Genomic DNA, 104,047 nt, shown 5'->3' with positions numbered 1-104,047 from the left:
ATCACCATGTAAATACACTTGCAGGTTATCGGCAGTACTTTCCTCACGCTGTCACAGCATGAGGAAAGTACTGCCAATGGCCAGCAACTATGAAAGGAGACAGCTACACTAATCAGAGAACTGATTGTCAGTGTAGCCCCAAAAGTGCCTATCAGTGCAGCCTCATCAATGCACATCAGTGAAGGAGAAAAATTACCTGTTTGCAAGATTTTATAATAGAAACAAAGAAAAACTTTTTTTTTGTTTGTTTAGCAAAAAATAAAACACACATTGGTGATTAGATACAAATAGAGCTTTCTTTTGGTGGTGTAAAAAAATGATACAAATTTCATATGGGTATAGTGTTGTATGACTGCGCGATTGTCATTCAAAGTGCAACAGTGCTGAAAGCTGAAAATTGGCCTGCGCAGGAAGGGGATAAAAGTGCTCTGTAGGCAAGTGATTAAATTGAGGGTGCCAATAATTTTGTCTAGTCTGTTTTTGAGGTTTTGCAAAAAATGTGTCATTTGGCATTTTTGTTTCTCCACTTTTTTGTCATACCAATACAAGCAAAATAAACATGAGAATGCCTAAACACTTGTAATTGCAACAATATTCTGGGCTAAAGTTGTGCATTACTGTATTTGACAGAAAGCAGGGGTGCCAATATTTTTGGCCATGACTGTACATTAGACAACCACTTAAGCTCCGGACGATTTTACCCCCCTTCTTGACCAGGCCATTTTGCTATATGTCACCGCTACTTTAACTGGTAATTGTGCAGTCATGCAATACTGCACCCAAACAAAATATACATATTTTTCACACAAATAGAGCTTTCTTTTGGTGGCATTTGATCACTAAAAATTTTTTAAAAAAAGCAATATTTTGTACTTTCTGCCACAAAACCTATCCATTTAAAAAAATCTAATTTCTTCATAAATTTTGGTTATTCTGCTACATGTTTGATAAAAAAAGAAAAAATCCGCAAAAGGGAATATTGATTGGTTTGAGAAAGTTATAGTGCCTACAAACTATGGTGTATTTATACTGGATTTTGTTTTTTTTTTAATATACTAATGACAGTGATCAGTGGCTTATACTGTGATAGTGTGGCGGGCAAACTTGACACTGACGTTGGAGGGAACTAATTTACTGCCACTGAAATTACCAGTGACATTAATACAGTGATACTATACACTGTAACTGTAGTGTCTGACACTGGCTGGGAAAGGGTTAATATCTAGGGCAATCAAGGGGTTAAATGTGTGCCTATGTTTACTATTTGTAAAGTGCTGCTTTTTACTAATGATCTCTTCGTTTGTCATCCCTGCTTTGCAGAGAAACTAAACTGAGCGATGGTGTAGCAATCATGCACACAGAGATGGATGCGGTCATCCATTTTGCTCCAAACCCCTCCATCTTGTATCTCTCTTTCCCAAATCAGATTCCTCTGATATCCCCCCTCCCTCTCTGTTGAGTGACATGTGGTCTGGATGATGACAGAGATCACAGGCAGCAAACTCATTGGGAGGGCGTCATGGCTATAAACCCCACTAGCTGGTGCCCCTATGTCAGCGAGACTCTTGCTGGAGAAGGGATCGTAAAACCATAAACCAAGCCCTCACTGAGCTTCAAAGACAATCCAGGTAGTCGTAAAAACAGACTTACATTTAAAAACTCACTTTTCTATATAATTTTATATCTTCAAATAGGACATAATTACATAAACATGGAGCACATATTCGGACGGCTCACTTTAATACAGGTCGCCTGATATATTACACCCCCTAGCTGGCATATCCAAGAGAGCAGAAAATTATATCTCAACCATCCAAGCAGGTATGTCATATTTCATACCTAACCGTTCAGCAGATGCGTCTGCATATTACTCTACTAGTGGCCAGGCTGCTATATGCACCGAGAATAAGTTATGAACCATGACATCAACTGAGAGTTTTTGGTTCTAGCTTGGGTCTCCGCCCCAACACCCCTCCTCAATGAGGCGATTGGTTCTCTGCTTTAAGGAGACACCCTGCTGAGTTCCTAGAAAAAGCTGAGCTGAGTTAAGTGAAGTTGAAGATTCTCCCTTTTAACATTAACTTTGGGAGATCAGGCATCCTTCTGGCTCTGAAACCTGATCTGCTTAAACCAAGGCTGATGGCAAGTACTTTATCCCTCTAAACGTCTTTCTGTTATCTCTTTACTGTGCTATTGTTTTCTGTGTATATATATATATATATATATATATATATATATATATAGGCTACATCTTTTTCGGTAAATTCGGTAAAGCTCTTTAATGCAAACTAAGAACCCCTGCCTCTGAAGGGCGCTACTGTGTGTGTTTTAAACTTCGGTATATCTCTGCCTGCGGTGACAGTGGTATACCGACGCTTATGCAACATCATAGTGTTATTGCTGATATTGCAGAGTATTCTCTTTCTCTGTACAAAGGAGGTGGTGGCAGTGTGAAGGGTTAATTGCGTAATTAACCTGACCCAGTAACAATTGCTCCCAAGCTGCAGATACACAGATTGTGGTCCATTAGCTGGAAAATCTTTGTGCAGAGTGCAGTTGGGCGTGGCATTGTTACACACATGACAGCGCGGTTTTAGATTGGCTAGTCCTTCGGTCACGAGTTTGATGAGAAGGGCTGGGGTCTGAAGCCGCGATCGTCACAGATGGTACCCTCTCCGTGCATAGTTCTGTGATTGTACATAGTCAAAGACATGGATCTTTGCCCGTGACTTGCTGACAGGCTCCTGCTGTGTACAAATCCTTCCCCAAACCTATAAGCAGGCAGCAATGTTTGGGTAGATTGTAGATTGAGATTGAAAACCATCCCAACACACCAGATACAATGGGGCTGATTTAATGATATAGAAGAAAAGAAGCATTCATTTTGGAGTTCTGCTAGAAGCAACCTCCAAGGTTTCAGTTTTTGCAAACATTAAAGGAGAAGTTTGAACTAAATTAAAATAAAACAAGCATCCATACTTAGCTCTTATGCTACAGCTGTCCCACATCAGGTCTAAGCCTTAGAATTGATCACATGACCGCTGATTGCTCAGCTTGGAGTAGAGACTGTCACTCACCGCTCACTGGAATGCTGGGCTGGGGAGGGTGGCAGGTGTAGCGGACCTCTGCTCTCAGCCACACGCTAAGAGGTGGAGCCAGCTGTCAATCAGCTTAAATATTCACTTCCATGGTAGTGGAGCCCAGATACCATCCATCTTTAGCATCGCAGCTGTAGTAACCATCGCCTTCAGACACTGGCAAAAAACTGAGAAGCTTCCTGAGTAGGAGGGGTTACTTTCTGTCTGTTTTTTCTGCCAGTGTCCATTCACCTGTAGGTGGTGCATAACCCAGGTAGTCATGATTTATAGCCTGCTTTGTATCCTGTGATGTACGAAAAAGACTGCATTTCCTTTGAAATAGTGCGGAAGGTCAGGTACACATAAAAGTCAATGGAAAACATTATAAATTCTGTTGCAAAGCAAGGCGATGTTAAACCTGAGACAGATCCTACCACATAAGCAACAGCTTTAGTCATAAATTTCTTCTTCTTTAGCTGCTCTAAAGTTACACTGCAAGAGAATGAAACCTGACCTTAATCAGCCATTATGCATCTGTTTAGAGTGAAAATCAGTTGCATTTTAAGTTACAAATGGTTGCCAAAGAATTCAGCCCATGGGGATGCATATGGACTTTGATAAGTACGAGGCTGTCTGAATTACTCCTGTGTCCTAATGTGTGTTAAGAGTCTGGTTACCCTTCTTCAGGGATAAAATCAAACATTGTTGCAGCTCAATTAGTCAAAAAAATGGAAATATGTTTGGGAATAATTGCAAATCTGAAATACTATAAAGTGTTCAATGTAAATCAGAAATTTGTATTTAACCCATGCAGTGAAGGTGAAGCCCCACTGCAAAAGAGGACCTTTACTTTTCCCGGAGTTGGACTATAAAAATTGAACATCTCTTGTATGTTTAAAGCTGAACTTCAAGAAAACGGATAAATACACAATTGAGATACATGCTGTATGTTAAATGACAAACTGGAATCTTGATCTGTTGTTTTTGAAAAGTAAAGACTTTTTCTTGACCTCCCTCCCATGCAGGTTAAATTGGTGTAAACGTTTTGACTGTAGATGTAGATTTGGGAGCACTTTTTGAATGCACATGGTATTCATTCCTCCCCCCCCCCCCCCTTTTTTTTTTTTCTTTGCAGAGCTCTGTACTGCCTTTTACAGTGCATCATTTGCATTCCTCAAGACGGAGGTATTTTTGTCTGGATATGGTGATGTATGGGGCTTGTCCATGACAGGCTGACATTTAAGCCCGTGGATGAGTATACCCATATTACATATCTGTAGCAAGATAGATTATACTATCTAATTAGTTTTGTCCATGAGGTAACTCCATTTCCTTAATAGAGATTATATATTCAAGCTGATAGGCGTATGATCAAACTACATTGTCTCTTTTTATGCCGTCACTTCATCTAAAACGGTATGGTATTTGATTTGGTCTGGTGTTATTAACCATTTGGATGTAAGGTAAATAATTGTAATGGTATCCAGTCATATTGTTATGTGCAGTACATTCTACTCCAATAGGCATTAATTACAGCTGAGTATTTTATATATTTGAATAAAGGTTATATTTTAGATTGATCAATTGGCCAGATGATGCGTAGGGACACGCACCCTCGTCCGGCATAGATTTATTTGATAAAGATGATGATTTACAATTAGGGTTTAGTTCAATAGTCTTTTTGATTGTAGATGTATACACATTAATACCAACTGTTGCCAGAGTTATCTGCAGATCCTGCAATTAAATTTTGGGGTTCCATGAGACCTCTTTTTGAATCAGATTGTCAGCTCTTGGTCTGAGTTGGCTGGACTGGCCAGTCCTGGATAAAATAGCAGTTGTTTGACATCTATGCCACTTGTAGATTATTTTTCAATCTTTTTAAAACCTCTGCCAACCTCCTAGGCATCCAGGACCTTTTTATCTGTAGTTACCTTTTAACAATAAAATTATTGAACTCAAGACTGTTTTTTCCCAGCCCATTTAAGATCTCATATTTGGCAATTACACTTCCTGAAAAGCAAAATTCAGTCAATTTTACCCCTCCGCGCAATTAGCAGCCTACTAAACTAAACTTATCTAATGAAATCAGTACCTTACTTTTGGACCCCTAGCCTTTAGTTTGAGCTATGAACCGGGTTGCAGAGATCTTGTGTATTAGCCTCCCCCTACATACAGTGGGGCAAAAAAGTATTTAGTCAGCCACCAATTGTGCAAGTTCTCCCACTTAAAAAGATGAGAGAGGCCTGTAATTGGCATAAGTACACCTCAACAACGAGAGACAAAATGAGAAAAAAAATCCAGACAATCACATTGGCTGATTTGGAAAGAATTTATTTGCAAATTAGGGTGGAAAATAAGTATTTGGTCACCTACAAACAAGCAAGATTTCTGGCTCTCACAGACCTGTACCTTTTTCTTTAAGAGGCTCCTCTGTCCTGCACTCATTACCTGTATCAATGGCACCTGTTTGAACTTGTTATCAGTATAAAAGACACCTGTCCACAACCTCAAAACAGTCACACTCCAAACTCCACTATGGTGAAGACTAAAGAGCTGTGGAAGGACACCAGAAACAAAATTGTAGACCTGCACCAGGCTGGGAAGACTGAATCTGCAATAGGCAAGCAGCTTGGTGTGAACAAATCAACTGTGGGAGCAATAATTAGAAAATGGAAGACATTCAAGACCACTGATAATCTCCCTCGATCTGGGGCTCCACGCAAGATCTCACTCCGTGGGGTCAAAATGATCACAAGAACGGTGAGGAAAAATCCCAGGACCACACGGGGGGGGGGAACTAGTGAATGACCTGCAGAGAGCTGGGACCAACGTAACAAAGGCTACCATCAGTAACACACTACGCTGCCAGGGACTCAGATCCTGCAGTGCCAGACATGTCCCCCTGCTTAAGCCAGTTCATGTCTGGGCCCATCTAAAGTTTGCTAGAGAGTATTTGGATGATCCAGAAGAGGATTGGGAGAATGTCATATGGTCAGATGAAACCAAAATAGAACTGTTTGGTAGAAACACAACTCATCGTGTTTGGAGGAGAGAGAATGCCGAGTTGCATCCAAAGAACACCATACCTACTGTGAAGCATGGGGGTGGCAACATCATGCTTTGGGGCTGTTTGGAACAGGACAACTGATCCATGTATAGGACAGAATGAATGGGGCCATGTATCGTGAGATTTTGAGTGCAAACCTCCTTCCATCAGCAAGGGCATTGAAGATGAAACGTGGCTGGGTCTTCCAACATGACAATGATCCCAAACATACAGCACAGGCAACGAAGGAGTGGCTTCCTAAGAAGCATTTCAAGGTCCTGGAGTGGCCTAGCCAGTCTCCAGATCTCAACCCCATAGAAAACCTTTGGAGGGAGTTGAAAGTCCGTGTTGCCCAGCAACAGCCCCAAAACATCACTGCTCTAGAGGAGATCTGCATGGAGGAATGGGCCAACATACCAGCAACAGTGTGTGCCAACCTTGTGAAGACTTACAGGAAACGTTTGACCTCTGTCATTGCCAACAAAGGATATATAACAAAGTATTGAGATGAACTTTTGATATTGACCAAATACTTATTTTCCACCATAATTTGCAAATAAATTCTTTCCAAATCAGTCAATGTGATTGTCTGGATTTTTTTTCTCATTTTGTCTCTCATAGTTGAGGTCTACCTAGGATGCCAATTACAGGCCTCTCTTGTCTTTTTAAGTGGGAGAACTTGCACAATTGGTGGCTGACTAAATACTTTTTTGCCCCACTGTAAATGAAGCCTGAAGTGATAGCAGGCACTTTTCTAGAGTGTGACATTATTACAATGTTTTTTTTGTTCAGATCAAAAGCATCATCTAATCTGCACCAAATGTCAATATTTGCTTATTTTTTTAAAAAATTACCTTTAACTCCTTAATTACTCTTGGTTTACCTTTCGCACCCATAATTAACTTCTCTCTCCTCCCCTTAGCAATTATGTAATATGCAATTTCCCCTTAATCAGAAAAAACTATTTCCTTACTATTGTTGACCCTGCAGATATCTAATAACCTTAAATGACTTCAGGGCATAGGAATGTGATTGTAAACTATTTGGACAAGCCAAGACAGTCCATTAATCTACTTTCAGGAATGTGCTATCTTTCTTAGAAGGTCATCATGATGTTTGCAAGGGAGGTGGTTTGAACATTCCCTGCATACAAGTCCCGAATATAACACAGCTAGGCTGGAGATATTAGTCTCGACCCAAAGCTCGCAATCACGCATGCGTCTGTGATTACCTGTGCCGCGCATGCAGATAGGACTCTGGCAGAAACAGCATCTTTAGTTAAGTATTACAGTATTGTTATATTTTCATTATCTGTAATTACGTTTATTAAATGTTATACTTATATTTGTGTGATCTCTCTTTGCACATATCAAATACAACCCGAAAAATGTAACTGCTGAGTCTTACAAAAAAAATTTTGGCATTTGTATTTAAACTAGTCCTAGTTTTTTTTTTATAGCATCACTTAAAAGAAAAAATTCATGAAATTGTAAAAGAAACATTTTCATTAAATTTTGAAATAACTGACAATATTTTGTACCAGAAACTTTATTTTATGGTCAGTATAAACAGGATACATTGCAGAATAAAATGTGCACTTTTTATCTACAATAACACTGGTCAACCAGAAAAATGTAAATGGTATCTGTCGCGAACGTGCGCACCAGAGGCAGGACGCAGCCTCCATTTTGTTAAGAATCTCCATTTTCTCCCCTCATACTTTCCCCCTTCCTCTCTGAGAGGCACAGTGACATATGGCAGCTTGTGTGTGTGTTAAAAGTGTCACAGGCCAGAGCCCAGCAGGGGGGCTATGAGCTGTAGGACCCCCAAGGGAGCTGGGGCCTCACTGTCCAAGGAACCTGTAAGATGTAGCACCTCGTAAAAGCTACAGCAAGCCTTCCCAGGAGTTCAAAGACATCCCAAGGAAGGCGGGCACAGCTAACACTTTTAAAAATCCATTTTTCCCCTATGTCTCATATCTTGTAATATGAGAGAGTTACATAAAAACCAGGCATATCATCAGATTGGCCACGAGGAGGCGAACAGTTTGATAGGTTACTCTTCGTGGTTGGAATACATAGAAAAGCAGAAAAGTAGATCTCATGAACTATTCAGTGAACAATTTCATAATTTATATCTAATCAATCTTCAGACGTGTCTGCATAATAATCTATCCGCAGGTGGAATGTCACTTGTACATAGGAAAAGTTATGAGCAAAATAGGAGTTATGAGAGATTTCAGCTATAGTTTAGGCCTCCGCCCGACGAGCCCTCCCTAAATGGGGCATCGGTCCTTGATTTAAGAGACACCCCCTGCTAGGGAACTACAAAATGGGCTGTCAGGCCTAAGAGAGCTAAGTTGAATTCTCCCATTTAACATCAATACCACCTGGGAAGACCCGTACCCTTTCGCTCTGAAACTTGATCTGCTAACCCAGGACTTTGGCAAGTAGTTTAACCCTTTAACCTCTCATCTCTTTGCTGTGCTGTTGTTCTCTGTGTATGTGTGTATGTATATATATATATATATATATATATATATATATATATATATATATATATATATATATATATATTTTGGTTACATCTTTTTTCTGTAAATGTTTTTATTGCACCCCTTTTTGATTTTCAGTAATAAATCTTTCCTTTTGAAAGTGTTGAATTGTTTCTACAGCTCTTAATTAGAATTTACGAATTCCTGTGTTTGTTTAACCTTCTGTAGAACCGGCCTGCGGTGACTGTGTTAGGCAGACGATTATCTCAATCATTATAGTGTTATTGCTGGTATAGCCGAGTTTCCTCTTTCTCTGTACAAAAAGGAGGTGGTGGCAGTGTGAAGGGTTAATTGCGTAATTAACCTGACCCAGTAACAATCGCTCAGGCTGCTGGTACATAGATTGTGGTCCAATTAGCTGGAAAATCGTTGTGCAGGGTGCAGCTGGGTGTGGCATTGTTACGCATGTAACATTGCGGTTTTAGATTGGCTAGTACTTCGGTTACGAGTTTAGTGAGAAGGGCTGGGGTCTGACACCGCAGTCGTCACATATTGGTGACAGCGATCGTGGGATCGTTGCATATTGGTGGTAGCAATCCCATGTCCGTCACAGTATCCTGTTTTTTTTTTTTTCCCTTTAAAATACATAGCAAATAATTTTTGTGAGCCAGTATTGTCAAAAGAAAGCCTCATTTGTTCTATAAATTCTGGTATACGTATTACTACGGTGTCAAGTAATGACAAAATAATAGCTAAATCAATAGACTCATAACAGAAATGTAAAACTGCTCTGGTCCATTAGGGGTATACAGGAGCTTGAGTGGTTAAATATATGAGAAAATGTAAGGCTGGATTACAATGTTGTCATGTGTTCGTTCCACTCATTTGATTGGGCTGCCTATTGCACCATAACACACAATAATGCCATTAAAAATGGATGGCACTGTGGTGCACCATGCATCTCTTGGCATGTTACCAAATCCAGCCTTAAACTACAGAGACTGCAAATTCAATCAATTTTAGACCCAATTCCTACATGTGGGTTTTCCCTTCAAACACTTTTCCACTGAGATCAAAGGAAAGACATCAAAATGCATGTCAATGTGAGTTGCAATGCAATTTGAAAAACATGCTTAACTACTCGCCCTCCGGAGGATCTACCCCCCCCCACCCCCCCTTCCTGAGCAGGCCATTTTTTGCAATATGACACTGCGTTACTTTAGCTGGCAATTGCGCGGTCATGCAACGCTGCACCCAAATTAAATTTCTCCTTTTTTCCCCCACAAAGAAAGCTTTCTTTGGGAGGTATTTGATCACCTCTGTGTTCTTTATTTTTTGCGCTATAAACAAAAAAAATACCGACAATTTTGGGAAAAAAAACAACTTTTTTTTTTTACTTTTTGCTATTAAACATGTCCAGTGGAAAAAATTAAAAAAAAATTAATTTTGTCATAAATTTAGGCCAAAATGTATTCTGCTACAGGTCGCTGCTAAAAGAAAAAAAAAAAATCCCAATACGTGTAAATTAATTGGTTTATGTTAAAGATATAGAGTTTACAAAAGGCGGTATATATACTGGAATTTTTTTTTTTTTTTTTTTACTAGTAATGGCAGTGATTAGTGACTTATAGCAGGACGGCGGCGGGCATTCTGACAGTTGGGGGAACTGACTTCGCTAACATCCCCAGTGACACCAATGCAGTGATCAGTGCTAATAAAAAGTGTTGACACTGTACTAATGACACTGGGAAGGAAGGGTTAACATGTGGGGCGATCAAAGAGGTAATTGTGTGCTGTGTGTGTGTGCTTTACACTGTAAGCACACTACTTTGTATGGCTCTGCTATGCAGAGCATACAAAGCAGTGTGTAGCTGACGGTAAGAGATCTGTGTTGTTTATACACTGGTCTCTACCCCGTCGGTAATACTTGGAGATCGCAGAATGCCAGCAGGGAATCACCGGCTGGGACCAGGTGATTGACAGCCGAGGCCGCGCGCACGCCCCCTACCCGGAACAGCGAAATCATGTGATTTTGCACACCCGTGCCGCCCTGTAGCAGTATTTCTGCTACAGGGCGACTCAAAAGCGGTTAATAATGCATGACAAAGGTTAACAGGTGTTTTAATGAATACTTTGACATGCATTTTGATGCACTTGCACTACGTTTCATTTTGAACTAAACATTTCTGCTGGGTTCAAACTGTTGTGCAGAGACTTGTTTTGTGCTACAAAAATGAGTGTTATGTTCATTGGCTCTCAATTCATTTCTAACTAAACCTTGGCAGCACACAGCAATGTACTAAAATGCATTGCAAAAATAGGGCATGCATTTTTTTTAGTGAATTCAACAGCCCTTTCAAAATAATGGGCATCCTTAGCATAACTTGTGTAAACGCACCCCAACAGTGTGAACCCAGCCAGAGTATCCACTATATACTGGTGAAACTCGAAAAATTAGAATATCGTGCAAAAGTTCATTTATTTCAGTAATGCAACTTAAAAGGTGAAACTAATATATGAGATAGACTCATTACATGCAAAGCAAGATAGTTCATAATTATGACAAATCACAGCTTGATGATTATGGCTTACAGCTCATGAATGAGTCTCATATATTAGTTTCACCTTTTAAGTTGCATTACCAAAATAAATGAACTTTTGCACGATATTCTAATTTTTGAGTTTCACCTGTATACTCAGGGCCTGTATTAATGAAAAGGACATTGGTAAAACTTGGAAGCAATATGATTCAGGTTATATGGTCTGTGCAGTTTGAAGAACTTGGTAAAATGCAGCAAACTTAGAGGGTCAGTCCAATTAAAAACTTATTTCAGGTTTTGGTAGATGGCAGCCCTACTCATTTCTATGGAAAGCTGGATTCTGAAAAACATCTGGCATACAAAATACCCACAGGAATGAAAATAGTCACGGTGAATAGATGGTTAGACTACTTTCTCTCCCCCAGGCCCTCCTGGAACCCTGAACACTGGTTGGTGGGGTGCCTATATTTTGAACTTCCCTCTTGCCACACAGCCACCCCCCCAGGATTTTCCTCTTATCCCTTCCCTACCTTTCCCACCCCAGTTCTATAAGATTGATCCTTTGACATTAATACTTGCCACCTCTATAAATCACTACCTTTGATAGTTGTTACCAGTAGCTCAGTTAGATCCCTTTGATGTGCGATACCCAGACATTTTTAGCGGTATCTTAGGTTCATAAAGCAAAATGTACAGATGATTTGCACATGATTTGTTCTGTTTTGAATGTACCTCCTTTGTACTTAATAAAATCCTTGAACAGAAAATAGTCACCATACACATGCTCATTAGGAAGATGAGCTGGCAGGAATGTTTTATGGAGTAAGGCTATTCAGTGCCAAACAGAGCCATGTACAGAAGATTGCTGGAACGGAAGGTATTTAATACAACCCTGGTGACGTTGCCCTGGGAATTGGCTGTGGATGCGGCCCTTCCAATGTACAGGCTTACCTATATTAATAGGGGCTGTCCATGGAAATATAAGGTATGGCTCCCCTGGACATCTCGCTAAGGGATTGTGGTGACCCATTACTCTCTACTAGGAATTTTAGTGGGGACTTACGGTAGCTTCTCCCCCCTCCACACTTTCTCTTGTTTTCTTCCTTTTCCCCTCCCCCCCCCCTTTCCTTTCCCTGGATATCTGGTTTCTGCTCATCCCACCCTTGGGTTTCCCCTTCACACTGCTTCTACTGAAGCAATATTGGACTGATTTCTATGATTCTATTGTCTGCAGCACGGTTTTGCTCCTCCCTTCCTCTTGTCCTACATTGGATGTTGTACAATATATTGTTCTTGCTCATTTGTTTTGTACTACAACTTCTATGTTAAATGTCTGCATTGCATATCTGTTACAATGTTTTATACAGTCAGGTCCATAAATATTGGGACATTGACACAATTCTAACATTTTTGGCTCTATAAACCATCACAATGGATTTGAAATGAAACAAACAAGATGTGCTTTAACTGCAGACTGTCAGCTTTAATTTGAGGGTATTTACATCCAAATCAGGTGAACGGTGTAGGAATTACAACAGTTTGCATATGTGCCTCCCACTTGTTAAGGGACCAAAAGTAATGGGACAGAATAATAATCATAAATCAAACTTTCACTTTTTAATACTTGGTTGCAAATCCTTTGCAGTAAATTACAGCCTGAAGTCTGGACCGCATAGACATCACCAGACGCTGGGTTTCATCCCTGGTGATGCTCTGCCAGGCCTCTACTGCAACTGTCTTCAGTTCCTGCTTGTTCTTGATGCATTTTCCCTTCAGTTTTGTCTTCAGCAAGTGAAATGCATGCTCAATCGGATTCAGGTCAGGTGACTGACTTGGCCATTGCACAACATTCCACTTCTTTCCCTTAACAAACTCTTTGGTTGCTTTTGCAGTATGCTTTGGGTCATTGTCCATCTGCACTGTGAAGTTGCGTCCAATGAGTTCTGAAGCATTTGGCTGAATATGAGCAGATAGTGCCCGAAACATTTCAGAATTCATCCTGCTGCTTTTGTCAGCAGTCACATCATCAAATACAAGAGAACCAGTTCCATTGGCAGCCATACATGCCCACGCCATGACACTACCAGCACCATGCTTCACTGATGAGGTGGTATGCTTAGGGTCATGAGCAGTTCCTTTCCTTCTCCACACTCTTCTCTTCCCATCACTCTGGTACAAGTTGATCTTGGTCTCATCTGTCCATAGGATGTTGTTCCAGAACTGTGAAGGCTTTTTTAGATGTCATTTGGCAAACTCTAATCTGGCCTTCCTGTTTTTGAGGCTCACCAATGGTTTACATCTTGTGGTGAACCCTCTGTATTCACTCTGGTGAAGTCTTCTCTTGATTGTTGACTTTGACACACATACACCTACCTCCTGGAGAGTGTTCTTGATCTGGCCAACTGTTGTGAAGGGTGTTTTCTTCACCAGGGGAAGAATTCTTTGGTCATCCACCACAGTTGTTTTCCGTGGTCTTCCAGGTCTTTTGGTGTTGCTGAGCTCACCGGTGCGTTCCTTCTTTTTAAGAATGTTCCAAACATGATGGCTTGCTTCATTGATAGTGACAGCTCTTTGGATCTCATCTTGAGAGTTGACAGCAACAGATTCCAAATGCAAATAGCACACTTGAAATGAACACAGGACCTTTTATCTGCTCATTGTAATTGGGATAATGAGGGAATAACACACACCTGGCCATGGAACAGCTGAGAAGCCAATTGTCCCATTACTTTTGGTCCCTTAACAAGTGGGAGGCACATATGCAAACTGTTGTAATTCCTACACCGTTCACCTGATTTGGATGTAAATACCCTCAAATTAAAGCTGTCAGTCTGCAGTTAAAGCACATCTTGTTCGTTTCATTTCAAATCCATTGTGGTGGTGTATAGAGCCAAAAATGTTAGAATTTTGTCAATGTCCCAATATTTATGGACCTGACTGTACTTCCTTTTACAATAAAACACCGTTTTTGTAAAAAAATAAAAATACAGCACTGGAGGTGCGGGGGATTTAATAAAGGACAGGCTCTCTATAAGTGAAATTGTTCTTTAACTGCTTCACAGTTCCTTATAGGGGGAGTCTGTTGTGAGATATCTGTATTAGCCCATGTGATGTGACCATCCTGTTGGATTTTGTTTTTCAATATTATGGAGACAAAGGTGGATGCTGCCAGACAAAAATGCCCAGATGGTTATCATAAGAACAGAGAGTAGAATTATGGAAAGGAGAGGTCTCTGGTACCCAAATCAAAGAAGCACCCAGGAGCCAAATGTAAATCAACCCCTATGACTGTTCGGGCAGATTTTGAGACCTATCCTAACAGGAAAAACAGTGCATATCTTTACACCAACATGGTCAGTAGCAGACTTACATCTGTACATACTTAGATCAGGCCTTTTTTGTGAGGTTACATGACAGAAAACAAGTAGAACACTATAGACAGAGTACATGCACTTTCATTTTAACAAACACCAAATTCATTTTAGTATTCAAACCAAGCAAATCAACACAATAAAAAATAACTAACCTTCAGATACTCCTTTAATTATGTCTGAATTTAAGTCACCTGCCTAGACTAGCTAAAACAATACAATTATCAAGAAAAACAAAAAAAGCTGCCTGTATTGAAACAGTCACAAAAGGCAAACAAGTATAAAGACAAGCACTCTGTAGGGAACTGCATTGCAGTTAGTCTGTATTGAAACATCATACCTCATTTAAAAAAAAACAAAAAAAAAAAAAAGAAAACCTCTAATTCAAAGTTCCCCTAGCATATAACATCATTATGTAAAAGCAAACCTACCACGAGCCTATGCAAAACAAAAATGTGATGCGTATATCATGAATAGACAGGCTGTAAAAATTCCAAAATGATCCCAGGATATAGGCATTGGGTTTCTGGTAAAAATGATGCTACGTTAAACAGAGCAGGTACGTATGACAGGTTTGTGATTCAAAAAAATAAACAAAATAACACCTTTACAATCACTTTAACATGATGGGTGGACAATTGTTCAAGCTTGATATTTACATGAAATTTGGGATCTGTGTGTAGCTTTAGTTGCTAGATGCTCTGATCTTCTGATATGTGTTTTCCCCAAACAACAATTTCCTGTACACTTTTCTTCATATACCTCCTTTGCATAGCTCAGATTTGTGACAGGTTTGCTTTAATTTAAACCATAACATGGTTTTACATAAATAAAAGCTGACCATTGTAAGCACCCCTGCCACTGGTAAATGGTTTGGCCCAACTGCTACATCTGCAAGAGAGCTTGTTCTGTTGAAAAACAACAGACTTAATGGCTGGTTCACCAAGTGAAAATAAGGGGAAAAGAGCCTGAAAAAAAAAACTACTGCAGCCATCACATATTGCACCTTACCAGTTCTTAGATAAAAAAAATGTTGTCTTTTGTGTTTAATAGGGCTTTAACATTCCCAGTAGACTGAAAGGACAAATGTATCTTTTTTTTCTTTTTGTTTTTTTTTTTAAAGGAGCCTCACATGCTCCCCTTACCCTCCTCAGGAAAAATCAAAGGAATATATACAAATCTAAAGTGCTGACTAAATCCGATTTACATTAACTTCAGGGAGTAAATTATGAGCTGCCCATCTCCTGGCAAATCCAAACATACATCTGTGTACACCGACGTTTCCAGATTTTAGTTGGACACCAATTAGGCTGGATCACCCCCTGCGTTCTTCTATCACTCAAAGGTACTAGTGCTGACATTTTCACCACCACCTCCAAGAAGTTTATAACAGAGGAGTACCATTTTTGGCAGCATCAATCCTAAATTATTTGTATATTCCTCTTTATAAGAATCTACTGGGTAGAGCATGTAATCGCTGCATATTCTGGTAGGGATGTATCAGCACTGGGATCCCCAAAAACTATAAGTAGTTTAAATAGCCAAGCAGTTGTGGATGGAGTTGACATTTAAATTTAGAATGCTGTTCAATATGATTTGCTCTCCTCTACTCTCACACCATAAGCAAATTACAGGCTGAGGTGGCTAGCATTCCACTCCCCATATTCCTACCACAATTCTCAGCACATAGTAATCATGTAGCATGCTGGGGGGTCCAGAAAGGCCGATATTGCTGTTCATGCAGCTTGTCAGCACACTGTTTAGCCACATAACTATGCACCATAATAAAAGAGCTCAGACAGCTATTTTTCATCAGATACAATAAAGATTTGTTATACAACTGGTTAATTTCCTGTATAAAAACAAATCACAAAACAATATACTGCCAAAGACTAAAAGAAAAAATATTTATAATTGTTCAACTGGATGCAAAATAATTCTTGGCAGGTCATGTTAATGCATCACAGTGGGGGTTTTGTGACATCGATATAAACTCTGCTACAGCACAAATCAATACGTCAATTGAACAAAAAAGGAAAACCACTCAATTCCTGCATAGCAATTGTTTGCATCTAAAAAATGGTAATTTATTTTTACAATTCTATGCATCTTGCTTATATCATCTTTGATGTAGCAGATGAAAAGTTGTCATGTCCGAGGTCCTGCAATTTAACAGGCAATGAATCTGAGAGAACAAATTACTAATTGCATGAAACCTTTACAAAATGTGTTCCTGTTCTTTGTCCTGTTATGATTTTTAAATAAAGGCTATTCAAAAATGATTCTAGGCATCCTGAATTTTAGCCACAATTTTTAAAAAAACAGCTAATCTGTACACTATAGCAATATCCAAAATACACTTAGTTTTGCTCTTTGTTTCCATCCTGTGTGACAATGCTGACAGGTGATGGACTTAACAGTACAGCTCAGTTGCTAGGATGTTCCAGTTACACAACCATTGCCATTTGTGCTTTGGCAAGTTTGAGAACAGCAAATTTAGACAGACAAATGCCAAAGAGTAAGCACAAACAAAATATACATACCACTGCAATACCTGCAAGCAAGAAAAAACAATATTAAAATAGATACATCTGAGGAATATTTACATAACGCATGCTGTCGCCACGCCTTCCCCGATGTTATGTATTGCTTTACTGGGAAGACACCACCTCCTCACCCAAAGTGAACAATGATTAATCATTTTAAAAATGTATGCATACAGTGCAGTTCTCTGTTGCTCCCAGAACAGGGTTTTCTACCTGTCCAGTGTACATAATTCAGGTTAGATTTAGCCAGAAAAGGTCTCAGTGACTTCAGTCGTCAGTGGAACTTGTACTTTCTAGCAGGTTTGAGGTTTATGTAGGTTTTCTTCATCTCTTCGCTCTCAGGCTTCTTTATATCCTTGTATCGTTCCCCCTTTGTGCTCACTACCTGATTGTCAATGTATCGAATCAGTTTCTTTGGGGCCTAGGATTACAAAAGTAGAAAGTTGCTGCTACATCTTTAATATGTAATCAGAAGGTCTATACTGGAAAACATCTGTACTGTAAAAGACATAATAAAAATTGATGGTTAATGTCTGTTAATGAAAATTACTGATGTCAGAAAACACAGGCCTGACTTTGAGACTGCTTTAGTGGCCCAAATGGGCAATTACCTTGGATTGGGATTGCAGTTGATGGAGATTAGTCATAAAGTAATGCCAAAGGAAAACTGAACCAGTGCTATCACAATATTATAAGTGGGAAATTTAAAGAGAGATCCTCTGCTGGTAAAGGTTTGATTTGATAACTCAAGGTGCTTACTCTACAACTCCAAATCTATTCTACTAACTCTTGGGGAAGTTTTGCTTTAAAGTTGAATGGGCAAAACATTTTTTTTTTCAGTTTGAATAGGAAAATTCATGGTTATAACTCCTGACAGGCTATTTTTGCCATCTGTGTCCCATTGGGGAGACCTCCCCTCACTTCCTGTCTCATAGCCAAAACAGGAAGGGAGAGGAATTCTCTCCAAAATGAGGGAATCCCTGGTTGGAACCAGGATCCCCAGTTGATATTGCGGTCTGGGGTTAACCTAAAATTTTGGATTTTCTTTTACTTTTGATAAAAAAGGCAAGACAGGACAAATAGAATGAATCTCCGTTTGAAAAAAATATAGATAAAAAATAAAGGTTTTGCATTCAGTTATACTTTAAGTTGCAGTAAGCATGCCATGCAAGTGCATAGTACATGAGGCCAATAGATGGTGGTACATGCTCCTGCAGAGAAGATCTATGTTTCAGTTCAGAAAATTATTCACATACCTCCTTTGGCATTAGTGGTCTGTGAGTCTTTTTATCCTCCTCATTGTCAACTAACATGTATCTAAAGTTAAAAGAAAAAAAAAAAAAAGTTAGTCGACTTTCACTGCTACTTTAGTTTGCAAACACTTGTATCCTAAATTTCTCAGAAAACTTAAGGTAGTTGTATAGGAAACTTTTTTTTTTAAATAAAATAAATATGGTATACTTATTTACCTGCTGTGCACAACGGTATGGCACACAGCAGCTTCAAACCTCCTCTTCTGGGGTCCCCCCACCAGCGCTATCTGCCCCCACAGCAAACCACTTGCTATGGGGGCAGATGTGCAGGCTCGCTCCTGGGCCAGGCTGCGAGAGTTCATAGAAAAACAGCGCAGCTCGGACCCATCCCCCACTAACAGGATTTGACTGACAGCAGCATGGACCAATGGCTCCTGCTGCTGCCTGCGTGTTCCACGGGGAGAGGAACACTGACCAGCACCTCTGCAGACAGGCACAGCACTGGATCGAGATAGGATACTACTATAGGTATTTCATTCTGGGGTCTAGCGCCATTGGTGTCTGCTGATTGACCATTGGGGTGTATGGTGCTGGTCGTTGTTGCCTGCTCTTCAGAGCACTGTATCCTTTTAGGTGAGACTTGCTTCCTCCTCCAAGTCGGTCACTGGCCCACTGCTTTCTACTGGCTTGTATTCCGAATGGGATGATGATAGCTCCCCACTGCTCTCATCCGACATGCCTAGGATTTTTAGCACCTCCTCACTAGTAAAATATTTTTTGGACATTGCAGCTCTGGTGATTGTGGCTGTGTGAGGGGTAAACTGCTGATGGATGGCTGTGATGGGTACATTGCTGGTGGGCGGCAGTTGTGTCGACCCTGTCATAAGTCTACTGATTAGGGTGCACTGATGGCTGTGGTGACAGGTACACCGATGGGCTGCACTGATGAATGCACTGACAGGTACACTGATGGATGCACTGATGGGCAGCACTGACAGGTATACTGACAAGTATACTGGTGGGCTGCACTGACAGATCCACTGATGGTGATGCACTGACAGCGGCACTGACAGATCCACTGATGGTGATCCACTGACAGATCCACTGATGGATCTTGGTGTCTGCTGATTGACCATTGGGGTGTATGGCGCTGCTCGTTGCCTGCTACTTTCTACTGGCTCGTATTCCAAATCAGAATCGGATGGTGAGAGCTCCCCAATGCTCTCATCTGACAGGATTTGGAGCACCTCCTCACTAGTAAAATGTTTTTTGGCCATTGCGGCTCTAGTGATTGTGGTTGTATGAGGGATAAACTGCTGATGGATGGCTGTGATGGGTACACTGCTGGTGGGCAGCAGTTGTGTCGACTCTGTGATAAGTATACTGATGGCTGTGGTGACAGGTACACCAATGGGCTGCACTGATGAATGCACTGACAGGTACACTGATGGACGGCACTGACAAATGCATTGATGTACTGATGGGCTCCACTGACAGCGCCACTGATGGCGGCACTGACAAATCCACTGATGGGTCCACTAATGGCTCCACTGACAGATCCACTGATGGGCGGCACTGACAGATCTTTATTAGGGGCAGTGTGGTGCACAGTCGTGAAAGGGTTTGAAGAACTCACTGTTCCTAGGTTCTACTCCTCACACAAGATCGGTGTGTGAAGAAGAGAAGATAGTAACAATGAGTGATCACTGTGTGCTTACACTCATGATCGGCTGTGACAGGTCACAGCCAATCATGTTTACACTTATGATGGGCTGTGACAGGTCACAGGCGATCATATGGTAAAAAGCCAATTTCATTGGCTCTTTACCTCCAGCGGGAAAGCGCTGTCTCGGACTGACAGGAACGGCTGCGCTGCAACATGTTAAAATCCCTCAGAGACAAGTGGGATTGAACTGGGAAAGTCACATGAGAGACACCCTGAACAAAGGCCTTAACTAGGTATTAAAGCCAAAAGCAAACAGTTATTTTGCAGCTTACAAATTCTTAGATGTGGTGGCTGCAATAGTTATTTTTTAGGCTCTCTTGATTTCCACCTGGTGATCCTGCCAGTAAATCTGTTTTGTTTGGTTTTTTTTTTTTACAGAAGCTGCCCTGCAGATGTAGCAGTTAGGGGGTTGAGGAAAACCATTTAATACTGATAGGGGTCAGCTTTTACTAATGTAATCCCAAACTGAAAAAAACAAAAACAAAAAAACGTATTGTATCTGCCTAAAAAGTGTAAGCTGGGGTGTATCTAAATCTGCTAGTACACCTAACAATCCTCTCCCCCCAGACTGACAATGCTGTTGTCCAAATGTGTCTCTGTACTCCCTCATCCACAGTGTAGGTGGGAGTTTGTTACTAGCCAGATTACCAAATGAAACCATAAGGAAAAAATCCTAAAAAAAAAAAAAACCTAATGCAGCTACCAAATCTAACGATTGGTAAGCTACAACCTTTTACATTTTTGGTTTTGGGTTTAACACCACTTTAATCAGACTATGGGAAGCCAATGGTCTCTGAAACGGAAAGGAAAGGACAGAGATCCAGCCCTTGATGGTACCAAGTGATGGTGCCAAGTGTTGGTCTGGACTTCACTGCAGAAAACAGGATCCGTCCCACTAAGCAACTCCTGGGTGTAAAGCTCTGAGACTCACACCAAGCAAAGTACAATTTCTACGGATATCTATCTATATATATATATCATTTTTTTTTGTCTTCCAGATTTGTACAAATAAGATGAAAGTATTCCAACACTGTAATGATGTTGCTACATTTTTTAAGGTAATATCTAGGTTTGTGAAAGCATTTGGTGCACACAAATGAGAATTATGTCCTTTGTGTTTACTGAGGCATATACATATGTTTAAATTCAACTTTTTGTTGCCTAGAGATCAGCGTAAAAGTCTTTCCATAAAATTCTGGCTGTCATTTACTACAACCACGAAAAGGCTCAAATAACCTCTAAATCTAAGAAAATACATTCACTGGGTATAGTTATTATGACTGACAATTTCATCTTTCAACTCACTGTATCTGAAAGTGAATTAATGAGGGAAGAAAGCTACCTACAGGTAGGTAGGTTCCATGACTTAATTTGGTTATATAACCAACAGACCAGTACACCAAGCTTTATGGACAACACAAAAAACCTTGAATTAGTGATTGTCGAGCATTTTTTTTTTTTACATAACATATTACACATACCTGCACTGTGCAATAGAATTGCACAGAGCGACTCGAATCTCCTCTTCTGGGGTTCCCCTTCAGTACTCCTGGCTCCTTTTCTCGGTATGCCACCATAAGAAACCCTCCCAGAACTGGACAACCGCGATGTAGCCGTCATTCGGCTATAGCACAGTTGGCAAGTGGTTAAAGTAACGCAGCACCATATCGCAAAATATGGCCTGGTCAGGAAGGGGGGGGGGGGGGGTAAATCCTCTGGAGGGCAAGTGGTTAATGCAGCTGTAAGTAATGGATATTTAAGCATAACTGCCAGTGTCCTGGTATATTTGACCTGAAAATCAATAGTACATTAATAAATATTACCTGACAATGCTGTTTGGTTACTTACTTCTGTAAAATAAAGTCTTTCAGGTCTTCCTTTTTGGGAGCCTTCTGTAATTCCTTATATTACAAAATCAAAAACAAATTTAGGTTAGACAGTGTAATATACAAACTATTATGATTCAGCTGTTCATAACTGTAATGCAAAAGAATAGCTGCTTTATAAAGGCAAGTTCGTTTACTTTATGTTAGATAACAGAATTATTGTACGTACCGTAAATTAATTTTGTCCACTGAAGGACATAGGAAATCTGGGTCCTACTGCCACCTACAGGAATATTAGACACTGGCCAAACAAGAAAAAAAAACAAAAAACCTTGTAGACCAACGCAGTGAAAAAAAAAACAACTGCCTTAACTTTGTAACAAAGCTGTACTGAATGCAAGATCACAAACACTATATCCCCCAATGGACACCAAGAAACAGGATCTATAGAGAGTACAAAAATCCTGTTTTCTTTCTTGTCCATTGAGGGACACAACGTTTTATACCATCCAAAAGCAATCCAATGGAGGAGTGAGCAACACAGCAAACAACCACCAACAGTCCTAACATAAACAAAAGGAACTGGGGACTGCCTGCAGCTTAATGAGACACCTGAAGGTCCTTATGCCCAAAACTGGCATCAGATGAGCCAGAAATGTCCGCTTGTTAGAACTTGGAGAACATTTGTGCAGAAAACCAGGTGGCATCCTTCTAAATCTGGGAAAACAGTTGCTTGATGTTGAAAAATTCAAACGGCGCTCCTAGATCTAGGAGAGTGAACCTTAGTAGTGGAAAATTAGATCTTCAAGATTATAAGCTTGAACAATGGTCTGTCTGAGCCATATAGGAATTGTGGAATGAGAAGCCAGGGTGCTGTGTTAGGGTCCATCCGAAATTACTAAAAGGGAATCTGTCTTGCCTTAAGAAGCAGTGGCTGAGAGACAGACATGTACAGACAGGCAAGAAAGAAGTCCTGGGCCCAAATATCTCCTTGTCCCTTTGTAAGATCAAAAAGGGTTATTTGCAAGAAAAAGCCAAGGGTTCAAAACACTTGCCTTGCAGAGGTGATAGCTACAAAGAAAGCAACCTTATGGAATAGAGCAGAGAGAAATATCTCTTATGGGTTCAAATGGCAGCTTCTGAAGCACAAAGAGAACCAGATTCAGATCATATTGAGTCACGGGAAAATATGGGGGAGCCACATAGAAGACCCCTTTGCACAAAGGTCTTATTCAAAGAACGAGATGCCAACTGTCTCTGAACACAATGGAAAGAGCAGAAATTTGACAGTTGATGGTGATGAGAGCCAAATGCCAGTCCTAACCCACTAGACTCAAACCAAGTGAAGTAAGCCTTCAATGTCTGTTGACAGACCTTGCAAAAAAGAGAATTTCCTAGCCTTGAGGATTGTATGACTCAGAGTCCCCAACAGCCATGCCATCAAATCCAGAGATTAAGCACCAGTATGGCTAACAAATCCATACGGTCCACTAGGGGCCAGGGTGTGCCTTCTAGAAGTCTTACCAAGTCGGCATACCACATTTGCCTGGCGTAATACAAAGCAATGAGGGTTGCCCTGCCCTCCATCTTGATCCTGCGGAGCAGACAAGGAAGAAACTTCAGGGGTGGAAAGGCATGGATCAGGGTGTACGGATTCAACAGAGATACCAAACACAGGTCTTAGAACTCATCCTGGGTCAAGACACTGCCAGCTGAGGCCAATTTGTTTGACACCAAGGGGTTTATTATTAAAGCTGGAGAGTGCAAAATCAGGCTCACTTCTGCACGGAAACCAACCAGCTTCTAACCTCAGCTTGTTCAATTAAGCTTTGGCAATAAAACCTGGAAGCCAATCGGTTTCTATGCAGAAGTGAGCCTGATTTTTCACTCTCCAGCTTTAGTAAATAAACCCTTTGGTGTCAATCGAATCAGTCTGTCAGGAGGTAGGACCAATTTGTCCCACAATTAGATGACATGGCCAAGGTTTGGCGTGAAATTGGGCAAAAGAAACTACCACAAAGAAGATACCATCAGTCCTGCAATAACAGTCTGGACTCTAAAGCTTTTCTTGGAGTAGGAAATGGTCCAAGATGTGTCCAGAACCAGACCCAGGTACTTAAATTGATGTTGTACGTTTCAGCGATGCTGTTTGAAGGTGCAGGTTCCATCCAAACTTCTGCAAAGTCTGGACCGTTAGAAACACACTGTTTACCAGAACCCTTGCCAACTTTTCCTTCAACAAGAGGTCATCTAAGTATCCCACAATGGGCAGACCATGAGGGAAGCAATACTGGAGCCAACACCTTGGTGAACATCCAAGGTTCCAAGAGAGGCCAAACTGGAGGGCAATTTACTTACACTGCAGAGGTCCTACAGCAAACCTCAGAACATGCTGGTGCACTGAAAAGATGTGTACATGCAAGTAAGCATCTTTGATGTCCAAAAAAGCCAGAAAGTCTCCTCAGTTAAGGAAAGAAATGAGAGACGTGATGGATTCCAACAGCAATTTATGGACCCAATTGAAAACATTGAAGGCTTTGAAATCCAGGATTGGTGTTTAACCCCTTGACGCCGACGTAACAAATATGCGGCCTCACAGAACTGGGATTTTTTCCGTGGGGCCGCATATTTGTGTACCTGTCTTTGTGCTGGGAGAGTGCCGCACAGCACGCTCCCAGCACAAAGACCGCAGTGTCACTGAGAGCACCAGGTCCCGTTCTAACGATCGGGACCCGGGACTCCCAATTCCGGGTCACATGATCACTTTGATAGCCTCTGATTGGCTATCACAACTGTTTTTTTTCTCTCTATGAATGGAGGAGAGAGATACATTGTATCTCTCAAACTCCTCGAATAGAGGGGGAAAAAATGTTTGTTTAAAAAATAACTAAATATTACAAAAATAAAAGAAAAAATAAAGAAAAAAAATACCTAGATCAAGGTATGATCTATTTCAGTGCCAGGGTTAGTGTTTGGGTCAAGATCAGGGTCAAAAAAAAAATTGGTATCCGTGTGTTTTAGGTAAAAAAAAAAAAGACAATACAAAATGCGCACTATTGTTTCTGGGCTGTACTACAGGTACAAGCAACAAATAACATACACATATATGGTATTGCTGCGATCATCAAGAGCTGGATAATTTATTTTGGGTTGTTCTTTGGTGGTAGGTTATGGTAGTAACAAACACACAGCTAAATAAAAAAAAATATTTTTTTTTACTATTTCGGCCAGTTTTCCTTTGATAATACAAGAAAAAAAAAACGAGGAGATATCCATTTCCATTTACCACAAAATGAAAGCCAAATTTGTCCTGAAAAAAAACAAGGTATAATTCACCTGGGTGTACAAAGTAGTTGTGATGATATGTACAGTTTTACTAACACATATCACCATTTCAAAATTGTGCTTAGGCATTTAGATTTGTTTTACCCTTAGGCGTGAAGGGGTTAAGCTTTGGGACATTGAGCAGGCTAGAGTAAACTTCTGAAACTGCTCAGCAGCCATGACTGAAATTATAACACCTTGGATGAGACCTGCCTGTCTGTTGGAGACACAGAAAGATTTAAAAGGGGAGAAAGTGATAAGGAGGTAACAAAACTCAAGTTTGAAGCCCAGGGAGACAACCTCCTGCACTCAAGCATCTAGAAAGAAAGATGCTCAATCATCAGCAAAGGCCAACTGATCTTTTCAAACTACTCTGGAAAGTGGAGGAGCATTTATGAGAAAATCTTGTCTAACAATTGATCATCTAGAGTGCCAGACCTTGCAAGTAAATGGAGAGCCAAGCTTGAGAGTTTTGCCAATTCAAAGGAGTCTAAGGAAATGAAAGGGCCGCCTACTGTCAGAAAGGGAGATGACTTCTCAGTCTGGTCCTTAGGCTTCCTCTGCTAAGGAAGATGAGCGCTCTTACCTAGTGGTGTACCGAAATTAAAATTCTGGTGCGGAAATCGAAAATTCAGGATGCAAAAACCAAAATGGACGGTTTTTAAAATGAATATATATTTTTTTGGAAAAAAATACACTTTGATTAAAAAAACAAAACAAAAAACAATATATACCCCAATTTTTTTATGAACTATGAAAAATGATGTTAAGACGAGTAAATAGATACCCAACATATCATGTTTTAAAATTGTGAACGCTCATGGAATGGCGTCCAACAACGGTACTTAAAAATCTTCACGAGTGACTCTTTAAAAATTTCTACAGATTACCAGTGTAAAGTTACAGAGGAGATCTAGTGCTAGAATTATTGCTCTTGCCACATTCGTGGCGATACCTCACATGTGTGGTTAGAACACAATTTACATATGTGGGCGTGGCCTATGTATGCATTCATCACTACGTGTGCGCACTGGGGAACAGGGCACTTTAAACTTTTTCATTTATTTATTTAATTTTTGTTTTTACACTGTCCCTTTAAAAAAAAAAAAAAATGTAACACACTTGTACTCCTATCACAAGGGATGCATGCAATAAGAACCCACAGCTCTCTTCTACAATGTAAGGCATTATATTAAAAAAAAAAGCATTGATCTAGTGCTTTTAAAAAAAAAAAAAAAAAAAAAATGGCCTTGTTTACAAGGCCCTAGAACCAAAAGTGACATCGCTCCGGTCCTCCAAGGGCATAGAGATGAGTGGAGGCCATCTTTCCTCACTTATCTCTATGCCCAGCGCCGGGATCATTTGGTGGTTTCTCAGGTAAGGCTCAGAACTACCGAGCAGCGGTGGCGAGGGGGCAGGGTTATTGTCGGCACCTGCATCGGTGCCTATTTTCATATAGGCCAATAGGGGTGTTTTTGGACGAAACATTTCGGCCAACTATCAGTAATATCTTTGAGGAGAGCATCTAGCGCTGGTCTTAAAAAGATCTGTCCCTTGAAGGGCATGCAGATCAAACCATTTTTACTCCCATGTAGCTAGAACCTAAACTATAAGCGCTTATATATTTCTATGGAGTTGCTGCAATCACTCAATGTGAGAATCAGCACAAGTGGTGGTGAAGAGTGAATAAAGGAACACCCACAGTGTTTCTTGTCTGCACAGTGTGGAGTGGACTAACAAAGACACACGGTGAGACTAGTAAAAAAAAAAAAAAAAAAAAAAAAAAAAAGTATAAAAAAGGGGAGCGGCGATTATTAAAGACACTGTTTTTTCATTTTGATTTTTTTAAATTATGTATGCTTTTTATTATCATATTGGAATAGCGCATTGTGTTATTAATCATAGGTATATATGTATAAGCATTATTGAAAAGGAGTGGCACAGCATTATTTTTCACATACAGTCAGGTCCATAAATATTGGGACATCGACACAATTCTAACATTTTTGGCTCTATACATCACCACAATGGATTTGAAATGAAACGAACAAGATGTGCTTTAACTGCAGACTGTCAGCTTTAATTTGAGGGTATTTACATCCAAATCAGGTGAACGGTGTAGGAATTACAACAGTTTGCATATGTGCCTCCCACTTGTTAAGGGACCAAAAGTAATGGGACAGAATAATAATCATAAATCAAACTTTCACTTTTTAATACTTGGTTGCAAATCCTTCGCAGCCAATTACAGCCTGAAGTGTGGAACGCATAGACATCACCAGACGCTGGGTTTCATCCCTGGTGATGCTCTGCCAGGCCTCTACTGCAACTGTCTTCAGTTCCTGCTTGTTCTTGGGGCATTTTCCCTTCAGTTTTGTCTTCAGCAAGTGAAATACATGCTCAATCGGATTCAGGTCAGGTGATTGACTTGGCCATTGCATAACATTCCACTTCTTTCCCTTAAAAAACTCTTTGGTTGCTTTTGCAGTATGCTTTGGGTCATTGTCCATCTGCACTGTGAAGCGGCGTCCAATGAGTTGTGAAGCATTTGGCTGAATATGAGCAGATAATATTGCCCGAAACACTTCAGAATTCATCCTGCTGCTTCTGTCAGCAGTCACATCATCAATAAATACAAGACAACCAGTTCCATTGGCGGCCATACATGCCCACGCCATGACACTACCACCACCATGCTTCACTGATGAGGTGGTATGCTTAGGATCATGAGCAGTTCCTTTCCTTCTCCATACTCTTCTCTTCCCATCACTCTGGTACAAGTTGATCTTGGTCTCATCTGTCCATAGGATGTTGTTCCAGAACTGTGAAGGCTTTTTTAGATGTCGTTTGGCAAACTCTAATCTGGCCTTCCTGTTTTTGAGGCTCACCAATGGTTTACATCTTGTGGCGAACCCTCTGTATTCACTCTGGTGAAGTCTTCTCTTGATTGTTGACTTTGACACACATACACCTACCTCCTGGAGAGTGTTCTTGATCTGCCAACTGTTGTGAAGGGTGTTTTCTTCACCAGGGAAAGAATTCTTCGGTCATCCACCACAGTTGTTTTCCGCGGTCTTCCGGGTCTTTTGGTGTTGCTGAGCTCACCGGTGCATTCCTTCTTTTTAAGAATGTTCCAAACAGTTGTTTTGGCCACGCCTAATGTTTTTGCTATCTCTCTGATGGGTTTGTTTTGTTTTTTCAGCCTAATGATGGCTTGCTTCACTGATAGTGACAGCTCTTTGGATCTCATCTTGAGAGTTGACAGCAACAGATTCCAAATGCAAATAGCACACTTGAAATGAATTCTGGACCTTTTATCTGCTCATTGTAATTGGTATAATGAGGGAATAACACACACCTGGCCATGGAACAGCTGAGAAGCCAATTGTCCCATTACTTTTGGTTCCTTAACAAGTGGGAGGCACACATGCAAACTTGTAATTCCTACACCGTTCACCTGATTTGGATGTAAATACCCTCAAATTAAAGCTGACAGTCTGCAGTTAAAGCACATGTTATTCGTTTCATTTCGAATCCATTGTGGTGGTGTATAGAGAAAAAAATGTTAGAATTGTGTTGATGTCCCAATATTTATGGACCTGACTGTATATACATGCAGATCAAATGCTTCTTACCAGATGGCTTCAGTAGTCTGCAGGTCAGCAATTTAGCCAAAGAGATTTATGTGAGAAAAAAGGCGAGAGCCTGGAGAGGTTGAAATTCAATGCTGCATCCATGTGCTCCATGCATTCCACACACACAGGGCCAGTTGCACATAAGTAGATGATATTTTAAGGTACTCTGCCCAATCAGACATGGTGTGACAAAGCAAATTTACAGCCAGAATCATATGCAAGAGGGGACTGGCCAAAAGATGTTCTAGAAAGGGCTTGCAACCACGTATTGTTTTGAGTCCTTTAAAGCAGGTGTTTCCTCCACCAGAAAAGTAGTCTCCTTGTTAAGGTGAGATATGGCTGGATCCACAAACAAAACAGGATTGTTTCTAAACAAAATCTACACAAAATATAGGTCAGAAAGCACTTGGAGAGAGTAAACAATCAAGGTGCTTTCAATACTCATATAGAAACAGTTGGAAAAGGAGGTGCAAGCGGAAAGACTTTACTGCCTTAGGGGCCCTATACAACCCAAGGCAGGCAACTGCATTGGTATAGAAGCAACAGCCCTGATACTGTTTTTTTTTTTCAGGGTGGTGCACACTACATTAATAAGGGTCAAAACGGTCTCTCCTAACTTGGGAGTAATAGCAGTAGAGGTAAGCACATCCAAAAAGGACTTGAGGGAACCACACTGCATCCCTGCAAAGCTGCTAAGATCACGGTCACAGATTGAAATCCATCCGAGAATGTGCAGGGCACAATTATGGCCTCTGCTATCAGAGTCCACAAATAACTAGGTAGTTTGGATCATAAAAAACCTGTACGACTTTAGTAAAACCACAGCTGAGAATGCAGAAGACCTAACTACACTTGTCGGAGCCAAGACGATAACATGACTCCAGGCTGAAGAAGAATGCTTCATGCAGCCCCCAATCAGCTATAGAAAGTGAGCTGGAGGCACCCGGTAAAGGGCTACTTTTCCTTTACGACCTGTGTTAAGAATTTGACATGTTATGGTCACAAAGCCTGTTAAGCAACATACAGGCTCGGGGTAAGAGGCAGGGCTTCAAGTACTCACGAAAAATAGACAGCTGGAAACAGAGAAGTCACTACAGATGGGCAGCAGGAATGGATCAAAAGTCAAAGTTTCACAAGGCTCTTTGCAACAAGAGCAGCAGTGGGGAGAAGCCTCTTTGTAAGGTGGGAAAAAAAAAAAAAAAAGTGCAAACTCGACAATCTGCTCAATTGTTGAGCCATCCATAGCAAAGTTAGTGGGAAATGTGGAATAATTGCACCCAGCAACCAAGAAAAATGAGGACGCTCCCGGTGCCCAGCCTGGCTGGCCTACTCACAAAGCGAGCCTTCAGAGACGTGGCAAGCTCAATAGCAGTGCCATGGACCTGTAAAGCACTCTGCAGCTAGCTTAAACAGAACAAAGTCTAAACAATTGACCCATGCGGAAACCAGTACTGGAAAGTCACTTCCAAGCTAGCCTCTCAACATCCAGTGCAGTAGGCTTCGCATGTGGTAAGGTTCAGGCTAAGGACAACCATACCAAAAAGCTGCCAATTGGAGGGGAAACCTACAGCAGCAATGTAGAGAAAAATATGAATTTAAAAAAAAACAAAAACGGAGAAAAAAAAAAAGTTACTACAGGTCAGTAGCGCTAAAAATATGTCGTTCTTCCTCCTAAGACACTGGGACATGCTTACTCAAAAAACTGAGGCATGCTTGCGGTGGGAGTGGTCATACCCTGGGCTGGCATGTATCCAATTCCTCAGTATTATAACCTGAAGGTTTAAGACTTCCTGTGTGCCTCAACAGACAAGAAAGAAAATACTTTCATATTTCTAAGGGAATTTATTTACCTTTAATACATATTGTTATTTTCCATAATCATCAATATTTTCTGTTATGCAACTTATTTTTAGCTCTCATTGGCTATTGCTTCACCAAATAATGATCTCTGTAGCTGAAAGTGGAACCTCACTCTCTCAATCACCATGGACTATTTTTAGTCCTTATGCTGTTAGCATTAGTAAATAGATAGGAAAGTACATCATATTTACTTATTTTCAACAGTTTTTTACATCCTTAGTTAGACAAATGATGTCATACATACCAGAAGTCTTCAGGAGGGGTTCTCTCAGCTAAGCATGCCCTCCAGCCTGCATGCCTGAGCTAAGGGCAGATGGATTTCAGGAAGTAAATGATACATGAATTATCTACCCTTACTCAAGATAGCCACAGCCAGAAATGTTAGGGCGGAGTTTGCTTTGAATATCACAAATAAATTGAATAGTGTTTTTGGTTTTTGATGCTCAGATACAGTGTAGTTCCGCTTTACTGAATATAGCGGTTTGCCTGATGTACTGTACCTGTGCAAAGGAAAAAAACATTTCCCTGCAGCTATTTGATATAATTTAAAGCCTTAATACACCTTTTGGAAAAAAAATAAATGCACATATAGTATATTTGCAGAAAAAAAGAGTGCATTTAGTTTTTTGCATATGAGACTTCAAAGCACTGCAACCACTTCAATTCAATTTCAAAAGTTACAGCAGCTGTGGAGAAGGGGAACCCCTGCATGTTATCACGAAAAGAGGGCATTTAGGGAGCGGAGTCTTTTGGCACCGCGTTACACCCTAAATATGGGTTTAACCACTTGTGTAACGGCACTTTTACCCCCTTCCTGCCCAGGCTAATTTTCAGCTTTCAGCACTGACGCACGTTGAATGACAATTGACCGGTCATGCAACACTGCACCCAAACAAAATTTTTATCATTTTTTTGAGACAGATAGAGCTTTCTTTTTGTGGTATTTAATCACCACTGGAGTTTTTATTTTTTGCAAAACAAACTAAAAAAGACTGAAAAAAAAAAAAAAAATTCTTAATTTCTGTTTTAAAATTTTGTAAATAAGTAATTTGTCTCCTTCACTGATGTGCGCTAATGAGGCTGCAGTGATGGGCACTGATAGACAGCACTGATGAGCATTGACAGGCATCACTGATGGGCACTGAAAGGCAGTACTCATATATGACACTGATAGGTGGCACTGACTGGAACTATTAGGCGGCACTGACAGGTGCCACTGATAGGCACTGGTATGTGGCATTGATGAGCAATGACAGGTGGTACTGATGGGGCTACACTGATCATCAGTTCCCTGATGATCAGTGTAAATGTCCCCTCTGAGGAATGCCGAGCTGACAGCAGGAGGAGAGGACTGCCGATAACCGGCATTTGCTTGTTTACATGCGATCAGCTGTGATTGGACACAGCTGATCACATGACAGAGCCGACGTCAGCGGCTCTTTACAGTGATCGGTGATCTGCTGTGTCCCAGTGCACCAGCAATCGCCGTGCCGCGCACCTCCGAGGGTGCGCATGCGCAGTTAGAGTGGGAGGACATCATATGACATCCTCCCAGAATGAGAGAACCGCCGCCCACCCGTCATTGCGTTTTATGGTGGGCGGAAGGCAGTTAATGTGGTGTAAAAGGTGGAGTTAGCCCTTAATCACATATGATCTGCAGAAACGTTATGTATCACATTAATAAATATGACAGTGAAAGCAATAATTCTAGCACCAGAGCTCATGTTTAATTATAAACTGGTAACCTGTAAATGCTTTTAACCTCCTTGGCGGTATGATTCTTTCTGATTTTTTGTGCTGAAAGCGGTACCATTTTTTTGCATGGAAATATGTAGTTTTTTATTGTAGGCTGTAATTTTTAGGAATAACTCACTGAAATCTGTATGAACAAGAGTCTATTAAACATCCCAGGTAGGATAAAATTTTAAACATGAAATCATAAATTAGAATTTAATAATCATAAAAAATAATAATATAATAATAATAAATTTAATTCAATAATATAATCAAACCAAAAACACTGAAATTTGAAATACAGAGGCAAATTCGCACATCGCTGAGCAAAGTCGCAAAATCGTTTTCAGTGTCTGATGACGAATTTCCCCACAAATCATTATCACTCAATTCTGCAAGTGGTTCTGATTTACTATCGCTGTTCTAAAACTGCTTTTGACGTAAAAGGGATGCTTTTGGGACGCCATGGACTTTTCTAAGTTTCCAGGCAGAAAGAACATTCAAAATGCAGGCAGGGCACAGGACAAAGCAGTAGGGACAAAATATATGTGAAATGCATTGAAACAGCAATGACAGCAAAAATGACATTTGTTAAAAATTTCAAATTTCCCGCCGGTTCCGGCGCCCGTACGTCCCGACGTCACAGGGACCGGAACACAGAAGCCGGATGCCGGCATCGGCCGGAGGAGATGGCCGGGGACGCTGCAGGGGACACATCGCGGGAGCGAAGGACAAGGTAAGTGCTGCAGGGACCCCCAGAGCAACACCGCATGGTAAGCCCGAGTGTAGCTCGGGGTTACCGCTCTTGGTATAGAAATTTTACCCCGAGCTACACTCGGGATTACCGCTAAGGAGGTTAAAGGGTAGTCGATGGAGATTTTTCAGTACCGTAGTTTGTTGCCATTTAATAGCCATGCAAGGTTTTAAAATCTTGACATGTTCAGTATCAATTTACTTGCTGCAGCATCATTGTTTGTGTGTGCTAAAATGTATTTAAGTCTATTTTTTCATGAAAATTTGTATTTGATAAACAGCTGTGCAAATATCGTGCAACCTTAAAAAAAAAAAAAAAAATATTGCAACAACATTTTATTCGCTAGGGCTTCTGCTTTCAGAAAATAATGTTTGGGGGTTCCAAGTAAATTTCTACCAAAAAAAATGCTGATTTTTCAACGTCTATGAGAAATTTCAAAATTGGCTTGGCTGGAAAGATGTTAAAATGCTTATATACAAACACCAACACACAAAGCCATTCGCAACTCTGCCCTAAGCTACATCACCAACCCAATCTCCAAATATCACCCAAACCATCCTCTTTGATACTCCCCAGACTTACTCCTATCTCCCTTTATCTGTCCTTTCAGAAGTTTATGTTGCCTCTACCTAAAAAACAAACCCAAAACTATCAATGCATCCCCTCACAGCTATTACCTTTATAATCACAAAACAACAAACAAAAGCAGCACTCCCAACCCTGTGGAAGTCAATAGAGTTACAATCTCAGGGACAGTTAAAATCGAAATTCACTTTAATGTTGGGTTCAAAGGCATGACATGTAGGAGTGCCCAGATGATACATCACCAAGCTAATGGAGAGGAGAAACACACATTTCCAGAAGCTGGAGGATGACATGATCCTGGACAGTGAGGGCAAACTGGAAGCCTAGGGGAGCACTCAACCCATGTCAAATTAAAGGAGAGAAGTCGGTCAGCATAACATGTTTCAGGGACTTGCCCCTTCCTCAGATCATGAGGGGCAAGTCCCTTATAGGCTTCCATTTTGCCCTCACCGTCCCTTGTTTGAGAGGTCTCTCGCAAGGTGTATGACATAACAACCAGATCTGGGACACACGATTTCCGGCGGACGCGCCATCTTAGTGATCCCAGCAGCTGCCATCCACACACCCTTCCCACTTTCCTGAGGCTCCTGGGCTGAGAAACCTACTATTGGGTCCAGGATCATTTGTCATCCTCCAGCTTCTGGGAATGTGTTTCTCCTCTCCACTGGTTTGGTAATGTATTAATTTGGGCACTCCTACATGTCATGCCTTTATAACCCAACATTAAAGTGAATTTAGATTTTCACTGTTCCTGGGTTTGTGACTCCACAAGGTTGGGAGCACTCCTTTATTTGTTGTTTTGTGCTCATGTCTCATTGCTGGTCAAATGAGTTGTTGGAGCTGCCCATACTGTGGTTATCTACATATCACCTGGAACCTCATTGCTCTTGGTATTTGCACCTTTTTTTACCTTTAAAATAATTTGTCCTCCCTTTTAGATTGAAAGCACTCACAAACAAGACCCTCCTACCCCTTTTGCCTTTTGTAGCTAAACTCTCTCTCTATTTTGCAAAAGGCTGTACAAACTGTTGGCACAATATAAATGATGTTTATTAATAATTACACTCATTACTACCGATTAAAAGCAGGTAAACGTGCAAATAATTTCTGTCCGAATCTAAACTCGGACACATTTTTGGTTATTCAGAGATTTTGGTCTCAAAAAACATAGCCGCGCTCTTGAGCGTCTGTGGCGTAAGTCTAAGTCTCAGAAAGACTTCAACCAATATAAATCTGCCCTCCAGAAATACAGGTGAAACTCGAAAAATTTGAATATCGTGCAAAAGTTCATTTATTTCAGTAATGCAACTTAAAAGGTGAAGCTAATAAATGAGATAGACTCATTACATGCAAAGCAAGATAGTTCAAGCATTGATTTGTCATAATTGTGATGATTATGGCTTACAGCTCATGAAAACCCCAAATCCACAATCTCAGAAAATTAGAATATTGTGAAAAGGTGCAATATTCTCGGCTCAAAGTAGCCCACTCTAATCAGCTAATCAAGCCATAACACCTGTAAAGGGTTCCTGAGCCTTTAAATGGTCTCTTGGTCTGGTTCAGTAGGAATCACAATCATGGGAAAGACTGCTGACCTGACAGTTGTACAGAAAACCATCATTGACACCCTCCATAAGGAGGGAAAGCCTCAAAAGGTAATTGCAAAAGAAGTGGGATGTTCCCAAAGTGCTGTATCAAAGCACATTAATAGAAAGTTATGTGGAAGGGAAAAGTGTGGAAGAAAAAGGTGCACAAGCAGCAGGGATGACCACAGCCTGGAGAGGATTGTCAGGAAAAGGCCATTCAAAAGTGTTGGGTACTCTCACAAGGAGTGGACTGAGGCTGGAGTCAGTGCATCAAGAGCCACCTCACACAGACGGATCCTGTCGTATTCCTCTTGTCAAGCCGCTCCTGAACAACAAACAACGTCAGAAGCGTCTTACCTGGGCTAAAGAAAAACAGACCTGGTCTATTGCTCAGTGGTCCAAAGTCCTCTTTTCTGATGAGAGCAACTTTTGCATCTCATTTGGAAACCAAGGACCCAGAGTATGGAGGAAGAAGAATGGAGAGGCACACACTGCAAGATGCTTGAAGTCCAGTGTGAAGTTTCCACAGTCTGTGTTGATTTGGGGAGCCATGTCATCTGCTCATGTTGGTCCACTGTGCTTCATTAAGTCCAGGGTCAACGCAGCCGTCTACCAGGAGATTTTGGAGCACTTCATGCTTCCTTCTGCAGACGAGCTTTATGGGGATGCCGACTTCATTTTCCAGCAGGACTTGGCATCTGCCCACACTGCCAAAAGCACCAAAACCTGGTTCAATGACGGTGGGATTACTGTGCTTTATTGGCAAGCAAACTCGCCTGACCTGAACCCCATAGAGAATCTATGGGGCATTGCCAAGAGAAAGATGAGAGACCGAACAATGCAGAAGAGCTGAAGGCAGCTATTGAAGCACCCTGGTCTTCCAGAACACCTCAGCAGTACCACAGGCTGATAGCTTCCATGCCACGCTGCACTGAGGAAGTAATTGCTGCAAAAGAGGCCCAAACCAAGTACTCAGTACATATGCATGCTTATAATTTTCAGAGGTCCGATATTGTTCTATGTACAATCCATGTTTTATTGATTGCATGTAATATTCTAATTTTCTGAGATTGTGGATTTGAGGTTTTCATGAGCTGTAAGCCGTAATCATCACAATTATGACAAATCACGGCTTGAACTATCTTGCTTTGCATGTAATGAGTATCTCATATATTAGTTTCACCTTTTAAGTTGCATTACTGAAATAAATGAACTTTAGCACAATATTCTAATTTTTCGAGTTTCACCTGTACTATTCCTGCCTCCACACTGCCAAGCAGACAACTCAATCCACTTAAACTGTTCTCTACCTTCAACTCTCTTCTTCATCCTCCACTGCCTCCACTCACTAGCTCACTCACTGCCCAGAAGATCGCCAATCACTTCAAAAAGGAAAACTGATACAATTCGTGAGGAGATATCTGACGCGCAGATACCTCCCCTACTTAACACTCCACATCCACAGGGACAATCATTACTTCCGGCATTCAACCCCACTACTATAGACATGGTTGCTAAACTTTTTTCTAATTCCTGCCTAACCACGTGCCCCCTGGACCTTGTTCCATCACAAATGCTACAGTCACCCTCGGTCTCTATCCTACAGTCTCTAACTCACACCTTCAATACCTCCCTCTCTTCTGGCATCTTCCCCAATTCTCTAAACCATGCACTAGTCACCCCCATACTTAAAAAACCCTCACCAATCTTAACCTACAACCCATTTCCATACTCCTCTTTTCCTTCAAACTCCTTGAATGCCTGGTCTACAACCAGCTGAGCAACCACCTCACTGAGAATAGCCATCTTGTCTTGAAGTCTGAATTTCGCTCTCAGCACTCCATGGAAACTGCTCTCCTGAAAAACTTACAAACAATCTACTAAAGGCTAAAACCAATAGACACGATACTGTACTCCTACTCCTGGACCTCTCTTCTGCCTTTGACACACTCTCCTCCTCAAAAAACTCTACTCCTTTGGTCTCCGTGACTGTGCTCTTCATTGGTTCTCATCCTACCTATCCCACCGCACCTTCAGTGTTACTTACAATTCTACTTCCTCTTCCTTTCTCTCCAAGGTTCTGTTCTGGGACACCTCCTATTCTCAATCTAAACCTCCACGTTGGGTCAGTTGATTGCCTCCCATGGTTTTCAATATCATTGCTGTGCTGATGACACACAAATCTATCCCTCTACCACTCAGCTCACTCCTTCAGTCTCCACATGCATCACTAATCTACTAACAGACATATCAGCCTGGATGTCACATCACTTCCTGAAAATTAATCTATCCAAAACTGAGCTCATAATATTTCCTCCCCTTCCACTGACTTCTCTATCAAAATCAACGGCTCAACCATCAACCTGTCCCCACATGCCAGGGTGTTAGGTGTAATACTGGACTCTGAACTATCCTTTCGGCCCCACATCCAATCGCTGTCCAAAGCTTGCCACCGCAACATCTCCAAGATATGCCCTTTCCTAACCAGTGACACCACAAAGCTTCTAACTCACTCCCTGGTCATCTCCAGCCTTGACTACTGCAACTCCCTCCTCACTGGCTTACCTTTGCATAGGCTATCCCCCCTCCAATCCATCATGAATGCTGCTGCCAGACTCATCCACCTAATGAACCGTTCAGTGTCTGCTACCCCTCTTTGCCAGTCCCTAAACTGGATCCCACTCACGCAATGAAAAAAATTCAAGATACCAACAACTTATAAAGCTATCCACAACTCAGCCCCTAGTTACATTACTAACCTGGTCTCATAATACTGACCAAATCATTCTCTTAGTTCCTCCCAAGACCCCCTCCTGCTCTCTAGCTCCCTAGTCACCTCCTCCCAGGCTCACCTCCAGGATTTCTCCATGCTCCTATCCTCTGAAAATCCCTTCCCCAATGTGTCCGACTATCTCCATCTCTGTCCACTTTTAGATGATCCTTGAAAACTCATCTCTTCAGAGAGGCCTATCTTGCCACCGCCTAACAAGTGTACATGTATTTTGTCCATCAGCCCATCCCCCACAGTTATTACCTTTTGTATCTCTCGACCCTCCCTCTTAGATTGTAAGCTCTAACGAGTAGGGCCATCTGAATCCTCCTGTATTAATTTGTATTGTAATTGTACTCCATGCCTTTTGTTATAAAGCCCATCAGTCCCTAACCCTCAATGAGTGTACAGTTTAAGGTCTAACTTACATCCATACATACACATACTAGGGACAATTTTAGACAAGAGCCAATTAACCTACCAGCATGTCTTTGGAGTGTGGGAGGAATCTGGAGTACCCGGAGGAAACCCACGCAAGCACAGGGAGAACATGCAAACTCACGGCAGTCAGAGCCGTGGTTTGAATTCAAACCATCGACCCTAGTGCTGCCAGGCGGAAGTGCCACTGTGCTGCCCTTCAGAACAATTCAAATTCATGTTGATCAAAAATGTATCAACCGATCCAAATTCTGTGAGAATAGCTGGTTGTTGAGGAGTGGGTACAACACCCCCCCCCCCCATTCATACCAGACCCTTCTGGTTTGATATGGATTTTAAGGGAAACCCCACTCCAAGAAAACATGGTGTGGGCTCCCCCCAAAATCCACACCAAGCCCTATATCTGAGCATGCAGCCCGGCAGATCAAAAAAAGGAGGGGGGACCAGTGAGCTGAGTCAATGGTTGTTACGAAGGCGGAGGCCGGCTTACCGGCCTGCTCCTGAACAACCAGCTCTTCTTCATGCAGAATTCGATACATTTTCAACTGATTCAAATTCTTCTGAAAATTTGGAATTCATCAGAAAATGAATAAACAAAACTAAACAAATTCTGAAATGAATCCACAAAACGAAATTAATAACAAATTTATCAGAAACAAATTTTTCCTTTCTGCACATGTCTAAAAGCAGGTATAAAACAGTCTGTCGCATGTTCATAGTTGGTGGGACTAACCTGTGGCTCAGATGCATAGTCAAATTGCCCCTTGCTGTCAACTATGATCTGAACTGCATCTTCCAGATTCTCTTTAGCCATAGAGAGAACTTTCTCAGCTTGGTAAAAACTGCAGCATGGGAACATTTCTAGCAGTACATCAACATTTTTCTTCAATTCACTTTTTTCCTGTACAACAAAATAAAAGTGGAAAAACTATTTACTTCAGTTTTCTGTGGGCACTGAAAATGTACTTTTCAAGTAAAAACCGGTATCTCTTATTAGCCAAGCCAAAATTTCACTTGTTACTAATCTTTGAGAAAATGGGGCAAGCCTGCGACATTGGATTTATATAAACTATCCTTTTGGTATAATGTATGCATTCTGAAAGGAACCACAGACACTCCATGGAGACTTCTGACTTCAATCCTATTAGGTGAGCTTAGTGGTTTGTTCCACTTCTAGTTACAAATACACTCTACTAGTACCTAAAGCAGAACTCAGGGCAAAAACCTATTTACATATTCTTGCTGATTTCCTAACTTCACTGAATATGTCATTCATATTCTGGTTCACTCAGTAGGTGCTCTATTCATTTTCAGATCAAACTGTTAATTCACTTTTATTTCAAGTATTTAAGACCAGTGGCTGCTATGCATTCTATTCCTCAAGCCACTGGAATTGGCCCATCCCTTCTGTAGTTCTTTCTCCAGGAAGCAGTGATGTAATTCAGCCCCACTTGCAGTGGTGGGACCGAGACTCTCAGACACATTCAAGATGTACAGGCCTAATGTACCGCCCACATTTACTAAAACTGCCTGTGGTTAATGGAAACTGTAGTTGCCTTTTACTGCAGAAAGAGTGTAGAGGGAATGATATAATGCCTGCAGTCACACCTCCCCCTTGGCAGAGCAGATGCTGTTATCTTTTGAATTTCAAAGATGAGGTCATGAAAAATCAAAAACCTTTCTCCTAAATGGTAAGGATTTTCAAATTTTTGTTAAATGTTTAGTGTTTTCTGTAGGAAGGGTGAACTAATGGGTGATTTTTATGCCTATACCAGAGTTCTTCTTTAGGCATGATTTTCCCACTCTCCTTTTCAGTCTAAAGTTGGCCATACACTAGCAGAGTTTTGTTTGAAACTTCTCACCTTAAGAACATTCTCTCAATTTTCTAATTGTTATTGAGGTCTGATCAAAGTTAGTTTTCTACCACAGTGATGAGAACATTTGAATGAGCGGGATGCAAAATTTCTCTCAAACAAATGTATTTCTAACAGTGAATGTGGTTTTCTTTTGGGAAAGTCCATTCATTCCAAAATCGAATTTTAGAATGCGAAACCTGAATGATGCAAATAAAAACCGGCCAAGGCAAGCTATTATCCTTCCAAGTGTCCCCCTAACTTTACAAGTGGAAAGATGAATGTAGTGAAACAAAAAACACTGGTGGTCAGCAGAGCACTTTCCTTGTGAGTATCTATTAATGCAGCAAAAATCTTGATTTATAAATAATACTCAAAGTACCTGTGCCTCTGCTCCTTCCGGTGGCACTTGTAATTTATTCTGATTGGGTTCACTGCCATCAGATTCTGGAACCATATCTGAAGTCTCTGATGATGGTTTAGGAAAATAATTTTCTGAAAATAAATTATAAACAATCTGTGTTATGGTCACATAAAATTTCTTCCTTTCCAGTTTTATTTGATTTACAAATTCACTAGGTCTGAAACTGCCAGCACATTTCAAACTAACCTGATTTCCCCTACTACATGCCAGCATTGTACTGGACTTTGTCCAGTGAGCAGACAGGAGAACCAGGAAGCTGAAGACCTGAACCAGGATATAGTGGAGTCCTGATCCTGGCTGAAAACAAATTTAATCATTTGGCAGTGAAAACAGCTCACTTACAGTATATGTATTTCAACTGTGCATTTTTGCCCCTCTCTTTTTCTTCCATTTAAATAGGGACATGTGCGATTTTGATGAGTTTTACGGTGTTCCAGTACAGTTCTGTACAGGACAAATGCAGCGTGTTCTACTTTTTATTCTGCATCCAGAACACACTGGAACTGTAAGCAATGATATGAACTATTATTATACAGTATTATTATACAGTATTTATAAAGTGCCAATGGTTTGCTCAGCGCTGTACATTAAAATGGGAGACAATACATGAGATAGTACAATAACAATACAATGCAATACACTAGGGGTTCGAAGGCCCTACTCCTTGGAGCTTACAATCTAGGAGACTATGACATTGACAACCATATAACCTACTTTCTGTGCATTTTGGATGCAGAAAAAAAAGCACATGAAACGCATGTACTGTGAACTGGCCCTTACTCTATGAATGAAAAAAAGGTTTTGCCTATAGTTCTTTAACCACTTGGCAACCACGCTATAGCCGCATGATAGCTACAGCGCGGTTGTCCAGTTCTGGGAGTACGTCATATGATGTCCTCCCGGAATGCGCACACCTGGCGATCTCTGTGATCGCTGTGTCCTACGGACCCAGCTGATCACGTGGCCTTTGACCACGTGATCAGCTGTGTCCGATGACACAGCAGATCACCGGGTAAATACAGTTGCCTGTTATTGGCTGCACTTTCCTCGCGCTGTCACAGCATGAGCAAAGAACTGCAGATAACCGGCAATTGTCAGAGAACACATCAGTACTGATCATCAGTGCCCATCATTGCTGCATATCAGTGCCAGCTCATCAGTGCCCATCAGTGCTGCCTATCCGTGCCCATCAGTGCTGCCTCATCAATGCACATCAGTGAAGAAGAAAAATTATCTGTTTGCAAAATTTTATAATAGAAGCAAAGAAAAACTTTTTTTTTTCCTTTTTTTTGTTTATAGTGCAAAAAAGAAAACATTAAGCGACGATTAAATACCACCAAAAAAATCTATTTGTGAGAAAAATGTATAAAAATGTCATATGGGTACAATGTTGCATGACCGCGCAATTGTCATTCAAAGTGGGACAGCGCTGAAAGCTGAAAACTGGCCTGCACACAAAAGGGGCATAAGTGCCCGGTAGGCGAGTGGTTATAAAGGATTATTTGACCTTCACATACTTTTCCTAAAAATGTTCCTTTCCATTAAAGTGTACTTCTAAACAATAAAATTTTGGGCTCTGATCTGCAAATAAATGCTTTTCAGCTGCTGCTAATTATATTGTGCTCCCCTCACCAATCCTGCAGATAGCAGGATGTACCCAGCGTTGGAGGCGGGGCCCCATCAACTTATAAATTGAACACTCCTGGCTTTGTTCCCTACTCTCGCATATGCAGTCTGCTCTCACTCACGCTCACAGAACGCTCAGTTGCAAGAGAGAGTGGACTGCCCATGTGCAGGTAGGAAACAGAGCACCAGCATTTTAATGTATTAAAGACACCCACAGGGACACTTTTGGGAAACAGTATGTCAACGTGAACTAATTTTAAATAGCCATTTTGTTCTCCATTGCATACTAAGCTTGCCAATTAAGTTCTTGTTCCAAAAAGCACAGTCCCATATTCCGTATAGTAAAATTTGTTTTTCATCTTAAAAACAACTGCAGCTCTCCCACAAGGTGAAATGCAAAACCTGAGAAATAAAAAGAAAAAAAAAAAAAAAAGGGGAAGCACACAGATTTTGTGCAATAAATACTGACCAGGCTTGCGAAAGGGGGACCCACCCTAGAAATGCATTGCCCAGACGATCAGTACACTTGTCCGTTTGAAGAAGAGGACATATGTGGGCTCTGACTGGCAAAGGAGAGCCCAGCGTGGAACATTCTGCAGAAGTGAGTGTGCGCCATCTTTTTCCACCTAATCTGACAGCCAAACTGTGCTAGAGGTAGAGGGATCGAGCTACCATCTAACAGCATTGCTGGCCCCAGTGTCTGCTGTCTGTCCTTCTCCCTCTCTCTTCCCCGGGAAATGTTGTCTATGACAAAGTGCCTCCCGTGAGTATGATTTTTCTGCTGTTTTTAACTATTCAACAAAATGTAAGTTTTTATTGCACCACATCGGCGCACTTCCCCCTCCTTTTTTTTCACCAATAGTATTAGTATATTAATTGTTATGAAAATCTTGAAGGCAAATGTGATGTTCACATTTCTTCATTAACATGCAGTGCTGTTATAAATGGGAAAACTTTATGCTGATGCTAAAACACCACATTTAAAAAAAACAAACATAAAAACAAGAAAGATGGTAAATATTATGTACCTTTGAAACAAATAAAAAGATTGCACTATAGATCTAAAACCTGTCCTTTACGTATAAATTGTTTAATTTGCAGATAATTAAAACATTCCCACGTACCCTTATTACGTGCTTCACTTAGTCGTCCAGACAGTTCAAACATCATTTCATAAACTTTATCGCTGCAAAGGTAACAAGATATCATTACATGATTGCCAGTTTACTCGAACAAACAGAGGTAATCAGATAAATATATGGTGTGCCATCGCTAGCCTCTGCTTCCGACATTTCTAGATCCCCATCTGTCATATTGATGCTTTGGTCTAAATACTTGGAGTTACTAACATGGCACAAATATAAGGAAAAGGACTGTATTTTGACTGCTCCAGTGCATAACTCAAAAGTACAGTAAGTCAAGCACACAAGCATTTCCAGGGTGCAATTTAATAAATAAGAACACAATCAGTACATTAAATACAAGCTGATTAAAAAGCTAACCTTGTATCAATATGGAAAGGCCTGACAAAATGATACACATGAAGACTTGACCGTTATGTAAGTACTCCTTATTTGATTTACTGGCCCCTCACCGCAAGAATTCTCATATAATCAAGAACAATGCATTCTTTGCTCCTTGCAGCCTCCTGGACTACTCACAGCAAGCATTACTGGTGGTTTCAGGGTCATTTTAACCACATCCCACTGGCCGTACGCCTATATGCGACCTCTTGGCTGGTGGGATTTAATGCCAATTGGCTACATATGTGTCCCTTCATAAACACTTTCCCAGCACAGTAACTGGTGAGTTACAGAGTGCTCTCGATGTATACTTGCGTTCGGGAGCTTTCCAATCATCTGACCGCTGTGCCACTCGCAGCAGTCATATGATCGGAATGCCCACCTCCACCTCTTGGCATTTAGAACCTCTTAAAGGGCCAGGAGGTGATGGGGTTAAACATGGTGAGCATGGGCCAGGACATCACGGTCTTCAAGAACCCAGAAGAGATAGCCAGCTGTCAACAATGTCAGCAAAGAAATCGGCCCGGGAACCAGCATGCGCTGACAGACTGAGAAGCAGATTAGAGCAGGACAACTCTGAATTTGCAGGGTGTGTGAATATGTTAAAGCAGTGTTAAACCACAAATCTAACATTTATTATACTGCAGCTTACCAATTCTTAGATGTGATGTCTGTATTTGTTTACTTTTTTAGGCTGTCTTTGTTCTTTTTTACATCTGGTGATTCAGCAAGCAACTGTTTTTCAGAAATTCAAGCTCTCCAGCAGAATGTATCAGTTTACATGGATGAGATAATCCATTTACTATTGGCAGGGGTGATTCAATGATCAGCTTTTATTTATTCATGTAAAACCTTTATCCCAAAAGGAAAAACGGTTTGCGGTAACTAATTATAAAGTGTTAGCCAAAGTTCGGCTTAAATTTGTTTTTCTATTTAAATCTGCTAATACATTTAACACTCCCATCCAGACTAGAATTGCTGCTGTCTGCTGTGTCGTGTGCTCATTTCTCCAAAGTGATATCTCACTAATACCGGAGGTGTGCTACTGGACAGATCACCAGGTGAAAACACAGAGAAAAATCCAAAGAAAAGAAAACTGATGCAGCCATCACATGTAATGAATAGTAAGCTGCAATATAAGACATTTTTGGTTTTGGGTTTAATACTACTTTAATTCAGTAGCAAAAAAGAGTGGTTAAAATAAATATATAGTTAGTGAAGTTCCTCGTTAATCACTTATTGCATAGTCTTTGGTCTACCAAAAGCTGTCAGATAAAGTTCTGTTGGAATAAGATTTCCCTACCCATCTGGATTACAAGGGCATCTTTGCTGATTAGCATGGCTCTGCCCACTATCCCACCCTGTGACCATATATTAACTATCTATCCAGATTCCACATCATAGTATAGTGTGTTCCATTCCTTGCAAGGGGGTGCCATAGTCTGACACGACTGTATGCAAGTGTGAGTTCATAACATTTGAGGTTGCATCTTTGCTATGTATTAGTATTTCTGGATGTTCTGGGTATAAAGCAAAGGTGTGTATGATTCTGCTTACTATCCTCAGAATAGGAATACCAGCCATGTTTTTACATTTGTATTGGATTTAAAATGCATATCTCTTGTTTAAAAGAAATCAGTGTAATTTTTAGGGCTTTTAGAGGATGAGCTTTTGGTTTGGTTCTCCATAAAACAGACTAGCTACTGTCAAAAATGTGTTTATATTTATTAAACGAAACATAAGAGAGCACAATCAAGCAGCTAGAATAAACTCCCAAGGAGCATGCCACAGGCAACAGAGCAATATCAAGGGAGACTAGTTGGTTGACTGAATTAATTAATGGTCAGCAGGGAATGAAACTGAACATTCTAAAACTCATCAAATTGACTGGAAGAAAACGCCTGCAAAATATTTCAGGCTAAATATGAAAAACTGCAAGTAAACAATGAACTGGAAAACAAAATACAAGACATGTCCTTTCTAGCAGATTAGGCATATAAACATTTTTCATGGGAAATAACACAAAATATTGTTTAAAAATTGAGAATGTGACACCCTTACTTTATGTAATAAATGTAATCTTCCACAGTCATGGTGCAAAATGTCACAAGGGGCACAGTACAGAATAAAAGAACAGTACAGATCAATGGCATCAACGACAGCTCTGAAAGCAGCTCCTTGGCACTTAGTGTTTGCATGACAAGAGGCCTTCTTATATTTTTGGAAAGAGCTGGGAGGATTACAACCCCTTGCAGGATTTTTGTTCCATCTGTGTCACATTGTGGAGAATTAACTTCTTTTTCTATTCCATAAACAGGGGTAAGCAGAAAAAGGAAAGCCCCTCTTAAGACAATTGCCACCGGAACAAATACAAGATTTTCCTATTCCCTTCTAGGGGGCCCCAGGACACATGCCCAACACTGGGGGCACAGACAACAAAACCTGAGAGCCTCTAGCCCTTAGCAACAACAACCCCCCAAAAAATATTTTTTTTTTTTTCTTTAGATACAGGGTAAGAGACATGGAAAGTGCTGCTTTGTATACATGCCTTCCGATTTCTGCAAAACCAGGAATGTAGCCCTCCAACATTTCTATAAATGTTTCCATATCAAAATCCTCTTCTGTGGACTCTTGAGATCCCAGCTCTTCTAACACTCCGGTAACATATGAGAAGAACACTTCATCCATGGCACTGTAAAGATAAGAAAATTCATTTACATTCTGCACAGAGACATTAACTGATCCCCAGAACCGGCTGCCTCCTTCCGACTGAAAAAAATGTGACATGGTTGTGCTGAATATGGCTGCTTCTGAGGCTTTTGAGACAGAAATTTTAAAAATTTTATTTTTTTCTCATCAAAATAATAAACATAATATACTCACCTGCTCTGTGCAATTGTATTGCACAGAGCAGTCCAAAACCTTCTTTTCTGGGGTCCCCCTCTGTCGATCTTGGCTCTGCCTCTTTTGGTGTGCTCCCATAGCAAGCCGCTTGTTATGGGGGCACACAGTGCGTGCTTGCTCCTGAGCTGAGTGTCCAAGGAGCCAGACACACACACACACACACACACACACACATCAGGCCTTAACCCCTTACCCTGCTTCCTCCTTACTACATTTGGTTGACAGCAGCAGGAGCCAGTGCCTGCTACTCGAGTCCCTGTGTGAAGAGAAGAGATGGGTTAAGAGATGCAGCCCTTCAAAGCGCTGGATATCTCCTCACCTCTCTTCTTCCTCACACAGGGAGGGGGGGTGACAGAAAACTATAACAAAAAAAGTTTTTTTGCCTTAATGCAGTGAATGCTTTAGAACCACCTTAACTCTCTGACAGATCCCTTTTAAACAAGATAAATGACAAATCTTAGCTGTTATTTAATTCATATTGCACAGTTGTACTTACCTAGACTAAGGGGAAAAGATACGGTCAAAATCATAACTCTGTATTGATAGTAAAAACTATTGAAACCAAAATGGTTAAATTTACACCTTTTAGATCTTTAAAGTGTTAATAAACCCAGAACCCTGCATTCACTATATCTGGTCTCCCACAGTACACAGAACATGGCAATGCAATTATTTTAGTAAATATAAACGGCTAAATACTCCTTCTCATCAGCAGTTAGAGCAGTCTTGTGACTTCTATCAGTGTCCGGCAGAGAACTGGTTAAAACTTGTAGGATATTTCATTCTTCCCTTTTTGTCCTATGAGGCTGCAGGATCCCTGACCCTCTGTCTGAACAGTGCTGATTGGCCTTGATCACATGCACTCTCCAAAGAAAAAAAAAAACTCTTAACAATACACACCAAACTAAGCATGTGCAGCTTGCTCCCCCAAGGCTCTGTTCTATCAGAAGACTGACTGGGGACAGTAGAAGGAGGAGAGGATTATAGAAAACAGGATCAGACATCCTTTTTACACAATGCAGAGGATTAACCCCTTAGGTTCCACAGTGAGTAAGCATGCTTTACTGCACATACAGATTGATTTTACTGTTGTGGGTTTAGTAACACTTTGAGAATATAGTTATAAGAATTTGACCATTATATTTACCTCTAAATAAAGAAGGGAATACAATGTGCATATGATACATAAGCTGTATAAAAATGTAGTGGTTTAATAAAAAAAAAGTTCTGTACCGATTACTATTAAAAAGTATATATAAACTAACTGGATATTTATTTTACTAAAGCACTATACAGTAAACAATTGCCATTTTTTTCCTATAAAATAATGTCTTCACCTTTTGCATTACGTACATGTCAGTGCTGCTGTACGGACAGGGCCTCCTGAAACTCAGCACCTTTGTAGCTCAGAAGGCAGGCTCTGTGAAATGTATGACACAGCAGTGCATCTATACAGGACATTGAGAATATGTGTGTCATTGGATTCAAGAAGTAACTGCATGGGGCCCTTCACACAGTAAGTTTTCAAACTTCAAGATCATTCAGACTAATAGGAGTAGGCCAAAAATACCTGAAATTCAGTACAGAAATATTGTAATTTAAAATTTTGACCATAGATACACTTTAACTACAAGTGCAAATCTCATGTCTGCTCTCCTTCAACATTCCCCGTCAGAGTGCAAAGTGCCTTTTAACCATTGCTCTTACCTGGAGTGCAGCCTGTATTTATGGTAGGGTTACAGTTATCTTGCACTACTAATAGCCTTCTTGAATAACAATAATGTGCCTGTGTAAGCAAGCTCTGCTATATGCAGAATTTGTGATAAGAGGAATACAGTAGTTAATATTACTGATCCCTCTCCAGAAATCCTAGTTTACTGATGTGCCTGGCTTCAATACATTTTGGGTCAATAACCTGGAACGAGTCTTCAGCAGAGTGAAGTCTGAACCTTTGATTTGCATACTGATTCTTAACCAGTGACACAGAAAGCAATACATCCAGAGAACTAGCATTTTCCTGAGAGTCCAAATAACAGCTTACATACATTCTATAGTAGAGACTGGTTTGAGGAAAAAGTAAACATTAGCATCAAAAAGATATCATTCATACTGAAAATACCTGAGATCAGCATCTGGAATATGGGACTGTATGAAGCTTGATAGGGTATCTCTAATAATCTTTTCCAGCGACATGCCCAATTATTCCTAGAAACAAATAAGACTTGGAAACTGAAGTTCGGACTGGTTTTCCAACCTGCTACTATTATTAAGAAGACATACAGCTGATCAGCAATAAATATAGCCCTTCACACTAGAACATTCTCCTTAGAAACCGGCAGGTTCTAAATAAAGCAACTTTATTCTGAGAAACGGGGAATTCAGCTGAAATAAAAGGAGCAGACATAGGAACTTACAAACTGAATCACTTGTTAAGCACAATATAAATTAGCAATGACATTACAATGACAAGCATAAAGAGGACACAATTCTCAACTTGTGAAGATTTTTTTTTTCCAGCCACAGGAATATCATAATCAAAATTTCATCATCTCATGAATTTGCAACAAAATACTGAACACGAGTACATTTCTTACACATTTTCAGCACTGACACTTACCTACAAGACACATACCCTGGAATTCATAAAGGCTGGCAGACAGAATAACGAATGTGTCTCGGAGGTGGTGAGAAAGTGGCACAGAATGCACCAAATTCATGTACCTGTCTGGACCAGGTACTTGATTTTGGCGCAACACTTTTCTCTTTGCTCACACTTCTTAGTAAAACTGGTGCTCTACTCTTATCACGCTCTTATCGCAAATGTAGTTCAAATTGTCGCACGTCTCTTCTGAGGTGAACTGGTGCATTAAGCTTCCAATTATATTTGACACATTAAATAAAACTCCAAGTGACACAGCGCAAATAAACGGATGTAAGAAAATTAGAATACGTCCAAAAAAAGCAAAGTCTCAAATTAAAGTCCAGTGTCCCAAAGGTTTGTGACAAAAAAAATAACTATAAACACAAACTCATTTTCCAGCGAGCTCACACCATCAGTGTGAGAATTCTGGGGCTGCAAACAACTGTGAGCTACCGGTGTCATCTTCTCTGTTCTCGGAGGTCCAGGAATAGAGTGCCTGAAGCTGAGGGGCCATCAGGAGGTGAGAGGGGCTCTATGGTTTCTTCTTCCAGCTCTGTGTGAGGACAGTTATATGCAGACAAAAGCTCTGTACTACAAAACTGACAGTTGGAAACTGGTTTTGGACTGATTGCACCCTATGTGAGATCACCCTGGAAGGAGATTCAGTAAATAATTATTAAAGGGTGAAATAACATCTGAGGAAACTACACTCCACCTCTAAGCCTGTTTTTTGTTTCTCAAAGCTATATCAGTTTGAGAATCCACAGTACTTGCTGAGTGTGGAGCAAATGATTTATCACTGATGGTGTGAGCACGCTGGAAAATTTATGAAGTTTGTGTTATAGTTACTTTTTTGTCACAAACTTTTGGGACACTGGCCTTTAATTTGGGACTTTGCTTTTTTGGACTTATTCTAATTTTCTTACATCCTTTTATTTGCGCTGTCACTTTATGAGTTTTATTTGATATTTAGTAATGTTTTTGAACAGCAGCATTTATTTTGATTTATTTTTATTTCTCTGGCGCAAGTTTTCTGTTTAATATTTGACACATTGCTTTTAAAATGTCACACGGCTCTTCGACTCTAAACTTCCTATTGCACTGTGGCGCAATGCTGGTCTGACTGTTGCACACCTTTTTCTGAGGGTAAACGGGTGCTCTAATCTTCTTATTGCAGTTTAGCATGATGCTGTTCTAACCGACATGAGCATCTCTCAGAACTGATGCTACAATTTTGAGCGATGCTGCTCCAATTGCAATACACATTTCTGAGGAGGACTAGCGTTGGGGCTACAATTTGGAGTGATGCTGCTCTAACTGGTGTTTGCACCTCTATGGAGAACTAGCAACACACCTAATCTATCCAATAAATCTGTATTCAATCTAGCAGGCCCTTGCAATACATAGATGATAGTAGATCCAAAAGAGATTGTACAATCAGATTCTATACTGTGTGCACAATTATCAGGCAAGTTATATTTTTGAGGATTAATTTCATTAATGAACTACAGTGCTCTCGGTCAATCCAAAATGTTAAAAAACCTCAAACCTGAATATTTAAAGCGGTAGTAAACCACCCAAAACAAATGTCCCCAGCAAAATAATGTCATAATGTTCTAGTATGCATCGCATACTAGCACATTATGAAATACTTGCCTTAGAATGAAGCCCTCTAGCAGCGCGTTGTCTCCAATGACAGAGCTTCTATCTTCACCTGGTCTTCCTTCCGGGTTTTGCACGGATTGGCCAAGCCGCGATGACGTAACTCCCATGCATGTGTGTGAGAATCGTGGCCACAGCACAGTGCAGTGAAAGGAACAGCATGGGTATGCCGTTCATTCAGAGCACATGCACCGGTGAGGTCATCAGCTTCAGGGACACTGAATATCTCCTAAATGGTGCATGTTTTATTATAAGGGAGTTTACTTCCACTTTAAGAAAGTAAAAGTGAGGTTTTGGCTTTTTTAGAATTATATATTTGTCCAGAATTTTTTGGGCAACTAATAGTGTGCAGAATTATTATGCAACTAAATGAAAAATGAATATTTTCCAATCTCACCTGTTTATTTTCATCTGTTAACTACTTGCCCTCCAAAAGATTTACCCCCCCAACCAAGCCATTTTTTACAGCACTGCATTATGTTAACTGACAATTGAGTGGTCATGTACATAAATGAAATCGATGCCTTTTTTCTCCCCACAAATACACCCTGTTCCAAATTATTAATTCTATTTAAGTGTCACAAAGATTAAATATTTTGTTTTTCAGTTTAACTAATGGATGGTATTGTGTCTCAGGGCTCTTTTGATCACTGAAAACAATCTCGGACACCTGTGATTGGCAGGTGAGCCCAATTTAAGGAAAAACTACTAAAGGAGGGTGTTCAACATTATTAAGCAGAGCAGCATTTTCAAGCAATATGGGGAAGAAAAAGGATCTCTTTGCTGTCAAAAAGAGTGAAATAGTTCAATGCCTTGGACGAGGTATGAAAACATTCGATATTTCACGAAAACTTAAGCGTGATCATTGCACTATTAAGAGATTTGTGGCTGATTCAGATCAGACGGGTTCGTGCAGATAAAGGCAGATTGAGGAAGATTTCTGCCAGATCCATGCATCGGATCAAGAAAGCAGCTGCTAAAATACCATTACATAGCAGCAAATAGATATTTGAAACTGCTGGTGCCTCTGGAGTCCCACGGACATCAAGGTGTAGAGTCCTCCAGAGTCTTGCAACTGTGCATAAACCTTCTATTCGGCCACCAATAACCAATGCTCACAAGCAGAAACGGCTGCATTGGGCAGAAAAATACATGAAGACTAATTTTCAAACAGTCCTGTTCACTGATGAGTGCCGTGCAACCCTGGATGGTCCAGATGGAGTAGTGGATGGTTGGTGAATGGCCACCCTGTTCCAACAAGGCTGCAACGTCAGCAAGGCGGTGGTGGAGTCATGTTTTGGGCCGGAATCATGGGAACAGAGCTGGTCGGCCCCTTTAGGGTCCCCGAAGGTGTAAAGATGACCTCTGCTAAGTATGTAGAGTTTATGACTGACCACTTTCTTCCCTGGTAGGAAGGAAGAACTATGCTTTCCGTAATAAAATCATCTTCATGCATGACAATGCACCATCTCATGCTGCAAAGAATACCTCTGCATCAATGGCTGCTATGGGGATAAAAGGAGAGAAAGTCATGGTGTCGCCTCCATCCTCCCCTGACCTCAATCGTATTGAGAACCTTTGGAGCATCCTCAAGCAAAAGATCTATGAGGGTGGGAGGCAGTTTACATCCAAACAGCAGCTCTGGGAGGCTATTCTGACATCTTGCAAACAAATTGAAGCAGAAACTGTCCAAAAACTTACAAGTTCAATGGATGCAAGACTTGTGAAGCTGCTATCAAATAAGGGGTCCTATGTTAAAATGTAACGTGACCTGTTAAAATGTTTAAAAAGTTAAAATGTTGTTAAAAGTTTGATTGAAATATCTTTTGATTTCAGTAAATATGCTGCAAACACAACAAATGACAATTTTCAGTTCTTTACAACCTATAAAGTGTTTTGAAACTTACTGTGCGTAATAATTTGGAACAGTGCATTGTAAGTTTATGTTTAAAAAAAATACTGTTATCATTAGGTTTGTTCAATAAAATTTGAATTGTACTCTTAATAGTTGATAACATGAGAATTATGCTGACTGTTATTTACATATTTGGAACAGGGTGTAGACCTTTCAGTAGTATTTGATCACCTCTGTGGTTTTTATTTTTGCATATAAACAAAAAAAGACCTACAACTTTGAAAAAACGCACATTTTTTTTTCTACTATAAAACATATCCAATAAAAAAATTTTAAAAATCAAAATTCTTTATAAATTTAGGCTAAAATGTATTCTGCTACATTATTTTTGGTAAAAAAAAAAAATCCCAATAACTGTATATTGATTAGTTTTATTTTTTTTTATACTAGTAATGGCGGCGAGCAATGACTTATAGTGGGAATACGATATTGCGGCGGACATTTTTACACTGACACTTTTTGGGAATCAGTGACACTAATACAGTGAACATGTACAAATGACACTAGTTGGGTAGGGGTTAACATCTAGAGCAAAGGGTTAAATGTGTGCCTAGCTATGTGCTTGGTGTACACTAGGTGGAGCTGTTACTATATTAAGCAAAGGATCCCAGCTCTGCAGGGACAAACAATCAATCATTCACTTCACCACCTGTCAGAACACAGCTCTGCCTTGTTTACATAGACAGAGCTCTGTTCTTTCTCCTGTCCGAGGATTAACGGGTGCCGGCGAACATCCATTTGCCAGGACTCACAGATCAGCTTCCGCTGTGTGTAACAGCGGAAGTGAGCAGCCGGAGGTGTACGTGCGCCCCCTATGGCAGAAGTGCAAAATCACGTAAAACTGCTATAGAGAGGTCAAGTGGCTAAAGTGAGATTAGTAAGCAATTCCAAACTTACAAACATTTCTGACATTAAAAAAAAAAAAAAAATCAGTGACCAATATAGCCAACCCTTCCTTTCAATAAGTCATAAGCCTTCCATCCATGGAGTCTGTCAGATTCTTGAACTGTTGACGATCAACTTTTTGCGCAGCAGCAACTAGAGTCTCCCACTGTTCAGAGAGGTGTACTGTTTTCCGTCACCGTAAATCTCCCATTTAAGAAGGGCCCACAAGTTCTCAAAAGGGTATAGTTCAGGTAAGGAAGGGGGTCATGTCGTTATCCTTTCATCTTTAAGGCCTTTACTGGCTAGCCACGCAGTGGAGTACTTCAATGCATTCACTGGAGCATTGTCCTGCATAAATATCATGGTCTTCTTGAAAGATGCAGACTTTTTCCTGTACCACTGCTTGATGAAAGTGTCTTCTAAAAACTGGCAGTAGGTTTGGGAGTTGATTTTGAGTCCATATTCAACCCGCAAAGGTCCAACTAGCTCATCTTTAATCATACCACCCTATACCAGTACCCCACCTCCTTGCTAAAGACTGAGTCGAAGTGGAGCTCTGTGCCTGTTACCAATCCAGACATGGGCCCATCCATCTGGTCCATCAAGAGCCACTCATCTCATCAGTCCATAAAACCATTGAAAAATCTGTCTTCAGGTATTTCTTGGCCCAGTCTTGACGTTTCAACTTATGTGTCTTGTTCAGAGGTAGTCAGGTATCAGTCTTCCTTACATTGCCCATGTCTCTTAGCACTAAACACCTTGTACTGTACTTCTGGGCAATCCAGGTAGGTTGCAGTTCCAGAATATGACAGCACTGGAGGATAATGGGTTCCTGGTATCTTCACATTTGATTTTTCTCAAATCTTTGGCAGTTAATTTGCGTCTTTTTTTTCTCAACACATTTCTTGCGACCCTGTTGACTATTTGCAACAAAGTGTTTGATGGTTCTGTGATCACGCCTCAATATCTTAGTCTCAAGAGTGCTGAATCCCTCTGAAAGTCTTTTTACAATTTTTGACTTTTCAGAGTCAGATAAAACTCTTTTTTGGGCTCATTTTGCCTAAGGAAAATAAGATGCCTAATAATTATGCACACCTTGATATAGGCTGTTGATCTCCTTAGGCCACACCCTCCCTCATTACACAAATACACATCACCTGATATGCTTCAATCCAATAAACATTCAAGTTTAGACAGCTTGGAGTTGGACAATATGCATAAAAATGATGATTTGGTCAAAATACTCACTTGCCTAATAATTGTGCACACAATGTATACTGAGCTTTAGATCTACAACAACACAAGCTCCTTGGAGCTTGTTGAAAGTCTCCTGAAGCTTGCTAACAGCTAATCTACAGTATGCACTCCTCAAAAAAATCTAATTTAATGTGAACATACAACTGGTAAAGTGGACTATGCTTAAAAAGTTGCCTCCCCCTCCTTCGACCTATCTTGCATACCTTGTATAAAAAAAAATGGATGTTACTCATAGGATTATTTTACCTTTCTGTTGTCTGCGTGCCCTCCTCTCCCTTGTAGCAGCTGACGAGCTGAAGTCGCTGGATCATGTGACCAGACTAAAAATTGGTAAGTACATATTTTTATACAGGGTATGCAGGACAGATGGTAAGAATGGGGGAAACCTTTTTAGAACAGTTAGAGTCAATCTTTACTTCCACTGTAGGATACATGGTAAGTAAGCCCTTATGTGGAAAATATATTAGCATTAGCCTTAAAATATACATTCTTTTATTCATTTCATTTTCAAGCCTCCTTCTAGATATCCACATTAATAATTATGCTACCAAAACGAGTGTGTGCTGTAAATTGCCTCCACCGTTGTTCCCGTTTCTTCTTGTTGGAGGCTGCTACTTAGCCTAAAGATTTGCTGCTGCTCTGGGCTTTAGCAATCAGCAGATTGGCCTCAACATTTGCAGCACTGCCAAAAAAAAGAGCAACGGAGTATGTGCAAACCAGGGTGAGACAGTGTATTACTGTCTTTTAACAGTATACGCACTTGTTTTTAATGTTTTACATAGCTATACCTGCAAAAGGAGCCAGCCTGGAGGTGATTATTATTTTTATACAATATTTATTGCTCTCTATCAGTGCAGCCTCATCATCAATGCCCACCAGTGCTGGTGATCTAAAGTTCCACTGTAAAGAGGAAAATCAGCACACTGAATATCCAAATACGAGATCAAAATAGACATAAAAAACAATAGGTGTGCTATCCCTTTAAATCACTGCAACTCAATGTATCCTTTTAACATCCTCAATTTGCTATAGGCCAGGCGGGATGCTCCTCCTCCTGAGTGGAAGTCATATGATGACCTGTTGGAAGGTACCGCTCACTCAGCTGCGCAATCTGTCACCGGGTGTCTCCACGGGACACAGCCGATGACTACACTGGCCCGTTGCCGCTGTCATGTGACCAATCACAGCAGATCACATAAAAATTGTATACAATGGATGGCTTCTTTTCATGCCATTCATTGTAGACAATTGTGTTGTTAGCTGTGATTGGTAACAGTGGTCACATGGTACAGACAGGGCCAATCTGTACCATCTGTACCATGTGATGAGCTTTTTCCAATTACAGCTGATCACAACAAAAGACTGAATGACAGTTTCATTCAGTAAAAATGGTTGCTAATATCAATGAAATATATTGGTATTAGCAATCGTGTAAAAAAAAAAAAAAAAAAAAAAATTCTGGTCACTTGCCCAGAGTAGTACACTGTTACTATGGTAACATTGTATTGCTCTGGTCAACGGCAAAAAAAAAAATTAGTAGAAAAAACATGTAATAAAAATTTTTTTTTTTTAATTTCATTTTTCAAAAAATTGTGACAAAAATTACAACTTCAAAAAACTCACTATGCCTCTTAATAAATACTGCAGACTATTTTCCAAAAATGGACATTTTGTGGGTATTTGAACTATCCTGGCCTTTTTGGGCCTTAAGAAAGGAGACTGCCCGTCAGTAAACCAAGATTGATCGATTGTCAGATATATATACACCATGGTTTGTTGACCCTATAACTTTCCTACAGACTAAATAATATATACTAATTTGGGGTATTTTCAAAGAAATGTAGAAAAATACATTTTTGACCTAAATTTATGGACTGTTATTTATTTGCAAAACGTTTTAACAGAAACAAAGAAAAACTTTCAGGATTTTTTTTATTTAGCAAAAATAGAAAAGCTGGGTGGTGATTAAATACCATCAAAAGAAAGTTCAATTTGTGTGAAAAAAAAAATAACATTTTGCCACAACAGTACGCATATTTCCAGACCATCAACAAGTACGCTGTCTTTGCTCATGACTTATTATGAGGCCTGGTCCTCCCAGTTGCCACAGGGAGAAAATGCGTGTGGAGCAGAACTGTGATGGCCAGTTATGTCTCTTGGACCGCTCCATTTTGTAGATGGATATTGATGCTGCACTTATGGTGTGTATAGGGATGTCAGCCACACTTATAACTTATGCCTACAGCAGTAAGAGTGTCATTAGCCTTGTGGTGGTGTCACCACAGCACCCATTTGTAGGTATACTCACAAACCACCATATTGCTGCTCATTTTGGGGGACCTGCGGCATAGCAGGCTGCATTCTGTCCTGGCCTACATACCATAATTCACCTGACTCAGCTGACATGCGTCCCCCATCTGGAAGTAGTCAGGTACACTGGATGCCTCTGCTCCAGCCTCACTGATCCCCAGGGGGTGGAGTATGAAACTGCTTCAGTCATGCAGTTCTCCCTCCAAAAGGTTTGGGGAAGCCAGCGGCCATAATCTATCCATACCAATCAGCAGCAAACATCAGGCATTCAGCCAGCCACCGAGAATTTGGAGTTTGAACACATGAATATGGGAAGGCTCCACTAGATCCTCGGCACCCACGAGGATAACTGCTTCTCCTCCACTGGAGAAGGAACCTTGGGGAAACCAAGAAGGTAACAGGGAGGGAAGGTCCCACAACTAGGATAGTTACAAAAGTAGCCTAGAAAACCCCAGATATGCAACCCCTCCAAGGTCACTGTCTCGGAATCATGGGGAAGCATATACTAAGGAGGTCCCTGCAACCAGTACAAAAGCCTGAGGGAAAATAAACCAGAGATGTTGAATTTATGTCTCCCGACTCCTGGGACATGTAGTTCTGGGCGCCGGGCAGGTAGTTCTTTTTAACCTTCAGCCCTGCTGTGGGCAGGGCTCACTTGTCAGGTGGAAGCATTCGGGCGGCTGCGCTATGCCCTATAAAGAAAATATACGGTACGGAAGTTTGTCGCCATTTCATGAGCACACGCAAATTTAAGGTTTGACATGTTGGATATCTATTTACTCGGCGCAACCTCATCTTTTATATTTTACAAAAAATAGGGCAATTTGTTGCTTTTTTTTCGTGCCCTAAAATTAAATTAAAGTGTATTGTTAACTGAAATTTTGTGGTAATATGTGGCATAAAAAAAAAAACTGTAACAGCCACTATTTTATTGTCTAGGGTATCTGCTTTCAGAAAATATATGTTTTGGGGTTTTGTGTAATCTTCAAGTCTAAAATGATTTTTTAAAATTGTGCAAAAAATGCAAAAACAGTTCTGGCAGCGAAAGGGGTAAAGGAGAAGCCCGACAGTCCCCTTTCCTGAGGAACAGCCAATCGGTGCTCATTGCACTGCAAGGTCTCTGTCCTCCCTTCTAGTCCCTGGGTGTGGTGCTGGAAACAGACAGGGAGGGGAGGAGGAGATAAACAATGCAATGTTAAAAGTCTTAAAAGTTTAAGTTGCCATAAAGCCCCTTTTGATTTTAAAAGCCCCAAACATTCCTAAAAGCACCTCAGATTTAAATACGATTTTGTTTAAAAAAAATTTTTTTTATCTGGACAAGTAGATTGTCATGAGGAACAAGTAGATTGGAACCCCAATTTAGTCCCTATCAAATCAAAAATTTCCACACCCCTGATAAACCATTCTGATGTTTCTGCTAGACCAGAGGAAACACAAATATTGAGGACACTAGGCGACTGTGCTCTTTTTATTTGATTGTGGATGATGTGTTTCCTGTTTTAGGTAGGTGGAGACTCTCTCTCTCATGCGCTGTCCTGAAAGATGAATTGGGATACAATATTCCACAAGAAAAAGCAAAAAAAAAAAAAACACTTTTGCTTTGTGACCTAATTGGTAGTTCAGTGAATACCGGTTCAAGTGAAAAAACTAAACGTTTGCAGCAGTACAATTAATATATTCAACTAATTCAATATTTATTCCGTTTTTCATAAAACAAAAGATTTATGGTTTTAATGTCATATTCAATTCTTTTCCCACCTCTTAAGGCCCTTAAAACCATGTCGGTAATAAGGAAAAGGAAATATTTCCGGCAGTTGTAAGCAGGTCAGGTTTAACACCAGTCAAATCCGTGAAACAGTAGAAAGATCAAAGTTCCACTTGACAGAATCATTGAATTCCCACTCTGCTCAGTCATGGTCTTGTGGAACTCTACAATTCTGTCTAGAGCCGCTATTAAGCTGACTGGTATTCAATTCAGTAATTAAAGAACTAAAAGCAAAACATACAACTTGGTAATAAATAAGCCTTAATAAGAATAGTCGATTAAAACCCAACTTCGGGCTCCCAATCCTGCCCTCTGTAAGCCCATGCTCTATTTTATTCTATTTGTATTATTTATACTTACCTTTGTCTAGATATTTTGAGGTTGGTTGTGGAAGGTCCTCAATGATTCAGGGAGCAGTCTTTAACTGATGAGTGCAGGGTACCACCTCAGGGGCAGGTCCACACTCACAGAATTTCCTAGGGTTAAGAGCTGATTCACACAAGCAGAAGCAATGTTATTTCACATGTTAGAGAAGTAAAATCTGGTCAACCACACATCCAATATTTGGACATATTCAAAATAGACACTCCACAATATACAAAAGAGGGAACATAGCACTCCAGCTAATGTGTTTCTTGCCACTATCAGCGCTTAATCATAGCTATGATTAGGCATTGATGGTTGAAACGCGTTAGATGGAGTGTTATGTTCCCCCCTTTTGTATATTGTGGAGTGTCTATTCTGTTTATGTCCAAATAAAGGTGATTTTATTGGATGTGTGGCCGACCAGATTTTTTTTCTATACCATGATGTCTGCTACAGGGCCAGCACCTGCTAGTGTGCAGTGGAGGTGATACAGGTGGAGACCAGCCTTGATCATGATTACTCTTCAGTTATTTCACATGTCATGTGGACTAGATGCAGTTCAAACCGCATCCAATCCACATATATGTGAACCGGCACTGAATGATGCTGGATATCAGACTGAGGACATATAATGGGAGAAGGGGATTACTGTGGGAAACGGAGTCATGTAGGAGAGGAGTATTGCAGTCAGATCTGTTTTTTGTTTTAAATCTCAGCTAGGGGTCTATTTTAACTTGGTGTTATTTCCAGGATAGTTTAGAAATAATTCAGATTCAATGTGGAAATTAACTAAGCCAAAATAGATGAACAACAAATTCAGTGCTGGTGTTTGGTACAAAACCTGGAAGCTATAAGTGCTAGAAGTTGTAGGACTTGTTCACAGCATAACGGACAAGGCAACACTCTTTGAAACCGTATGCGTTTCAAATGGATTGAATTTTTTAGGAATCCTATTCAATTAATCTAAATAGCGCAGAGTAACCCAACAAGATTATATAAGACTTTTTTTTCCAGTGCAATACAACACAGCAAGTTGGTGGGGGTGTCCCTCAGAAACAAAAACCTCAGTGGTTCATGCATCTTTCATGCACTGCAACACACAGAGAAGCACAAGAGACTTCTAAATGAATGTAAAAACAAAACACTAAGTGGACTATATATGATCTTGTCTTTTTTTCCTGTGGAAGACTTATACTCATCGCAGCCGCAGGCAGCCTTCACGAATAAGGCTTTACTGTAGGAAAGAATGGGGCAAAAGTGCGCATGAGCATTACCAAGAGAAGATTTGTTTGGACAAAAGGCTGTGTGGCTCCAGGTTTCTTATCCTTGATTAAGAATAAGTTGAATGCTGTTGAACTATTTCTTCAACAGAGACTCCACCCATATGACAGCGCTGATGCCGGATGAATGGGCCAGCTCTGCTCTCTGCAGCATTATGCCTGTGAATTCTGAGCTGGGGACAGAACCTTAAAGTGATTACACGATCAGAAGTTATGTAGAAATACATTATGGGTAAGTACAGTGGTGTGGTAGTTAGCACTTCTGCCATGCAGCACTAGGATTCTGGTCAGAGAACTGTTTGCATGCTCTCCCCGTGTTCGCCTGGGTTTTCTCCAGGTATACTGGTTCCTCACACACGCTTGTAGGTTAATTGGTTCCTGTCTAAACCAGCCCTAGTATGTGTATATAAGCTCCTTGAGGGCAGGGACTGATGACAATGTACAATACATGTAAAGTGCTGCATAAATTGTTGGCATTATACAAATACCTGTAATAAATAGTAAAATAAAAATACAGAAATTCTCTATGATTCTGCAGTAAATCTGTTGTTGCGCTCTCATTCATATCTGTGAACTCCTCCCCTGTCAAAAACCCAGTATGTGGGCATTCCTGTTAGCTCAAGCAGAGCTCTGTTACTTCCGCCTTCTGGTCCTCAATGATGTCTATGATCAGCTGGTGGAACTGCCAGCTGCAATCCTGGGATGGGCAGCCTGGGAAAAACAGCGTGGGGGGGGACCCCAGCCCACCACCTGTAAACATGGTCCAGTGTCTAATTAGCCACTAGGATTGCTTTTACAAAAAAAATAAAAAAGATACTGGAATAATGCCCTTAGTTGCAGGCATCATCCCTTAGTATAACCACTACAACTCAAGGGATATTCTTGGGCTGCGATTGGTTAAAATGATTCAACACTTTTTTTTTTTTTTAACCACTTGCTTTCAGGCCATCTCTGACATTTCTTGCTCACATCTCTGACATTTCTTTAGAGCAGCTTGCTCTGTTGGCATTGATTGAGGGAGTGGAGCCAAGAGTGCCGTGGGGGGCCCAAGAAGAGGATTGGGGCTGCTCTTGGCAAAACCACTACACACAGTAGGTAAGTATAACATGTTTGTTTCTTAAAGCTAAAAAAACACTGGAAAAAAAAGCTGGCAATAGCATTATTAGCAGGGTTTTGGTAGCGTTTAGAACCACTAACATTTTTGCAGTACACCTCGAAAGAAGCTGTTAGGAGCATTTTAGAAGCATTTAGCATTCTTTTTGTGCTGGAAAAAGGCTCCAAAAAAAACTCTACAAAAAACACTTTTTTCTCTGCTCCTAGATACTGAAGCTCAAAAATGCGAATAGCCTAATTTAGTGTGCATGAACACACATAGGAGAACACTATTTAACTTCTAGGAGCAGAAAAAAAATGCTAATAACAGCTTCTAGGAGCTTAAAAGCACTAGTGTGCATGCAGCCTAAGCCTTTAGAACCACTTTAAAGTGGTTCTAAAGCCAGAAAGTGTTTACCTTAATGAATTATCTGCATTACAATAAACAACCTTCTGCATGCAGCTCCCCCTTATACTTACCTGAACCCAATCTCAATCCAACAATATGCATGAGAGCAGAGGCTCTCTGCCTTCTCATTGGCCTAAACACAGGAACAGGAGCCATTGGCTCCCACTGCTGTCAATCACAGCCAGTGAGGGTGCAGGGGGTGAGGCCAAGCCGTGATCAATATGTTAAGTGCAGACAGAGCCGACTCGGGAGCAAGCCCACACGACTGCCCCCATAGTAAGTGGCTTGCTATGGGGGCACTCAATGGGGTGAGGGGCCAAGAGCGCTGGCTGGGGGACCTGAGAAGAGGAGGATCGGGGCTCCGATAACATTTTAGAAAAAAAAACCCTCGACATTCCCTTTAATGCCTTGGGCTCACAGGAAGTAGGTTGCATGAAGCTGGGTGCCATGCCACCCAGGAGAAGAGTGGTGCTGCATCGATGGGTGGGAGAACATGTGGGGACCGCGCACGGCCAGAGCGTTGTGTTCTCAGGACTTCCCCGGGATGGAAGCAAGGCTGGCTCTTCAGCATTGGGAAGGGGGGGTCTGTGGTGGTCCAGATGGACGTCTCCCCCAGAGTATCAGTAAATGGAAGCCATGTTTAGGGGTACACCAGGTGATTGGCATCTCCAGCCTGGGGAACCGTAAAGCCTGCAGCCATGAGCTCAATTGTTGGTATGAAGAGCCCTCGTCCCTACAGACTCAGAGGAGGACACCATTCATATTACGGGGCTCAGCTTGTCCCCAGCAATAAGGAGCAGATGATAACCATGGCCACCTGGAGATCACTACATTAGGCGGGCCGCCATTACACACCTGACACTGTTCAAACCTACCGCCCGTATCCTGTATACACAGCCAGACCAGCAGCGCGACTCCACTTACATACGTCACTTCCTCCCTACTTACATACACCAGGATTCTGGAGCCTCCGGCCGCCATGTTGCTTGTGGGCAGCCTAAGGTTAGCATTCGGTAAATCAGACAAACATGAACCGATTTTTAGATGCAATTTCTGTCTGACTCTACATGGAGCGCACTAATGATTAACCTATAGACCGTGCATTTTTATCAGCAGGTATAAGCGTGAGCGTTTGGTTAGATGGTAGCCAATCAGAGGAGAGAGGCGGCGCATATGTGATGTTTGTATACAGTCTGCTTTCATTGATAGAAAAGTGTTGCTAGCTCCATACAAGCTGCATTGAGCTCTCTTCAATGCTGCTGCCTAAAAATCCTTTGTTTTTAGGTATACAGGCATTTTGTTTTTTCACTAATCTAAATGCAGACTGTCGTCTTCAATGTGCCTGTACACACATGAACTGCATACAGATGACGTTAATAAATACAGAAATGTGAGTTGCCAATCAGTATTTTATGCATGTATGTACACAAATACGCATGTAAAAGGTTGATTTGAAGAGGTTAAAAATTGCATTCTGAAAGCAGGAATTAATTTGACTTGTGTACATGCATTCACGGAAATACCTGCGCAAATGCGCTCAAAATAAAACTTTGGGTCATAAATAGCGGTGTTCAAACATCAGTACTGTGTAAGTACCCTCATGGTGGCCATAGATGCTTCAGTAAATGATCACTTTCGTTTCTGATCTTTCACTTCTGACAGGAATACTGGATCTATAGTCAACAACCCATTCCGCCATTATGCCACACACGGAGGAAGTGTATTTCCACCAATAGGATACAATCGGAATTTACAACCATAGATTATCAATCACATCTCTGTTTCCACCATGTAATCACATAATCCGATCAGTCTAAGGTCAAGGGTAGTATCTGTTCTTATCGGTGTTCAGTAGAAGTGCTTCAGGATCATTCTGTCCTTCATGTTGGGACAGCTGCCTGTATATTATCTCTGCAGGTATGATGGGGGCCTGAAAGATCTTCATCTGAGGAAGAGAAACTGGGGCGCTCACTAGGTAAGGTGGGGCCCAAGCGTTATTCTCTAGTGAAGGAACGCAAGGGGGCCCAGGGCCTCCTGATGTGGCTGTGCTACCTTGTCTGGTCATGGGCTGAGAAGGCAGAGAGCCTGCGTCAACATCCGCTGGGAGTAATGATGTCCCGGGGGATGACAGAGTAGTATTATGGGTCAGGGACCACACTGTGTAAAACAGCACTTGGCCAAAATGCCTATGATTTTTTCTGCACTCATTGGCTAGGCCTTTTGGCTGAGACTGGAGCAAATTTTGTTACCAGGCCACAAGGCCGAACCAATGCCCCTGCACTGGCACCTTTTTTGTTTTGCGTACATACTTTCTGTCCAAATGCGTGGCACTTTGCATAACTGTTACCTTTTCATTCGGTATGGAAGGTGTGGTTATCTGGGCCTACCCTGAAGTCTAGGGGGAGGATGTGTGGGCCATTAGGTTCCATCCTCCCTTGCCTTGCGGAATCTATCTATGGGAGAGCCTACCACCTAGTCCTTGATGGTTTCCTCTTGCTGATCACAAGGAGAGGGGTCAGTGGGGTTTTTTGGAGCCTTGCACCTCAGGGGATCAGGGAGAGGTCCTTCCTTTTCAGGAGGGGACCAATGACATACCCTAAGTGCACTTTTTTGGTTCACTTACTCGTGTATATAGATAAAATAGATAGATAGATAAATAGATTGTATTAATAAACAAAGTATATCAACAATGCTGCTTGATGCAAAACGATTAATAATTTTCTGCCCTGGCTAATCAACTCAGTTTAATCGAATCCAATCTAAATTAAAAGAGAAGTTATGACTATTCAGTTGCTTGCCAATACAATCATTTTGATCAAGATACATTTTAATCGGACAATAAATCAAAGCGGCTATGGCAACCATAAGGCCTGGTTCACATCTGTGTTTGTTTTAGATACAGTGGGGCAAAAAAGTATTTAGTCAGCCACCAATTGTGCAAGTTCTCCCACTTAAAAAGATGAAAAAGGCCTGTAATTGGCATCATAGGTAGACCTCAACTATGAGAGACAAAATGAGAAAACAAATCCAGACAATCACATTGGCTGATTTGGAAAGAATTTATTTGCAAATTATGGTGGAAAATAAGTATTTGGTCAATATCAAAAGTTCATCTCAATACTTTGTTATATATCCTTTGTTTCTGATGTGGAACTAGCAGGAGAGGCTTCCAATTATATGACTGCTGTAAGAGTCCATGATACAGAAACCGTGCCGCCTTAAAGGGCCCCCGAGAGGCTGCATTAACGGGTTTAGCTAGCCCATTCATTTTGAATGGGATACCACTGCACATAAACAAAACAAAAGTAGATACAGGATTTTCTGACATGGCAGACACACCACATGTGCGTTGCAGCTGCATTACCTTAGTGTGTTGGGTTGTTATTCAAAAGGGATGACACCATTACATGCTAACATGTGTAATGTGTGTTACCACAACACACTGCAATGCAAAAGTGTGATTTGGCTCTTAATGTATATGTCATTCTAATCACTAAAATCTCATATTATCTGTAACACAGTAATGTTATCTGTCTGAGGCACACAGCGATCGCCAGGTTCGTTGCTGCATGCTCTGGGAGCAGGGGCAGACTGCCCATTCGAGCACTCGGGCACTGCCCGAGGGCCCGGAGTCAGTAGGGGGCCCCATAAAATGCCCCTGGTACCTTTTTTATAGGCTTTTTTGAGTGTGGGCAAGGACACAGGGGCCCCATTATCCCCTATTGCCCTGGGGCCCCATGAGTTATCAGTCCGCCCCTGTCTAGGAGCCACACATGAGTGGCTGATGCAGAGGAAATACAGGTACATCCACCCACATTGGCAAAGCTCTGACTTGACCATTTATGTATGGACAGGAAGCAATTAAAGATACTGCTTAAACAGCTCATCAAAATTGAAGGTAAACACACAGAAAAATATTTTTAAATCTTACTGCAGCGTTTTTTCTTTCCAAAAATATTTATACTAGCTGGGGGAGGTGCAAAGGACAATGCTATAAGGTGTCACCTGAGTGACAGCTCTGAGTCTACTGACATCACATTCAAGATGGCAGCACCCAGCAGCTGACCACGTTCAAAACACTTTGCATGAGTAAAAATAAAAAAAACAATTATTACTATCCTTGTGGGATTCAAATGTAAACTGTAAATTAAACTCATTACTGATCAAATAGTCCAGCAGATCGTCAATAAACAACTGTACCACAGGATGTCATCTCTGAAGGGATTATATCTGTAGAGTGCAGTTCTCCTCCCATATGCTTTGCCCCATGGACACCCCACACCACACCCAGTTGCCATGGGTAATCAAGGACTAGTGGAAGGTGAACAGCAGCCTGTCATGAAGTGTTGTACCTGGCGTGACAATGGGTTCTCAGGTAGCGAGGGGGGTCGGTACTATGACTCCCTCCCCAGTGGTTGGTCCCCAAAAGTATTGGGACTGAACCCACATTACGGAGACCCACGGCCTGGCCACATGGTACAGGAGAGTAGCAGGAGTTAATTTTGTGCATGCATTACGTTGATGCTATGTGCACAGCACACTCTATTCTGTCACTGGGAGTGAAGTGGAGGTAGGTTGGGTGGAGAGGGCATAGGCTCAGCGGTGTACCTTCTAAATGCAACAACTCACAGGCAAGGTGTGTAGTGACAAGGACACAGAAGCTCATCGCAATCAGTGATTGCTCATCTCTAAGTTGGAGGTTGCCTTAAGGTTGATTTCATCTGAACGCAGCCTCCGCCTGGTCCTGAGCATTGACGAACGCACACGGAGAGGTATCCCATGTGCAGGGTGAGTGACCCTGCCCACCACTTGGCATAGCCCAAGAACCCCTGTGTGCCTACAACATGAAGTAGAAGGACATTCTACCCCTCCACCCACATCCTCTTGTAGGATGGTTTTTAAGTATCGATCTCAGTCTCTGTCTCTGTTTTCCACCCCATTTGAGGTGGTCATAGACAACTTTATTCCCATAATCTTGTACATCTCATAAATATTTGGTTCATTTAGTTGCCATATAATTCTATTCAAACTCATTGATTTCTAGAGCTCAGTTTTCATTCAGAAACTGATATACTGTGGAGTTCTGGAATGACCCAAAAGAAGCTTTCAACTCCAAAACCTCAGGTGTGATTGTAAGCAAACTTTTCTGTTCGTATTCAATAATAAGGTTCATTAAAGAAAAGGAACAGTAACTTAGAATATCATTCCATCTTGGCATAAAATCCTCTGAATATACAGGAGTGGGAATCTTCTTTATCCTTAAACCCCTCTCATTTTTCTCAGCAATGTACTGTTGAAGCCTACTTACTACAGTCTTTGAATAGGCACTGCTGTGTCACGCAATTCATAGAGCCTGCCTTTTAAACTACAGAGGTGAAGGAGAAATTTCAGGGGACAGAGTCAGTGCAGGAATCACAGCATGCAGACAGTAAGGTATCATACGGTATGAAATCTAGTCCTTAGAAATGGAGAGTGAATAGCAGAGGAGAAGCTGCAGAGCATGCAGGGAATCCAGGAAGTTGTGGAAAGAGATAACCTGCAGAGAGACAGAACTAATAACATGAAAGGAGATTTTTCAGGTACGCTTATATTGGATTAGGGTTTATCACCCAGGGTGCTGTGCTACCCTGGGGTGCCCTTTGGATTACCTTGAGGTGCCATGAGCATGGCACCCAGTTTGCTCTGAATCAGGGTTATGACTTTCCATTGTGCAGGTGGACCGGCCACCAGAGCTATAACAACCTATGGCAAGGATACACAGCGTCACTCTTTGCTAAGGCTTTGGTGACCAGCTCATCTGCACCATGGCACCACATAATGCTGATCCAGGGCAGGCAGCGTGCAGGGCTGCACACAGCATCCAGGATAGGACAGAAGTTTGCCTCCTGTATGCCTGCTGCACCTCCTGCTATCTGCCAGGCAGCTGGATTGAGAAAGTAGGTCTCTGATGTGAAGAGGGGACTGTGTGATGGGAGGGGGTCTGTAATGGGGGTGGTGAGAGAGGGAGGGGGGGGGTCTTTCATAGGGTTACTCTGATGTGATGGTCAGATTCTGATGTGATGGGGGGACTCTGTCATGGGGTTACTCTGAAGTGAGATGGGGGTTCTGTGATGGGGTTACTCTAATGTGATGAGGGGACTCTGTCATGGGGTTACTCTGAAGTGAGAGGGGAGCTCTGTCATGGGGTTGATCCGATGTGTTGGTCAGATTCTGATGTGATGGGGGGACTCTCTCATGAAGTTACTCTGATGTGATGATGAGACTCTGATGTGATGGGGGGGACTCTGTCATGGGGTTACTCTGACGTGAGATGGGGGTTCTGCGATGGGGTTACTCTGATGTAATGGTGAGATTCTGATGTGATGGGGGGACTCTGTCATGGGATTACTCTAATGTAGGGCAGCACAGTGGCTAAATGGTTAGCACTTCTGTCTGGCAGTACTAGGGTCGTTAGTTCAAATCCCGACCACGGCACCACCTGCCTGGAGTTTGCATGTTCTCCCTGTGCCTGCGTGGGTTTCCTCCGGGTTCTCCGGTTTCCTCACACACTCCAAAGACATGCTGGTAGGTGAATTGGATCCTGTCTAAATTGGCCCTAATATGTGTATGTATGAGTGTGAGTTAGGGACCTTAGATTGTACACCCCTTGAGGGTTAGGGACTGATGTAAATGTACAATATATATGTAAAGCGCTGCGTAAATTGATGGCAGGTAACAGTTTTCGTATAGCAAAAGAACATGTTTTATGCATCTACAGTCCACATGCATCTATACAAAGGACTGTTTATGGCCAGTTTAACATACTGTATTACAGCAATCATCAGTGCAGATTCATCGACCTGTAATATTCATATTGAACACTAGATGTCACTATCATCCTATTTAAAACATGTCAAGTTGTAAATACTTATTTAAAGCATTGGTGTTCTCTTAGGTATCTAATTACAGGAGTTTATGTATTTTCCTTCTAATAATATTATTATTATTTGATAGAGGAATTATATAGTGCCAACATTGTGTGCAGCACTTTACAAAATAAAGGCAGACAGTACAAGTACAATCCAATTCAATACAATAGGATTCAGAGAGCCCTGCTCATTAGAGCTTACAATCTAAAGAGGGGCAAGTGATACAAAAGTTTATTAGTTGGACGCAAGATAGGCTTCTACAAAAAGATACATTTTCAGGGATCGCCTAAAGGTGGACAGAGTAGGATGCAGACAGACAGGTTGAGGTAGAGAGTTCCAAAGGATGGGAGAGGCTCTGTATGAGTCCTGGAGACGAGGATGGAAGGAGGTGATGAGAGAACTAGAGAGCAGGAGGTCTTGGGATGAGCAGAGACATTGGTTGGTATTTTGAGACAAGGTTGGTATTGTAGCTGAGGGCAAAGTTGTGAATGGCTTTATAAGTTGCTGTCAGTATTTTGAATTTTATCCATTGAAAAAGCTTAACCGATGGAGGGATTGACAGAGAGGAGTAGGAGACACGGAGCAGTTGGTAAGATGGAATAGGCTGGCAGCAGAAATCATTATGGACTGAAGGGGGAAATCGCCTATGAAAAGGTAAACCAATTAGGAGGGAGAATACAGTATTTGAGGCTAGAGATAATCAGAGCATGAATTAGAAGCATTTTGGAGTTGTTGATTAAGGGCCAGTTCACACCACATGCAGTCCAGTGCATTTTTTTCTGCATCAAAAATGCATTGATAGTAGGTTACATGGTTTCCAATGGTATAGTTCACACCAGTGCGGTCAGTTTCTATGCATTCCAGTTCCAGAACATGCTGCATTTATTCTGTACTGAACTGTACTGGGACGCAGTAAAATGCACCAAAAATACACCGGAACACAGATATCCTTACTATAAAGAAAAGGTGTCTTTCTAACATTTTCCAACCTTGTATAAAGAACAGGAAAAAGAGAGGCTGATTGGTTATTTTCTCCAAAATTAGCCCCTTCTTCTGGCTAGTTCACACCATAGAAACGCAGTCTGGATGCATTCCAGATGCGTTTCTGTATGTATGCATTGGCACGTGTCAAAAATACATACAGAAACGCATCTGGAATGCATCCAGACTGCGTTTCTATGGTGTGAACTAGCCAGAAGAAGGGGCTAATTTTGGAGAAAATAACCAATCAGCCTCTCTTTTTCCTGTTCTTTATACAAGGTTGGAAAATGTTAGAAAGACACCTTTTCTTTATAGTAAGAAGCCTAATATGATGCCTGTTGTTTGTGCACACATTTTTTATCACCTGTTTGAAAGCTTTTTGTTTAAAAACTTGCTGATTATAAAATATGATAAAATGGTCCCAGTGACAGTATTTTACCAGCCCAAAAATGTCCACAGAGTTTGGGAGCTGTTTCCATTTTATTAAAATAGTTAACCCCTAGGGCCAGTGCGCATCAAAATGCGGTGCAGGAAAGATGTGTTCTCTTTTCCATACAAGTTTAAAATGCACTGCCTTTGCACTCTTGCTGCAGGTGCCGATACATTGTTAACAGCATGAGGAAAGAACAAAGAGAGGGCGCACAGGCCTAGTGCATTACCACAAAAAGTGTCCTCTAGGGCTCTGAGGAAGAGGCAAGTCCTCGAAACGCGTCAGAATATTGGATGTCTACATTCCCCATTACGGACTGTTACTCAGCACGGTGTTGACCCAGCTGTTCTTTTATGATGTGCCTTGACTTTATTGTCGTTTGTGAGTACACCTACTTTATTTCTTATTAAACATTTTTTATGGTAATGCACTAGGCCTGTGCGCCCTCTCTTTGTTCTTTCCTCATTCAGTATATTTGGATTTGGAGGGCAGCAAGGTGTGCATATTCAAGGACATTCTTAATGTGGCTGTAGCCTGCATCGAGTCCATCACCAAGCGCAGGAGCATTTGTGTTTGCTGGTACATTGTTAACAGCACCCTATATGTAGATCACAGACACAGTGCGTTTGGGGAAAGGAAGTAACCTCAAATGCAGCACTCCATCAGAGCCCCATAATCACCATAGTGAGAGCAGCCATAGCCCAGCTCCGCCCAGGCCATGTCCCCGATGCGTTTCACCTTGCCCACGAGGCTTAGTCACGGAGGTCATGACAGTGGTGCGACACATGTCAAAATGTGGCCTGGATGGTGCCAGGCTGAGAATGCTCTCACTACTGTGACTATCGAGTTCTGATGGTGTGCGTTACTTCCTTTCCCTATATTGTATACAATGAGTTAGGACGGACTCATCCTCAGTCTGCACCCCCCAGCGTGAATCACCAGACATGGAACATACAGGAACCTGTAGAAGCATAATTTTTTGTGTGGGTTTACAGTGTGTTTGCAGGCACTAGATTGCATAGTTCCACAGTACCAATTTGGTGCAGCTTATTTTTCAAAAGTAGTGCATGCACTCCTTTTTGTGCGTACCAGAGTGATTTGCAGCCTATTCAAATGAATGGGCTGCAAAAATCGCACGGCAGGGGAATTCACAGGAAACGCACAGACCGCATTCCAATGCGATTTTGATGTAGCCCTGAAAGTGAAACTGGGGGTTATGTAATTAAACCTGGAGAAATAAAAGAGCAGAGAAGTGGACTTTTTGCTCATGGCAACCAGTTAGGTTCTTCCTGTTATTTCAGTTTTAACCACTTGCCCTCCAGAGGATTTACCCCCCTTCCTGACCAGGCCATTTTTTGCATTAGGTCGCTGCGTTACTTGGACAATTGTGCAGTCATGCAACGCTGCACTTAAATGAAATATACATTATTTTTTTTCCACAAATAGTGCTTTCTTTAGGTGGTATCTGATCACCTGTGCGTTTTTTATTTTTGGCGCTATAAACAAAACAGACTGACAATTTTGAAAAAAAAACAAACATATTTTTGACTTTTTGCTATTAACATGTCCAGTAAACAAATTTTAAAAATCAAACTTCGTCCTAAGTCTAGGCCAAAGTGTATTCTGTACATGTCCCTCCTAGATTGTGAGCTCGAAAGAGCAGGGCCCTCGAACCCCTCGTGTATTGTTCTGTTACTGTATTGTCTCATGTTCTGTCCCCCACTATATTGTACAGCGCTGAGCAAACCTTTTAGCACTATATAAATACTGTATAATAATATAATAATAATGTCTTTGCTTAATTGGTATACGTGAAAGTTATGGCACTTACAAATGGCGGTGTGTGTATATATATATATATATACACATATACAATTGTGCTCAAAGTTTGCATACCCTGGCAGAAATTGGGAAATTTTGGCATTGATATTGAAAATATGACTGATAATGCGAAAAAATGCTCTTTTATTGAAGGATGATGATCATATGAAGCACTTATTATCAAATAGTTGTTTGGATCCTTTTTAAATCATAATGATAACAGAAATCACCCAAATGGCCATGATCAAAAGTTTACATACCCTGGAATGTTTGGCCTTGGTACAGACACACAAGGTGACACACACGGGTTAAAATGCCAATTAGAGGTTAATGTCCCACATCTGTGGCTTATTAAATTGCAATTAGTGTCAGTGTATAAACAGTCAATGAGTTTGTTAGCTCTTAAGTGGAAGCACTGACTAGGCTAGATACTGAGCCATGGGGATCAGAGAAGCACTGTCAAAAGTCCTGCGTAACAAGGTAATGTAACTTTATAAAGATGGAAAAGGACATAAAAAGATGTCCAAAGCCTTGAATATGCTGTTCCAAGCCTTCTACACACTTTTTTCTTCCTGTCATTCTGGTAGAGATTAATCTTAGTTTCATCCATGCAAAGAATGCTTTTTCAGAACTTTCAGGCTTCTTTAGATTTTTTTTAGCAAAGTCTGTTCTGGCTTTTCTATAGTTCATGCTTATGTATGGTTTGCACCTTGTGATGAACCCTCTGTATTTGTTCTTGTGAAGTCTTCTCTTGATTGTAGACTTTGACAATGATACGCCCACCTCCTGGAGAGTGTCCTTCACTTGTCTGGATGTTGTGAATGGGTGTTTTCTTTACCAGAGAGGATCCTGTGATTATCCACCACTGTTGTCTTCTGTGGACGTCCATGCCTTTTTATGTTGCTGAGCTCACCAGTGCGTTCTTCTTTCCCCAGACAGTACCAAACTGTTGATTTGGCCACTCATAATGTTGCTGCTATCTCTCTGATGGATATGTTTTGTTTTTGAAGTCTTACAATGGCCTTTTTCATTTGCATGGACAGCTCCTTTGAACGCTTGATGAAGGTTCACAGCAATAGATTCCAAATGCAAATACCACACTTAGAATCAACTCCAGACCTTTTACCTGCTTAATTGATGAAGAAAAAATGAAGGAGTAGCCCACACCTGGCCATGAAACAGCTTTTGATTCAATTGTCCAATTACTTTTGGTCTATTAAAAAAGGGAGGATGGCTACTCTTAAGAGCTGTAATTCCTAAACCCTTCCTCCAATTTGGATGTACCCTCAAATTAAACCCGAGAGTGTGTACTTTCAGCCCGTATCCAATATATAACTATATCTTGAATATGTTTTGGTAAATACCTGAAAACAACTAAAATTGTGCCTGTGTCCAAATATATTTGGACCTAACTGTATATATATACTGAAATTTTAAATTTTTTTTAGAAGTAATGGTGGCGATCAGCGACTTATAGTGGGACTGCGGCAGGCATTCTGACACTGGGGGGGGGAACTGACTTGGTGTCACTGACATCCCCAGTGACACCAATAAAGTGATCAGTGCTGATAAAAAGCACTGACACTGTACTAATGGGCAGGAAAGGGTTAACATGTCTCCTAGATTGTAAGCTCCGAGGAACAGGGCCCTCCTATCCCTCTTGTATTGAACTGTATTGTTGCTGTGTTGTCTCCCGTTATATTGTAAAGCGCAGAGCAAACTGTTAGCGCTATATAAATCCTGTATAATAATAATAGTAATGTGGGGCGATCAAAGCGTTAACTGTGTGCCGTTTTACTATGTGGGCTGTGTGTGCTTTACACTGTAAGCACACTGCTATGCAGAGCCATACAAAGCAGTGTGCAGGAGCTGACATGGGAGAGATCTGCATTGTTTACATACAGGTCTCTCCCCCGTCAGTAATACTCAGAGATCTCCGGGTGTCGGCGGGGAATCACCAGCCAAGACCCAGTGATTGACAGCCAGACCACAAATGGTGGCGCAGGTAGGGTGTGCACATGCCTCCTACCTGGAACTGCAAAATCACATATATATATATATATATATATATATTGCCCTGTAGCAGTATTTGTGGAAGCTGTTAATAAGTCGGACCCATTGGGGTTTATTTACAAAAGCCGGAGAGTACAAAATCAGGCTCAGTTCTGCATAGAAACCAATCAGCTTCTAACCTTGTTCAGCTAAGCTTTGACAATAAAACCTGGAAGCTGATTGGTTTCTATGCAGAAGTGAGCCTGATTTTGCACTCTCTGGCTTTAGTAAATAAACCCCATTATGTCTTGGTATCTGAATAGCTGAAAAAATCCCTCCAGTTATCTCCTTAATGGAAGCAGTGGTCTGTTTGCTGAGGTCAGATTCCCCTTTTGAGGAAGAGCAAAGGTGATTATCGTTGCTGATTGAAGAGCTGTAGCTGTGACTCAACAGGGGGTGTATTGGACCACTTCAGAGAGACTACTACCTCCACACAGGCAGGCTTTTCTACTGAAGTCTTCCTCGCTATATAAAATTGCAGGTTCTTATTATCTATTGAATACTCTTGTGTTTTGGCCACCAGGTTGCCCACCACAAGCTAAATATGTGACATGTGACTATTTCTTTACATGCTACTTTTCCTGACAATCACTGACTACCAGCCAGTAATCACACACCAGGCTTTGTATGTGGTCCTTGGTATCAGTGTTGCTGGCATCTCATTACTAGGCATATTGGTTATGTAAATGTGTTATGATAGTAATGGTATGTTACTATCCATTGCTATTTTTGCTGTCTATTACTAGCCATGATTACAAGCATACTTTGTTCAGAAACTCCATAGTGAAGATCTCTTTTCCTGGTGAATTGCATTTCCATGTGTCAAAACTAACACTCATGAGCCTTGACAGTGCAGTCTATACTGGTCCTCTGGTTCTGTTTATGAATGGCACTGAATAAATGGCCATTCAGAAACTGATCTGTTGTGCGGTCGCTGTGTAGTCAGCTGTCAGCAGACAGCTGAGTACACAGACACACTGAACCCAGCCAATTGCTGTGATTGGTCATCACAGTGATCACTTGCTACTGTTTGCTGTGCTGATCTCTCTCCTTCCCCTTACTATAGGGGAAACAGAGAGATTGTGTGTTGCGCCCCTCAAGTGTAGCTAGGGGGAGCTAGTTAGTTTTTTAGATATAGGCTGAGTAGCAGCCTGGGATGATTCAGCCTGAGTGTGAGTCAGCCAGGTTATTTTAGGCCAGGGCTGAGGGCTCTGCAGATCAGTTCAATGATACCTCCCCCTGCTCTAGAAGCTGAATAAGTTTCTATAAGGCAGTGGGTGGGGTTGAGGAGGGCCTGATCCTAAGGGATCTTGGCCAATCCCCAAGCAGAAGGCTTGGCATGCGGCCAGGACAGCCCTTAAGTATGAGGAAACCTGAATAGAAGGGGCAGTAGTGTTGGGTGGAAGATGGAGTGAAGGTTGGATTGTGGAGCCTGGGAGGGGGCCCAGGGAGGGGGCCCAGGGATGAGGCCTACCAACGGGCAGGTGCTGAACAAGGAAGTCTCCACTGTACCACCGTCTTCCAGGAAGAACAACCTGAACAGCAGGGAAAGAGCCGGCCCAGCAAAAAGCCTGAAGGCAGCCACCTACCCATTGAGCTATTGGGAAGGACAGTGTGAGTAACCTTACACCCCCTAGGCCGGATAGGAGCAGAGGGCAGCCAGGTGGAGAACACAGCTAGCTCCTCATCTGGGGCAGTTTCTGGATCCTCTTGCCCAGGGATACCCTCAGGCATCTGGGTGAAGAGGAGAATTCATCTGGGGTCTGAGGAGGTACACCAGAGAGCTGGAAATCTCTTTAACCGCCTCCTGCCCGCCATATAAGGTAATGACGGGTGGGCGTCGGTTCTCTCGTTCTGGGAGGACGTCATATGATGTCCTCCCACTCTAACTGCGCATGTGTGCCCCCGGGGACGTGCGGTGATCGGTGGTGCGCTGTGTCCTTGGGACACAGTAGATCACCGATCAGAGTAAAGAGCCAATGACGTCGGCTCTGTCATGTGATCAGCTGTGTCCAATCACAGCTGATCACATGTAAATAGGAAATGCTGGTTATTGGGAGTCTTCTCCTTACACTGACAGTGCACGAGGAGAGGAGAGTTGATAATTGGCATTCCTCAGAGGGGACATCTACACTGATCATCAGGGCACTGATGATCAGTGCCCTGATGATCAGTGTAGCCCCATCAATGCCACCTGTAATTGCCCATCAATGCCACATACCAGTGCCCATCAGTGCCCATCAATGCCACATATCAGTGCCTACCAGGGCACATTAATGCCACATCAGTGCCCATCAGAGCTGCCTTTCAGTGCCGGCTATCAGTGCCAGTCAGTGTCACCTATCAGTGCCAGTCAGTGTCGCCTATCCGTGCCACCAATCAGTGCCACCTATCAGCATGTGACCAATAATCGACTCTAGGCAAACATGAAATGGACTTTCAATTAAACACGCCTCATCAGTGCAATAAGAGGATTAGTAGGAATAAGAATCTGCATATGTAATTAGAAAGTATGACTGCCCCATGTATGTTTATATATACTGAATAAAGATATAGAAAATATTTTTAAAACATGAACACATTTTAAGAAGATGATTTACATGAAGCTTATTTTTTCCATATGCATTTCTAGAATAAAAAAACATTTAAAAGGCTTATTTGTTATGTACATTCCAGTAATGGTTAAAATATAATGATTTGAATAATATGTCACATAACATAAAATAATTAGCCTGGCTAATCCCACAAACATTTACTGTATCTATCTGCATCTATCATAGTAGATGTAAGACCTGTCATATTAAATAATATACATGTTGCCCACTATCCTTTTATATGGACTAAATTCAGCTTGGAGCTGTCATTAAAAAGCAATAGTGAACTTCATGATATGAATCACATGTCAGCCGAGTTTTATTTTTTCAGATAGAGTCTACTGGGTTTTTATAAGCAAGCCAAGTCATTGGTATCTTTTACCAGGGTCTAATAATGGACCTGTCAGAATGGATCGATACAAAAAATAGATCCAAACACACTAAGTGAATATGGGTTGTTAGCAAATTCACTTAAAGGGGATGTATATTGTTTTTGTATATATTTCACTTATTTATTATGACCACTGATAAAAAAAAATATTTTTTATTTAGGTAACTATTAAATGTTTCTTATAGATGTTTATCATTTACATTTCCTATCAACAGTTGGAACTGTGAGGGTTTTTTCTGCAGTTTTACCAGGCTGACCTTAGTAGTTTTGCGGAAAAAGACATTTGTTTACAGAGCTCAATAGCTTAAGAAGAAATTTACACAAATAATTGAATGAAGGACTCCCCACTTTATAAACTTTGCTTAGTAAGTGAAAGTCTGAAACAAAACAGTGTGACAAACATCCCCTGTCAGTTGTTGATGGGGTGTATCTGCTGCATAGGATTTTGCAGTGCATAAGGTAAATGGATGACAATGAGAAGCTAAGAACAGGAGGTAGGGGGTTAAGCACTGACCACAGCTTGCTCCTCACCTGGGGTATAATTTGTCTTCCCTGGGTAATTCCTTGTTTGTGCAGAGAAAGGAGACAACCAGGCTGTGAGTGCAAGATGTCTGCAGGATTGAAGCAGACCTAGCGACGTCTATTTACAGCCAGGAGGCTTAACAGCGGTTTACTGAATTTTGTTTTGGACTGAGATCTTTATCCCTGTGTGGGCATCTGTCTTATTGTTAACTTTTGCTTATTTTTGCCTTTAAATAAACGTGGGCAGGAAGCCCTTAAACATACATGCAGCTTGGTTCACCTCTTTGCCAGTTCCACTTGAAGCTGAACCCCACAATTGGTGTTTGGGACTGATCCTCGCTGAAAGGCAAGTTTGCTGGTTATGCTGTATATCTGATGTTAAAACTGCATTGAAGGAAGCTTTGTGAAAGCTGTGTTTAAAGGAACAGCAGACTGTGTCTATACCATTTAAAGGAGCAAGGCTCCTTTGTGTAACCGTGAATCTGCAGAGTGGAGGACTTGCTAAAGGCCTTGCTCCAAAGTAATGCTGTACAGTAACAGGCTTATAAGCAAACAGCAGCACAACAACAGGAAACCAATAAAGTGCTGGCTGCTGCTGCACAACAAGAAACTAATAGACTGTTGGCTGCCCAGATGGTGAGCATGGAAGCTCAAGTGACTACTTTGGCTCAGACAGCTGGGGTTCAAGTAACTGGCCTGGCTCAGGCGACAGAGGCTCAAGTGAATGCTTTGGCTCAGGCAGCCAAGAAGAATCAAAAAGCCCTAGCAGAAGTGCTACAGCAGCTGCCACCCCAGAGTGTGAGTGTTTCCACTGGGTCCCCTGGAGACACCCTGCCAGGCACCAAGGGCCACCATCTACAAAAAATGACATCCCAGGATGATGTGGAGGCCTTCTTATGTACTTTTGAGAGAATTGCTAAACGACAGGCCTGGCCTAAAGACCACTGGGCTACGCTTGTGGCACTACTGTTAACAGGAGACTCCCAAAAGGCATACTTCGACTTGTCCGATGAGGATGCCCGAGATTATGACAAACTAAAATCTGAAATCTTACAGCGTCTGAGGTTCACAACCGCAGTTAGAGCAAAGCGAGTGCAATGTTGGAGTTTCAAGGCAGAAGGATTTCCTCGCTCCCAAATGTATGACTTAATCAACCTGGTCAAATGATGGCTGCAGCGTGAAATACTCACAGGGCCCCAAATAGCGGAGAGAGTTGCGAGGCAAGCTGATCCAGGTACAAAGGATGATATGGTTGAGCTGGTGGAACGCTACTTTGCTGCAGAGGACCTTGTTGCAGGGTCTATAGGGTCAAGGTTCCCTGATGCCAAAAGACCCCCTCTGGTAACCACCAGGTCAAACCCAGCAGTGCAACTGGTAAAGTCTAAAAAGGGAAGTCCTGAGAGGCTGCTGAGAGTGGCCAGAGGATTGGCCCCTGTTGAAAGACCCTAATCCAGGAAGCCCCGGTGGAACCGGTGGGCATTCCCAGAGTTGGAGATGCAGTGAGTGGGGTAATGTTGCTGCCAAGTGTCCCTTCAACTCAGAGCCCATGGAGTATGACATAGTCTGGCACATATCCTTATTTGCTCGCTCAGGCCTAGTTGCAGATCCGGACATGCCGAGCTCTATTGTAAAAATTAGAGAGAGAAGTGTGCATGGCTTTCTGGACTGTGGACGCCTGGTTACTCTATACCCGGCTGGAGGACCTTAAACAGTTGACCCAGTGTCAGGTAGGAGTGCTATGTGTGCACGGTGACAGTAAAAAATATCCCACACCGCTGGTGAACTTTGAAACCAACTTCAAGACTGCCCAGTTACTGGACTCTACTCTTGAAACAAGCCTGGAAAAATGTGAAGGTAACCAATGAGATCCCAGTAGCTCCGGGGCTGGAGAATGTGTTTCTTCATATGGCAATTAATCATGACATGTTGTATCATGTTGTCAAATTTAGGGTGAGGTTGTGGAACAACTCATGGAGCCTGGTCTTTATAGGAAGACAGTGTTAAACTTCCTACCAAGGGATGTATTTTATAGCGTTTCTTTTGGCCCAGGATACTTGCCGGTGTGAAAAACTATTGCCCAGAGTGTCAAAAGTCATCCCATATGCCTGATTACTGTAGCCCGCTGGTACCTTTGCCAGTGATTGAGGTCTCCTTTGACCAAATGGATGAGATTCTTAACCCACATCAACACTATTCAGCAACCTATCTAGATGATGTGGTTATTTGGAGTAGTGAAAGTTACCTATTCAAGGTACAGGCTGTCATAAATTCCATTAGAAAAGCTGGCTTAACAGCAAACCCAAAGAAGTGTGCTATTGGGTTAGAAGAGGCTCAGTATCTTGGGTACACCATTGGGTGTGACCTAATAAAACCCCAAGTCCATAAGGTAGAAACCATTATAGACTGGCCTGCTCCTGTCACCATGAAACAAGTAAGAATCTTTCTAGGCATGGTTGGGTATTATCGGAGGTTCATCCCAAACTTTGCCACAATGGCAGCACCCTTAACTGACCTCACCGAAAGCATAGCTGATGTTCAAACCCACGGGTTCTAATGGAAATGGGGGAGGGGTATGTGACCAATAGCCCCTGTCAGTTGTGGATGGGGTGTATCTGCCACATAGGATTTTGCAGTTCATAAGGTAAATGGATAGCAGTGAGAACATTGGAGCAGGAGGCAGGGGGTGAAGCACTGGACTGTGATCGTTACCCCTGTGTGGGCATCTGTTTTATGTTGGATTTTTGTTTTTTTTTTGCCTTTGAAAAAATGTTGAAAGGGGAGCCTTTAGCCCTACATGCGGCTTGGTTGACCTCTCTGCAAGCTCCACTTGAGGTTGAACCCCACACCAGTTAATGTTGTGCTTCCTCTTTGTAAAATCTGCAATGCTCTGTTACGACAGTGTCATGGGTGCACCTTGAGTTACATTGTTTGGAAAAATTGCAACCTTTTATAACTAGTACAAATAAACAAAACAACAGTGTAAGTGCACAGTCGTATCGGTGCAATTTGGGAATTGAAATTGCACCTGAAATTGCATCTAATGATTGTGAATACCAGTGTCTTAACATTTGCGATTTGCTGCAGCGTGATTTCTAAAGTAGTTCTTGCATTTCTTTTTCTGCAGTTTTGTTGCGAGTTCACATACATAGAATATAATGAAACTTGCACTGCCAATTGCACGTGGTTTTAAATCGCAGAGGTGTGACCGGTGACTAAGACTTCCTGTTATAGAACAGGCTTTTACTGCGAAGAGGCGAAGAGGCTTTTACTGAACATCTCCCAAACTAATCTTGTATTGTACTAATTTTGGGATAGGCAGTCTTATGAATGTTTTTTCCATGAGGAGCATGCAATGGCTGATGTGAGCTTTTGTGTTTCTTTGGTTTGAATGAACCATAACTCACATGTACGCATATGAGATGCAAATACTTCTTTCTGTTCCTGTGAAGACTGAGATTGAGCTCTACAGTCACTTTTGCAGCAGTTGTTTTCATATTCCAGATCCCCTTTTGTAGCATCTGCTCGGTGTACCTGCCCTCCCTCCGAATTTTTCTCTCCCTCAGCAGCCATGCGCCTGGCTCAACTTGGAGAGGATAAAGCCAGAGAGATTTATCTTTAATGGCTATTAACCCCTTTCACAGCAATCTGTAACAAGTGCAGGAATTGGGGTGGGCCGAAGTGTGAAAATGCATTAATTAGATGATCAGAGGTGTGAAGCTGCAGGAATGGATGTGATCTGAGCTGTGAAAATGCAGGATTTCGGGTGAGCTGAAGTGTGAAGGTGCATTAGTTGGGGTGATATGAGCTGTAAGGGTGCAGGAATTGGAGATGATCAGAGGTGTAAAGGTAGAGATATTTGGGTGATCTGAAGTGGGAAAATGCAGGAACTGGGACTAATCTGAGGCCTGAAGAACAGAAATAGGGGCTGATCTAGGTTGTACAAATGCAGGAATTGGGGTGATCTGATGTGTGAAGGTGCACAAATTGGGGTGATCTGATGCGTGAAGGTGCAGGAATTGGGGCTGATCTGAGGTTTGGAGGTGCAGGATTTGGGGTGAGTTGAAGGGTGAATGTGCAGGAACTGGGGGGATATAAGCTGTAAGGGTACAGGAATTGGAGATAATCAGAAGTGTAAAGATGCAGGTATTTGCATGATCTGAGGTGTGAACATGCTGGAATTGGGGTCTGATGGAACAGGAATTGGGGCTTATCTGGGTTGTAAAAATGCAGGTATTGGGGTAAACTGAGGTCCAGATGTGCATGAATTGGGGTAACCTGAGGTGTGAAGGTGCAGAGATTGGGACTGATCTCAGGTGTGAAGGGGCAGAGATTGGGACTGATCTGAGGTGTGAAGGTGCAGAAATTGGGACTGACCTGAGGTATGAAGGTGCAGAAATTGGGACTGACCTGAGGTGTGAAGGTACAGAAATTGGGACTGATTCGAGGTGTGAAGGTGCATATATTGGGACTGATTCGAGGTGTGAAGGTGCATATATTGGGACTGACCTGAGATGTGAAGGTGCATATATTGGGACTGACCTGAGATGTGAAGGTGCATATATTGGGACTGACCTGAGATGTGAAGGTGCATATATTGGGACTGACCTGAGATGTGAAGGTGCATATATTGGGACTGACCTGAGATGTGAAGGTGCATATATTGGGACTGACCTGAGATGTGAAGGTGCATATATTGGGACTGACCTGAGATGTGAAGGTGCAGATATTGGGACTGACCTGAGGTGTGAAGATGCAGAAATTGGGACCGACCTGAGGTGTGAATGTGCACAAATTGGGGCTGATCTGCAGCTTGGAGGTGCAAGAATTGGCAATGATGTGAGGTCTGAAAGTGCAGGAATTGGGGATGTTCTGAGGTCTGCAGGTGCAGGAATTGGGGTGATCTGAGGTGTGAAGGTGCAAAAATTGTGATCAGAGTTCTGAGGGTGCAGGAACTGGGGCTTATCTGAGGCCTGAATGCACAAGAATTGTCACTGGGGACTAGGGTTTGAAGTTGCAGTAATTGGGGTGAGCTGAGGTGTGAAGGTGCAGAAATTGGGGCTGATCTGAGGCCTAGAGATGCAAGAATTGGGACTGATCTGAGGTGTGAAGGTGCAGGATTTGAGGCCGATCTGAGGTGTGAAGGTTTCAGGAATTGGGGCTGTCCTGGTTTGTGAAAGTACAGACATTGGGGTGAGCTGACGGGTGAAGGTGTAGTCATTGGTGTGAGCTGAGATGTGAAGGTGCTGGAATTGGGGTGATCTGAAGTGTGAAGGTGCAGGAATTGGAGCTGATCTGAGGCCTGAAGGTGCAGGAATTAGGGTGCTCTGAAGTGTGAAGGTGCAGGAATTGGGGCTAAACTGAAATGTAGAGGTGAAGGAATTGGGGCTGATCTGAGGCCTGAGGAAATAGGAATTGGGGCTGTCTGGTGTGTGAAAGAAACTGGAGCTGATCTGAGGCCTGAAGAAACATAAATTAGACCTTATCTGGGGTGCAAAAGTGCAGGATTTGGGGTGAACTTAGATGTGAATTGGGCTTATCTGAGGTTTGAAGGTGCAGGAATTGGGGTGATCTGAGGTGTGAAGGTGTAGGAACTGGGGTGATCTGAGGTGTTAAGGTGCAGGAATGAGGGCTGATTTAGGGTCTGAAGGTGCAGAGATTGGGTTTGATCTGAGAGAATTTTATTATGGTGACCACTATCACCTTACACTGCATTTCCAACTGTATATTTCGCAGAAGTCCTCTGCTGACATTCATTTTAACCTTACAATACTTACCTCACAGCACGTGTTCTGGAAAAGGGGTAAGTTACCATTTACCATCCTTGAAAGCTCAGCGTTTTTTTTACTATTATTCAAATAGTTTACAGCGTTTATTTACTGTATAAAAATTCCTTTTTCATGATTGAGTGTGTAAAGTTGATATTTTTTATATAACTGGCACTCTCAATTTCTTTGAAAACATTTTTCAGCACACCATGCTCAAAAGGTTGCCTACCCCTGGTATAACCCCTCTATGTAACTCTAGAAACTTTTTTATCCTATATCCATTAGTAACAGGGTATGAGCACATGGATGGATCCACAGTGGTATAGAAATGGCATGCTTGCCATGGGCAGCCTGTTCATACGACATCAACAAGTCAACAAGCTGCAGCACTTGTCCCAGAAATCACTGATCCGCTTTATAGCGGCACTTTTTTAGTTGTTCAGTATCTTCTTATGTATAGCAACACTGACACATATAAATTACTACTGAACCATATATTGTAGATTTATCATGGACACTTGGCTATTTTCTAAACAGTTACATAGTAGCACTTTGTTAGTGGTAAATCTTTTTTTATAAAGTCTTATGACTTTATGTTACAGTTGTTGCATGGGCAGATTTACCGGTAAATCTGAACTCTTTTCATTGTCTAGCCTGTACATATTATAAGGATATTTTAAAGTCTATGTAAACCCAAACCTTTCGTTGTTTTAGATGGAGTGGGGAAGGGCAAGAAACTCTCTCAAGCATCTGTGTCTCCTCGAGGGAGATGACCCCTCTTTTTTTGTCTTTGTCACCATTGTCTCCAACACACAAAGTGATGGGAAATACAACATTTTAATACTTTCACTGAAATAAGAGAAGGGTAGAATTGTTCCAATTTGAACACCTGTTTTTGGTGTCAACTCTTTAAGCCCTCATTCGCATGTGCATCATCAATCCTCTGAAAAACAATCATCTGTGGATTGCTTTTCAGAGGTGAGGAGGTGATCTGTTGTAACTTCACTGCCTGATTTAACCCTTTAAATTCCACACCACTTTTCCACAACTGCATGCATTGCATTTACAGCATGGACCCATAGATTTGCACAGGTCATGACTTACTGTTCAATTTATGCTACAGCTGTAAAGCGCAGCAATACAGTCGTTGTACAGCCATGGCCTGACAAGCTGCATGTCTGTGTTCAGGTGTGAGGTTGGGGGTGGTAAAGAAATGGCTTAACCACTCAAATGAATCCCAAAGGAGGATTTTTCCTTGCTCTGCAATTTTCTCTTACTTCCTGTTGCTCTGAGACAGGAAATTACCTATGATCAGAACAAAGGCAGCACAAAAAGGGATCTGGAACATTCCCCAATCTCTTTTAACCAGTTGCCACCCACCCACAGTACATTTATTGTGGGCGGCACTGGCAGGCTGAATCACGTACATGTACGTAATCCAGCCTGGAGAGCACAGTGTGCAGCTCGAAGTGGACACAGTAAATTGCAGTTCCTGGTACCCAGCCACTTTGAATGGCCCAGTAATCATGGGATAATTAGGCGATCACATGATCACAATGTCAGCAAAGCTATTATGAATGGATTTAATTGTTAACAGCTGTGATTCCCATAGAGTGATGCTGTGATTGGCCCACAGATATCACATGATACCTGAGCCAATCACAGCACCCTGTACCATGTGATAGTTGTGGGCCAATCACAGCAAACATTAATAGCAACGGCTGTTATGAATGCAACCCATTCATGACTGTTCAGAACATTGATGTTACAGTGGTCATCACTGTAACAGTTAAGTGTAAAAAAAAAAAAAATCAGTATCCCTGATCACCACAATACCATTCATATGATGATGCTGTACTGCACTGGTGATAGTATGTAAATCTAAAAAAAAAATTGAGGGGTATTTGTACTGTCTTAGCATTTTAAGGGCCTCAAAAATGAGAAGAGGTCATCTGTACATCAGGATTGATCAATTTTTAAATATATACACCATAGTTTGTTGACACTATAACTTTCACGCAAACCAAATAAAGTACACTCATTGGGATTTTTCTTGTTTTTACCAAAGATATGTAGCTGAATAAATTTTAGCCTAAATTCATGAAGAAATTAGATTTTATTGGATATGTTTTATAACAGAAAGTAGAAAACATCCATTTTTTTTTCAGAAGTTGCAGTCTTTTTTCATTTACATAGCAAAAAATAAAAAATCCAGTGTTTTATATAAATTACATGTGTGTTGTATGACTGAGCAATTGCTAGTTAAAGTAGCACAGTGCTGAATAGCAAAAAAATTACCTGGTCATGAAGGGGGTAAAACCTTCCAGAGGGCAAGTAGTTAAACTTAAAAAAAAGTTTTGGCTTTACATACAATTTATATGACTGGGCTGCTTACCCTTAATATGGGCAGCTTTAGTGACCTTAGGCTTTTGGATGCTGTTGCTCACATGTTTTGTTGCCCAAAATATTGACTAGTGAAAGTCTTGGTCTATAGCAGGGAATTCTTTAGATAAGACTATGTTAGCAGATAATACCACACTGCTAACTCTAGCTAATCTTAATTGGATTAAGCTGGTTTTCCAAAATTCTTCTTATAATTATTACTTTCCTTCCTTGATCTTGCTTGTTTTCTAATCCTTCTGTCTCCCATTGCCCCTGGGCTGATGACAAATCCCTTCTTTCTGGAAAACAGGAACATAATAAACTGAACATATGCCTTTGCATGCAAGGTATATTATATATTTTTGTAATGAAGTAGCTTATCTTGAGGCAAACATCTAAATACACAGTTGCAATGCATATTTTGTATTTATGCTGGACCATCCCTAAAATTTGCACATTCCAGCCAGACTGGTGTTCTTACCTTTGCTCTAGTCAAATAATGCATTCTGGTCACCTCCCTGTCCCCAGCCTGTGATTGGTTCAGTGAAAGAGCAGCAGCAGACTGATATGCATATCATCCCTTTCTTGAAGACACATTTTCTATTGCAACACATTCAGACAGCTGCAACATTAATGAAAAATAGGCATCTTATGTGCCTACTTGTAATCTTCAATGTCTACACACGCCTCAAAACCCAAGGTTCTGTGATATGCAAATAGACTGGCCTGTCCCATCTCACACCCACTGTCTAGCTTTTGGATATTGGGCCCACCCAACATATTTATGGACCATTAGATATGAAAGATGGGAATTGGTGAGCCAACTACCAACTTTGATTTTCAAAGTTGGTATTTGTGTACCAATGGTTTTCAGGAAATGTAGAGGTATTTGCCACCAACTGACTGGTCAGGCCTGATCACTGCATCCTTGGTGTAAGTCAAATGTTCCTCCACAACTGGAAGAACCAGATGTTTACTGAGGGCTCTGATGGAACAACAGAACTGTGGGAACGTGGAGCAAAGGTGATTATAACCAGGCGGTGGACTCATGAAAGGCAAAGTAACAGATTTGATTAAAAGCACTTCTATATGGGAAAATTTGTGGGCAGATTATAATATTATATATGGTCCACCAAGTATGACTTTTATCTTCTTTTTTTATTTAACAAAAGACACTCATGTAGAACTTGATATGGTAAGTAAACCCCATGAAAAATCTATTTTCTAGAGAAAATTTTTGCAAACCCTAATTCTTTAGAGCTCATTCACTTCATAATATGTGTTTTATAATGTATGTCACAATATGCCTCATAACATGGATATGGCAATGGACAGCAATGCATTGTATAGACATATGCGTTCTGGTGCATTGCCATTCATTGGCAATTGAATCCCAATGGCATATCTACAGTGCACTGTAACCCACTTGCATTGTAGTGCACCACAATGTACAAATGAAAATGCTCAATGCATTGTGTTGGGGCATGCTGCAGTTTGTAAAACACTCAGGACAGATTTTTATGTGTGTTGAGGTGTGTTGACAGCTAATTCAGAATGAATAGGTTAGCTGATGCAACATACCTAAAGCAGCACTTCGCATTGTATAAAAGGACCCTTAGGTAATCTATCCTAGATATGGTTAGTGGTAGCTAGTTACATTAACCATGACACCAAAGTGAATATTCCTTTAAGAAAATCGATTAAATTAAATGTGTTTTCTTTTTAAAGGGGTTTTCCTTTTGCAGCCAATAGCTGAACTCTGCTAGCAACCAATCAGACATATTACTGAAGCTGTCATCCTGCCCACCTCCCCCACACATACAGTTTATGCATATACAGAATCTATGATGGTAGGACAGGTAAATTGTCCATATTTTAGAAATAATGAAGGATTTCATGTGCTGAGTCTCATTTGTGCTCAGCATGTCCCTGGCAGAAACGCTGTAAGAACACTCAATATGTCCACTGCACAGTGCCCCATGTGGTCTGATTGTCACTGACAGAGGGTTCCTTGCTCGTAGAATAGGCCTGATAGATGGTCCCTTCTGTTCATCATGTCCCTGGCACAGGATCCCTTGTGCCAAGCATTTTCAAGCATGTCAGGTAGCCAAGGGGTACCCAGCACTGTTACAACAATGTGAGCACTCACAGCCTCTGAAGTCATAATCACTGTGTTGTGCAGTAAGCAAATGGACAGGGGTACTCCGTGAAATAACAAGGATGATCACTCTTCATCTGAACATAGTTACTGTACTGTCTTGAATCGGGAAGGGGGCTGAGGGGCTGAGATTATTATTTGTGTAAGAAGGAAAAGAACATGCAGGATAATAAAAAACTGGTAGTTGTCCAGAAGCATTGATGCAAATGGGTGTGGGGGGGAAAGTCCCTTTGCATGGTTCATTGGAATATAATGAAGCGCTTTACCTCTGTTATCCTTCCAGTTCAATGGTGTTCAGGTTCCTGCATGGAGAACATATCAAAACTGTGGTTTGTATAATATTGGGGATTAGTTAAAAAAGAATATTTTTTTCCATATTTTCTTATGCACAGCTGCTAAACTCATACCACTCTGCCGAATAAATAATTACGGTAGCTAAATTGGCCATTTTTTTTAACCGTGTTCAATGTTCAGGCAATATCTTGCAATCTACCAATTTACTGTAAATTATGAATTTGGCAGGACAATCTAGAGAACATTTTCTCTTAGGAGTACAGCAAAAATGGGGTTCTGGGGTGTTTTTGATCCTAAATACGCACATACAATAATTTAAAAGCAGAACAGTAGTAATTTTACCCATATTCAGACACTGCAATATCTTTATATTTAATAATGTTTCTAAATATCTTGTATTAGGTTTTATCTGTGCTTTGTAATGGAGCTGTCAGAAGCCGGCAGACATACAAGGACAAATAAAAGAGATAGATGATAGTATGAGTTGCAGTTCTATGTAATTTAATATAACACTAGTAAATACTGTGGGACGCACAAGACCTAATGAATCCTCTGTTCAGTCAGATGGTATAGTATTTTTCTGGAGTATTTTGTAATATTATGTCAAGTCAGCATTATGGACTTGTTTTTAATTTTGTGATCTTAAAAAGCAGCATAACTTGGCTTCTAATTCATGTGTACTGTAACTTGCATCTGATGTGTGTGATTGAGTTTGCCAAGTATGTTGTCAAAGGATTACTGATTTACCCTAGTAAAATATTTCATACATGACATCTCATTCCACTTGCACCAATGTCCGAGTGGTGAAATATTTTATATAATAAAGGCATCCAGCCCGTATGCTAAGGCTGTGTCGTTCGCATCCATCTTCCTGGACCCTCTTCATATTAGCATTGATCTAGAGGGGAAATAAGGAGCACAGGGGGGATTTTTTTTATACCCTGTTGCAATTTCTGTTCCAGTGACTGAGTATACAGGCAGGTTTTTTGAAACATGGCCATTCTAACTTATTTTGTCTTCCTGTCAATATCATGGCACTTGTCCAAATTATGGATCAATACCAGCTGATCTTTTTATGTTAAACTGTAATGAAGTTGGCCATTTCTTATTGGAGATGTGATTTTGCTCTGGGCGACATTTTTAACTTTGAAATGGAAATGAGATATAAGGAATGGAGAGTAGGTGAATTTTACTCTGTGTATTATAGAATAAATGGCAGAAAGATATAGAGCTCCCCGTTGTAACTTAATTAAAGAACCTCACACACAGGAGGGCAAGTTATCTCACTCAGTGATGAATTAGTTTGTTCAGTAAAATAAAGACACCATATAGAGGTTCGTCTTACAGCTCAAGAGACGAGTATAAATTTAAATTGGTATTGTATCTTACAAATCACATTATACAAATGATCTGATCAGAGGTCTATGCCCAGTCCTGGTAAATGTGTAATTAAAAAGCAGTATTCCTGCAGCTGAAAATGTAAGGCTGAACCACTAAAGCGAGTTTTACTTTTCCTACAAACTTTTGAAACCATTTGAAAAAAGTGGCTTTTGACAAGGTTTTTTTTTTTCTATTTTTAAATCCACTATAAAAAATCAGAATCTGACTTCTAAATAAATATTAAACAGAATTTTATAGCCTGAGTGATCTATGCACATTGCAGGGATTTTAACAAGCTTTGTTGTAGGGTCCTACCTTTTTGTTACTCTAAAGGAACAGCTGTTTGTTTGTCTATGTCTATGTGCAAAGTGAATGCTAATGGGAATGACTTTATAATTATCAGTCAGCTGCTGAACTTGCAGGGTTCTAATGAGGAAAGAGGCAGGTCTGCATACTTTTAAGCCTTGTACACATGATGAGAATATCAGACAAATGATCATCCATTTTATTTTTTGCATGCTAGTCTCATATCGAAAAAAAAATAGGTTACTAGAGTTGTGAAAACTCTAGTAAAACAGAATACAACTCCCACAATGTTGTAATGTATTGTATTGTAAAGTACTCTTTCATTTCCGAGCATGCGTGCAATTTTGTTTTTTTTCCAGGTGAATACTGTACTGATTATATAAAAATCATTTGTTCTGTTATCGTATGAGAAAAATCTTCATGCTGGACCGTTTGGATAATGTTGCATGAAATGTCGTGGTTGGCTTACGAAAGCTGTGTACTAATGATCAGATTATCAAACGATCTCACTTTAAATGTGATTTCCCTTCGGAGTATCTCACCAAAAATGAAATTTTTGTTGCAGGGGATATCCAACATGTGACATGTATCTTAATGCAGACTGCTGGGACAATCAGTGAGCCAATCACACAAGCAGGAAATTACATTTCTGGGGGGGGGGGGCACTCTGTATACCCTCTGTGTACCAAACGCCTCCAGGTTGCCATATTGCATTGCATTTTGCAGAAAATTACAATGCTGCAATTGAAAAGGTAATTTTTAAAAACATTCATTTACAGTGTGACTTGTGTAGCAATTGTATATACTATATTATTATTTTTGTATATGTTATTTTTTTCTCACAATAGTGGAGTTACCCTTTAAACCTAGACTCTAGGCAGATATAAAAGGCAGAAATTATTACAGTTCTGTTTCCATTAATACATCCTTAAAGTGTTTTTTTTTTTATGCAAATAGAGTAAGTACCTGGATTTGACTTGATATCAGATTATTGCAGTCTACGGTGTAGCCTGCAGAGCACAGAAAGGGGTAGGGAGAGGCAGCACAAGGAGCCAGTCAGGTATGCTGCAGTTCAAAATGCATACTGCTAGGAGAAGAGATCAGGTTGACAGGCAAACTTAGCTGTTAGAAAAAATATCGATCTTGATAGAAATCCAGTGATCTTCTTCTGTAGTTATCTGAATTTAAATCTTAGACACTATTATTAGCACTGTTTGAGGTTTTTTTTTTTTCGTGGACTACAAAACATCATGTTATGGAGATAAGGAATGGTGAGAGGTGTTCTGTGGTCCAAATCATAAGTGAGCAGTGACAACATTACTCCTCTATAGATATAGTACAGTGAGTGAGTGTTGTCACACTAGCACAGAAAGCATGGTACTGTTAGGATTACCAGATGCAAATAAAAAAAAAAAGAACAGCCTGAAAAAGAAAATGAATGGAGCTACCCAACCAAGGGCTCGTAAGCTGCAATATGTTACATTTTTGTTCTTGGGTTTAGATACACTTTAAGATGTTTCATTACACTTACAGCATCATTAACCCTTCCCTTCCTGACATTCCTTTAAAAGGTTCTGAAAGTCCAGGGGGGTGGGAAGGAACAGCAATGATGTGACCACTGTGATTGGCTAGAAATTCTGAAGGACCCTCTGCACACTGTGTGCAGAAGGTCCTTCAGAATGTCTAGTGTTAATATGTGGTTACACCCCTTTAGCACCTGATGGATAAATGCATGTACTAGCTATTGGGATTTGAGCCCATGTATATCTTGTTCACTGTGTTTGGCTGTCGCAGTGGTCAAATAATCAAGCGCCAGAGCCAGTCCCGCCGGCTACCAATCCTTCGTAAAGACCAGGAGCTGTCTTCGACAGAAACATTGGTCACCCAATGAGACATATGTACTTCATGTGGGCCTTAAAACCCACCCTTTCTCACCAGAAGGATTGTGTAAGATACGTAAGTGGATGTTGTTTGTTTTAGTGCAAGGTCTACTTAATAAATGTTTTTTTCAACAGAAAAGAGGATGAATGGCTATTGATTAGAACAAGATTTTCTAAAATGTTAAGAACTTCTGCCTCCCCTGTGTGTTAGCTGTGAGTTATAGGGTATAAGGTAAATATAACAAAAAAGAAGAACAAAACTCAGCTAAAAATGGTTGCACACCCACAGAGACTGCCTTATAAAACCAGAGTTTAAATACACAGAACTAAACATTTTTATATATCAACCCTAGCCCATAAACACTTTGATATATATCGCCCCTAGCACATAGAAGTGTTTAAAATAATTTCCCATATATCAAAATACTGAAGAATATATCACCCAAGTATGCAAACATAATAATAGATCACTCACAGGAGTGTGTAGTCTGTCCACATGAATGAATGAATAAGTGTAAGCTATAAAAAATGTATGATGCAGAAATAATAACCGTGGTCCACTGTATACTGTGTATGTGTGTGTGTATATATATATATATATATATATATATATACACACAGATGTTCCTTCAGAAAGAACACTATTGTCTACTGTTGAAGATGGAATATATACACTGCGAAAAACAAAAAATTAAAGGAACACTTTGAAAACACATCAGATCTCAATGGGGAAAAATATCATGCTGGATATCTATACTGATATGGACTGGGTAATATGTTAGGAACGTAAGAATGCCCCATCGTTTTAAACTTATCAACCTACAGAGGACTGAATTTGAAGACACCCAGTAAAATTATGCAGCAGGCTAGTCCATTTTGATGAAATTTCATTACAGCAGCTCAAAATGGTAGTCAGTAGTTTGTATGGCCCCCACGTGCTTGTATGCATGCCTGACACTGTTGGGGCATGCTCCTAATTAGACGATCGATGGTGTCATGGAGTATTTTCTCCCAGAACTGGACCAGGGCATCACTGAGCTCATGGACAGTCTGAGGTGCAACCTGGTGGTGTCGGATGGACCGAAACATGGTATCCTAGAGATGTTCTATTGGATTTAGGTCAGGCGAGCATGGGGGCCATTCAATGGTATCAATTCCTTCATCCTCCAGGAACTGCCTGCATACTCTTGCCACATGAGACCGGGCATTGTTGTGCACCAGGGGTTACCCAGAACCCATTGCACCAGTGTAGGGTCTGACAATGGGTCCAAGGATTTCATCCCGATACTTAATGGCAGTCAGGGTGCCATTGTCTAGCCTGTAGAGGTCTGTGCATCCCTCCATGGATATGCCTCCCCAGACCATCACTGACCCACCACCAAAACGGTCATGCTGAACGATGTTGCAGGCAGCATAACATTCTCCACAGCTTCTCCAGACCCTTTCAAATCTGTCACATGTGCTAAGGGTAATCTGTTCTCATCTATGAAAAGCACAGGGCGCCAGTGGTGTACCTGCCAATTCTGGTGTTCAATGGCCAATGCCAATCGAGCTCTATGGTGCTGGGCAGTGAGCACAGGGCCCACTAGAGGACATCGGGCCCTCAGGCCACCCTCATGAAGTCTGTTTCTGATTGTTTCGTCAGAGACAATCACACCAGTGGCCTGCTGGAGGTCACTTTGTAGGGCTCTGCAGTGCTCATCCTGTTCCTCTTTGCACAAAGGAGCAGATACCAGTCCTGCTGATGGGTTAAGGACCTTCTACGGCCCTGTCCAGCTCTCCTAGAATAACTGCCTGTCTCCTGTAATCTCCTTTATGCTCTTAAGACTGTGCTGGGAGACCGAACAAACCTTCTGGCAATAACACGTATTGATGTGTCATCCTGGAGGAGTTGGACTACCTGTGTAACCTCTGTAGGGTCCAGGTATGGCCTCATGCTACCAGTAGTCACACTGAGCCTAGCCAAATGCAAAACTAGTGAAAAACAGTCAGAAAAGATGAGTAGGGAAAATGTCAGTGGCCTCCACCTGTAAAACCATTCCTATTTTGGGGGTCATCTCATTGTTGCCCATCTAGTGCACCTGTTTTTAATTTCATTAACACCAAAGCTGCTGAAACTGATTAACAACCCCCTCTGCTACTTAACTGACTAGATCAATATCCCAGGAGTTTAACAGACTTGATGTTATACTCTGATTAAAAAGTGTTCCTTATTGTGGCCAATCTTCCTGCAGGCACCCACAACATTTTAGATTCTATTTTTGAGCCAGCAGAAGGAGTTCTAGTCACCCTTTTGCATGTTTAGCTTTTACATTTTTCAGCTTTAGTGAAAGATTCTGTTTTATTTTACAGAATGTTGTATCCCAATCTAATAGGAGCTCCAAAAGACATATAACAACAATTTTAAAAATTTATAAACTTAAATTCTTTCAGTTAAATCAAATAAAATCAACCCAAAATGTACAGCTGACCGCAAGTTTTAAATGCCTGCTTGTCTCTGGCTTCAGTTCTTTTTAGTAAGTGGGATTAATTATTCTGTTTGGGATGTAAGACTTCACTTGCTGCTTGCTCATTCTAGGCCAGTGACCCAGAAAGTGTTGAAGCCATTGGAATCAGATGAGAACCAGACAACTAGCTTTTCTAGATGGAGATCAGTAATGGCAGCCAACATTGTTTTACTCAAATGCCGACAATAAATCAACTACAAGAAATTAATGAAGAACTTTAATGAAGAAATCCAATAAAGTATTATTTACTTATATCTAACCTGCCCTTTTAAAATTGATAGAAATATGGGGTCTGCTCCTACTGCCCTGTTTATAGGCATGCTAGTTGGCTGAACTGCTGGCACCAGTATTTTGGTGTAGCACAAGTATACAGATCAGGAGTCAGAGAAAAGTCCCTTGTTCTAGTGTCACAGATAGTATTGAGGCCATTGGTTCAGCAAGATAGCTGCAGGTATATAACTAACTTGGAAAAAGAAATCAGTAATTATATCTTCCATGTTTAGCTTGTGACAGGTTTCAAACCTTCAATATACCTGTGTACGTACTCTTACACCTCTCATTATAACTGTTGTCAGGTCTAAATCATATAAAAATTGGCATGCCTTGGCTACCCTCCAGCAAAAGCTGTCTTGTCCTGATTAGCCACTAGATGGTGCTGCAGCAAAGGAGAAACACAGCAAGCACCTCCTTTTGCCACAGACGAGTGTGCATTGAATCCTCTTCCAGGGAGTTGCAGCCATGCTATAGTGGAGCTTCTAGTGACTTATACATTTATTATTTTATTTACAATTTATAGAACTCTTACTCCATGGGACTATAAATAGACTTTACCATCCACATTGCCCCCTTATTATATCACCTTAGTCTACATTGGTGCTGCAATCAAATGATTGCAGCACCAATGTAAAAACAATTCTTCTAACAAAGATGCTGGGGATGCCAAAATGTACGGAAATCTCTTGCTTCCCTTTACTACAGCACAATAATCATAGACTGGAATAATGGAACTCATACATGCTCAGGTAGATTACAGGTAGATTACAGAATGTTGAATGAATTATGCTTAGCTCTGGAAGGCCTTGTAGTATAGTTCTTAGGCTCTGGGTTGAAGATATTATGGTGCTTAGAGTGTTAGCAGTAAAAACACTGCAAATAGCAGTGGTAAATGAATGTTAATTATAAAAGCACTTTGAACTATACTACATGAATAATGGATAATAAATTATCATATTATAAACACAACAAGGCAGCATTTGTCAAAGAGGATGGAAAATACTCCATGTTGATATTGTATTTGCTGAATATAGTGATGTGTCACTTTATGCCTGTCAAAGGTAGTTTTGTAGAATTTGTAAACTAAAAGCAAAAACATTAAAAAATGTGCTTCATTTAATACTTTCTTTTTCATTAGGCTGTCATCAACATGTCATCAGATCTTTAAAGGAAAACTACTGTCAGGAACTAACTGCCATAGATGAATCTACTGCGGATTTGTTTCTCTCTGCCACATTTGATCTCTCCTTGTGATGTCAGATGGTCAATTGAAACTTGCTTAATACAACCGGGCAAGCTAGTTCAGGGAAAAGACTCTTATAGATTCCCTTTAAAACAGATGTCCTAAGCAATAAAAAATGGCATACCGCATTCCTCTCTCTGCTTCCAGAGTGGTCCTTGGCCTAGTTTGTGCTTGCAAAATCTGTTTTGGACAATGTTTCCTTAAAAATACATCAGTTTGAAAGCTGGTTGGAGAATTATTTATCATGGTTGTTTAAATTTGCTAATTTTCCAGTACATTATCATTCATCTTGCCTGCTATAGTACTTGCACAGTTTCCTAATAATGTATGTCACCTTCCGTTTTCCTATTTATCTATTAGGGAGGTAGGGAAAAAGCTTTAAGTCCAATGCATGGCAAAACAACAGGTTTACTTTAATTCCTCTGTCCTTAGTGGCACATATTCGTCTTAAAGAGAACTGTGAAACATTTTCATCTTGCTAGAAGGATTGTGACGTCACCCTCATCTAAGCTCCCTGGATGAAATCCAGGTGGAAGGTAAGTATATTTTTTAACTTCTCGGCAGGTGCTGTTTTTACAGCTATCATGTGTCATTTTTACATGTATATTTGTTTGGGGGAGGGTAGGAGGTGGACCTAAATGTAATAAGTGAACCCTGCATTATAGTGATTGAGAATAAGAGCTGATTCACACATGTGCGGTCTGGATTGAAGCTCAGGTTTCACAGCTAATTGATACAGTCGCTGTTCACAGGTTCACGTCAGGTTTACATCAGGTTCAGGACAAGATTAGCTCAGGATCTTATCTTGTTCACACATATGCGGTTCCCATAAAAGTCAATAGCCTGTCATAGGCACCTGAACCTGACAACACTGCTCAGAAATTGTACATGACTCTTTTTTAAACTGCACTGAATCTGCACTGCCAGTGCACCGGACTTATGTGAACAGGCAACATAGGAAGCAATGTTTTTTCACATGTTATGCAGATTGGATGCAGTTCAAACATCATCCAATCCGCATATATGTGAACTAAAGAAATAAAGTTTCTTTTAACCTCCAAAGCCCTCTAGCCAGAGCTTATAGAGGACAGAAGAGACTTTTTCCTGCCACCATGCGACAACTCTGAGCCAATGACCAAGTGCCATCACACAGAGGGAAAGGGAATGAATTACTTGCTCCTCAACATATGATAGCACTGGGTATTTCTTTGCTCATAGTGGCAGAGCAGTGGGGGAAAGAATGAAAGGTGATTATATACTTCTGGGGAGAGGGGCTTTAAATCAATGTATTAGCCCCAAGAGAGGTTTGCTTTAAAGTATATCTAAAGCCCAGACTTCTTTTTGTTTAGGAGGTGGAGCATGACATGTTTAAAACCCTCAATTAAGAGAATTTCCCTTATTTTTTCCAAAGTAGTTAAATCCTCCTGTGGACAGTTGTCACCAGAACAAGTGTCCCCGTTGTAAGATTTCCCTTCTATTCATGTTCTGGTGACAATTCACAATGTGGAATTTTCCCCCACTTCAGTCAGGTGACAGTGATCACAAGAATAACTAGAGAGGGTGAATCTCCTCAGTGGAGGAGATGAACAGCAAAAAAAACTTAACAAAAAATTCCAGCCCTTCCCCACTCGATCCAAAACTAAAAAATGTGCCCTTTAACTTTGTAGAAAAAGACTGAAAGCCAGAAGCTCTACTCAAATACTTAAGGTTTGTGTTATATCACCAATGAAGTGACACCTCAATAAAGTCTTATCCGTTCCTCTAATCAAGCCTTTATCTTAATGTCCCTTCTTTATATCTCATGAACTAGGCAGATCTTGTTTCCTTCTCTTTCAGATACACACCTGCTCCATAAAACGATGGTTTTGTTTTAAACCTCAAACCAAGGAGCTTTAATTAAAGAGATAGTAGACCTATTTTATTAGTTTACCGAGATAATGTTTCAGCAGCAATTGTTAGTTCACATACTGCACAGAAACCGGTACACAATAACTCATTTTACACATTCTTGTAGCAACCTTGTGTGTTTTGTTAGGTTTAGCTTTATGGCTTTTGGGACATGGGCTGTTAAAAGTTTGGTCTTTACAGCTATTGCTGCAATATAAACAAATAATCTGACAAGTCCACTACCCTTTTAGTAAAAAACAAAAAACAAATATACTTTTTATGGTGCCCCAATGTGCTATATCTATTTGAAATAATGCATATATTTATTCCTGTGTGTTAGTCTGAACTAAAAAAGGCTCAGCTTCCATTTTACTTTGGTGGGGTATAGAGACACATTTACCCTAGGTTGACACTTATGCAGATTTAAGTGCATTTTTCAGTTTGCAGAAACACACAACTTCCTATGGATCTAGTTCACATCTGTGCATTTTGAGCCAGTGCAGATTTTTGAAAGGGTCAGGGACTTTTTTTCCCACAGCAGATTGTGTTTTGCATGTAATAGACTTGGAATGCATGCAAAACATATGTGCGTGCGTTTTGGGTGTGATTCCTGCAAGACAACAGACACCTCCCCCTTACAGCATTAAACACATCCCAAAAAAAACACAAAATGCATAAAATCCTCATTACAATTTTGTGTTAAAATGTATGTAACAAAATGCAAAATGCACAGGGAAAATGCTCCAACCTGAACCTAGCCTTACACAATAGCTTTTTTTGTATACACTAGCTTTTATGTGCTTAAGAATGCAGGTTGTTTTATACTTCCTGCTCCCCTAGGCCAATTATGTGCTACTATCCTCTAACTCTGCTGGCTAGGTTTAACATCATACTAACATGATCCTAGCCATACAGTGCAGTCCCTCACTGCCATAAGTGCAGCCTTACCTGGGATAATAGGTTCTTGCCTCCATGGATCAACAATTTTACCTTTGTCATGGTCCTAACTGGCTATTCTTCATGAACTCTATAGCCACATGCATACATACTGGTAGGCTATACTCTGAGGGACCAATGGAGGTGACCATGAGTAAGAAAGATTATTAGGTCAGTAGAAGAGTAAAACAAAGGATTGCTGTGCCACATCTCTATTGTTTTGCCAGTGTCCTCTAAAGCAGTCTCACCTGCTCTTGTCTCAGCCTCTTGTGCCAGCCAGTGGTGGGGTGCTGGGAGGCCATGTTTCCTTAAAGCCCAACTCCATAATAACTAAAAGCCCCACTGCAAGGGAGGACTTTTAATTCTCCCTGAGTTCAGTTTAAAGGATCAGACCTCCTCGATAACAATTGTTAGTTTTGTATTTTTTGTTTACATGCTGGAGAGTTAAAGGAACTGAAGGTTTCATAAAACACCTAACATATTTCACACCCAGGGCAAGTTATTTGTTTTCTTAACACCCCCAATGCTCCTCTAAACATCAAAACTATTTCCAGTGATAAACCTTCAATTGAATGAATACTGATAATGGGTTTAAAAGGGTGTCAGAGTATTTTTTCAATTGGAATGTTGTATTTATAATCATGCTGGTGAAAAAAAAATAAGATTACAATGTGGAGAAACATGGGGATTACAATGATATGCTGCCTAAAATAAAATTCAAGGGTTTATTAGTGCCACACGTACCACAGTGTTTACTGTGGCGAGACATGGGAACAATAGTGATAGGCAAATAGGGACTATATTAAAGTAATTTGGTATCCAAAACAGCATTGACTTGACAATACCTAGGCACTAATTGGCAAATATGAGAATACTCAGGCAACAGTAAATCGTTCCAATAGACAGGTAGCAACTGGACAATGGTGACAATACATGGGCAACAAACAGGTAATTGTGACAATATGTAGGCAACAAACAGGCAAATGAAGCAATATATGCAGGCATCAAATGAGCAATTATGGCAATATGCAGGTAAGAAATAATATGTGGGCAGCAAACAGGCAATCATGAAAAAATGTGGGCAACAGAAAGGCAATCTTGCAATACGTGAAAAGCAAACAGGTAATTGTAATAATGAGCAGGCCACAAATGGGCAATCATGACGATATGTGATCAAAAACCTGGACATCATGATAATATGTGAGCAACAAATGGCCAAACATGACAGTATATGAGCAATAAATGTGAAATTGCACATTCCCCCACATCCAACATTCTTCCCCACCCTGCAGCATAAATGTCCTCCCTGGATTGCCATCGGCTGCGTCATATGACACTTCAGAGCTGAGAAGTAGCTTGGAGGAGCTTCTCACGACCACGTATGATGTCTGATAGAGCTGCCTGGCACATTACTGTATATAGTTGTGCCTGCAGTGCTATGGGAAATTGAATTGCACCTCTGCAGGTAACCCCACATAGCGGTACTGTGCAGGGGGTGCAGTCTCAGAACATCCACCAACTGGCTGTACCTGGGAGGAATGCCCAAGGTGCATGCTTCAATGTCCAGGTCTTTTGTGGCCATTACATGGGACTCCCTCTCTTCCTGTTGGATTCTTTTAATTTGATATTAGGCTGGGGGAGCTAAATGTTGGAGCATTGAAAACCTACATGGGGAGAGGGGTTGAATCAGCTCACCAAGTTATACCTATAATTAAAATATCACTTTTAGGTGGACTAGTTCTTTAAAGTAATTTCGGAGTGCTTTTCTCTGGCAGCATTTTCATAGATACGCTGTAGTTCTTCTAACCTGACATTATGTTAACACAATAATTCCTGTTGTTTCCGTTTTGCCATATAATAAAAACTTGCTAAAATAAAAAGTTTCTATTTAACTAAACACGTGATTAAAAGAAATCCAGAACAGTAATTGTTGTATTTAAACCACCTTTGCTGTGCTTCATTAGTTGCTCCGCTGATTAATATGTGGGTGGGAATTAGGCTATTCTTTCTTTAAGCAGTTGTCAGGTTTCATTTGAACCAGAGATTTCCACCCTCTGCCACCTGCATGTGTGTGTGCATTTGTCGACCCACACTGACACAAATACTTACACACACACACTCCCCCTAAGGTCTTCTGGGTAAAACCTATACAGAAAGGGCATATAAGAAGGGGTCACAACCCTGTCCTTTATTCTCTTGAGGGAGTTTGTATAATGAAGGAAAAAGAAACCAGGCCATAGGCTAATTTGTAGTGGCATTTCCTGGCTTCTCCTTTCCAATGAAGCTCTGTTTCATCTTTATCCTTATCAATTCTGTAGTCATGTGGCTTTCTGCATGGACGCCTTTATCAACCATGCTTCCCCCTCACCAAAGTCCAATTTCTGATGCTAATGGAAACTTCGTTAATGCCATTAATCTACTGAACAGAATAAGTGAGGAAAACACAAGTAGCACTCACTGCAAAATCCAAAGATAGCCTCGGGGCTGGTAACCAGAGGTAAATACTGCCTTCAATGCATTCCTTCTACAGTATCCTCAAGAAACATTTCCTTAATTTCCTCTTTAATCTGTTTGTGTTTGTTTGCCCTTTGTGTTTCCTCTGTTAAGTAAGCTTTTTCTCTGAAGTTGTAAAGCACACGTATTGTAAAGTTTGATCTAGTAGGTCCCAGTTTTTTGTTTTTTTTTATAGAGCAGGCTCAAGCAGTTGAGCTGTTGAGGAATAACATCTCTCAACAATCCCTGTCACCATCTGCTGGGGCTTGCTGTTCCATAGCAGGTGTAGAGCCACAGGTAACATCAAACCTTTTGTAAAAGATATTTTTTCAGTATTTTGCTAGCTCTGTAGTCTGGTTTAGTGTATCATATGGGCCAAAATGTCAACCAGGGTCCAAACCATCACACTGTAAATAACACCTTCCATATACTCAATTGCCTGAAACACTTTGGGGTTGATTTATTAAAAGCAAATATACTGTGCATTGCAAGTGTACTGCAAGTGCAGTTGCTCTAGATCTGAGGAGAAGCTCTGAAATGAGCAGAAGCTCTGCTGATTTCTATCATCCATGTGCAAGCAAAAATTCTGTTTTTTAATTTTCTATGCATGTGATTGGGTATTCTTTGCAAAGTGAAGCTTTACCTCATTTACTAAGCTTGCAGTGCACAGTATATACGCCTTTAGTAAATCATTATTATTATTATTATACAGTATTTATATAGTGCCAAAGGGTTTGCTCAGTGCTGTACAATAGCAAGGGGGACAGAACATAAGACGAGACAGTAACAATACAATACACAAGGGGTTCAAGGGTCCTGCTCTTTCGAGCTTACAATCTAGGAGGGAGGGGAAAGTGGTACAGGAGGAAGTGGCAGTGGGGGATGGAGTGGTGGGAGAAGTGGAGGAGATCAGTTGTTAGGTGAGGGTGGGGTAGGCTCCCCTGAAGAGATGGGTTTTCAGGGTGCGCCTGAAGGTGAGGAGGGTAGGTGACAGTCTGATGGATTGGGGTAGGGAGTTCCAAAGGATGGGGGAAGTCCTGGAAAAGTCCTGCAATCGGGCATGGGAGGAGTAGACCAGCGAGCTAGAGAGTAGGAGGTCCTGTGAGGAGCGAAGAGCACGGGTAGGGTGGTATTTGGGTATCAGGTCGGTTAGGTAGTTTGGGGCGGCGTTGTGAATGGCTTTGTAGGTCAGAGTTAGCAATCTGAATTTGATGCGCTGGGCAATCGGGAGCCAGTGAAGGGATTGGCAGAGGGGGGTGGCAGATGTGGAGCGGTTGGTGAGGTGGATGAGTCCCGCCGCTGAGTTCAGGGTCGACTGGAGTGGGGATAGCGTTAGTTTGGGTAGGCCAGTGAGAAGGGAGTTGCAGTAGTCCAGGCGTGAGATGATGAGGGAGTGTACGAGTTGTTTAGTAGTGTCTGGGGTGAGGAATGTATGCATCTTGGAGATGTTGCAGAGGTGGCGCCTGCATGACCTTGATAGTGATTGGACATGAGGTTGGAAGGAAAGGTTTGAGTCCAGGGTGACACCCAGGACTTTGGCATGTGGGGTGGGAGTGATGGTGGCGTTGCTAGTATTGATGGAAAGGATGGGGGGGGGCGCGGGCTGGGGGGAAGACCATGAGCTTGGTTTTGGACAGGTTTAATTTGAGGAAATGGAGCGACATCCAGTCTGATATGTCGTTCAGGAGGTGGGCGATGCGGGCGGAGAGTGAGGAGATGAGGTGGGGGGTGGAGAGGTAAATTTGTGTGTCGTCGGCATAGAGGTGGTAATTGAAGCCGTGGGAGTGTATTAGTTTGCCAAGGGAGGAGGTGTAGATGGAGAAGAGGAAGTGTCCGAGGACAGAGCCTTGGGGGACTCCGACAGAGAGGGGGAGAGAGAGGGAGGTGGCAGTGTTATAGGTGACGCTGAAGGAGCGTTGGGATAGGTAGGAGGAGAACCAGGAGAGAGCAGCGTCCCTGATGCCAAGGGAGTGCAGTTTAGTAAGGAGGAGAGGGTGGTCGACTGTGTCGAAGGCCGCGGAGAGGTCAAGGAGCAGGAGGACTGAGTAATGGCCGTTAGCTTTGGCGGTTAGCAGGTCGTTGGTGATTTTAAGTAGGGCGGTTTCGGTGGAGTGTAGGGGATGGAAGCCAGTTTGTAGTGGATCAAGGAGGTTGTTATCAGTGAGGTAGGCGCTTAGGCGATTGTAGTCCAGGCGCTCAAGGAGCTTGAAAGTGAATGGTAGCAGGGAGATGGGTCTAAGGTTGTTTAGGACAGTGGGGTCAAGGGAGGGTTTTTTGAGTATGGGGGTGATGTGTGCGCGCTTTAGAGGGGAGGGGAAAGTGCCAGTGGAGAGGGAGAGAGTGAAGATGTGGGTGAGGGAGCGA

The 104,047-nt window shown here is 41.3% G+C and overlaps 1 protein-coding gene across 1 annotated transcript; it reads right to left on the bottom strand.

Annotated features, from left to right (window-relative positions):
* Window positions 1-14,682: 14,682 nt before the first annotated feature.
* Window positions 14,683-63,405, bottom strand: CUEDC2 (CUE domain containing 2). The gene is made up of 9 exons (XM_089677236.1): window positions 63,356-63,405; window positions 49,018-49,103; window positions 46,543-46,686; window positions 43,596-43,657; window positions 40,804-40,916; window positions 39,302-39,469; window positions 21,905-21,957; window positions 18,334-18,394; window positions 14,683-17,498 (listed from the first exon to the last, which is right to left on the bottom strand). The coding sequence occupies exons 2-9, from the start codon at window positions 49,089-49,091 to the stop codon at window positions 17,352-17,354; spliced, it is 822 nt and encodes a 273-aa protein (XP_089533362.1). The 5' UTR covers window positions 49,092-49,103; window positions 63,356-63,405; the 3' UTR covers window positions 14,683-17,351.
* Window positions 63,406-104,047: the final 40,642 nt, after the last annotated feature.

The sequence above is a fragment of the Staurois parvus genome, unplaced genomic scaffold (assembly GCF_062004578.1).
Source record: "Staurois parvus isolate SC_StPar_1 unplaced genomic scaffold, SC_StPar_1.0 ptg000182l, whole genome shotgun sequence".
Classification (NCBI taxonomy): Eukaryota; Metazoa; Chordata; class Amphibia; order Anura; family Ranidae; genus Staurois; species Staurois parvus.
Note: the sequence above shows the minus strand (reverse complement) of the source record. Positions and strands in the feature narration are given on the sequence as shown.

What these genes read in the sequence shown, in the direction of transcription:
- CUEDC2 (XM_089677236.1), bottom strand. Translation starts at nt 49,091, where the DNA reads ATGTCGCTGGAAAAGATTATTAGAGATACCCTATCAAGCTTCATACAG. An exon ending in GGTTTTGCAGAAATCGGAAG is followed by an intron (nt 43,658 to 46,542) that starts GCATGTATACAA and finishes TTACCTTTGCAG; the next exon opens with CGATAAAGTTTATGAAATGA. An exon ending in AAAGACTTTATTTTACAGAA is followed by an intron (nt 18,395 to 21,904) that starts GTAAGTAACCAA and finishes TTTTAACTTTAG; the next exon opens with ATACATGTTAGTTGACAATG.